We start from the raw sequence: 144,179 nt of genomic DNA on the forward strand, positions 1-144,179 counted from the left end.
CACCATAACTACTGTATTAGGCCAAAAAGGTGGGCATTGGCTTTCCCTGAGCTGCATGCTGAAATATCAGTCTGTTCTACTGGAGCAAGAAGATGTGGAGTTGAAAGTAACCATATTGGTAAATCCAGCCCAATTTCTGAATACCCCAACGCAAGGAGAAGAGCATCTAACCCATGATTGCTTACAGACAGTTGAGCAAGTTTATGCAAGCCAACCAGACCTACAAGATGCACCCACTGAAGATCCAGAGATAGCGTTCTTTACAGACAGAAGTAGCTTTGTGAAAGATGGAAAACAAAATGCTGACTATGCAGTAGTCAAGTCAATGAAGATAATAGAAGCTGCACTGCTGCCCATGTACACCTCAGTTACGAAGAGCCCTGGAATTGGCACCAGGAAAGGGAGTAAACATATTGTATGGAAAATCACACTATGGAAAGCCCCTGGAGGCGTCTAATAAAGACCAGTCTTTATGTTACCTCCTATACTAATATTATCTTGAAATTGTGTTGTTTTATTTCTAGGTTTGATAAGGCATCACTGGATGGGATTGCTCTTCAGATCTGCTCTGCCAGAAAACACTTGTTCAATGGTTACCAGGCAGTCACAGTACAAAGGTCTCTAAGCTTCTTCTGAAGCTTGGAGAAACATGTCTGAGTTTAAAGTAGTCATTACCTTAAGCCCAACGTTGTCCTGCTCCAGTAGGGTGACCTGGTATGTCAGCATTTTGCTGGTGATATCTAATGTCCTCCTTTTTGTTCCAAACCATTTATTACCACGTGGGGTACATATCAGCTTTTGCGCTTGTCTGCAGCTACCACTGCTCTCAGGTATCCAGGTCATCCTTTACTTGCATTGTCCAATTGTTTAGACAGGCTGCTTACATGACCCCAAATGCTGCACCAGTACCCTCAGTGTCAGGTGCATCCCTTCATACACAACTCAAATGGTTTGGTTTAAGTGTAGGAGTTCCAATGTAGGGGTTGGCATTAAGGTTCTTTCAGGGCTTTCCAGGCCCTCTGACTCTCAAGAGTCCCTACCAAGTATTTTCAGTGGAGGACCATACAAGGGTTTTGCCAGTACCCCATAATTGGCAATCCATAACTGACACCATCTGGCCATACCTAAGAAAGGTTGTAGTTCTTGGCTCCAATGTCTGACAAACAACTGCTTTTCAGCTGCTTCCCAAGCTTCTTTTTCCCTGCAAGATCTCAAAACTAAAATATATTACTGCTTCTTTGCATATTTGTGCCTTTTTTTTTGACACACTGTATCCAGGTTGTCCCAAGAAATTTAATAGACTTACAGTGGCACTGAGGCACTAAGCTTCAGTTATGATTGCTGGCAGAATACTTTCCAATTATTTTTTTTTTAGCACAATTCATGTTAGTTGTGCCTTCTACCCAGTGTTTGGATTCCCCTGTTGCCGGGCTTGCAAGGGTTGCAGGGTGAAGAGAGAGACAAGAATCTTGACTTCATGATCAGAAGGCTGGATTTATTATTTTTTTGTATATAATACATTATGACTATGCTAATAGGAATAGAGAGAAAAGTTCAGAAGCTTGCTATGCTAAGAATAGAAAAGGAATGAATCCACAAAGGAGCTCTCTCTGATACTGTCCCAGAGAGAGCTTGGTCTTTGGCACTTAATTGTAAACATGCAACATGGGCCAATCACAGGTGCACCTGTTGCATTCCACAGCAGCAGATAACCATTGTTTACATTCTTTCTCTGGGGCCTCAGCTTCCCAGAAGAGGGAAAAATCCTAAAGAAAGGATTTTTCACAAAAGATGTCTGTGACATTCCCCCACTGAAAGGCAAACAATTTCTAACTACCTGAGTCAAGGTATTACGGAAAAAAGCATCCCTAAGATTGATCACCATGAACCATTTGTCTTCCCCTTTCAGTGTTGTCAAGAGTGTGTGAGGATTAGCTACTACTGAATGAATATCAGGTAGCATTTTATTAATGACCCTTAAATCTTGTACTAATCTATAACTGGTAATATGGGTGTGTTATACTCTGATTTACACTCTTTAAATAACCCATATTCTAGAAATTTTTCTGTAAGCTTCTCCAACTTTTTCTTTGCCTCCCAATTAATAGGATATTGTTTTTGCTTTACTCGTTTGCCTTCAGGTTTGAGAGTAATCTTCACTGGTTTGGCCACCTTTGATTGTCCAGGCATCTCAGTTGCCCATACCAACAGGGTTACAGCATTCTCTGCCTCCTCTGGGATTTCTTCCAACTCTTCTGATTCCTGTAGCATTAAATCTTTGCCTTGACAACTTTTGATTGTGGTGTTTGAATTTGGTTTTTCCCATCCTGGAAAGTTATTTGCACATCCAATTTTCCCAATAAATCTCTCCCCAGCAAGGGTGTTAGGCATTCAGGCATATAGAGATTAGTGTTTCCCACACTTTTTTAAAATTTAAATAGTAATAGTTGCAAAAAAAGGCCTGTTCTCTTTCCTCCCTGTTGCACCCACAACACTTACAGGTTCTGAGCTAAGTTTTCGTCTGCATGTATTCAGTACTAAGTTGTTCTTGTATCAATTTTAAAAAATTACCTTTTAATTTCCCAGTAATAATGTAACCAGGGGCTCAGCTGAAGATTATTCCCCTGGTCCCCTTCAGGGGAATTCTTAACCTTCACTTAAGGTCTTAAGCTTGATGACTCGAAGATCCAGGTTTAGGTTTTCTGTCTGATTTCCCCTGGTTTGGAGACACTCCCTTTTCCAATGTCCCCTTTCTTTACAAATTGCCAAATATGCTTGTCATGGTTCGACACTGGCACAATGCCAGTGCCCCCATGAGAATACCCTCTCCCTGGTGTCTGCTGTGAGATTTGACCAGGAATAAGCAAAGCAGGCTCCTACTTAGAAATAAAGAAAACTTTATTAACTAAACTACAAGAAAAGAAAAAAAAGCCACAAGGAAAATGAAAACCTTACAAAAGTATTTTCCTCCTCCCCCCCACCAAATTTCCCAATGCAATACATTCCCCCAAATCATCAACTCTCAGTCTGGCACCACCCTTAAGAATACTCAGTCTTCAGTTCATCAAGAGGAGAGGAGTCCTTCTTGCACCATAGGCTTCCCCTGGAAACACCGTTGAAACCTCGTGTGTTTCCATGTCACTCAGCACCGCCCGGAAAGTCCTTTTGCCATCGTGACATCTTCCTTCCATGCCCAGTGCTCTCACCACTGTGCATGGACCAGAGCTGCTTCTAGGGTTGTCTTTTAAGGATGCCTTGTCTCACTCCAAAAAAGACACAGTCTCTCCTTCGGGACATCTGTCCCCCCCCCAAATTTTTTCACCCCCTGAGGCCGAGGGGTACCCACACTGAACCCTCCTGGTTCTGAGGCACTGCTTCCCCCTAAATACAGTCTCAGTGTCACAGGAAAAAAAAAATGGTTCCGTCTATGGCCACACAAGAAAAGTCCAGCCAAAAGGCCACTCCATCATCTCTCCCCCCCACTCAAGAGTCTTCTGCACTTCCCTCGTGGCCCATCCCCTCTTATCTCATCTCTTATCTCTCTTCTCATTCAGCTCCAGGAAGGAGGATCAGCATTTGCAAGGTTTCTATCATGCGAGAAAAGGGTTAAATATCTCAGTCTCATGCCTGTCCGGAGCTCCAGAACTCCCACGCTGCCCTGCCGGGCACCTTCTTGCCACACTCTCCCCCCTTCTCCTCCTGAGCTAGCTGCTATCAAATTCAGACGCCAGCTCCCCCTCTCTCTCTCCTCTGGGGGGTGGTGGCTGCCCGATGTCTCTTGGTGCTCCTCCACCCTTCCAACCTCAAAGGCCTCTTCACGTCCCATCTCTGTCCAGGCCCAGGCCTACTGCAGGGCTACCCCTCCCTCGCCCAGCAGCAGCAGCTGGACGAGGGAGGGAGATCTGACCTCTTTCTCGCAGAAGTCCCAAGAGAGCCTCCCAGGGGGAGCAGCTTTGCTTTTAACCCCTGTGTGTTCTCAGAGGCATGTCCAAACTTCAGTGGCTACATCAGGTGCCAATATTAAAATCTGAGCACCTATTGGTAACCACAGCATATCCCAAATAAAACTACTTCCTGTCAATGTGAAACCACAACAACACTTCAGTCACCAACTATCACAACACATACTGCCAAATATACTTTCATCCACTAATTAATACATATTACCAAAGTATACTTTAGCCACCAATTATTATAATATCCAATCAATTGTTTCCAAGTGAGGGGGGTCCTGAGTTCTAATTGTGGTTTCAAATTCTTTAGCAGCTCTATCCAGATCTTCCCTATAAACTCCTCCCACCTTTCTCCATGACATTGATTCCTCTATTAAAAATGGGGGTTTTACTCTTACTGGACTGTCACAGACATCTTTTCATTAAAATCCTTTCGTTAGGATTTTTCCTGCTGAAGCTGAGAAGTTTCAGCAACCAAATGTAAACAATGGTTATCTGGTGCTGTGGAATGTAACAGGTGGATCCGTGATTGGTCTCGGGTGGATGTTTGGATTTACTGACCACTCACGACAGAGCTGGGTCTCAGTCTCTGCTGAGACACAGCCCTTTTTTTTTTCATTCCTTTTCTATTCTTAGCTTAGCTAGCCTTCTGAGAACTTTCTTTCTATTTCTTTTAGTATAGTCATAATGTAATATATATCATAGTATGATAAATCAAGCCTTCTGAACATGAGGTCAACATTCTCGTCTCTCTCTTCATCCTGCAACCCTTGCAAGCCACCGTAACACTGGACCATGATTCCTGGCCATCTGCTGGAGGGGAGCCATCACAACTTTCCCTCCCCCCCCCCATTCTTTGCTGCAGAGCAATCATCAGCTCTGAATCCTTCTCCTCTTGCCTGCACTTTAAATGCCTCTGTCCTATGATGCATGTAGAACAACATCTATTCAACACTTTGCCTTTCTTTTCCTTTTCAAGTGATAAAATTAATGGATCTTGGTGGTCTTCCCACATTCCTTTTGCCCATATGGATGATTTCTTAGGGTGAAAACCAAGTCAACATAAGGAACTTCATCCCACTTATTTTCCCTTCTAACAACATTAATAGCAATATGGTGTTATACTGTAAGGTTCTATCCTTAGGCCACTTCTCTTGATTTTCCATTGTGTAATGTGGCCATCACTGATTACAATATTTTATAGATTTTTCTCATGTAAGGGGATAACTCCCATTTTCTTTCCAGTGTTTCAAGATACATTCCAGCAGTGACACCTGTGATACCTCTTCTGAGGTTTTGTTTCCCAATTACCGTTTAGGAGCTCCTTAGAAGGGACTCTAACCCTTGCCTTTTCCTACTTTAGGTACCATTAAACCAATCCCTGCGTAGCTTTTGCTGTACCTTACAGGGAGGTTAATAGTTAACACCTTTAAAGTAAAGTAAAGACTACCTTTATCTTCTCAGGGGTCTTACTCCGATTTCCTTCAGACCAGTGATCAAAGGTTTTCCCTGAGAGTCCCTTGGAGCCAGCTGGAGGTCCTGTGATCCCTCAGATCTGTTGAAATTCAGGAGTAGGTCCCACCTGGGTTGCCAAAACTGTTACCAAAAATTTGGTAAAATAAAAACAACTCCTTAGCACCAACGTATCATTAAGAAGCAGGCATTCTTTAATCGGCCGGACGCACAGAGAGATAGCTCCTCCTAAAGCTGTGCATGCTGAGTACAGGAAAGTTTCTGTTTATGTACTGTATTTTACAAACATATTCATTGATTGTCCCAGAATAAACATACATGTGATAATAATTTCCCTGAAATCATTAATATATTTTCCCTTCCCTTTATGCATACGTTCTTCTGTCCTGGGGATCTCTCTGGTGGTTCTTAGTAGTCATGGACCCCAATGTTACAGCTGACATAATTGACTTCGGAGGGCACTGGGGTCGGTGAACTTCCAGTTCTCCTTACACAATGGGCATTGTGCAGTTCCATAGGCCAGTGGTTTCAGAAGAACAAACATTGTATTAGCTCACCAGGTATAGACAATTTATCATCTGGTGTGGGAAATGGAAAGATAGAAACTTCCACAGAGCCAGGTGGGTTTGATCTGCAGCCTTGGAAGGAGCATGGATTGATGTAAAAATAAAGTACACAGACATTAGGTAGAAATATCATAAACTTATGTTTCTAATAGTTGTAAGTAAGAATATACCTTAAGTAAGTAAGAAACTGTATTGGGTAAGATGGTGAAGGGTCTATAGTATAGTAATTTATTGGTATAGAGTAAGTTAAGAGTTTAAGAGTTATAATAGAAGCATATGTGTATAAGTGTGATAATAGTCCATTGAGTAAAAGTATCCGCCGCGCAGTAGAAGTGAGTAAAGGTGATAGGTTAGAAAAGCAAAATAAACCTTGTGGCGACTGTCCATTGAATTAGAAAGCTATATATTGTCCTATAATAAAGAACTTGTGACTACTTTGAGCTATGGCTGACTGCTTGCTCCTTTAAAATCTCACAGTCTCTAAAACTGATGTTTATCTGAGCAATAAATCATTCTTAGCCCAACGATGGTCCCATTCCTTCATTACAAAGCAGCAATAAGGGTAATCTGGTAGCATTTTCTTTGAATGTTCTAGTAATTCTATTTTTCCTGAAGACTGGGGTAGTGTCTTGGGTACAGAGGCAAGGGAGTGGAGTTTTCAGTGCTGTTTATTCAAATATCATTTATGTCATAGTCATGGCCATGGTTTTGGCAGGGGAGATTCTATGACTGGAACCAGAAGGGAGTTCATTTTGTCTGGCTCACTCCAGTGAAGGTATCAGCAGACCTTGGCACTGCATGCCTGGCGGGTCTCCTCCCATTTCCCATGCCTCTAGGATGCTTCTGCAGAGCAAGGGGGTTGAGAAGAGGCAGCAGAGCTGCTCCTGAGCTATAGTATAACAAGGTGCCCCTGACCAGGGAATGATTTGCATCTGACTCCAAGGCTTTGGAATGCTGAACACTCACTTTATTAAAACTATATTATGTTACATTACAACTATATTAAAAAGAGATACGATACTATACTATACTATACTATACTATACTATACTATACTATACTATACCATACCATACCATACCATACCATACCATACCATACTAATCATACTTACTACTAACTGAAAAAACTTGTGACTGTCTGCAGACGGACAGTCCACACAGCTTGGACCTGATAGGCTAATTAACATGAACAATCTCCACCAGAATCCAATTACCAAATTCCTTCAGGTAAACAATCTTCCCAACACATTCCACATATGCAAAACACCAGGAGCATCAAGCAGAGATGAAAATTGTTTTCCCTCTGTGCTTCTCCAGGAAAAAAAAATGAGAGAGAGAATCATGTCTCTCTCTGTTCAGAGAATGTGAATGCCACACCGAGCCACAGTGCTGAAGTGACAGCTCCAAACCACAATCTGGATGGATGGGGCCAGGGCACAGTTTTCTAAGATCATCAAGTCCAACTGTTAACCCACACTGCCATGTTCACCACTAAACCATGTCCAAGTGCCACATCTACATACCCCCGAACACTTTCAGGGATGATGGCTCCACCACTTTCCTGGGCAGCCTGTTCCAATGCCTGACCACCCTTTCAAGTGAAGAAAATTTTCCTAATGTCTAATCTAAACCTCCTCTGGCACAACTTGAGGTCGTTTTGTCTTGTCACTTGTTACCTGGGAGAAGAGACCAACCCCCACCTTGCTACAACCTCCTTTCAGGTATGAGCTGCTTTATTGCAAACAATATTTATCTGTAAAGGACTACAGTTAGCCCAGAGATGGAAGGAGGAGAAAGATGGTTGTGCAATAAAAGGCATTTTGCCTGGACTGTAGATGTCCTGGATTCAACTGCTACCTCTGCAAGATTTTCAGCATAACATAGAGCATCTCTTTTATGCTGCTCCTATCTCTTCTCATCTACATAATAAAATAATAATGCTTATTTTTAATTGCTTTTTATGGCATGACCTACAAAATACATTGTTCCTCAGGAAGGCAATAAAAATGTTCACAAATCAGCTTGAGACAGGAGTGTAAGTAAATTCAATAATGAGAAATGCTCAGATCTTACAGAAATAAAAAATATCAAGAGACTGATGAGGATCTAAGAAGGTTTTTTCCATCTGTAATTGCCCAGATGCCACAGCTACTTTGCTATTTCCATTACATTTTTCCTGACACAGGAACTCCATTAATTCAGTCACTTTGATTTTCCTATTCGGCCCACCATTTTATTGTAAAATGTGTAAAATTGCATGAAATAAGGGCTACCATTCAGTTTGAAAATAAAAAGAGAAACATCTGAGTCCAAATTTCCTGGAAAGTGAGATTTTAAATAATCTGGACAGCTCTCTAACACTTTCATTTTTTGTAAGGCATGTGCCACCTTTAGGGAGTGAACAGCAGAGGAAAAAGGTCAGCTGTGAAATTGGCCAACAACTCACCAATGTGCAGCTCCAGAAGCTCCGCATTGCCCAGATGTTTGCAGTGCTTGACAGAAAAATTATATTGGGGGTCTTAGAGGGATTCCCTTCCCTTTCCTGCAGCTGTCCACAACTTTGAGACATGAGAACAGCTCAGCTTTCCCTCTTGCAGCTTCAGGACTGAGTGATGGCCCTTCTCTGTCCACCTGGCAGTTTTAAAGGGACTCAAAATCGTTGTTCTTCACCCTTTGTATAAGCATTTTATGGCTCACTTAATGATAAATAACTAAAAAGGAGAGGAAGGAAGGTGAGAGGTGACAGATGGACAGCCAGATGGAAAACTCACATAAACTTTATTTCTTTGGCAGTCTAAACCAACCTCCAAGCTGTCGCAGACATCTTTTCATTAAAATCCTTTCTTTAGGATTTTCCCTTCTGGGAAGCTGAGGCCCCAGAAAAAGAATGTAAACAATGGTTATCTGCTTCTGTGGAATGCAACAGGTGCACCTGTGATTGGCCCATGTTGGATGTGTATAATTAATGGCCAATCAAGGACCGAGCTCTCTCTGGGACAGAGTCAGAGAGAGCTCCTTTGTTATTCATTCTTTTCTATTCTTAGCTTAGCTAGCCTTCTGAGAACTTTTCCTTCTATTTCTTTTAGTATAGTTATAATGTAGTATATATATCATAAAATAATAAATCAAGCCTTCTGATCATTGAATCAACATTCTTGCCTCTCTCTTCACCTGCAAACCCTTGTGACCACGGTCACACCAAGCCAGCAGTGGAAAACAGTTTTGAGGTCCAGCCCAGCTGTGATGCAATGTGACAGCACAAAGAGACGGGTGGCAATTGTGGCATGACGGGGCATCAACAAGCCCATAGTGCCATCCCAAATCTCAGCTGGGATCTACATTGCTGCTCATCAATGCACTAAGAGCTCAAACAAAGTCTTTAAGGAGTGAGATGACAAAATCTGCTGTGGAAGAACAGCAGCTTAAACAGGTAAGGATGCGTTTAACAGAAAGGCAAGGCCATGTCTACAAAAGATAAGAGATTTATATGTGTTAGTTTCCTCTTCCTGTCTCATAGAGATAGATGGTTTAATAAAGCCTGTGAATCTGCAGCAGAGTTAGCAAAGTCATCCTGGAGCTGGAAAACTTCAGGTGCCCTGTGTGCGATGCATGCTGCACATCAGGGTGTAATATATGTTATGAAATAATTCATGCTATAGAGAGAATGTATTTTATAAAATTGTGAAATCCAAACGAGTCTCTGACCACAAGCAGCCCAAAGATAGACATCTACTTGAATTCCAAGATTCCTGGAGGCGGCAGGAGAACAATCTGCAGTTAGCTTATGAATACATGTGCCCAGTGCGATGATCGCCGCTATCTCAAGTAATTGGAAGGCGCCTAAGAGCAATCATCGCCCTGTTGATACCATCAATCAAGATAGCAAGAGTCGCCAGAAAGATACATCTGAATACATGACTTGCCCAGACACAATTAACACTGCCTATCAACCAGGAAACAGTGACTGTCCAGCTATGCACAGTGAAATAAACAGTCTTGAATATGCAGAGTTACAAAAGAAACTGGGACTCCTCTGCTTCAGGCATAATAAACTGTATAAAATAACCCTGCAAGAAGTCGCTCTTGTGAATAGGGGGGGATCTGATGCGATAGAGGTCCAATCTAGGTTCACCCAGCACCGACCCCAGGCTCGACGCTGTCTCTTTGGCTGTGGTGGTTTTGAGGACCATATTTTGGTCACGGAAAAAGATAAATAAAATATTTTCGCATTTTTGATAATTTGGCTTTTGATTGATCATTTATAACAAGGGTAACTCAAGGACAGCACTTTTAGGAGAAAGATTTGCAGCTGCTTTGACCTTGCATGCACTTAAAAATAAGCTGTTGCGTTGTGATTTCAGGGTTTACCTCAGAAACCCGGTCCCTCCCCTGAAGATTCCCTCACAGGTGTGTCAATCACCTCTCCTTTCCCCTCCCTGACCCCTGCCGAGCACTGTCTGTCAATCTTGGAATTCCAGAAGGGCATTGAGTGATTGGCAGATTCAAAGGATGCCCTCTACCCCTGGGGGGTCATTGGGCCATACAGGTGTCCTTTGTCCCTTAAGACCTCCTCCTATGTACCTGGTTGGTGGGCTTCCTACCCCTTCCCTCCCCCTCTCCCCGGGGTTAAAAGAGCCAGAAACCACGCTGTTCAGAGAGTTCTGTTGGAGCTGTTGCTGGATTCAGAGGCCTGTGGGCCAGAATGAAGCTCTGGATCGAAACCCTCCATCAGAACCGACTCTTTTCCTTCACCATCGCCTTAAAGCTTCTCTGCCAGAGGTAAACCTGAGGAGTGAACCCTCTTAAGGGAGGAGGCTCCATCCCACCACCACCAGAGCTCCAGCATGCCTGGACTTGTCTCCAAGCGCCCAGCTGCAACATCCAGCTAGCCAAGTGTCTCTTGGGTAAAACACCACAGTTGCCACTATTTGGTTCAGCAGCAAAGGCCAGACAAGCTCAGGCACATCCCATCTGGCTATATTGGTAAATATTCCAATAAGAAGCCATATGACTGTGCCCAACATATAAATATTTTGTGGAGATGTAATTTTTTAACAGTAAATTTCTCACAATCAGCAGATGACCCAGCTGTTACTTCCAACATAAGCAGGCAGGCTCAGCATCCCACCATGCATAAACCTTTGGTGTCGATGCAGGGGTCCCCCTGACGTGGGTGTAATTAGCACTGACTCCATGATGCAGAAGGCTGAACCATTGCTTTATTCTTCTATATTCATATTATTTTCTTAAGAAACCCGTAACCCCTTCCACCCTGTCCCATACAGCTTTTACCTCATTGGTCAACCAACCAAAACACCACCACCCTTTGGTAAACAAATCTCCATAACACATTTCACATTTGCCTAGCAACAGGTGCAGCAAGTGGAGATAAGAATTGTTTTAATTCTTTCTCTGAGCTTTCTCACAGCTTCTCACAGCCTTCCCCAGGGAAAAATGCCTGGGAAGGTCTGTGTCTGCTCTCTGTGGCCAGAGAGCTGCTGCCACACTTTGGGAGCTCATGAAAGGCACATCTATTACGGCTGAGACAGATCTGGGGCTCTGTTCACATATAACTCAGTAAAAGTCCACACAAACTCACTAGACTTATCCTGTGCACATGCTAGTTTTAGGAAGACAGGTACACTTAGACCTCTGCTGCCAATCTGCCACTCCTATTCCACATCAGGTTGAATGAGCTAAAACCCAAGAGATTGGGGCTACAAGGCACTAATTTCTCCTTCTTTTGTAGAAATTTCCTACAACTTCCTAAGCTACAAGTGGGGCAGAGGTAAGATGGAAAGGATGTTTTCTTCTGTGCTGAGGGGAAGAGAGTGTTTTGCTGGTGGGCAGGGTCAGCACAAAAGACACAGACACCAACCTAAGGAATAAGTGTAATTTACTCTAATGTAAAACTTCAAAGAATTACAAAAGGATAAGCTAAGCAATGCAAGTAATTATTACTACAAAAGATTACTTAAAGTGATTAAGAAAGATACATCACCAGTTACCCTAGTACTTAACTATCATCCAGGGCTGCACATCAACTGGAGGAAGCTGTCACAGGGAAAGACTGGAGGACCAGTCCCAGTAACTGGGAAATCCAGCAGGTGCATCCACCTACAGGCAAAGAGGCTTTTCTGACTTTGCGGTGAGAGGGTACTGTTTTTATACTCTTGAATAAACAAGCTACTATAACTTCTAGAGCAGGAACATCTGGTTTCATTCTCCTACTGGGTTTCTCCCAAAGCCTGGCCAGGGGTCAAGAAGGAACCAAGGGAATTGTCTTTGATCCTATATCCCCAAACAAGGCAAGATGTGGCCTTGTCCATTTTCTAAATATGGAAAGGTAAATACATGTTTTGCCAATGAGAGGATACATATATCATATTGCTAATAGTACTTTGTTAATGAGTGGATACATATAACATTTGGTTGGAGGGTTCATCTAGAAGTCAAATTTGGCTCAGGGCCTGTTGTTAAGGCCTTGGTACTTCAGAGTCATAGAAAACAATTCAATTTCCATAGACTATAATATATAGCAAAACAACGGTCGCCCTAAAACAGTGGGGGAAAATGGTATTGCTCCCTGGTCCTGACTAACACCTGCTCCCAAAGAATCCTACTCACTATGTCTATAGCACCAGATCCACAATATCCAGCATTTCTCTCCCCTAAGTTCACACCAAGCCTAGGGAGGAGACAGTACAGCACTGTAGAGGTCTCAGCTCTGTTATACAAAATATAATACAACCACGGAAAGAGTCACTGTCCCAGTGAGGGGATGTGCTGCCCATCCAGCAGGTCCAGAACTCAAAAGACTGATGGACACCAGAGATGCAAAACACCAAAGGGTTTCTTTTGTAATCTGCTCTCCTGGGTCCATTGGTTCTTAGAAGTGAAATTACAGCTGCTTCTAAACTACAGGAGACTGAAGCGCTGACCCTACTTCGTCCTTGTCCTAGGATGACCAAGACAGTCCTAAAGAGAAACTAAATACAGAATTAAAGATTTCATTGACTACTGGGATGGCCAGACACCAAAAATTGTAGAAGTCTTTAAACCCAACAATTTTAAGCCCTAAATCAAAATCCCAGTATGAATTCATCTTTCATGGAAGTTTATGTCATTTTGTATTTTTAACTTTGAGTGATCATCCTGTCTGACTGTCTTTTAAACCCTCTATGGCAGCTATTGCATTTTGGTGAATTCTAACCAAATTTGCCAAGAGATTAAGGATCTCAAATAAAGGAAGTCATCATGAGTTTAATGAAAATCAGTTCTTGGGTGCAGTGTCCTCACTGATCAAAAGACTTCAACAGGAACTTAATGACTACTCAAAGGGTGGTAAAACACTGGCACAGGTTACCCAGAGAAGCTGTGGCTGCCCCATCCCTGGAAGTGTTCAAGGCCACGTTAAATGGAGCTCTGACCAACCTGGTCTAATGGAAGGTTCCCTGGCCATGGCAAAGGGGTGGGAATGGAATAATCTTTAATGTTCCTCCCAACCCCAAACATTCTATGATTCTATGACTCTTGAGCCTGATGTATGGGCTTAGTACCAAAAACATGCTCCTTTCTCAGCTGCCTCTTGGTAAGTGGTACTCAGGGGCATCAAAAGTGGTGAGGCTGATGGCATTTATACCTGCTGGGGGCTCCTGGGGTAGGAAAAGGGATCAGAAAAGGACCCCAGTGAAAGTGACTGTGGTCTCAAGGCACAGTCTTGTAGGATGCAAGTGTATAAGAAAGCAGACTTCATCGGTTATGCTGCTCCCAGAACAATTGTTCCATGAGACACGTAACAAAATTAGTAATTAAGAAGATTCACAACCTGAGAGAATTAGTGCCTCTGATCTATAATAAAGCTATTAGAAATCTCAATGGCAGATTGCGCTGCCACAGAAAAAAAAGTCAGCAGAGATTTTAGTGCCCCGTCCTTACAAAATCCTCACCTAAGACAGGTTAAAAAATAGCAATCAGATGGGTTGAATACTGATTTCAAGACCATTATCATGGTACCAAGCACTGAAAAAAAATAGGAACATGTTGCATGTTTCTTAAGGTAAGTTCTTTCCCAGGGTACTGAATTTACAAATAAAAGCAACAAACCAGCAGAATTAATCTATACATTAATAAAACTCATTGTGCGTCATTAGAAAGCAGTTACTCTGAGACAACAAGAATTATATTTATAGTGGTGTGTGGTGATACTGTCCTGAATTGCAAGATAAATGTATATTCTATTTGCCATCTGTTAGAGGTGTGGCAGGTATCTTCTGTTAACCGGGCAGTTTTCTTTATCTCTTCCACAAACCAATCCTCCCTCTGGTAAATATCTTCTGTTAATGGGCCATTGAGTCTCACTGCATGACTGATAAAAATTACATCATCCCATTGTGAGATGCTCCGCCATGGGGTTGAGCCAAACATTCATTCCTGGATATAATATGATATTTTGGGACACCAGGGCAGCCCTTTCCCACTGGATTTCCAGAGGAAGACCAAGCCCATCTACACCACCACTGGACCTTCAGAGGAAGACTACACCCTTCTACAGGGTCACTGCTTCAACAGAACCACATCTGTCACTCCAGAAGGACTGCAGCCACCATTTCAATTGGACTGCTACCAACACCCTGACCAACAGGGTGTCAGGTCATATCCTGACTCTGTCAGTGTTGTTTTGTAGTACTGCATTGTTTATTTTTTTTTATTTTCTTCCGTAATAAAGAACTGTTATTCCTGCTCCCATATCTTTGCCTGAGAGCACCCTTAATTTCAAAATTATAACAATTCAGAGGGAGAGGGTTTACATTTTCCATTTCAGGGGAGGTGCCTGCCTTCCTTAGCAGACACCTGTCTTTTCAAACCAAGACAGATTTTAATAGTTTTGTTAACATTATCTACTTTTCCAGAGACGTAAAAAGAATTATCCATAATAATGGTAGTTATGGCAGCATCTTAAAAATTTCTGGCTTTCTGCCATTTTAATTCTCTTTTCAATCATCTGCAATTTTTAACCTTTTGCTCACCTATTAGGTTGTGATTTTTCAGTGGAGAATCACAGTCCTAGGGTGATGTTATCATGCTTGTATCCCCATTCATGTGTTCTGTTTATGCTGGATATTATGTTCTGTGCCTTCAAGACTGGCTCTGAAGAGTGAAAGTTTTGTTTGAGTTTTCTTATCAGCCTAGTGGGACAGAGATGGGGCAGTACATAGTGCTGCTTTTGCTTTTTTTTTTTTGCTTTTGCTTTTCGCTTTGCTCTCTCGCTCTTGCTTCTGCTTTGCTTCTGCTTTCTTTTGCTTCTGCTCATTAGCTAGTTTAGCTAAACAGTCCAAATTTCTTCCTGGACAGTTTCTCCTTTCCTTTTTTTTGACCAACTTGAACCTGCTCCAGACTGGGACCTGGGAACACCGAGAGTTTGCACCTTGTGGCCTGCAGCAGCTGCCCCAGCGCCGGAAGGACTGAGAACAGAGCGACCACCCCCAAGAGAGAGACTTTCTGAATCTTTTTTCAGAGTGGTGTCATCCAGTATTGTTCATTTTGTGTGCTGGGGGGTGCTGTGCCTGTTAAATAAACAGGTTCCTTCCACTCTTCTCTGAAGAATCCTTCCCAAACCAGTTGGGGGGGAGGGGGCGTGTGGGTTTGCTTACTGGAGAGGCCCTCCTTTGGAGATTCTCTACCTAAACCAGGACAACCACACACTAGTATTTTGCAAGAAGGATATAGGGAATCTAATAGGGAAAATATTTTACTCAGTACAGGGAAAAATATTTTTTAAATTATTTTATTTTATATAAGAGCTACTGAGTCAAAATTTGATCTGGAAATAATTCTGCTTCCTCAGGGGACCAGACAGCATAGATGGGCTCTATCAAGGAGAAGAGCAATGAGTGATACTTAATCATGACAATGTCTTCTGGGGAAGCCTGCCCTGATTTTACTTCTCTCCCCGATTCCTGTTATGGGCTGTTAGGACAGGCTTCACTCTGTTCTGGTGTACTGCAAGTTTACATAATCCATGAAAGAACTTTAAAGGATCAGAGCAAAACAAAAAAACAGAGATGAAGTTTGGGAGCACAGTCTCAGGGGATTTTGGAGGGATTTGGAGGTGAGGCTGAACACAAGCAACCTTCAAAATCCATTTTGTCAGTTCAAGTGTAGGTGTGGTGGTTTGACCAGGAAGAAGTGGGAATTCTGGGATGCTGTGGTCAAACCAATGGGTGCTTGGATTTTGATATTGGCACCTGGGGTAGCCAGTGGGTTTTAGGACACACCTCCGAGAACACCCAGGGGTTAAAAGCAGAGCTTCGGCCCTGGGACGCTCTCTTGGGACTTCGAGGGACGCAGGTTGGAGCTCTCCCCTGTCCAGCCGCTGCTGCTGGGCGGGGGAGGGGCAGCCATGCGGTAGGCCTGGGCCTGGACAGAGATGGGAGTGAGGAGGCCTTGGAGGATGGAAGGGTGGAGAGCAACAAGAGACATCGGGCAGCCATTCCCCCCCCCCCCCCCCTTTGGAGACAGACAGAGAGAGAGAGAGAGAGTGCAGCCTGTGTTACCTTGAAACTCAGTAAATATGTGCTGGCAGCAGGCAGCCCGGCTGAGGAGATGGGGGGGGTGCAGCCAGGAGTCCAGCCGCCTGGAGGAGTTTTTTAACCCTTTTTTTGGACAATGAAGGCCTTACAGAACATTAACCCTTCCTAGACGAGTGATAAGAGAGGAGGAGGATGAAGTAAATGAACGAGTGATGGAGGTCTGGACCAGAGAGAGAGAGAGTGAGAGATGTTGAAAGAATGGAGAAGATGGAGTGGCATTTAATGCTGGACTCTTTTGTGTAGTCATGGACAGAGCCATGTTTCCGTGAGATAGAGACTGAGTCCAGGGGGAGAAATGTCCCAGAGCCAAAGAAGAGTCAGTGTGTGGACCCCTCGGCCCCAGGGGGTATATAAAATATGGGGGGGACAGATGTCCCAGAGGATGAGAAGGTGAGATACTGTGCTTTTCTGGAACTGGACAAAGCATCCTTAAAAAGACAACCCTGGAAGCAGCCCTGATCCCTGTTCGGTGGTGAGAGCACCGGAACAAGGACGGAAAAGGCCACCACGACACATGGAAGGACTCCCTCTCCTCTTGAGGAGCTGAAAGTTTGACCAATCTAAAGGGTGGTGCCAGACGGAGTGTGAATAATTTTGGGAGTGTGGATAATTTTGGGAGATGAATTGTACGGGGATCTGGAGGAGGAGGGGGAAGTGTTTCTGTGTAGTTTTCATTCTCCTTGTGATTTCTTTTTTTTTTTTTCCCTTTGTGTATGTGTAGTTTAGTGTTTGTTTGTAGTTTAGTAATTGTTTGTATGTAGCTTAGTTAATAAACTTTTCTGTATGTTGAAGTTGGAGCCTGCTTTGTTTATTCCTGGTCACATCTCGCAGCAGACACCGGGGAGAAGGTGTCCTCATGGGGACTCTGGCTTTGCCAGGCCCAAACCATAACAGTAGGGTATGCAAGATTTTAAAAGCTAAAATATGAATGTCTGTAACCTTAAGTCTTTCAGTGCCAAGAGACAAAGTTCTTTAACACCTGAGCAAAACTGCAGTTAGATCCTTAATACTGATCACTCATATGCATAGTGCTCAGTCTCATTTTCTCCAGTCAATTTAACTTTTAAAGAGAACTTGCTGTTACTCCAGGTAAAATCAATTTAATTGTTATAAATTCCCAGTCAAGTTACAACAAAATTTGTCCCAAAATGGATCCTTTCATCCAGTGTGCAAGAGGCCAATCCACACACTGAGTCAAAGTATTTGATTTATTTACAGTCCTGTGCAGAAAGGGGAGCTGGGTGGCAAATGCACAAAGCCAGCACAATGACTATCAAAATTTTTAACTATTTATACATTTCAGCAAACAAAGGAATTAGTGTTAATTTTCTACAAGTTACATAGTTCTCTTATTAATTAGTATTCTATCTTATATTGGTTAATGAGTCTCTCCCTTCCCATGCTGATGCTCAGTCTCTCTTCTTTTGGGTCGGTGGTCCATGAGTTGGTGGTTGCGATCTCCCCCTGCAACAATTACCTTTTACCCAGTCTGTGCTGATTTCAGCACAGTTGCTGAGTTGGGTTTATTAATTTCTTCTTTATCTTGGGAGTTCTGCCAAATGTCCTAACGGCCCATAAATGCTGCGTTCTTTGTGTCCACTCTCAGTGGTACATCCTTTTTATCAAGCTTTGTTAACCTCCCCTTAAGTCTGAGATCACTGAAGCATGTCAAGCTCCAAACCTTAAGAAGGCAATTCTACTGACAAGTAATTTATTTCTCTAACACCTGGACATCAAAACCATTAACAACTTATTCCATTAGAACTCTTCTTGTCTAACACAGAGCAAGTTTTCAAGGGTTTACTCCCTAGGGTAATTAAACTGCTGCTTATTGAACTTGGCTTCCAAAAGAGCATTTAAATGGGGAATCTATTTCTCCTTCCATTTCCTGTGGGCATGTTTTAATTTGCTGGCAGACCATTCAGTGAATTTCATGCCAAATCAATTAATAGAGCTAAACATGACCTATTAAAGGTGAGGTTTGGTACCTAGACTCTTTGGTATTCCGGTTTTAAAATAATAAGCCTTTTGCTTTGCTAAAGGACAAGGAAACCAATTAACAAGGTACTCAGGCCCTGTTCGTGCAAGAATTAGTCAGGCGCTCGCAGCTGCGCCTTCCCCAGTTATGATGGAACTATTTAACCATTCTGCGTGCGGCGTCCGAGCCGTTGTGCTTGCTTCCTCCGCTATGCAACCTCCTCATCGCAAGATCTATGATCCAGTGGCAGCCTGGGGCGGGTAGTGCGTGGGAAAGAAGGCCGGGGGAGGAGGGAGACACGGTCACGTCCTGGTAGTGGCGGCCTGGGTAGCCCTTTGGGAAACCGGAGGGAAGTCGGAGGGAAGTGAGGCTTTTTTCCCCCTCCCTTCTTGCAGGGGAACTCGGAGTCCCGTCGGCGCGGAGCGAGGGCGCCCGCTCTACCGTGAGCCCCAGCTAGCACGGGAAGAACGGCTGTCCGCCCAGAAGCACCTCCAGGGAGCAGTCGAGTCCGCCGCTAGAGCGCCCGCATGCTAGGACGCTCTGGCAGGCGCCACGCGCTTTCTCTGTCGTCCGGCCCGCCTCTCCGACTGTGTGGCACTGTCGCGAGCGGAGCAGTCGTGCAGGCTCCGCCATGATGAGCAGTGGAGGGATCGGGGTGCCGCTAGGCTTCCCCTTGGCCCCCACGTCTGTCATCCAGATCACGAACCTCTCCTCGGCTGTGACCAGTGAGCAGATGCGGACTCTCTTCAGCTTCCTGGGAGATATCGAGGAGCTGCGCCTCTATCCCCCGGAGTAAGCAGGGTCTGCGTCGGCTCTCAGAACAGTAGAGATTTAGGATGAGGAAGAGGCTTAGAGGGGTCTAGAGGACGGAGGGAAAGGAAGAGGCAGAAGGTCCTATGTGCCATCTTGAGTGTGGGCATCAGTCTCCCGCACGTGGGTGTGTGTCTGTCATGTGGTCCCACCCCTTTGTATGGGGCAGGAACGTTAGGGGAAAGGGGCTATATGCCTGGACCTAAGATGGTTACCTCGGTCCGGAGGAGGGGAGCAGTCGCGGTATCTCTGGAGCGGCCTGTAGAAACACGGCGAGTTTTGTTCTCGTGGTGGCAGTCGGAGCCGCGGTCACCTGGTTGCAGCTGTCGGCACTGAGTCACAGTCTGACAAGACGCGTGCTCGTAGGCTGCCCCGAAGCGCTTCCTAGGTGCAGGTCTCGTTTCCCCCGTTTTCCTGAAAACCTGTTTTTTGTGCCCCACCTTTCTCTTCGCTCGGATTCATCCCAAGGGGAGGAGGAGAGGGGGAGGACGGGCGGGTGCGCCCCAGGCCTGACCTCGGCCTGGCTACCTGGTCTCGCCGGCACGCATCGCCCGAGTGGCGCGGCCGGCAAGACCAAGCTCTTTTTGTTCGAACGGCTGTTTTCTTCCGCGAGAAAGGGGTCACTCGAACAGAAGTCAGCATAGCTGTTAACAGAGGAACGGTATCTGGCCTGTGCTTAGAAATATCTCCGATAGGACGTTTGCAGTAAGTGAAAATTAGTAGCGGACCTTACACATTTCTCTAAATTGTAGCTATCCTCATATCAACTGCATGCAAGGGATCTGCTCAAATGAGAGATAATATTGTTATTTTGCAAACCTCGATGTTTCTTCAAAGCAGATGGAACAGAAGAGGAAAATAAATATTATTTTTCTTAACACATTTGTTGTATTAGGAAGTGCATGGCAGACTGGCCCTTTCAAGCAACATATATATATATATAAGAAAATTAAAAAGGAATATCAGAAAGGGGCAGGGGGAGCCATTCACATCCAGACTTCAATTTTAATACAAAGAAGACAGGAATAAAGTTTAATTATAAAAAATACTAGCAAAAGAAGATGGTATTTGTCCATTTTAATGTGTTACTAGATTATACATAGCTAGATTTGGATGAGGAATATTCAGAAAACCTAAATGTGATTAAACATATATAAAGTACGTATAGTAGGCATCTGTTCATGTCAAGATAAAACAGCTCTACCTAAGTTTTAAACATTTTAATAGATTTATAGTGATTTTTGCACAGTTTTCTAGGGTTTTATTTTGGACTTCTTCCACAATACACTTAATACACTTATCAGACAATAGAATCATAGAATGGCTTGGATTGAAAAGGACCTTGGAGATCATCTAGTTCCAACCCCCTTGCCACGGGCAGGGACACCTTGTGCTGGACCAGGTTGCTCAGGGTCACATCGAATTTGGCCTTGAACACTTCCAGGGATGGGTCATCCACAACTTCTCTGGGCAACCTGTTTCAGTGCCTCACATCCTCACAGTAAAGAATGTTTTCCTAATATCTAATCTAAACCTACACTTTTCCAGTTTGAACCTATTCCCCCTTGTTCTCTCACTATATGCTCTTGTAAAACATCCAGCCTTCTTGTAGGCCCTCTTAAGTTACTGAAAGGTTGCTATAAGGTCTCCACAATGTCTTCTTTTCTCCAGGCTTAACAGCCCCAGCTCTCTCAGCCTGTCTTCATAGGAGAGGTGTTCCAGCCCTCTGATCACCTTCATGGTCCTCCTCTGGACTCTCCAACAGGCCTATGTCCTTCCTGTGCTGGAGACCCCAGAGCTGGATACAGTGCTCCAGGTGGGATCTCACAAGAGCAGAGTAGAGGGGGAGAATCACCTCCCTCGACCTGCTGGTCATGCTCCTTTTGATGCAGCCCAGGATACAGTTGGCTTTCTAGGCTGCAAGCACACATTGTCAGGTAAACAATATGGTGAAACAAAGTTGTACATTGCATTGTGTACAATTGTAGCCTCTTTTCTCTCTTATTCTATATTGCAAATATTCAGCATACACACAAAATATTTTTACTTAGGCATGAGTTTGCAGAGTACAATGAAGTTGTGTTCTCTTCTGTATGCACAATATTGCTTAATAAAAAGAGGACATTCAAGTTTAAAGATTTACTGCAATATTTGTAATCCCATTGCCTTTTCTGGGCATGTTTCTTTCTAATAGATATGAACTTGTAGTTCTGTTGATGCTCAACATTAAACAGAATATGTAGACATTATATGTATATGTACATGTGTATATACACTTGATAAATAATATAAACTCTCCTTTTTCTAATTCAGCATTATGATCTTTCCAAATAAAAGTATAAATTTTTCTTCACCTCTTCAAAACCAGTCATGTTTGTCAGCCTTCTACTTTTTCCCTTTATCTGTTGAAGTCTAATACATAAAATCTTATATTAAATACTCAGTAGTGTTGTTATTAATTTTTTTTTGTTTGAAAGGAAATAGATCTCATTCTGGTATTTGTCAATTAACTTGGTCAAGGACATGAACCATTTTGAAGTATTGATCTTGGTAATTGAATTTATTTTTGAATCATTTTTCCCCATTCTTGAAAGATGCAGTATTACATATTTAACTTTGGATTATCTTTTTCTTCCTGATTCTCTGATATTTTGCTCTGTCAGAGCAATCAAAGAGATTTATAGAAGTGGTGAATTTGATCAGGTGATCATTTCAACTTTATAGGAAACTCCTTTGATAACACTGTTCCACTATAGTTAGTTGTGCAGCACCCTACTGCTGACTTGAATGAAAAAAAAAGGATTTATTACTTACTAGGGAGTGAGGATGACGTATCATGTACCGATAGGCTCTTCAATGATTGTAGAACTAAGTATAGGGCTGTGCTATGAACTAGCATCATGAGAGAGAAGTTACTTTTCAGCAATTTTCTACATTTTTCCAGTCTCCTGTTGTTTGTCTCTAAAAGTGAGATTCGTCACCTGGTGTGCAGTAAGACAATCACACACAGTGACAAGGTATGTGGTTAGTTCATATTTGCACAAAGGTCAGTGCTGAGTGGTAAACCCAAAAAGCTAGCACACAGAGCAGAGAACTTGATCATCATTTATACAATGTTAATCTAATCTATTCCACCTATCTACTACATATTCAATGTTTACTACTCTATTATTGGTTACTCATAAAAGGGCTGATTGCATAAGGTATTTTGTAATTCATTATTAGCTACTGTGCATTCTCAGGGCTCTTTCATTTGAATTGGGGGTTGTTTGGTGGTCATGATCTCCCCCTGATGGAATGACCTTTTACCCAGTTGGACCTGCTTTCAGCACAGTTGATTAGTTGGCTTTGTTAGTTTCTACTTATCTTGGGCAAATGTCCTTTTGGTCTGTAAATTCTGCATTCTTCTTGTCCATTATCATGACTTCCCCCTAGGTCTGTGGCCCCCATACCCCAACAAAGCGATTCTATTGACAAGCAACCCATCAAAGACATCACTGTCATTAACATACCCCTTGGTTTTATAGGGTGCAACAGAGAATTTCTTTAAAAAACTATCAGAAAGTCCCAATTGTTAAATATAATTACTTTAAAGAGAAAGTATTAATGTTGGATTAGTTCACTTAAAGTTCTTGTAAGGATGCACAATGTGGAGAAGAAGAGAGAGAACCAACCTCAGTTTCTTAATGCATTAAATAAAAGGCAGGTTCTTTAAGATGACTCTTCAGTATTTCTAGTGAGCTTCCTGAACCCAGTGACTTTTCCAGGCAATTAATATCTTAAGACTGGGGTTTTAAAGTAACAGTTTCTGACAAGGTCCTATATTTTTTATACTGAAATGATTGGGATGACTTTTATGAATGTTGAGCTAAATCACACTATGCTCTTTGGTAGTTTGTCACTTCATGTTTTATCTTCATTAATCAAAGCCCTTCAGTTTCTTCAGTCATTGTTAAGCAGACATCCCATTAAGAAGGATGGATTTAATATCTGTCATTTTCCTGAAAGCCTAGTTCTCTGTGAGGAAGTGTCTCTCTTGTGTATGAGAGGTTTTTGCACTTTAGGCAGTTGCCAGTAAATGCTATTTTATTATTATTGTTATTTTCTGAAGAGGTCTGTGTGAACTGGGAATGAGCTGCTTTCAGATTCAGGATTGCGGGCATAGGAAACCCCTGGTACTGAAGAAGTTTCCATATGGTCATCATTATGATTTTAGCTACTTGTCAGTGAGACTTTATTGACACTGAAAGCAATATTTCTTTTTATTGAAAAGCTATGAACGTGTGTCATATTTCAGTAGGTCATAATGCTTGTTACTGGTGGCTGTTTGTATTTACCTGTTTTCTTACAAGAAAGTTTAAATTTGACTTGACTGTACAACTATATACTGTTCTGCTCTCTGGAAGACTTTCCATTGAAATTTTAATCTAAAACTGAAAGCACCTATTTGATGAATAACATCAGTAAACAATTTATGTGGAGGTGGGAAGAGGTTCTTTTTTTTAAATCCACTCATTTTACTCTTAAGTAATTTGTATTTGATTATCAAATCTCAAAGAGACTAGCTGAGTTTATATTTTATCTTGTTACAATTGTCTGCTGTATTGCTTTAAAATTGGTGTCATAAACTTGCCCAAGAAACTTTGACTTGAGATTTTTAACCATTTCCTCATAAGACCTCTCTTATAGACTATTGTATCTTTCATTGCTCAAAGACCTCTTTTATTCCATTTCATTACTATTGCAAAGCATTTTGATCACCTCTTCATCCCTGTCCCATAAACAGAGCTTTAGCCTTGAGAAGTATGTTCAGAGAATTTTTTTTTCCTTTTTCTAACTGTTCAGAAATGAAAGTAAGGGATGCTTGTAAAATCCTTTCAGAAAATAGGACTTTTATGTTGTTGACTTTTTTATTTACTTGTACATATATTTTTCCATTTTGCTTACATCTTGAGGAAAATAGGAGGACTGAATTGCAGGTTTCTAATTTTACCAAATGAGATCTGGTTTTTTTTGGAAGATAAAGACTTAAATATCATAAAGAAAAGTTAAAGATGTATATGAAAATTACTTGGAAAATTGTTGTTAGACAGGGAGAAGCAGTTAACAAGAAGATAAGCAGTTAACAAGAACATAAGATATTACAGTCACAACCTTGGTAAGAGAATTTATGTCCTACAAGTTGTTACTACATCAGGGCCTTGGTGTGGATTTGCCACTTATGTGTAGAAGAGGGTGGCTTTAGTGGGGCTTCTGTCATCTTCAGTGATATTTTGTCATCAAAGTCTGAGGAAAAACTCCTGACATTTTGAATATCTGTGTATGGTCCTGATTTGGGCAGAGATCTAAATTCTCATGCCGAGAATGGAGAATTGCTGTCATTGTTTAACAGGTGCTCCTCAGTTTGCCATTTGCAAAACCATGCTTTTGCGTTAGGTTCGTCACCCAGTTGAAATCTGTTTCAGAGAAGCCTTTAAAATTATATTTGTAGTGATACACCTTCAAATGTGGCTGTAAGAGGATTTTTGATTAGTTAAGTATTGAAAAGTTTGATGGAAATTGAACTTTAGCAGAATGAATTGTTCAAAAGCAGGGAGGCACAAAATGTCTGCATCAGGTATTGAAAGCCTTGCTATAATACTGTTTGCTTATGGGTGTTCTGGAGTTGTCTTGGAAGCTAATACACACAAGTGTTTCTTAGTTATTGTTATATCCAGCAGTGGCTGCAGTATAGATAAGGCCTTTGAGATAAAATACACAGAGCTTTATTTAAATGTGATCTGCACCATTATTCCAGAACATCTTATTTTGACAGGTTATTAGTTTCTGTTGTCTTCTCCACCATCATCACCCTGAGAAAATTTGGACCCTTAGAGAGATATTTAATAACTTCTTATTTGATTTTTCACTGTAGATTTCTGAATAGGTAATTCTTAAGTTTTTGGTTGTTTTTGTTCTGTTGGGGGATGGATGTTGCTGTCTCCCTACAAAGGAAAAGAAAAATGGTAGAAACATATGAATACTATTTATATCTTTATTTCCTTTTTGAGTTTTCTTGCATTTTTAAAGAAACTGGATTATAGTAACCTTAAATCAGAAAAGTAGGACTTGCTTTTTTGCAACGATGCTTTGTAGCTGTAGGAAGAAGGCTATGAGACTACCTCAATTCAGCCTTGAAAAGGATTGGCAAAAAAAAAAGGGATTAAAACAGAATAGGACTTTTCTGCTTTAAGCAAGACTTCTTACAAAGCCTACTGGGGAAGTTTAGGAGGCCCACTTTGCAAAAAAAAAGAGGACTCAGTGTCCCTGGTTTAAGGCAAATTTGGGAGAAAACCTCCAAAAGGGGGCCTCTCCAGAAAGCAAAACCACACGGCCCCTCACCCCAACCGGTTCAGGAAGGATTCCTTGGAGAGAAGTGGAAAGAACCTGTTTATTTAACAGGCACAGCATCCCCCAGCACACAAAATGAACAATACCAGATGATACCACTCTTCCACCACTCTGAAAAAAGATGACAAATTCAGAAAGTCTCTCTTGGGGGTGGTCGCTCTGTTCTCAGTCCCTCGGGCACTGGGGTAGCTGCTGCAGCCACAAGGTGCAAACTCTCAGTGTTTCTCAGGTCCCAGTCTGGAGCAGGTTCGAGTAGGTCCAAAAAAAGGGAAAGGAGAAACAGTCCAGGAAGAAATTTGGACTGCTTAGCTAAACTAACTAATGAGCAGAAGCAAAAAGCAAGAGCAAAGCAAGAGCGAAGTGAAAAGTCAAGCAAAAAGCAAAAGCCGCACTATGTACTGCCCTGTCTCTGTGTGCCGCCAGCCGTGGAGGAGCAGGCTGATAACAAAACAAAAACAAAACTTTCACTCTTTAGAGCCAGTCTTGAAGGCATAGAACATAATATCCAGCATAAACAGAACACACGAATGGGAATACAAGCATCATAATGTCACCCTAGGACACTCAGTCACTGTGAAACTTTTTAGAATTTCAGAACTTTTCGATCTTAATCATATCCTTTGATGTAGATGCAGCATTGATGTGTTTTCAGCAGAAGTGGTCTCCTTATCAGCGAATTTTTCCTTTTCATTACTTCTCCAGTGAATCTCATGATTAGCTTAACTTTCAGAAAACACGTTGTAGCAAGGCTTTTTTTTAGAGGCTTTTTGCAGTAATATTCTTCTGTTAATATTTTTAACCTACTTCTGAGGTAGCTTTTGTGATTGAAATCCAGGAAATACAGAGAGGGAAATATAGAAATGACACTTGTCATAACTGGCTCTGTAGTTTTTGGGATTTATAAGATTTATTTATGTAGGCTGTAACTGCCTGGAATAGAACTATGTTTTTGAGTTACCAATGAAAACAATAAAGAAAAAAAGCTAAGTGACGTTAGAAGTTTGAACCAGAGAATCTTCAATGGAGGCTTCAATCATTTGGGTTGTAACACTGGCATATGTATTAATTAACAATCAAACCCCAAACAAGAAAAAACCCAAAAGACCCTCCTCCTCAAACTTACCCACACAGGCCTCTGTCCCCCCGAACCCAAAACAAACAAAGAATCCTGTGGCCATTAGAAAAACAAATCTTTGCAATGAGCAAAGTCTGGCTCTTCAGAATATGTAACATCACAAGTTGCATGCAAGCATTTCTGCTGAGTACTGAGGTAGTCATAGCTCTTTGTCAGCTCTGATGGAAAGTGTCCTGAATGGATACTTCACAGATGGCTCAAAAGGCATTTTTATACATTTATTTCTTTCCTGAATATGAAAACTTGAAACTGGGAAAACATTGTCCACTACAGACAAATGGATAGAAGAAATGTAGTAATCTTGCAATGTTTTTATAAATTGCATAAGGTTGACTTTCATATTTATGTTTCTCCCCCTCTATGCTTATTTTTCTCCCTAAATGTTTCTGTTTTAACAGAATTTTCCATCATAAATGTTTCTGACTGCCATTCTGAAGTTGACCAGCTCTCTAGATATTTTATCTAGATGTTACCTTTCTGGTAACCAGAAACATACCAATCTGCCTGCCTCAGATTAAGTTCTGGGTTCATTTATGCAATTAATATGATGAAATAATGTGCCCAAAACTTGTGAGATTTTATTTAAATACTAAAGCTTAATTAATTCCATCCAAAAACTTTGGGAGTACCTGCTTGGAATTTGAGGGACTACAAGATGGATTGGACTGAACTTCAACTCCTGGTACTTCTGAAAGCTGATAAGTGTTATAGTTGAGAGGGTCAAGATTAAACAGTTCAGGTAGTGTATTTTCCATTATTTACTACTTTTGTAGAAGATAGATGCTTTTTTTAACATGGAACTCACTGATGTTTCAGCAATAACCTTTTGTGTTCTATCTTTGAAGGTTTTACCTGAACTTACTTCATATGAAGAAATAAACTAATTGTGTAGAGTGTAAATCTTGACCAGGGAATACATCTTTTAAAGAAAACTTTGTTTTTGATCAAGATTACAAAATTTGCATATTGTGCTTTCTGGTCAATCTGTTGGTGTACTTTTTAATGGAAAAGCAAGTTACCCAACATACGTATTTTTCATTTCCTTCTTTATTCTAGTCTAATAGTGAATTCTTCCTACTTCCTCCAGTGTTATCCTGTACCACACCAGGTCAAACTAAGATAAGATGATAAAAAAGGATATTTGTTAAATTAGTGAACTAAGATGTAACAATTCTAAGAATTCTCAAGAATGTGTTTTTTATCTTAATATGATTTAACAAAGTTTCTTTTGTGAAGGCCTAAGAAAGAATATCAGTTAATTTGGGATAATATCCAAACAATACACTAAAAATGACTGGGCTTATTGTCTTAGAATTATGGAATACCCTGAGTTGAAAGGGACCCACAAGATTCATCAAAGTCCAACCCCCAGCTCTTCACAGCACCATCCCAAGAATCACACCATGTACCTGGGAGTATTGTTCAAATGCTTCTTGAACTCAGTCAGGCTTGGGGCTGTAACCAACTCCCTGGGTGCAGCGGCGTGTATCTAGCCTTCTAGAGCAGAGAAGGTCAGAGTCCGGCTAGCTGAGGTTAAGGCTGACACCTCGCTGCATGACCTGCCAGCACTCCTCGGCATCATAAGGCCTCGGGCTGTGCTGGTTGCGGACTGGATCGCTGCTAAACGACGAGATGGAAGGAGCTGGACACTTGCCGGGGGAGGGTGGGGAGGCTAAGCTTGGTGTATTGAGAAGCCCATGATGTCCCAGCGAATGACCAAGAACAAAGGGTGCTTACGGGTTTTAAAGGGAAGGAGTGGACCCGGGAGGGGTTTACAGAAGACCAATGGGGGGAGAAGAGGGGATTAACTTAATACAAATGACATAGTGGAGAGCCCAATAGGTACCAGGTATGGGAGGGGTCCCAGGACCACAGCCAACCACAACCCCCAAAGAGGAGAAGCTTCTGGAATACTAGGCGGAGTGGTGGGGGGTGATTGACTTGGCCCAGGGAGGAGAAAAAGCATACATATAAGGGAAAAAGGGGAGGAGGAATTATAACCTAACAGATTGACAATAGAACTGGCAGGGCTGTGGCGGGAAAACTGAGGAGGGCAGAACCATTTTACACAAAATGGGGGGGAGCAGATACATAAAATGGGGGAGGAATTAAATGAACTTAATGAACACACTACAACATCTCCCCGTTTTTTATCAAATAAAAATAAAAGAACGGAAAAGTCCATGTAAAACTGAAAAGTCCAAGTGAAATAACTTAAAAGCGGTAGCCCCCATCTCCTCTGCGGCTTGCCTCCGAAGAGAGGTTGAAGGAGAGGGGTCGCTCCTTTCCATGGGCTCATTGCAAGGGACAGTGGCACCCGGCGCTGTCAGTTTTCTCTGGACTAGCTCGCGGATCAGGGAGGTGAAAACCAAAAGTGAGTTGGTGAAATGTACTAAAAGACAAAAAGGGAACAGTTAGACACAAAATACTTAAACAGATGGTTCTGCCCCAAATAATAAATCAAGTTCAGAAAAAGGAAAGGAAATGGGGGAGGAAGGTCGGGATTCATAAACCAGAGGTAGTTCAGTGAGGAGAGGAGTAGGTGGAGGAGTCTCAGCATTGGGGAGGAACTGAATATCTGAGGAAACTGATGGTGTTTGGGAGGGTTTTCTCCACCGCCGCCAGCACGCCACCTGAACCTGTGACACAGCCTCCTTATGCGTCCTCTGCTTCGGGACAAAGGGCCTGACCCATTTCGATGGTATCCAGCGGGGGCCTGAGGGCGTGGACACACAAGCATATCCCCTTCCCCAGGTCACCAGGTCAAAGGGCCCCTCCGTCCGCCAGGTCTCCGGATCCTTGATGAGGACCGGTGGCCTGGCTTTAGGCTGCAGCTGCTGGTGACTGCCGAAGTGTCGGACCACTGGAGGATTAGGGTTGTCGAAAGAGCAATTAAGGAAGTTGAGAGTGTAAAGTGCTCTCGACAACCGGATGTGGGGGGTCTCCACCTTCACAGCAGCTTGCTGCCGAGCTAAGATCTTCTTCAGGCTCTGGTGGGCCCTCTCCACCATGGCTTGGCCTGTCGGGGAATAGGGGATGCCTGTCTTATGCACTATTTCCCATTGTTGTAGGAAGCTCCGCAGTTCCTTGGACGTGTATGCTGGGCCATTGTCAGTTTTGATGGTCATAGGGATGCCCAAGACAGCGAATGCCAGAAGCAGGTGCTTCTGGACATCCGCAGCCTTCTCACCTGTGTGGGCGGAGGCATAGATAGCACCGGAGAAGGTATCCACTGAGACATGGACGTAACACAATCGACCAAAAGAAGGGATGTGTCTTACGTCCATTTGCCACACCTTGCAGCTCACCAAGCCCCTGGGATTAGCCCCTGAGGCAATGGTGGGCATCTGGTCGCGCTGGCATTGGGGACATGTGGCTATGATTGCCTTGGCCTGGTCCTGGGTCAGATGGAATTGCCAGACCAGGCCAGGCGCGTTCTGGTGGAACAGCTGGTGGCTGATCTTAGCCTGGCCAAAGACATCTGGGAGCAGGCCCACCGTGACAGCAGCCACGGCCAGGGAATCGGCACGGCGGTTACCCTCAGCAATGAACTCAGGCAGCTCTGTGTGCGATCTCACACGCATGACGAAAACCGGATGCTCGCGGTGGGACACGAAATCGACGAGCCTAGTAAGTAATTCAAATAATTTTTGGTTAGAGACCTCCTGCAGAACTGCTGATTGAGCTCTGGACACTACACCGGCAACATATGCAGAATCTGTTACCAAACTGAAAGGTCCCGGGAACCTCTGGAATGCCCTGACTACTGCATCTAACTCAGCAATTTTTGGAGAACCCTCCACAACAGCAACATCTGTCTCCCACTGCTGAGTCTGAGGATCCTTCCAAGTCATCACTGACTTGTGGGATGCTCCAGACGCGTCTGTAAAAACTGTCACTGCATCCAGAGGCTCCTTGCTTTGGACCTTCTTTAGTGATAATTTAAATTCTGCATTAAATAATTTGTGGCCCGGCCGATTTACTGCAATCCGCCCAGTGTAGCTACCCAACGCAAACTAAAGGTTCTCATTAGTTTGCAGCAGTTCATTAAACGTCTTCATTTTTAATTGGCCCGACTCCAATTCAATTGGTACGTAAATGCATTCAAAATCGCATCCTGCCAACGCCCTGATCCTCGATCTTGCTTTGAGGATCAGTTCGGCTACCAGCTCCTGTGGCCTTGTCATTATTTTGGACCGATGGTGGCTGAGGAAGACCCACTCTATGATTAAGAGCTTGTCTCCCCAGCCTTGGTCCTTCAGAGTCTCGTCCCACTGGTGGATTATGCCATGGAGGTGTGGTAATTTTCCCAGTACTATGAATTTAAATGGCAGGCCCAGATGGTAACGGTGGGCCTGCCTGGCCAAAATAGCCTTTTGGATCCTTTCCAGCGCCCCCCTGAGCCTCTGGGGTGAGAGCCCTAGGGGAACTAAGCCCCTCTCCCCCTTTCAACAAATCGAAAAGGGGGGCCAGGTCCTTGGTAGAAATGCCCAGCCAGGGTCTCACACAATTTAAAGACCCACGCAGTTGATGGACATCCGCTAGGGTCTGGACATTAGTCCTTATAGCCAATTTTTGCGGCACAATGGTCCACTTTGTAATTTCAAGGCCCAGGTACCTCCAAGATGGCATCCATTGAATCTTGTCCTGCTGGAGGCTTGAACCCTGCAGCAACCAATGCCTTGGTTGTCAGGTCAAGCGCATGGGCAAGCAAACTGTCGTCGGCTGCACACACGAGGATGTCGTCCATATAATGATGTAAAATGATGGCATCCCTGAGGGCTGTACATACTGGGGACAGCAGAGAAGCCACGTACCACTGGCAAATCACAGGGGAGTTTTTCATTCCCTGTGGAAGGCATCTCCAGTGATAGCGCTTGTCCGGGGACTCACGGTTGATGGAAGGAACCGTGAAGGCGAAACACGGGGCATCATCTGGGTGTAAAGGAATTAGGAAGAAGCAGTCCTTTATGTCAATCACGGCCAAATTCCAATTTTGGGGGAGCATTGCAGGGGATGGCATCCCTGGTTGGAGAGACCCCATATCTACGATTCTTTTATTAATTTGGTGGAGGTCGGTCAGGAGCCACCACTTGTCCTCATTGGGCTTTTTGATGACAAATATAGGGAGCTCCACAGAGACATGGTCTCCTCGATATTGCCCTTTAGTAGCTGCTCCTGAACGAGCTCATTGAGCGCCTTTAATTTTTGTTTGTTAAGTGGCCACTGTTTGACCTGTACTGGTTCATCAGACAGCCAATCCAGCTTCCAGGTCCGGCACTCTTCGGTGGCCACTGCCCGAAAAACCTGGGGAGTCTTTGGAAGGTCAATTTTGGCTCCCCACTGGGCTAGAAGGTCTCTCCCCCAGAGAAGCTTGGTGTAATCCAAAACAAACGGGCGCATCGAAGCCAATTGCCCATCTGGCCCCGTAATTTGTACAATGCCCCTTGATTGTTTAGCCAATTTGAGCCCTCCTATACCTTGAATCGCGCCAGCTGCGTTTTGCAAGCCCCAATGTGACGGCCACTCCCGAGAGGGAAGGAGCGTCACATCTGCCCCTGTGTCCAAAAGACCCCTGACGATTTTGTGATCCCCGGCCAACGAGAGTTGACATGTCAGGCGGGGCTTCTCCCTCTCCACTACCTGCGCCCAGGCCACCGTTGGAGGTGAGGAGTCTCTCAATGTCTTCTTCCAATGGTCCTTGTCAGGAAACGGAATGGCCTGGGCGATGATCTGTCCCTTGGGGAGGAAGAGTGGGGGTCGGACACAGTACAGCCCTACCGCAAAACGGTCCCGGTCTGTAGTGACCAACCCTGGGACGATGTAAAAGTCTCACGGCGTGTACTTAGTATCTCCGACCACAGTCCACCTGCAACGTCCTAAACTCCTCCATCGACCCAGATGTTGGAGGTCGACAGACACCAGCTGTAAATCACTATTTGGGGAGGTGTATGCCCCTAGTGAGCTGCAGCCTGTATGGGGAAGCAGAGGACAAGGTGTTAAGCACAGGTTGAGGCTGTAAACCACGGTTGTTAAATGTCACATCAGGTATAGATAAGAAATAAGACAAGTCCGGTAACGTGAATGACGGGATTCCCTTTTCTCCGCCCTCCCTGCTAGATGTTACATCACCCACCACATTTCTATCTTGGCGCAGGGAGGGGCTGCGCTCTTGATCTAGTTTTTTTGCCCTTTTTCCTTCTCCTCTTTCCTCTTCCTATATTGTAAGTAATCTTGCCTCATAGGGCACTGGGGCATCCAGTGGCCCACTTTGCCACAGAGGTGGCAGGGGTGAGTCACCGCCGTCCTTCTCCCGGACCCCGGTGTCATTGGTCCGGTGGCGGCGGCAGCTTCGGCGTCTGTGTCCTCCGGCGCCGGATACTCTGCAAAGGCTACGGAGGCTCTTTTGGGGCGCGCTTTCAGGTCTTGTAAAGGAGCCACCCTGGCACACACTTCGATCATCATTTCTACTGTAGGTCGGGGGTTTCGAGGGAGAGATCGGATAGCCCGCCTGCACGCTGTGTTGGCATTGTAGTAGGCCATCTGCCTAAGCATCTCCTCTCTCTCCCTCTCCCCCGGAACCTGCGATTCCACAAACCGGTAAAGCCTTTCCATAACTGCCAGGTAAGGTTCCTGCACACCCTGCCTTATTTCTTCTTCTTCTAGCTGTGAGGTGGTAATAGCTAGTTGATAAAAAGCACGCTCTGCAGCCTTCCCTTTTTCCACAAGTTGTTCTGTGAACAACGCCTTTGCCTGAGATGCCCCGCTCACCCACTGCCCGGTGCCCACAAGATGGTCCTCAGAAATTACCAAGCCCTCGGTGTCATGAGATGTGGAGGGGTTTCCCCCAAAGTGTTGGGAGAACCTCCACAATCTCCCTCCTCCATTCTCCCGCCCAGACCCTGAATTCCATGGGCCCTAAAAGGCTGGAGAAGAGAGCCCTCAGGTCCGCGGGCACCAGATCTCCCTGTGCAAGTACCGGGCGAAGGAGCCCCCGGATATACTCAGATTCCCAGGAGTACTCCCTCTGGGCCTTGCACAGTTCCTTAATCCGGGCATGGGCTATAGGCACCCATTGGGCCTGAGCACTCCCCTCCCCACTAAGGTGGTATGTAACCGGGGCAGCTTCCAATAAAGGCACTTGTCCCGGCTTCAGGTCATCCACCCCCCCCAACCCGGAACATGAAGCATGGGAACTGGAATTGGAGGAGGTTGAGGCGGGGCTTGGTCTCTGGGCAGGGCAACAGCAGGGGCGTGGTGACTGTTTTCTCCGCCTCCAAGGTGGAGTTAGGAGGCGGAGCGGAATAAGGAGGAGGAACTTGGAAGGGGCCCATAGGGGGTGGAACTGTGGGCAGAGCGAGGGGAGGAGCTGAGGGAGGAACCGAGGGTGGAGAAACAGAGGAGCAGGAGGGGTTAAGGGAGAGGAAAGGGTTGGAACTGGAAAGAAAGGGATTCTGGGGAGAAGAAGGGGTAAGGGTGGGAAAACCCATGTGGCAGCCTCCATTCTGGGCTCCATGGCAGCCATCTTGGGAATTTTCAATAAACCGGACAACTTTGGGGACCGAAACTGGGGACAGGGATAAAGGGATCGGGAAGAGAACTCCGGAGAGCTTGGCCAGGGCTCTTCGGAGGGGGGGGGGGCGAGCCGGTCAAGAGGGAGCAGGGGCAAGGTGACCCCCCTGCTTGCTGTTGGCCTTTAGAAGCCCTCTCAAGGGCTCGTGCCGGTGGGAAGAGGGAGAGGAACGAGGGGTAGGAGCACAAGAACCAGGCGAACTGGGGAGCAAACTCGAACGAGAAGGGCTTTTTCTTAATTCCCCAGAGGGGCGCAGCAAGGTGAGCACCTTGCCCGCCCAATAAGCCACGTTAGTTAACTGAGTTTCCCCAGAATTAACTTCTTTATCTAATTTGGCCACAACGGCTGCCCAAAAACGTGTCTCCTTAACAATTTCGGGGGAAACTTCAGGGAAATGGGAGAATACCCATCTAATCAACACTATCAACTCTTTCTTGGGGGCAGTTAACCCTCCCCCAAGTAACAAACCCTTAACCACAATAAAAACTAATTTTTGGGTTTTGCTCAGACCCACACCCATGATCCTGCTCCTAAAGCACCCTAGACAAGGCGACTTCAGGAGGAGCAAGCACCCACGATGGAACACTCCACCCGCCCAAGAAAAATGCAAACTAAAACAATGAAGCACACGCTGTCGGCCCCTGCTCCCCCCACTGTCCTCAAGTCTGAGGGTTCACTGAGGGGAAAGAAAGGAATTTAGGTGGTAGGACCTGGCCCCAAGTCTGGGGAAGCAGACCCCACAGGAAAGGGAAAACAAAAATCGATAGGGGTGAGGACTGTCCCCAGAAGAACACCCCGCGCCAATAGCCCCTCCCCCCCCCCCCCGGGACAGAGAGAAGGCAGAGCTTCCCCGCGCCCGCCGGCACGAATTCCAAAAGACAGCAAAACGAGCCGCAGAGAGAGACAATGTAGCTGTGTATACTGCTTTTAAAATTCCCGGGCAGCAGCACCAGGGGGCTGGGACACGCCCTGCCGAGCCGCGGCAGACACAAAGGCTCCCCCACCGTGGAATGCAGCCCCCCCGCAGAGCCGAGAGCCACGCCACGTGGCAGGCACCAGGGCCCCCCGCGCCATGCGACAAAAAGGCGCGCGAAAAGCGGCGGAGCGGGGGGGGGGGGGAGCGGCCCCGGCGCGGCGAACCGCGCGGAAAAACCGCCCCGCGCTTAAAAAACCGCGGCAGCCGTTCTGCGCCGCGCCGAGAGCTCGGAGCTCGCCCCGCCGCGGCGAGCAGGGACACCGGGCGCGCGAAAAGCGGCAGAGGGCTCCGACGCGCGGCGCGGCGGGCGGCGCCTGCCGGAGCTTTCGGCGGCACGCGAAAAGCGGCAGACCGCGGCCCCCCGCGAAGAGCTCTCCCCCCACCCCGCGCCGAGAGAGAGAATTTCCCCCGGCCCCGAGCAGCGCCCGGGAACCAGTCCCCAAGGGAAGAAGGATCGGGAGCGCTCCCCAGCGCAGGGAGGGCTCCCAGGGAAAATTAAAAAGGCAGGGGGGTAACCACTGAGTCCGGGGCTCACCTAACCCAGCAGCGGTGCAAATGAAAAGTTCAGGCGGATGGTTTCTCGTCTCGAAGCCCTCCTCAGGTGTGGGGAGTTGCGGCTTCGAATCCCCCGGGAGCGCCACCCCTAAAACGGGGTCTGCTGCCACCGGAGGCAGTCTGACGGCCAGAGGAATTTTATAATCCGTTCATGGGGTCCGGCAGTCCCAACGGCTAAGCGTCCGGGCGTAGTCCAGGCCCCGCGTGGGCGTCACACTGCAGCGGCATGTATCTAGCCTTCTAGAGCAGAGAAGGTCAGAGTCCGGCTAACTGAGGTTAAGGCTGACACCTCGCTGCATGACCTGCCAGCACCCCTCGGCGTCGTAAGGCCTCGGGCTGTGCTGGTTGTGGACTGGATCGCTGCTAAACGACGAGATGGAAGAAGCTGGACACTTGCCGGGAGGGGGAAGGGAAGGCTAAAGGGAAGGCTAAGCTTGGTGTATTGAGAAGCCCACGATGTCCCAGCGAATGACCAAGAACAAAGGGTGCTTACGGGTTTTAAAGGGAAGGAGTGGACCCGGGAGGGGTTTACAGAAGACCAATAGGGGGAGAAGAGGGGATGAACTTAATACAAATGACATAGTGGAGAGCCCAATAGGTACCAGGTATGGGAGGGGTCCCGGGACCACAGCCAACCACAACCCCCAAAGAGGAGAAGCTTCTGGAATACTAGGCGGAGTGGGGGGTGATTGACTTGGCCCAGGGAGGAGAAAAAGCATACATATAAGGGAAAAAGGGGAGGAGGAATTATATAACCTAACAGATTGACAATAGAACTGGCAGGGCTGTGGCGGGAAAACTGAGGAAGGCAGAACCATTTTACACAAAATGGGGGGGAGCTGATACATAAAATGGGGGAGGAATTAAATGAACTTAAGGAACACACTACAACACCTGGGGACCCTGTTCCAATGCTAAACCACCCTCTGGATGAAGAACCTTTTCCTAATATCTAACCTAAACCTCCCCTGACACAGCTTCATGATGTTCCCTTGGGTCCTGTCACTGGTCACACAGAGGAGAGAGCAATGTCTGCTCCTCCTCCTCTCAAGGAAGTTGTGGACTGTGATGAGATCCCTCTCAGTCTTCTTCAGGCTGAACAGACCAAGTGATTTCAGCTGCTCCTTAGATGGCTTCCCCTCAAGACCCTTCACCATCCTCTTTGCCCTCCGTTGGACACTGATGTTTTTAAACAAGTTTTATCTGGAGGATAAAAGATAAACTATACATTATTTACTTGACAAAAGTGTCCTGTAAATATGCTATTTACAATAACAGTGTAATTTTGTTTAGCAAGATTTGTAAAGAAAATCAGCCTTGTTAATTTGGGCTTTTGGCTTCTGTAAGTTTCCATTAAAAAGAAGGAGGGGCTATATTATGAGTTTTTAAGTGACAAGGTAAATTAGTAAATTTGTACATGTTGTAAATATTAGTAAATTTTTAAGTAGGCAAATTAGTAAATTTCTGCACTTGTCTTTTGGGTAACTTTTCCAGGAAATCCAACTTTTTTTTTTTAATTAAGAAATAATAGCTGAAAATATATGCATACATTTATTTAATATGGCTAATTGTTGTTTTTTTTTTTTTCCTTTTATCTTGCAGCAACACACCTCTTACTTTTTCCTCCAAAGTATGTTATATTAAGTTTCGTGAAGCATCAAGTGTCGGTGTGGCCCAGCATCTAACTAACACGGTTTTTATTGACAGAGCTTTGATAGTTGTGCCCTGTGCAGAAGGTTGGTATTTTAGACATTCTTCTGTAATGTTGGTCTTTGTCTTGTCTGCTAACTTTTTTAAGCTTTCTATCTAAAGAGGCAGTGCTCTGTTATTTGATTTTTTTTCTGTAAAAAAAAGCCTTGAAACAAAATTGCAAATCAAATGAAGAAACCAAATTATCTAGATTAAACTGAAATCCAGCATTAGAAAAAAATAGTTGATTTAAATTAGGATAGTTCAATTTTCCACAGTTATTACATATTTTGTGGGAAAATAAGGTAAACTAATACACTTCATTATAGTTTGTATTGGCAAGCTTATTCCCACACAAAGTTCTCTCTTAAGTCAATGGAGCACTGCAAAGATAAAGCAGTTTCCTGGCACTGTGATAACACGGCAGTTTGGATCTTAATGTGTTGCCCTTGGTGTGGTGTTTTGGTTTTGGGGTTTTTTTTAATAGTAATTATTTTTCAATTTTTTAGACCAAATTCCAATTTTGTCTTGTAGATGTTATATATGCATTTGACTATTTTAGATTAATCTAATCTTATGTATTTTGCATTTGTGATGGTAATTGCTGTTTGAATATAAATATTTACTTTCTAATTTAATAAAAAAAAGTTTCAAATTTTCTTTCTTGTTCCTGTGGAAAAATATTACTTTGTGTGCAATAAAAAGGCTTTCTTATGCATACTGGTACTCTTCTTTTAGATATCTTTAAAAATGCAATCAACTGTACAGAATGCTTCTAGTGTAAAATATTTTTCTAACTCAGTAAAATAAAGTGAATACTAAATTTACAAGTGTTTCTTTAACTAGCTTTGAGGTCCTGCTTTTACATGTGTTGAATACAAGGTAGTTCTTATTGTTAGTATACTATCCCAGATTTAAATGCAATTCTATGAAGCATGGCTCTACTTACTGTAGGCAGATCACCAGAGTTAGGCAGAGCCTCCTTGACTTCATTGTGATAATTGTGGGAATTGAGCATTTGCCCATTTGGATCTGGATTGCCTCTTTGGAGTGGAGTATTCCAGTTGATGGAGTACAGATAACTTCACATGATAGCTGTTTTGCCATGAACAAAAATATTTAGAAAGATTGATCCATAAACTGCAGCAAGTTCAGAAATATCTGCTATTAACAGGATTTTTATAACTTCAGTAGTCAGGTTTTGGTTCAAAAAATACTGTTGACTTTTTGGAGTTTAACAGTGGTCCCAGAGTGCCATATTTTGGCATGTTTGCCACATCATGATCTAGATAGTATGAGATTAGTGCTGCTGCAGTGATGGTCTGGGGTTTTCCTAGCAAACTCTGACAAGTCTTAAAAATTTCATAGACTCTTAGATGACCTACAGTACACTGTCTATTCTTGTAGCCTGTTAACATGGACATATTGACTAGTCTTTGTGAAGCCTAGATTTTTAGTTGCTTTTATGGTTTATTTGGGGGACTTTTGGGTTTTATTTTTGGAACTCATTCTTAAACCACAAAGAGGATATTGCTGTATCCACTTGAAGCTTTGTAAAGGCTTTGGGTAGGCAAAATGTATCAGAACAGCACCCTTATTGAAAAATTGCCCTTAAGTAATTGACTGCAAATTCTTCAGAATCTTAACACTGGTTCAGTACTGCCAGAGAGGAAAGATTGCTACCTAATGGATGAACAACACTTCCTGGTATTTTTCTTGAGATCGCTGCATGATGTGATATGACAACAGGCAGGTAGAGCTATGTTTTCCTGTGTCTTTATGGCAGACAATGAGGGGAAGGAGAATAAAATCAAAGTTCTGAGAAATCTTGTTCCAACCCTGTTTGTAGATGACTTATTAGGTATTTCTCAGAAAATGTGTTACAGAAAAACTGTCACTGTTTCAGACCATTCTGGACCCCACAGAGATTTATATATAATTAGGTGAACAAGTGATTGGGTTGTGAGGTCAATTTCTATTTTCAAGTCAGAATGCTGTTTTCATGTAACTTTCTAATAGAATAACTAATTTTAATTTGCAAAGATGTGAATTTATATAGGTTTAACTTTCTGAGACCATAGTGCAGCATTTTTTATTCACTATGTATAATTGTTAATGGAATCAGTGGAGTGTACAATGGGCTTTAAAAATAACAATGGCTATATTCTACTAAAAGTTTAAATTATATCAGTAGCCAACAGTGCCAGCAATAAAATGTTTCATGTGCTGAATTAAACATATAGAAGGGGTAAAATGAAACTCTGAAAACTTGATTTTAGAAAACAGAATAAGATCTGAAATTTGTAGTGTATTTAGACAGTGGTAAATTAAGAATATGAGGAAGGAACCACTACACAATGAAAACTGTTCATTTTGTGACATTTAATAAGCAATTTAACAAAAATATAATTGTAAATTAATTAACATTATCAAGTTGTCAAAATATAACTTTCTTTTGTGTGTATCATTAGGTTTTGCTTTAAACATTACAGTTTGAGAACACAAAATTTGAAAGATAAACAAAGATACCACCCTAATAATTCTAAATTTTATGTCCACATTGTCTAGTAGATGGATTTTGACTATTAATTTGGTTTTGTATGTTTTTTCTGTGTGACATTTGTGCATTATTAGATGACTAGACTGGCCAAGGCAGACCTGTTGCACTTGCCAGAGTTAGGCATTGTTTGCCATGCCACTAAACCTGCCGCCAAGTGAAATCTTCATGGGGGAAATGAGATTGAAGTCTGGCCTGCTGAAGATGGACGCCCTGTCTCTGTTTTCATTTTATTTTGCTTTCCTTCCTTTGTTTCTTTTATTTTCACTTTTTAATTTTTTTCCTTTTTGTTTTGTTCTGTTAAATCCCTTACCCTTGTACTTGTCAACTGGTAATTCAGCTCTGAAAAAAATTATGCTTTGTAAAGGGTTCATAGTGTTTTATTTTGAAGTTGACTTGAAGCTACTTGTGGATGGTATACAGAGAATTTAGGATATGTTTAAGTTTTATGCTGTGAGCTATGGATAAGTTTTGTTTGGAATACATTTAAGCATCTCAATTCAACAGATGAACACATTGTGTCAGACTGAAATAGTGAAAACTATATCAGTTTTAAGATGCATTCTTTCATATGTTATGCTTTGTGAGCTTATCTTGAAAGAAAAGTTAAAACTTTCTGGAAAAATTAACTTTACAAAGTAAAATCATTCTTTTTCTCTGCTATTTTTCCTTTTCTCAGCAGAGTACTTTTAGGCTGCATGATGTGTTTAAAAGAAGGGTTTGTATTTATATCTAATAAGAAGAGTTTAATTATTTCTGATATTGAGCTTTCATGAGTATTGAATGTCATGAAATATTTGTTTGCTTCTGATGAAACCTTGCTCCAGTGAGGTCAGTGGCAGTAAGATTTCATTCTTTTGTTTTTGTAATGTTTAGAAAAAACTGTTTACCCCTCATAAGTACAAATGCATCCTGAGATTTTTTTTTTTGGAATGTGTTGTGAGGCACATTGTCTTTCAACACTCTTATTCATGGGAAGATTGAAAAGTTTTGTGTGTGTGTATGTGTGTATTGCACTTTTGCATGCTCCAGTGGTCATTATTTCAAGAAGAGGTTAAAACCAAATTATCATTTCACAATCTCAGAAGCCCTGGCAGTTCATGCTGGAGTGATTGAGAAAGTTCTTATCCCTAAATGATGTTTGTTCTTGTGAAACAGAAGCCCTAAAACAGAAGTGCTGGACCAGGTAATGTGCCTAGTCCTCAAGCATTACTCTTCCCAGCCAGCTGCATTGGGACCAATTGGCTTGATTCTCATAATGCACCAAGCTGAGAACTGTAGCTGGGAAGAGCTTTGTGATCTCTGTTGGATTTAGCTGTGCCAGTTGAGGTAATTACAAGTAGTTGTAATGTCTTTAATCTCTGCTGCTAAATCAAATAAGAATCATGAAGTGAATCACACGGAAATTATTTTATTTGTAAGTGTGCATTTTCCATTGATTTAAAATAGTAAAAAAAAAAAACAAACCAATTCCTTTAAAATTCTTTCAAGTAAATGTAAAAATAAAGTATTTAAAAAAGAAATGTACTTTAGTTATTTTTAAAGCTGTATTGGGGTGATGGGAGGATTAACCATGTAGTTTCAGTATAAAGAGAAAGAAAATTTCTGAGCACATGGACAGTGATAAAAATACTGTGGTTAGTACCTGCTTAACACAGGTATTTCTGTTTAGCATTTAACAAAATGGATTTCAGTACAGACGAGATTGACTAGGGCTTTTAAGCACTTAGGAAAACTACATTTCTGAAGAAGCATAAGGTATCTCTAGGTAATACAGAGCTAATTCTACATTTGCTTTCAGATTCCTTTGCAAAGTGATAAATAAATAAATAAATGATCATAGAATCTAATTTACTAAACACTCATGCATTCAAATAAATATTTCTAAGGATGCAGTACAGATGTGGCAAATTTCTTTTGCTTGTTTCCCTTATTACAAAATAAATATATTTGCCTCATTTCCATTCAGCTTTTAAATACCATGAGTTTAAAAACCAAAGCAGTTATTCTTAAATGAAAGTGTCCTAATTTGTTATGTCATTACTGACATATTTTGTTGTATTTTTGTGGGCTTGTATCCCTTTTAAAAATAAATGAATGGAGGCTGTAACTTCTGAGGTTATTTGGCCTTACATATTAATTTGTTTTTCAAAACTGTCTAAAAACCAGGGAAATAAATTTCCAGGATATTTCAGGGTTTTGGTTTTGGGTTTTATTTTTGCCCTCAACAGTTTATTTTCTATAGAATTGTTTAAAAGTTTACCCTGATCTTAAAAACTTAAAACTTCGAAAGGGGTATCTTTTCAAAAAGACAGTATCTGAAAATACAAACAAATTTTCAGGGTTCTGTCTGTAGAGGTAGACCTTTCTTCATTCTTGAATAAAATAAATAAACATATCTTTGTGGCATGCACCTCATCAACTAGATTTTGTATTTAACATTAAACATTATGCTGTTGAGGGACCAAAGTATTCTGGAAAAAACGCTGCTAACTTTGCAGTTTATATGTGTATGTAATTCATTTTTTTAAACTATAATAGTTTATTTAACTGAAATTGTTCAATTGATTCCTTAAGCAATGTTTGAGCAAATGAATAATGAATAATTGCAATTATTTCAGTAAGGTGAACCATATACTTAAAGTTTAGAATGGTATTTAAGTACATTTCTGAACTTGACTCCCTGTCAGTTTAGTTATATGCATATGCATAACTCATTTCCTATCTAAAAGGGCTAAATGTCTTAAGCATCTCTTAAGTTTATCTGGTTTAAGTGTATATTGAATTGGCTGTATGTCAGTGCATACTTAAATTAGGCATATGCTTATGTATATTATTGACCAAGGATCTAAATTGCAATTCAGATGTACCACTTTAGGAGCCATTAAATTTACTTGAGCCATGTCTGTTGATCCTGTAGAAACCTCTATGAGTATCCAGTTAATTGCAAGATGCTGGCTCAGCAATAATTTGAAAATGCTTAAGTATTTTGTTTTTCAGAAGAACTGGCATATAATTGTATGCCTAATTTGCACACACAGTTGTTGGAACTGTATATTTGGAAGCCTGTTAGCTACATAGTAGGCAGGATGTGAGGCAAGGTACCTGATTCTCATGAGCAGTCTGGCAAATCAAGTACACCTCTCATTGCATGCCTGAGTTCAAAATGAGACCTGTTAGGAGTGCTCAGCATTGTGATGATGACTCAGATTTATGCATGTTTTTATAAAAGCCCTGGAAAACATAATAACACAGTTAATTCTTATTTGTTAATAAGATAATAATTTTCTCCTTTAGATAGCAAAATAAAGTGGTTTGTTACATGTTAAGGAGCAAGATGCCTCAAAATTTAAATAACGCTAAATAGAAGGTGTGAGAAAAAAGAAGAGTACTGTTATTCTATCTTTTCTAATCCACTCATGCTATATAAAAATTAATTTTCATTTATATTTGTTTTGTCCTTTGTATCTCCAACTCTAACCAAGTCCTTGATGCAGATCTGTAGAACAGGTTTGCAACTTGTCTTTTTATTTTTTTTTTAAGTAGTATGATTCCTGTGGGGTTTATTTTCACAAATATAGCTAAAATTGCACAGTGTTTTGAAAATAATATAATAATTTGGGTTTTGAGAACAATATTTATAATAATTTTAAAATTCTGAAGTTAAGGGCTTTATAGTTAAAACACATAAAGTTTGAACCAAAGCAGTAAAAGTCACTGGCACAGTATTTGTATATACCTTGACTTTTAAAACAATTTTTAAATAAAAGCATTTACATTATTAAAGTGCATGGGGTAGTATCACAGGGCTCAAATGGGTAGCATATATACAGTTACTCCAGTAATTTTGAATAAATCATAGATAACTAATGTAATTAGCACTTCTTTTCTTTATTTTTTCAGTTCAGTGTTTATTTGTACCAGTTTAAATGCCTTTGCATTTCAAATTTAAAACATACGTTTATTGCATTTACAATTAACTATTGCATCTTTTGATTTTTGAAGATTTTTATTATTTCTTTAGCAGTCTAATTGTAACTAACTTTCAATCAAACCTGTGTTTAGTTCAGATTAGATATTGCTTAAACTTTTTGCGTGACAGGGAAAATATGGTTGAAATAGTAGGAAATATAGGTAAATATAGCTTGCTTAGCTGATAAGTTATTATTCTCTTTAATTTCAGTAAACTTAAAGCTAATTTATCAAAAATTTAGATAAACTGAGGTGACCTAGAATGTAAGACAGTACAAATATGAATTTTTCAGCCCTTCCTCCACTCCCAACTTCATTTGTAGTATGTCTTGTGTGGAGTCACAGTAGGGCTTTTTTTATTTTTATTTATTTGTACATCAAAAGTAGGTAACTGCAGAGGGTGAAAAAGCTCATGATTTTCAGTTAACACATACTTTGTTTCTTTCTTTTTTACACTGATTTGGTTATTTGCCATTTCTGGGGATTAAACTTTAAAAAAATGTTCTTCTTTTCTGTATCTGATGTTCTGTGTGCTATTAGTGATGCAGCCAACATGAATGGTTGTCATGTGTAAAACAGCTTTCAATCACCGTGAAAACACCGCCCCAGGAAAGCGTCCATGCTTGATATTGTTTGGCTCATGAACATTAAGTTTCCAGTACAGGTGACCCATAGCTCCAAGTGTTAAATAATTGTGTACATTATTCAGTTTTTAAAATAATAATCCATTAATGACATTGCTAGTCTTTGAAGTTCTGCTCACTTTTGTTTTTCCTAGTAGACACAGGGTAAAAGGAAATACTTAAGTCCATATCTCTTTGTAAGGATCTGGTAAATAGATTCATTCTTATTTATGACTTTTTTAAATGCAAGAGTAATTGTAAAATCATAGAAAGAGTAACATCTGTGTAGTGTTCCAACTCTGTGTAATGCTTTTCTTTGCTTCTTCAGGTAAAATCCCAGATGAAGCCAAAGCCCTTTCTCTATTGGCACCTGCTCCTACTATGACAAGTCTGATGCCCGGTGCAGGGTTGCTTCCTATACCTACACCAACTCCTTTAACTGCAGTAAGTAAAATTCAGTCTCTGATTTCTGGTTTTCCTTTATACTCAGTAACCTCTCTGTGTTCAGAGAACAAGAACTATCTGATCTGTGGATGTTGTCTTCTCATATGCTAAATCAGTGAGGATTTAGCTGTGGTGCGGAGAGGGTAGATCACAAGATGTCCATGCACTACCTTTCTTGGGTGTTTCTTTCAGGTTCTCGGATTGCAAAATAGTGGCTAAATACTGGATTTGGTTGTGTTCATTTTAGTTGTTGTTCCTTCACTATACCCATTAATTTGATGCAGTAGCAATGCTATCCACCTCTTAATAAATTACTAAAAGATCATAGTTAAATTGAAAGAGTTCTTCATAATATTAAAATGCTGCAATAGGATGTTTTTGCAATAGGATACTTTGACCCTGGTGGAAGCTGAGGTGAGCCTGACTGAAAATGAGTGGAAGAAACATTCCGTTGTGACTGGCCCAGAGGCCCCGTGCATTTTGGGCATAGACTTCCTTCTAAGTGGGTATTTCAAAGACCCAGAAGGACTCAGGTGGGCATTTGGGATAGCTGCTGTGGAGACAGAGGGCATTAAGCCATTGAACACCTTGCCTGGACTATCAGAGAACCCATCTGCAGTAGATCTTCTGAAGGGGGAAGAGCGACAAGTACCAATTGCCACGTCGACAGTGCACCGCCAGCAGTACTGGACAACTCAAGATGCTGTGATTCCCATCCACAAGATGATCTGTGACCTGGAGAGCCAAGGGGTGGTCAGCAAGGCCTACTCACCCTTGAACAGTCCCATTTGGTCTGTACACAAATTTGGAGAATGGAGATTTACTGTGGACTATCATGCCTTGAATGAAGTGACTCCACCATTGAGCGCTGCTGTGCCGGACATGTTGGAGCTCCAGTATGAGCTGGAGTCCAAGGCAGTGAAGTGGTATGCCACTATTGACATTGCCAGTGTGTTTTTCTCCATTCCTCTGGCAACAGAGTGCAGGCCTCAGTTTCCCTTCACCTGGAGGGGCATGCAATACACCTGGAACCAACTGTCCTAGGAGTGGAAGCACAGCCCCACCATCTGCCATGGACTGATCCCATACTACTCTAGAAAAGGGTGAGGCTCCAGAACATCTGCAGTACATTGATGACATCATTGTGTGGGGGAACATGGCAGCAGAGGTGTTTGAGAAGGGAGAGAAGATCATCCAGATTCTCCTGAAAGCCAGTTTCGCCATCAAAAAGAGCAAAGTCATGGGACCTGCTTGAGAGATCCAGTTCCTGGGAGTAAAGTGGCAAGATGGATGGCATCAGATTCCCACCAATGTCATCAATTAGATCACAGCAATGTCTCCACTGCCCAACAAGAAGGAAATACAAGCTTTTTAGGTGCCATTGGCTTTTGAAAAATGTATATTCCTGAGTACAGTCAGACTGTGAGCCCTCTCTACCTAGTCACCTGCAAAAAGAACAATATCCACTGGGGCCCTGAACGGCAACAAGCCTTCACCCAGATCAAGTAAGAAATCGCTCATGCGGTAGCCCTTGGCCCGGTCAGAGCAGGACCAGAAGTGAAGAACATGCTCTACTCCACAGCCAGGAGCCATGGTTTGTCCTGGAGCCTTTGGCAGAGGTGCCTAGTGAGTGACACTTGGAGTTGACCACTGGGATTCTGGAGCCGAAGTTACAGAGGGGCCAAAGCCAACTACATTCCAACAGAGAAGGAAATCTTGGCCACCTATGAAAGAGTCCAAGCTGCCTCAGAGGTGATTGGCACAGAAGCACAACTCCTCCTGGCACCCCGACTACTGGTGCTGGGGTGGATGTTCAAAGCAAAGGTTCCCTCTACCCACCACTCCACCAATGACACATGGAGCAAGTGGATTGCTCTCATCACACAGTGCACCCATACTGGAAAACTGAAGCACCCTGGAATCTTGAAGATAATTACAAATTGGCCTGAAGGTGAAAACTTTGGTATCTTGTCGCAGACATTTCTCCACAGAAATCCTTTCTTTTGGATTTCTGCGTCTTCGGGAGGCCAGAGGCCCCCGAAGAGAAGGTAAACAATTATTATCAGCTGCTGTGGAATGCAACAGGGACACCTTGATTGGTTCATTTCCTATGTTTATAATTAAGGGCCAATCACCAGTGCAAGCCAGGGGACTGAGTCCCTGGACACAACTTTGTTTGGGATTCTTTTCTATCTATTCTTAGCTTAGCCAGCAGCTCTGCAAACCTCTCTCTATATTCTATTTAGTATAGTCATAATGTATTATATATCATATCTTAATAAATCAGCCTTCTGATCAAGATACAAGATTCACCGTCTCTCTATCACCAGCCGCGCCCACTCAGGTCGCTGTAATAGTATCTCTGACGAAGAGGAGAAAAAACAACTGACACATGCTGAGGAAGCTCCACCATACAACCAACTGCCAGTAGAAGAAACATGCTGCGCTCTTTTCACTGACAGTTCCTGTCACGTTGTAGGGATGAAACAAAGGTGGAAAGCTGCCGTATGGAGCCCCACACAACAGGTTGCAGAAGTTACTGAAGGAGAAGGTGGATTGAGGCAACTTGCTGGACTCAAAGCTGTTCAGCTGTCCCTCAGGTGAACTTTTGGGATTACTGTAGAGACAGACAACATTAGACAATTGAACACCTTGTCTGGTCTCTCAGAGGACCCTTCTGTGGTAAGACTCCTGAGCATTGGGGCAACACAGCAGAGGAATTTTTTGAGAAAGGGGAGAAAATAATCCAAATCTTCCTGAAGTCCAGTTTTGCCATAAAGCACAGTAAGGTCAAGGGACCTGCCCAGGAAATTAAGTTCCTGGGGGTAAAATGGGAAGACAGACGCAGACAGATTCCAACAGAGGTGATCAATAAGATAGCTGTGATGTCTCCACTGACCAGCAAGAAGCAAACACAGGCTTTCCTAGGCATCATGGGTTTTTTGAGTATGCATGTCCCAGAGTTCAACAAGATTTTAAGCTCTCTCTACCTTGTGACATGAAAGAAAAAATATTTCAAGTGGGACCCTGAACAACAGTAAACCTTTGAACAAATTGAATAGGAGATTCCTCATGCATTTGTCTTTGGGCCAATCAGGACAGGACAGGATGTGAAAAATGAGCTCTACACTGCAGTCAGGGAGAATGGTCCTTCCTGAAGACTCTGGCAGAATGTACCTGGAGAGACTTGAGGATGATCTGTCAGGTTCTGGAGTTGGGGATTCAAAGGATCTGAGCCCAGCTACACCCCAATTGAAAAAGAGGTTCTTGTAGCCTATGAAGGAGTTCAAGCTGCCTCAGAAGTGATTGGCACCAAAGCACAGCTTCTTCTGGCACCCCAGCTACCAGTGCTAGGATGTTTACAGGGAAAATCCCTGCAAAACATCATGCCTCTTATATGACGTGGAGTAAGTGGATTGCTCTCATCCCACAGCAAGCTCGTATAGGAAATCTGAATCACTTTGGGATCTTGGAAGTCATCATGAACTGTCCTACATGTGAGAATTTTGGATTATCATCTGAAGAGGAAGAAAAGCAGGTGACATGTGCAGAGGAGGCCCCACCATATAACCAGCTACTGGAGAGTGAGAGGAGATACTCTCTTTTCACTGATGGATCTTGCCATACCTTGCCATAGGGACCAGTAGGAAATGGAAAGCAGCTGTATGGAGCCCTACACGGTGAGTTGCGGAAGCCACCGAGGTAGATGGAGTCATATTGCAGAACTGAAAGCTGTCCAGTTGGCTTTGGACATTGCTGAATGAGAGAAGTGTCCAACACTCTACCTCTGCATTGACTTGTGGATGGTAGCAAATACTTTATGGGAGTGGCTGGAAAGATGGAAAAAGGCCAACTGACAGCACAGAGGGAAACCCCTTTTTCTGCCAAAGTGTGGCAAGACATTGCTACCCAGGTGACCATGAAAGTCTGTCATGTGGATGCACGTGTACCTAAGAGTCAGGCTCATGAGGAGCACTGCAACAATGAACAGGTGGATCAGGCTGCCAAAATCAAGGTGTCACAGGTAGATCTGGACCGGCAACATAAGGGTGAGTTATTTCTAGCTCAGTGGGTCCATGATGCCTAATGTCATCAGAGAAGAGATGCAACATACAGGTGGGCTTGTGACTGAGGGGTAGACTTAAACACAGACACTATATCCCAGGTTATCCATGACTGTGAAACATGTGCTGTGATCAAGCAGGCCAAGCCGGTACAGCTCCTGTGGTATTTGGAGCGGTGGTCTAAATATAAGTATGGGTTAGGCCTGGCAGATCAGTTACATCACACTGCTGCAAACCTGCCAATGTCAGAACCCAATAAATTCCTCTGGCTGCCCTGGAGGGCTTGAGCCCCTGCCTGGCGGGCTCAGAGACCTTGGCACAGAGCCCAACACCCCCGTGCCTTTGATTTAGCCCTTGGAAAAAACAATTGCCAACCTTTATATGGAGAATTACAAGTCAAGAGACTTTAAGTCGAATAATAGTTAGTTGGTCACAGGGTGAAAAATAGATTTTTGGGTTTTTTAGAATGGGGGTTCAGGAGGCAAGATGGAGGAATCCGGGTGTGTCCAGTCTTTCTCCTTCTTCTTCTTGGCCTCCATGTTCTGGGTGATGCTGGCACTTTTAGATTGGTTTAGAGTAGAAGCTCACTGTCTAACATAGATGATAGGTATTGGGAAGTTATTGTAAATAATGTACACATTGTTTTTAGTTTAAAAAGACAACACCGCCTCTGAGGTGGGCAGTGTGCCTCAACCCGACCTGCCAGACAGACCTGAGGCAGGTCAGAGAAAGAATGTTATAGATAAGAAATAATAAACAACCTTGAGAATGAGAACAGAAAAATCCTGACTCCTTCTTCGAGGGCCAAACTGGAAAAAAGAAGCTTGTACATATCTCAGAGTCACTCTGACCAGCAGAGATTCTGAGACGCCAAGGCAAGAGTTACATGCTTACAGTGGTAGAAGCAACCACTGGATGGCTGGAGACAACCCCATGTCTCATGCCACTGCCCAGAACATTTTTTTGGGCTTTGAAAAGCAAGTCCTGTGGTGACATGGCACCCCTGAAAGAATTGAGGAAGACAATGTGACTCATTTCACAAATAGCCTTATAAAAATCTGGGCTAGACAACACAATATTGAGTGGGTGTATTATATACCCTGTCATGCACCAGGCACTGGGAATGTCAACTGGTATAATGGACTGATAAAAACAACATTGAAGGCACTGGGTTGTTGGACCCTCAAGCAGTGGGATCTGCACTTAGCAAAGGCTACATGGCTAGTCAACACAAGATGTTCCACTTACTGAGACGGCCCTGCACAATCAGGATCCCTGCATACAGCAGATGGAGATAAAGTCCTTGTGGTGCATATGAGAGGTATGCGAGGAAAGACAGTTTGGATTAATCCTGCCTTGAGGAAAAGCAAACCCATCCATGGGATTATTTTTGCTCAATGACCTGGTTACACTTGGCGGGCAATGCAGAGGGATGGGGAAACACATTGTATACCTCAGGGGGTTTTGACTTTGGGTGAGAACAGCCTGTAATGTTGAATTGCATATGTAACACTGGTTGCTGAATGTCATTGTCACTGCATGTTGTAACTACCATGGACAATGAGAATGGACTGCTCTGGTTATATCAGTCATGGACCAAATGAATTCAATCCATATCCTGGAGGATAGCCAGTGGCTACTGAAATAATAATTGTATTTGTAAATATTTATATGTATATATGTGTACAGGTGAAAGGTATTCATTTGGGCAGGAGTAGATGATATGGAATAAGGGTTGGATAATGTCCTGGGTAACCCAAAATGTTATTGTATTACACAGCTATCTGTGCCCAAAATTGTTACTGTCTCTTTAAGACCTGGCAGCTGAAAAATTGAATGGTAGGGCAGGAGCTAGGGGATGCCCCAGGAGTTTTAGAAGTCAGAGCACTCAGGCAGAGCTCTCTCTTGTCTCTTGCCTCTCTTGCCTCTTGGCTTTTGCCATAGAGCTGAGGCAGCATGGGTGGAGGCTCCCCTTTGGGTTTCTTTTGGTCTTTTTTCTTTGAGGGGGGTGCTTTGGGTGTTTTTTTTTTTTTTCCGAAAGGCTGTGTTTTTCAGTCCTGGACTGCCCCAAGGTAAATTCTGCGAGTGCCTGACTACAGCTGCAGCATCACACCAAAAAGAACATAACAGTCCTGCTTCATATGGTCGCCCCAGCACACCAGCAGTGCCCGGTCAAAATGGGAAGGCACGGAGTCTGAGTTACCCCAGCCGACTGCTTAGCATCTTCTGCCAAGAAAGCAGCAAAGTCCTTCCACAAGTTCTAGATATTGACCGAACTCCAGCCATGGGAGTGTGCCATCTGCTTTTTGCCAATGGAGCTGCCACTACCGGTGGAGACATAGAGGGGATGAGCTACTGCCATCTTTGTCTCTCCACATGCGGTCATTTGCAGAGGGCATCATCTTGGGAGGGGGATGGGGGTGGTGTTACTCCTCCATTTTGAGTTTCTCTTTGTTCCTGGGCAGTCTGTGAGATTTCAGCAAGTTTGTAACTAGTGACTATTACTGTTATTTTCTGCCTGTTGCTATTTTGGGTTTTTTTACTAAATGTTATTTTTTCACTTGTATCTACACATATTCTTTTCTTATTGGTGGAAAGGGATTGGCTAAAATACTTAAGAGGAGGTAACTCATTTTGAAGTGTCCGCCTTTTGGATTGTCCTAAATCAAGACATTGTACTTAAATGATTCCTCATCTGTCTCCATGACCAGAAACATTATTCTCACTCTCATATTCTTAGCTGATACTGATCAGCATCGTAAAAGAAATCCCTTCCTTCCTTCCTTCCTTCCTTCCTTCCTTCCTTCCTTCCTTCCTTCCTTCCTTCCTTCCTTCCTTCCTTCCTTCCTTCCTTCCTTCCTTCCTTCCTTCCTTCCTTCCTTCCTTCCTTCCTTCCTTCCTTCCTTCCTTCCTTCCTTCCTTCCTTCCTTCCTTCCTTCCTTCCTTCCGTTGTGGTCCAAGAGCTGTTTTCAAGTGTGCAACTTATATAATGAAACAGTGTATCCAATGTTGCCAGTTAGAGGTTTAGGCTACTTCTGTTTATGGTTCATAACTGTCATTGTATGAGAGACATTGGATGACTTTGAAAAGAATTTTTCACAAGAATGCTGGTGCTTTTTTGTCTCAAAATATGTGAAGAAATATTTTAGGTATTTCATTTAAAACTGTGCTTACTCAAGTTTCCACTGCATAATTGTTGGCAATGATCCCTAAATAATCATGGAATAATTTAGGTTAGAAAAGACCTCTAAGATCATCAAGTTCAACTGTAATCTTAACACTGCCAAGTCCACCACTAAACCATGTTCCCAAGTGCCATGTTTACACATCTTTTAAATAGTTCCACAGATGGTGACTCAACTGCTTCCCTGGGCAGCCTGTTCCATTGCTTGACAAGCATTTGGTGAAGAAATGTTTTGTAATATCCAATCTAAACCTCCCCTGGTACAACTTGAGGCTATTTCCTCTTATCCTATCACTTGTTACTTGAGAGAAGTGACTGACACCCACTTCACTACAACCTCCCTTCAAGTAGTTGTAGACAGTGATAAGGGCTCCCCTGAGTCTCCTTTCTCCAGGCTTAATAAACCCAGTTCCCTCAGCAGCTCCTCATAAAGACTTGTGCTCCAGCCCCTTCACCAGGTCTGTTGCTCTTCTTTGGATGTACTCCAGCATCTTGTCATGAGGGTGCCGAACCTGAACGCAGTATTAGAGATGTGGCCTCACCAGTGCTGAGTACAGAGGAAGAATCACTTCCTAGTCCTGCTGGTCACACTATTGCTGATACAAGCCAGGATGCCAGTGGCTTTCTTGGCCACCTGGGCATGGACTGGCTCATGTTCAGCCAGCTGTTGACCAACATCCCCAGGTCCTTTTTTGCCAGGCAGCTTTCCAGCTACCCTTCCTCAAGGCAGTAGTGTTTCATGTGGTTGTTGTGACCCAAGTGCAGTACTCAGCACTTCGCCTTGATGAATCTCATACAGTTGGCCTTGGGCCATCAATCCAGCATATCCATATCCCTCTGTAGTACATTCCTACCCTCCAGCAGATCAACACTCCCACCCATCTTGGTGTCGTCACATTTGCTAAGGATGCACTTGATCCCCTCATCCAGAGCATTGATGAAGATTGATATGTTAAACAGGACTGGTGTAATAATGGTGTTTAGAGACATTTGTTTCTAAACTAACCATATGTAGTGGTTTTGCAAAACCATGACACCATCTAAGGTAAATTCACTTTGTTTTTAATATACATATTTAATAAATTATCTGTGAATTTTAGAATATCAAAGAGGAAGTCAAGCTGTATAACTTTAATGGGTTGACCTTGGCTGGGCACCAGGTGCCCACCGAGCTGCTCTACCCTTCCCAGCTGGACAGGGGAGAAAAAATAAGAACTAGTAGGTTGAGATAAGGCAGTTTACTAAAGCAAAAGTGAAAGTTTGCATGTGCATAAACAAAGAGAAAAAAAAAAGTTTATTCTCTACTTCCCATCAGTGAGCGATGTTCAGCTGCTTCCCAGAAAGCAGGGCTCCAGCATGTGTAGTGGTTGCTCTGGAAGGCAAACATTGTAAATATTGAATGCATCCCCTTCCTCCTTTTCTTAGCTTTATATCTGACCTGACATCATATGGTATGGAATATCCTTTTGGTTAATTTGGGTCAACTAGCCTGGTTGTGTCCTCTCACACGATCTTGCCCACTCCTAGCCCCTTAATGGGGGGAATGTTGAGAGACAGCGTTGATGCTCTGCCAGTGCTGCTCAGCAGTAGCCAAAACACTGGTATGTTATCAACACTTTTCTAGCTACCAATGCAAAGCCCAACACTCGGAGGACTGCTATAGGAACATGAACTCCAGCTCAGCCACACCCAGCACAATAACCCTCTGTTTAATAATAAAAGGATTATTTCAAATAAAGAGAGTAGTTTTGTTACATAAAAAACTACTGGTGGTTAGAAACTTTGCTGAAAAGGAAGTTGATTTTTGAATGGAGAAAAAATTCAAACCAGGAACTCAGCAGACCAATTTAGTAATAATTTTAAAGTGACTTTTTTATAACATTCCCCAAGAGAAATTTCAATTCTCAATTCTGGGACCTTACGGTTTAAAGTCATACCTATATTAATTAGGTTTATTTTTACAGAAATGCACAAGGAAGGCAAGTAATAAAAGGTGAAGTGTCTCCTTCCTGTGCTTGGTTGCAAAGCATATCCTATTTTTATATTTTCCAGCTTGGTGTTTCACTTGGCACTTTGGGGGCTATACCAGCAGCAGCATTGGACCCTAACATTACAACACTGGGAGAAATACCACAGCCACCAATTATAGGGAATGTGGACCCATCAAAGATTGATGAAATTAGAAGAACAGTCTATGTTGGAAACTTGAATTCGCAGGTAGCTTTTTTTGGTTTTGTTGGTAATAATAATGGAAGATACAGAATTGTTAATTTGTGAATTACAATCTTACATTTTAAGAGTTTTCATCAGTTGATGCCAATAGAAGTTTACTAGAGATATTTCAAATTCTTGAATTCTCTTTTGCCAATCAGATTAGACCAGACTGTTGGAATTCATTCTAGCAGGAAAACAAAGAAATCACACTCTAACTGAATTCAAGAAGCATTTATGATTGTGGGTGTTGATCAAATGTCCAGCTTGACTATATTAGCGGAGCAATGCCTCAGAATTTGTGAGAGAATGGTAGCTGTCCCCCACAACACTCTGCAGTTGCTTAAGTACAGTAAGAAGAAATTATTTGTCCCAGTAGAAGTTGAAAAATTAGCATAAATATATTTGAGTTACTCTGACAGGAAAGTTGGGTCTGTCAGAAATTTGTTTTTCAGCAACTGATTGAAAAACAATTTGATTTTGACTGATGGAAATATAAGTATTTGAGTTTTTGTTTTTTGACTGCTAAAGTAGCTACTAAAGTATAAAACTACTATTGATTGCAATAAAATAAAACAAGCTTGGAACTAGTAGAAAAACAGAGAAAAGTGAAGTCTTGTAATACTGCTTGGATGTTTTTTTTAGTTGATCAAAATTCACCATCAGTATCTTGGACATAGGTGTATCATCAGTTATTTCAAATAAGTTGTCTGAAAACTACAAAATCCTGTACAAGTGCTTTTTTAACCTAGATGTAGGACTTCAGGGCTCATGGTTGCACTATTTTAAATTGTAATATATTTTTTAAATTAATGGAAGAAAAAAAATACCTTTCTCTCTTCAAGTGTAACATCACCAAATTCATGTCACCTGTGTAATGATGATGAGATGTCTTTCCAAAATCTGTAGCTGTTAGATTATCTGATATGTTGAATAAGTGGTTTTCATTATATATTTTACTTCAGCTGAGATCTTTGACTCTTTCTAGACTACAACAGCAGATCAGCTGCTTGAATTTTTTAAGCAAGTTGGAGAAGTCAAATTTGTGCGAATGGCAGGTGATGAGACACAACCAACACGATTTGCTTTTGTGGAATTTGCAGACCAAAATTCTGTACCTCGAGCTCTCGCCTTTAATGGAGTTATGTTTGGAGACAGGCCACTGAAGTAAGAAACTAATTATCTATATGAATATTGAATGAGAGATGTCTTAGTATCCTTATACATTTATGACTCATGCAGGAAACTGCTGTGATTAATATTTATTTTTTATTATTATATTATTTATAATATTAGTATAGTATCAATGTAAAGACCTATTGTTAGTAAACTGGAGTGCTTTATGAACTCAAATTTCAAGGTTGGACATAACTTTTTTTCCAAGAAGAATATGGTTGGCATTGAATAAGATATTTCTACATCCAATCTTGAATTGGTGAAAGCCATAACAGTGAGAGAATCTGCAAAGTCCTTTGTACTAATTAAGCTTTATATATGATGTGTATGTAATTAGTAGGTATTAATGTAGAAATTTTATCGTAAATAGATTTATAGACTTGTACTAGAAAAAAATTTAACAGAAATATTGTGCCAAAATTATTTAAAAGTCATAGGATTTGAAAGCAATAAAAACTAGGCATTTCATATACTTAGAAAAGATGAATGTTAGAGGATAAAATTGTAGTTTTGCTGAACTTTGTGGTTTTTAGTCATACATGGAAGTTGAGGTGCTTTCATTTTTTTTCGTTTTTCCTTTTCAAAAGTTTGGAAGTTAAAGGTTTTATTTTTGTCTTAATTTAGAATAAATCACTCCAATAATGCAATAGTGAAGCCTCCTGAAATGACACCTCAAGCTGCTGCCAAGGAACTGGAAGAAGTGATGAAGAGAGTAAGGGAAGCCCAATCATTCATATCTGCTGCTATTGAGCCAGGTAGGTATATTATGTTCATTATCTAACAGACGTGTTCTGTGTATACCTTGACACATGCTTTTAAGAGCACTTTCAAACACAGGAAAAGGGTACTCAAAGGTTATTGGAATATAATCCCAATATTACCAGGTAGATTGTGCCTGGGCTGGTCTGACTCTTGCTGCTCGGCCAAAGGCGGCGACTGTGGTATTTCACCTCAGAGACACTTTTGGCTGGCTGGATGTTGCAGCTGGATGCTGAAACAAGTCGAGGCTTGTAGAAACTCAGTTTACCTGAGGTGGGAAGGCTTCAGGCTAAGGTGAGGAGGAAAAGGAGATGGATTCTGCTGGAGGGTTAATATCCAGAGTTTATTCCATGGTCACAGACGTCTGAATCTTAGGTAACAGATCCAACAGAATCCTGACCACATGGCCTGAGTGACTTCTTAAGCTCCAGGGGGAGGGAAGGGACAGGTGAGCCACTAACCAGGTGGGAGGGGCAGGGTCTCAGGGGACGATGACACCCAGACAGGCCAATGACCCCCAGGCCTGAAGAGCATCCTTTGAACTTGACCTACCACACGAGGCCTTGCTGGAATGTTAAGCCTCATTGACAGAAGGCACTCAGCAAGGGGGCGAGGGGGAAGGGGAAGAGAGGTATTGCCATACCTGGGAAGGGGCTGGGAAGTTTAAAACAGGAAATTGCAACACACTGCAACAAAAGGTGAGCAAGATGTATGTGGGAAAACAAAAGAAAACAATCAAAATTGTTTTCATGCAACAAAGCAGCGGAATGAAGATGACTTTATTTCATCATGTCTTATTTTCAGATACATGCTCACTGAATGTTTTCAAAAATGCAAAGTCAATACTAAATTAATATTTAATGTTGCTAAATTATTATTTAATGTTGATGCTTTTAAAGTTCAAAGTACTTACAAACTTTAAAAATACTTTATATTTTGTTTTCTCTTTTAGCACCCATTAATACCATAGTTTCATGATCAGAGCGAGCTAGTGTGCTGCTGAAAGCAGTAATATTATGCTTTTCTTTGATGGGTTAATTTTATCACTGTTGTTTTAAATGATCAAATCGGCAGCCAATTTTATAATAAAAATTTAACAAAGATTTATTAGATCGTTAACAAAAATAGAATTTCGAAAAACCACCACAGCCAAGACATCATCAGCCCCGGGTGCAGGCGCTGGGTGAACCAGGATCCGACTGACAAAGTGACAGCATTTCCCCAGTGGTTCACCCCGAATGCTTCAAGCAGCTAGCTTATATACAGTTTATTCTGCCTGAGGCAGGGATGACCGAACGTTTCTTTGTGTCTCTTCACATGTAGAACTGGATCCACACATGTACAGGAATAGACAAAGGTAGGTCCAGAGGTCCAGATGAATGTCTGAGCACCTCAGCGGAGTCTGCATTTGTATGTAGTAGAGTGACGCCAGTTCTTGAGTACGGTAGATGTAATCTTCCCAGGTGCAAGTCCCGTGAGTGATTTAAACATTCCATGGAAATTATCAGTCATGGGCCAGGAAGGTTTCTTTCATTCGTTAACAGACTTGATATTATCTTAACGTTGTCCGGGAACTAATTGAATAACCATGAGACTCTGCTCTCAGCCAGGGTGATCACAGACATACCTTAGATTCTACAATATTTTATATAAATGAATTATCTCTACCATATACTACAATCTCTCCCCATTTATTTCACCAAATTAATTCATGCTCACAATTATTAAATTTTTAATTACCTATATCTACCCTTCACCGGTAAGGATTCCCCACAGAGTACTCCTTTACACTATTCGGTACTCCCCTGGTGGGATGCCCTGATACACCACATTATTCATTTTCACAGTTGTCTGAGTTTCGAATTTTGCCAATGCCTCTGCAGCATTGCTGGCATACTTTCTTTCTCCCAACCGCATGATCTTAGATGCGTTGCCTCCGGAAGCTCCTTCCGAGTCCATGGGAACTATAGCAATTTGCATTCCCTGGACCACAGAGTGGATCGGTCTGATAAAACATGGGATCAGACAAGGGAGGAATAGGATTCCAGCTACTGAACAGAGCACAAGAAACATTACTTTGTTCCACCATCCCTCATCAAATAATTTGTCCCACCAGGAAGACTGTAAAATTGATTTCCATTTTTGGACAGGGACATGGGCCACCTTTTTGATTTCGGCTGCCAAACCTCTTATGGTTTCCCCATAATCTTCGATCTCAATACAACATTCTGACTCATTGAATTTTCCACACACTCCCCCTTCCTTGGCCAGCAAATAGTCTAGAGCTATTCGATTCTGGTACACAAAGGCCCGTACCTGTGTGTGCTGCCAGCTCAGTAAATCCAGGGCTTCAGAGGTGTGATATGAAACAATTTCCATAACTGCTTGCAGCCTAATCAATCTGTTCAGTAGATAAATCGGAGTCCTATACCCGTAGCTTCCATCCTGGGCCCACATGGCCAGCCCATAATAATCAATTATTTATGCCGCTGGTCACTCTTCCTCTCCCCAGGCTTGTTTATCGCTTATCACTGGTATTATCTTTTTCAGACTCCTCTCCCTCCTCAGGGTCTCGTATAACTGAGCCCCCAGCAGATTACTTTTTGTCCTCAAGAGAGTAAAGAAAACTGGTCGGATCATGTGTAAAGTGCATGATCCCTTCCCCCTGGAGGGTAACTCACTGTATGCCTTTTTCCCACATATCCAGTAAATTCCATCAGGGGATTTCCATTTCAAGTTTATTCTCCCTGGGTCTCCCCAGTATTCCCTCATACCTTCCAAGCATTGGAAAGGGTTGGCTCCTGGATTTTTGACCCAGCACAATCCTATTCTTTTGTCCCATTCACAATTTGTTTCATTCTTCCGGCTCCAGTACCCCAAGGGAGGGGCTGGGTGCCAGACCCTGCTCTTCGTGTCTGAGTTCACCGTCAGGGTAGATGTACATGGAGTGAACCCACCATGTCGGTGTACTCCCTTCCTGACTGACACAGATTGTGCCAATTACCCTTTGATCCAAAATCCACCTCTCAGGTCTCTGTGCCAATTTTGAGACCCTCGGATTGTCCCACTTTAAGAGCTGTTCCACAGCCAAACCTTCCCCTCTCCAAGGCCATTTCTCCGCAGATTTCAGCCCCCCACAAATCCAGCAATTCCACAAACCCAATTCCGTTGCGATTTCTTGCATCAAATCAATGAACAAGTTTCTATCTGGGGAAGGTAATTCTCTCTCAGAGTATTGTCTCTCCAGCATTTCATACTGCTCGCCCAATGTTTTCAATTGTTCTTGTTCAACTCTTTGTTTCCTCAATTCTGACTCCCTCCATTTCAGTTCCTGAGTTATCTCCTTCATTCTTCCCTCAGGATCCTCATTGTTTTTATTTTTCGCAAAGCAAACAACCCTATCATATTGAAGGCACACCCTGTCATCATTAGCTGGTGCCAGGTCCAATATGAGAGGGTCCTTGTTCAGGGTAAATTTACTGTCAAATTTCATATTCCTCGCCATCCAGTACATTTTCCCATTCATCATGCATATTCCCAGCCTTATGTTGTCATAGCACAACGGATTCACCTGGTAGTATGCAATAAAGATAGATTCTGCCTTCCCTCCGCCCTACATGGTTCGGTTACATTGATTACAAATGGGGATTGAGATTGGTTCCTCACTTTGTTTTCTCATTTGATGATTGTGATCACTTGACTGCCTGTGCCCTAGCCCTGCCTTAGGATTGATACACCAAGTCCCAATTTCCAATTCACATAATTTAACCCAAGTGCCATTTTTCCAACAGTACCTGCCAGTTCTCCTGAGACATTCATTTGGGGCTTGGTATGCTGAGTGTCCCCCGTCCCTTGCGACCGGGATCACCTGAGTGCACGTTTCGCACTTGTCCGCGGAGCTGCAACTTCCGCTTTTCCTCGGGACCTCAGTGCCCAGACTCTGCGTCCCGCACACAACTAGACTCAGGCCAATCAGGATTCCCACTAGGCGTGATCCTCTGCCTTTGCGTCTGCCCCCTGGGGTGCCTCCAGCGGCAAGGAAGACCATCTTCGCGGCAGCAGAACTCTTCGGGGAAGACGCCCTCGGACCTAGCCGCATACCTCCTCCTAAAGGCGCCCCACCGTGACAGTCTGATTACATCGGAACTGCATGGGACCCTGATGTATTTCCATCACTCCACATCCAAGATTTCTGCCTGAGATCTAAGCTTCCCACGCACCCTGTTTTGAAAAATGCGAAACCACTCCTCAGAGTCTAATTCAATGATCCCCAAATTGGTGGCTAAGGTCAGGATACGGTCAGTCAATTCAAGCTCCTCCTCTAAACACTGAGTACACAGTCCTTTCGGGCTCTGTCCCCTTCTACAATGAATGTCAAAAACCCCTTGACAATATTCACACTTAAAGTGTACAAACGGATAGCATACACCATCTGACAGTATACAATTTATCCGCTCGCTGTTGGTCATTTATGAGGACGCTGGAGTCTGATCTTCAAGTCGCCGAGGGAAGAAGTAATTTCCACTCAGGTTCTTCCTCCTGCTGTTCAACCTTTTTCACTCTAGACATGTGCGTCCAGCCTTTCTCTGCCATCTGAATGGCCGTGTCTGTTGTCAGGAGTACAAGAAAAGGACCTTCCCAGTGAGGAGAGAGCAGCATCTCTTTCCACACTTTAGCAAACACCTTGTCCCTTGGTTGGATTTTGTGAATAGCGATCCCCAGAGGAGCAGTCTGTGTCACTATTTCCTGCTTTCGGAGTTCCTGTAAATTCCTGTTGATTGCAACCAGGTATGGTTGAATCTGACCATTCTCAAACCTGGGGTGTCCCACCGGCATTCCATGTTTATATGGCATTCCATATAGCAATTCGAACGGTGAAAGCCCCGTCTCTGAGTGAGGCATGGTTCGGATGTTAAGCAGTGCCAAAGGCAGACACTTCAGCCAGGACATTTTTGTTTCCAAAATTAATTTAGATAACTGTGCCTTTAAAATCTGATTCATTCTTTCCACTTGTCCTGAACTCTGGGGGTCCCACGGGGTGTGGTACTCCCATCGGATGCCCAGTGCACCAGCCATCTGCATAATAACCTTTGATGTGAAATGTGTTCCTTGATCTGAATCAATGCCATTCACCACCCCATATCAGGGTACAATTTCCTCTAACAATTTTCTGGCCACAGTCTGGGCCGTTGCCTGTGAGCTGGGGAAGGCTTCTACCCAATAGATCAATTTATCTACAATTACCAATACAAATTTGAACCTTCCCACCACTGGCAATTCCGTGAAATCAACCTGAATTCTTTCAAATGGTCGGTACGCAATGGGGCGACTACCCAGGGCAGCCTTTCTGGCCCTTGATTTGTTTACTTTTTGACAAATCAAACACCCTTATACCTCTTTTCTCACCAATTCATAAAATCCCTTGCACCCGAAAAATTTTAGGAATTGCTCTGCCAGGGCTTGTGCCCCCCAGTGCGTTTTCTGGTGCAATCTCCGCAAAATCCTTCTGGTAAAACCTCTGGAAACTAATTCCCTCCCATCAGGTAACTTCCACTTAACTTCCTTCAAATTTGCTCCGATCTTTTCATAGCATTCCATCTCCTTTTGGGACAGCTGAGGGGAGGTCGTCCGGGGTCTCTTCCCCTTCAATTTCTGGGGTACTTACCACCATCAACGCCACAGTTTTGGCCTCCTGGTCTGCCAAATTGTTCCCCCTGGTCCGGAACTGAATCCCTGTCTGATGTCCCTTCACATGAACCACCGCAATTTCCTCCGGCCCCCTTAGAGCTTCTAAGATTTGCCAGATTAATTCCCCGTGCATCAGTCCCTTTCCTCTCGTGCTGATCAGCCCCCTTTCTTCCCAAATCTTCCCAAACGTGTGAACCACCCCAAAGGCATACCTTGAATCTGTGAAAATCATTCCCTTTTTCCCTTTCAGTCCCTTCAATGCCCTCAAAACAGCGTAAAGTTCGCACGCCTGTGCAGACCAGCTCGCATTCAGGGGACCTGCTTCTATCACCTTTCCCGTTTTCCCATCCACAGCTGCCTATCCCAATTTTCTTTTCCCTTCTATCACCCTGCTTGAACCATCCACAAACCACTTCTCCCCCTCGTCCAATTCTTCTTCCTCCAAATCCCCCCTGATCTTGGTCTGCAGTTCGACCACCTCCACGCAGTCGTGAACCAACTTTTCTGCAGCTTCCCCAAACAACAACTGCACCGGATTCTGTGCAGTCGTTGTCTGCAACTCCAAGTCCTGTGAATGAATCAAAATGGCTTCGTATTTTAGCAACCTTGCATCAGTGAGCCATTTGTCCGCTTTTTGCTGTAGTATACCCCGCATGTTCTGCGGTGCAAACACTACCAGTGGTGCCCCGAAGGTCACCTTTATCGCTTCCTTCTAGCAAAGCCACAGCCACAATCGCTTGCAAGCATGTGGGCCAGCCCCTGCTGACCGGGTATCTTTTTGTGTCCATTTGATCCGTTCTGTGGTGAGTTTCTCATAGAGAAATTTCACCTTTTCACTGTAACTTTCAATCCACTGCCGGCAGTATCCCAACAATCCCAAAAGCTGCCGGACCTCCCTTTTTGTCTGCGGGGGTGGCAAGGCAATAATCCCTGCCACCCTTTCTGGGTCCAGTTTCTTTTTGCCCTTGGTTAGCCAATGTCCCAAGTACCTGACCTCAGGCTCTGTAAACTGCAACTTTGACTTTGAAACCTTCAACCCCCTTTCCCCCAAAAAGTTCAAAAGCTCAATTGTGCTTTCCCTTACCTCCCCCTCCCCCTGACCTGCAACCAACAAATCATCTACATACTGCAGAAGCTTTGTGCATCGGGTTGGTACAAAATGACTTAAAACCTGTTCAAGTGCCTGTCCAAATAAGTTTGGGGAGTCCACGAAGCCCTGAGGCAATGAAGTCCACCTGAGTTGCTGCTTTCTATTCGTCTCCGGGTCTTCCCACTGAAACACAAAATAATCACGACTGTCCTTGGCGAGAGGGCAGGTTTAGAAAGTGTCCTTTAAGTCAATTACACTGTACCAAGTGTCCTCAGGAGAGAGACTATTCAACAATATGTAAGGGCTTGAAACTGTGGGGAACAGGGTCTTAGTCCTCTGATTCACAGCCCGTAAATCCTGCACCAGTCTAAAGCTGCCATCGGTTTTCCTCATCGCCAGAATTGGGGTGTTGTGCCTTGACATACAAGGCTCTGGTGTGCCTTTTTTATTAATTCATCAATCACTGGTTTCAAATCCCTCCTCCCTTCCATGGAGAGGGGATATTGTTTGACCCGTATGGGGTCTTCTGGTCTTTCAATTTCAACCCGAATTGGTTCTATATCCAGTCTCCCAGCTTCCCCTGGAACATACCACACCCTCGGGTCTTTCTTTTCTTTGTCTGGAGCAGTGAGGCTATTAAAGCCTCACTTTGAGTCGTGCTTTTTCCACAGCTAACCCCACTCCCAGAGCAACCATCATGTCTCGCCCCAGCAAGCTGAAGTCTGCTCCTTTTGCCAATAATATATTACCACTGTGTTTTCTGTTTCCCATATTTATTTCTACATTTTTTATGATTGGAACCTCAAAGGGATCTCCCTTTGCCCCAGTTACCATCCTGGAGTCATCACTCAGAGCGCACCACTTTGGTAACTGCAACACCGTTGTCCATTCCGCCCCTGAGTCCACCATAAACCACATCTCTTCTTTATAGAGTTCCACTCTTAGTTTTATCAAGGGCTCCCTAGATGTTCCGGACCCCAAGCTGAAAAGCCCCTGATATCCTTAATCTTCCTGGAAAATTGCCTGATCCTTGGCTCTGTTGGGACAATTCCGTTTGATGTGCCCCTTCTGTTTGCAGTAAAAACACTCAAAATCCCACTTCTGTTTGCCCGAGCCCCTCCTCGAGACTGACTCGGTTTCTTTGCCAGCACCTTTTTCGCCGTGTCCTTCCCCTGTTCCTGCTTTTGAGGTTCCCTTACCGCTGCCACGAGAACCTTGGCTTGAATCTTTTGCTTTTCCTCGTCCTGGCGCATGTATACTTTCTGGGCTTCCAGCAACAGTTCTTGCAATCCCAGCTCCTGCCACCCGTCCATTATCTCTAGTTTTTTCCAGATATCCTCCCAGGATTTTGCTACGAATTGCATTTTTAGCAATACCATCCCCACTGGGGAGTCAGGATCCATTCCTGAGTACATCCTCAGACCCTTTCAGAGCTTTCTAATCACTCCGTGGGGGTCTCATCCCTCCCCTGACATTCCCAGAGCACCTTGCTCATGTTCTGCCCTTTTGGTATCGCCTCCCTGATACCTGAAATAACCATATTCCTTAAATTTATCATCTTTTTCCTCCCTTCTTCCGTCTGGGCTTCCCAAGATGGCTTCTGATTTGGCCAATGCTCCTCCTCAGCTCCCCCATTCAGGTTCCGCTTTTCCCAATCCTTGATCGCGGCTAACCGGATCATGTCCCTCTCCTCATTGTTAAACAATGACCTCAGTATTGCTTGGAGATCCTCATAGTTGTATATGCTGGTTCCCAAAAGCTCATCCAACCTCTCTGCCACCCCCAAAGGATCGTCCATTAATTTTCCCATTTCCTTTTTGAACACCCTCACATCACTGGTGTCAATCGGGGTGTGCACGTATCCAATCACCCCCGAAGCTGTCAGCACCTTCTGTAAAGGATAGATGCCAGGTTTTTCCTCCTCGTCCCCACTGTCCCCCACTGTTGCCCGCCTTGTTCTCCACCTTGTTCGACGTGTCTGGGGAGAGACATCCTTAGAGATGTCTACCTTTTTCTCCTCGATTTTCGGAGATGCCTGTGGACACGGCTGCGCCGCTGCCACATGGCCATGTGGGAAAGCGGATGCCGCCGCCTGCTCCGGTGGCGGCAGTGGTGCTGTCGCCTGTGCCTGTGAAGCCCCTGCCTAGGGAGCCATTCCTTGCGCCACTTGTGCCTGCACTGGACCTGGCTGCTGTGGGGCTGCAAGGTAAGGGGGTGGAAGATTTTCCAGCAGTTCCCATTCCCTCCCCACTTTTGCCACACACCGGAGAGCTCGTACCGGGTACAGACCCGAGCAAGCATGCCTCCGCATGTCAGAGTATTCGATTTCCTCAGGATCCCGTGGGCTGCGACCAGCCATGTGGTCAAACAAAGACTCACAAGTCCATGTTTCAAATGTGCCGAATATCAGCCAGACCAGGTATCTTCCAACCTCCCTCCCTCCCCATTTTTCCATACAAAAATGGATAATTTTCTCCTTGGACTTCCCCACCCTCCAGCAGGTTTTGGTCCCAGTATTCCAGCATCCACTCCAGGGAACTATCTCTGGGGATTTCTGGTAAGATTTTTCCAGGGACTTGGGAGGGTTTTTCCTGAGCTTTCTTCTTGTGTCTGCTCTTTCCCAAACCCATTTTCTCAAGGAATGTTGCGATTTTTCTTACCTTTTCTCATTTCGCCGGGACATCCGTTGCGAGTCCCCTCTCTCTCTCCGATGTCGAGTTTTCCAGCTTGCGAAAAGCCGCCAACTTGGCCAAGTCGAGCAGTGAACTGCTCTGCCGACTTTTGGGCTGTTTTCTTACCTGTTTCCTCCGGTCTCAGAAGGTGGACAAATTCCTGGAAGTTTCCAGGCTCGTCTCTCTCCTCCTGATCCTGACCGTGACCGGTTTTCCCCCTAGACTTCCTCCCGAGTCCTGGGTCTCATGTGTTTCGAACAAAAACTTTGCACTTCCCCCTTGACTGACCACGTCCCTCGTGGGAAAGTGGAACTGCAGTCGTGGGGGTCCACTCTCGCTCTGTGACAAAGTCACTTCTCACACACGCGTCCAATCACGTTCCACCCAACCGCACAATACGGTTCTTTTTCTTTTTCCTCTTCGTGCACGTTGAATTTTACGGGTGAAAAAAAACCTTGGGTCTGGGAAATCTCTCTAGAGCTTTTCCGAGCTTTGCCGAGAATTGGGCCCTCTGTCTCCCTTGGCTATGGTTCCGGTTGCCACACATGGATCCTATTAGGGTCCGTGACTCCAGTTGCGGCTCTTTTGTGGATCTGATTGATTTTCGGGAACCTATTCCGCTCGGGCTGCTGAACTCAGCAACGCACCCCCCGAGTGGAAAAGGGGTTCCCGAACCCCAGTCTCAGTTTACGCAGGGCCAGTCACCAAATTGTTTTAAATGATCAAATCGGCAGCCAATTTTATAATAAAAATTTAACAAAGCTTTATTAGATCGTTAACAAAACTAGAATTTCCAAAAACCACCACAGCCAAGACATCATCAGCCCCGGGTGCAGGCGCTGGGTGAACCAGGATCCGACTGACAAAGTGACAGCATTTCCCAGTGGTTCACCCCGAATGCTTCAAGCAGCTAGCTTATATACAGTTTATTCTGCCTGAGGCAGGGATGACCGAACGTTTCTTTGTGTCTCTTCACATGTAGAACTGGATCCACACATGTACAGGAATAGACAAAGGTAGGTCCAGGGGTCCAGATGAATGTCTGAGCACCTCAGCGGAGTCTGCATTTGTATGTAGTAGAGTGACGCCAGTTCTTGAGTACGGTAGATGTAATCTTCCCAGGTGCAAGTCCCGTGAGTGATTTAGACATTCCATGGAAATTATCAGTCATGGGCCAGGAAGGTTTCTTTCATTCGTTAACAGACTTGATATTATCTTAACGTTTTCCGGGAACTAATTGAATAACCATGAGACTCTGCTCTCAGCCAGGGTGATCACAGACATACCTTAGATTCTACAATATTTTATATACATATATAGCATGAATTATCTCTACCATATACTACACTGTGCTATGCTCTTTTTCATACTATCTCAAGACTATATGGACCCTCAAAGCAAATAGGATCAGAGAATGAATCTGGGATAAATCTTAACATATTGTATCAGACTTTTTTTCATTCAGATTGGTTTCCTGATCCCTGTTAACAGGGAAATGCCAAGTCAAGGAGGAAGGTGTCAGAGGCTCAAGTGGTTAAGCAGACACTTCAGTGCTGATTTATGGTGACTTAAAGTGATTACAACACCTCTATGTAAAAAATTCTCCACTTGTTAAACTTACAGTTGAAATCCTCTTTTTTTTTTGCCCTAGACTGCCAAGCAATGTTTTCAGGATCCGTCCTAGTGGACAGATGACCTGATGGTTCGTAGGAATGCTCTCAGAGTGCAAAAACCAACACGGTACAAGGGGGTTTGCAGTGATAATCAAAACAAATGCAGTTTTATTGAAATAACCACAGCAAAAATGTGATAGAGGGATTAAGAGAAAGAAAAATGAGAGAGAGAAAGAGAGAGAAGAGAGAGAGAGAGAGGGAGAGGGGATATAGCTACCAACGCAGTGACACAGTGACAAAGTCCTTTGGTCCAGTCCAGCCTGCTACGCTGGGGAGATCTCAAAGGCTCTAGCTAACTCAGAGGTTTTTATTACTGAAAATTGTGAGGGGAGGGGGAAACAGATACAATAGGGAACAGATGTAACAGGTAGTCTATGTTCTCAGCAGTAAATGAGAGCTATTGTTTTCTTGCTCCAGTGGTCACAACCTGCAGGCAAACATCTTGCTTTGGTCAGCTTGCCTCCCCCACACACCTCCCCTGGGCTGGGGGTTTCAGTCCCAGTCCTTGGAAGGAGCAGAAGGGCCTTTTAGGAGTTTCATGTCTCAGTCCTTGGTGGAGAAGCTTCTTACATCCCAGTCTGTCTGTCACGGTGGTTGTAAAACAGGTGTGGGTCTTCTGTGGGAGACCACCTGAAACTCAGGAGAAGTCCAGCCAGGCCGAGAGGTGGGACAGCTTCCAAAGCTGCTATTTTTGCAAATGGAGCACGGTGCCCCTTTCTTGGCATACAGCAAACACTCCTATGAAAACAGTAGCTTAACACTGAGCTTTCAGGTCTCAGGGCCCATGGCATGTGACTCTTCTCCTTCAGAGCCAGATATTCTAGATGAAGGGGGGGGTCTTCTCTTCGGTGGTCTCCCAAGGAAGATCGTGAGGGAAAATTTGGACAGACTCTCACAAATGTGTATTCTATTCTATTTGCCATCTGTTAGAGGTGTGGCAGTTATCTTATGTTAATTAGGAAGTTTTCCTTATCTCTTCCACAACCCATTCTCCCTCCAAGGGAGATATCATCTGTTAATGGGCCATTGACGGTCACTGCATGACTAATAGAATTACAGCATCCCATTGTGAGATGCTCTGCCCAGAGGGAGGAGCCAAGCATTCCTAACTGGCTATAATGTGAGATACTGGGACAGCAGAACAGCCTTTCCACTGGATTCCCACAGGAAGACTACACCCTTCTACAGGATCACTGCTCTAACAGAACTCCCACCTGCTACTCCAGGAGGACTGCAGCCACATTTCCAATTGGACTGCTACCAACACCCTGACCCACAGGGTGTCAGGTTATAGTCTGACTCTGTCAGTGTTGTTCTGATTTACTGCATTGTTTATTTTATTTTTATATTCTTCCCTTATAAAGAACTGTTATTCCTGCTCCCATATCTTTGCCTGAGAGTCCCCCATAATTTCAAATTTATAGCAATTTGGAGGGAGGGGATTTACATTTTCCATTTCAGGGGAGGCTTTTGCCTTCCTTAGCAGACAGCTGTCTTTCCAAACTGAGACATTTTTTCATCAGCAAGATTTTGTCTTTGTTCTTACAAAAAGACACAGACATTCAAACATTAGCTTATGTAGGTTAGATGGTGGAGTGTCTTGAGGTTTTTTTTTTGGCGGGGGGGAGATGGAGTACTTTCTGTCTTTTTGAGAGTTGTGAGAAAAATAGTTTTAACATTTTCTCAGTTTTCAGCAGCAGAATGATAATCTTTTAGAATCTGAACCAAAGTCTGCAGAGGTCACTAGTAAGTTTTCTGCTGACTTCCTGGCCTTTGGATCAAACTTTTTACTCCCTTCTCTCCATCCCTTCCTCCTCCAAAACAGCATTTGAGGAATAGAACTTCAATATTTTTACAGTGGTTGGAATATTTAAAAGTATAAAAAGTACTAATTATTATTTGCATTTTATGCTTGCTTTCAAAACTCTGCCCTCTAAATTTATTCTTCTGAGATTATTTAAAAAATTAATTTAATTAAATAATATACCAGAGGAGAACCTGTTGTAATCTTCTGCATTGTGGCAGCAACATAAATCTCATTTCTAACAGAGCTAGCTGTTTATAATTATCTGGTTTATGTGTACCGTTGCAGGGTGGCTGCACTCAACGAGTATATGCAATGACTTTATTGGATTTTTCTCAAGGATATTAACAAAGAAGGAAGATGTGCAAAGCATGGGCCCCTTGCACTATATGTGTGATACATTAAACTTGTGCCAGATTGTTAACTGGGATCTTTTAATATTCTGAGCTTACATTGCAGTGTTTTCTTCCTCTCAGAGTCTGGAAAGAGCAGTGAAAGAAAAGGTGGTCAATCTCGTTCCCATTCTCGTTCAGAATCCAGGTCTAGCTCAAAATCCCAATCTAGAAGGAAAAGATCTCACTCAAAACACAGGTAAGTATATTTATTATTTTGGACTAAGAATCCATACTGGAGTTTTTTTGAGTGCTGATGGTTACTGAAATTTCTTACTGAGTTGTGAGACAAGTTTCCCTGTAGAGAAAATTAGTAACTTTAACTGACCTAGATAGAGTAACTAGGAAGTTTGTCTCTGACCAAATACTCTTTCCCTCTAAATGCTGCCTGTTTCCTGTATTACTTTCAGGTATAACTCACTAGAAGGTACTTTTTGTGCCATGTAGCATAACTACTTTTATGGTTTCATGGTACATTTTGTGCCATGTAGCATAATTTCATTTTGTAACCTTTGTCTTTTAAAAATAAATAGTTATCTCTGTTTTGGGGATGAAACATTTAGTTTACTGTTAATGCCTTAAACATACAGGCTGGCTGGTTTTGCTAGTAGAAAGTTGCTGCTGTCCTGAACTTCTAAATATCTAGTTAACAAATGCTGTATTTTTATTAATTGAACTGTAAATGTAAAGCTGTATTTTTTAAAAGTCAGAAGAAAAAAGGCTTTAAGGGTAGTTTTTCATTCTTCAGATTTTTTTTTTTTTGCTTTGCTAATTTCTTAAGTTGTAAAACTGGCTTTGAAATATAGGACAAATAAAATTACTAGATCGTCCATAAAGTTTACCCGTTTTTTTTTTCCAAGAATGAGACAGTCTTTCTATGTAAGACTTGTAAACACTTCCTGAAATGGTACAATGTCAGAAATGTCTTTTGATCATTTACATAATCAATCTGAAGATATTTGACTCCATTAAGTATAAAAAACCCCAAAAAAACCTCAGTGTATTTGATAGCTTGCACTTTAAAATGGTGAGTGTTTTCAGTGTTGCAGCAACAGCACTATCCCATTCTTTCATCCACTGTTTTTTCAACAGGGCAGCTAGAGTTCTTTCATATACAGAAAAGCTGTCCAGAGGGAATATATCACATCAGTTATACTACCAAACAAGATTTTAGTGTGAATGCTTCAGATTTCATAAAATCATAGAATAGTTTGGGTTGGAAGGGACCTTAGAGATCATCTAGTTCAAACCCTCCTGCCATGGGCAGGGACACCTTACATTAGACCAGGTTCCTCAAAGCCCCATCCAACCTGGCCTTGAACACTTCCAGGGATGGGGCATCCACAGCTTCTCTGGGCAGCCTGTTTCAGTGCCTCACCACCCACACAGTAAAGAATTTCTTCCTAATATCTAATCTAAACCTACCTTCTTTCATTTTAAAGCCATTCCCCCTTGTTCTATCACCACATGTGCTTGTAAAAAATTCCTCCCCAGCTTTCTTGTAGGCCCCCTTTAGGTACCAGAAGGCTGCTATAAGGTCACCGTGGAGACTTCTCTTTTCCAGGCGGAACATCCCAGCCTCAACTCTCTCAGCCTGTCTTCATAGGGTAGGTGTTCCAGCTCTCTAATCACCTTCATGGTCCTCCTCTGGACTCTCTCCAACAGGCCTATGACCTTCCTGTGCTGGGGACCCCAGAGCTGGATGCAGTACTCCAGGTGAGGTCTTACAAGAGCAGAGTAGAGGGGAAGAATTACCTCCCTCGACCTGCTGGCCATGCTCCTTTTGATGCAGCCTTTGAAGCAGAATATTTTTATATGGTTGGCTGTCTGTGCTGCAAGCACGCATTGCTGAGACATTGTCGTGGTTTGATAGTGGCCCAATGCCAGGCATCTATGAGAGTCGCTCTATCACCCTCCCCTGCCACAGCTGGGCAGAGGGGAAAAAAATATCTAACACTTCATGAGGGAAATAAGGACCGGGAGAAATATTTCAAGGGCAAAACAGGCTCAACTTAAGGTTGCAAAGTGAATTTTATTACTAACAGAATCAGAGGAGGATAATGAGAAGTAAAATAAGCCCTTAAACCACCTTTTTGCCCCTCAGTTCCTCCCTCCTTCCCACTGACAGAGCAGGGAGACAGGGCATGGGGATTTTGGTAAGTTCATCACTGAGATTTTCTTCTGCTGCTCTAGGAGAGGAGTCCTTCCCCTGTGAGACTATGGGGTCCCTCCCACGGGAGACAGTTCTCCGTGAACTTCTCTCTGGCATGGGTCCACTCTCACGAGCAGCAGCCATACCCCACCTGCTGCAATGTGAACTCCCCCCACGGGAACACAGTCCTCCCAAAACTGCTGTGACGTGGCTCTCTTTCCAAGGGGTGCAGTCCTCCAAGGACAGGCTGCTCCAGCCTGAAAGCAGGGGCCCCTTCTCTCCACCGGGTCTCCCACTGGATCACAGCCTCCTCCAGACATCCACCCGCTCTGGCATGGGCACCTCCCCCATGGGCTGCAGGTGGATCTCTGCATCCCCTGTGGACCCCTGGGCTGCAGGGGGACAGCCTTCTTCACCATGGTCTTCACCATAGCCTGCAGAGGAATCTCGGCTCCAGCGCCTGGAGCACCTCCTCCCCATCCTTCTCTGCTGACCTTGGTGTCACCATGTTATTTTCCCTCACATATTCTCACCTCCTCCTCTTCTCTAACTACAAGCAAAAACTTGTGACTTTTGTTTTAATTTTCTTCCTAAATATGTAATCACAGAGGTGTTACCAACCTCTCTCATTGTCTGAGTTTTGGCCAGCAGCATGTCCATCTTCAGATCCATCAGCCATTGGCTCTGTTGGACATGGTGGGGAGCTTCTAGCAGCTTCTCACAGGAGCCATCTTTGTGGCCCCCCTGCTGCCAAAAACCAGGCCATGCGAAACCAATACATACATATCAAGCTTCTTGTCCACCAACACCCCCAAGTCCTTCTTCCTGGAGCTGCTCTCAATCCATTCTTCACTCAGCCTTTACCTGTGCTTGGAATTGCCCCAACCCAGGTGCAGGACCTTGCACTTGGCCTTGTTGAACTTCATGAGGTTTTTACAGGCCCACCTCTCAAGCCTGTCAGGGCCCCTGTGGTTGGCATCCCTTGCATCCAATGTGTTGACTGCACTACACAGTTTGCTGTCATCAGCAAACTTGCTAAGGGTGCACTCGATCTCACTGTCCATGTCACCAACAAAGATGTTAAACAGTGCCAGTCCCAATACTGTCTCCTGAGGATCACCACTGGTCACTGCTCTCCACTTGGACATTGAGCTGTTGACTGCAACTCTTTGAGTGTGATCATCCAGCCAATTCCTTATCCATCAAGTGGTCCATTGTCACATCACAGAATCAGAGAATCAAAGAATCACAGAATATGCTGAGTTGGAAATGACCCACAAAGATCACTGAGTCCAGCTCCAGGCCCTGAACAGCACCACCCCCAAGAACCACACCATGTGCCTGAGAGTATTGTGAAAAGCTTCTTGTCCAAACTCTGGCAGGCTTGGGGCTGTGAGCACAGGCTGTGAGGAGCCTGTTCCAGTGTCCCACCACCCTTTGGGTGAAGAACCTTTTCTTTAATATCCAACCTAAACCTCCCCTGACAAAACTTCAGGCTATTTCCTTGGGTCCTGTCACTGGTCACCACAGAGAAGAGATCAGTGTCTGTCCCCCCTCTTCCCCTCACAGGGAAGTTGTAGACTGTGATGAGATCTCCCCTCAGTCTCCTCCAGGCTGAACAGACCAAGTGATCTCAGCCACTCCTCACAGAGCTTCCCCTCAAGGCCCTTCACCATTTTTTTTGCCCTCCTTTGGATGCTCTCTAATAGCTTAATATCTTTCTTGTATTGTGGTGCCCAAAGCTGCATACAATATTCAAGATGAGGTCACACCAGTACTAAGCAGAGCGGGACAATCACCTCCCTTGACTGGCTGGTGATGCTGTGCCTGATGCACCCCAGGACATGGTTGGCCCTCCTTGGCTGCCAGGGCACACTGCTGACTCATATTCAACTTTCTGTTGACCAGGACCCCCAGGTCCCTGTCCTTTGCACTGCTTTCCAGCATCTCATTCTCCAGTCTGTACATAAATCCCGGGTTGCCCCATCCCAGGTGCAGAATCTGTCACTTTCCCTTGTTAAACTTCATGCATTTGGTGATTGCCCAGTCCTCTAATTTGTCATGGTCTCTCTGCAAACCCTCCCCACCTTTGAGCGAGTCAATGGCTCCTCCCAGTTTTGTATTATCTGCAAACTTGCTTAGTATCCCTTTGAGTCCTGCTTTCAAGTAATTTATGGAGGTGTTGAAGAGCACAGGGAGGGCTAAGATGGAGCCCTGAGGAATCCAACTAGTGACAGGTTGCCAGTCTGATGTCACTCTATTCATTATAACTCTCTGTGCCCGACCTGTGAGCCAGTTGCTCACCCTTCACATTACGTGTTTATCCAGATGTGTGCTCGACATTTTGTCCAGAAGGATTCTGTGAGACACAGTATCAAAAGCTCTACTGAAATAAAAAAAATAAATGACATCAACTGACTTCCCTTGATCAATGAGGTGGGTTACTTTGTCAAAAAAGGAAATCAAGTTTGATAAGCAGGACTTTCCTGTCATGAAGCCATGCTGGCTGTGACTGATGACTGCATTGTCTTTTGGATGTTTTTCAATATCTCCCAGAATAATCTTAATCACTTTACCAGGCACTGAAGTGAGACTAACAGGCCTGTAGTTTCTGTGGTCCTTCTTCCTGCCCTTGATAATCGGGACAATGTTCGGCAGCTTTCAGTCAGCTAGGACCTCTCCAGATTCCCAAGACCACTCAAAAATCATCGAGAGAGGTTTTGTGATGACATCAGCCAGTTCCTTGAGGATTCTTGGATGAATCCCATCAGGCCCCATAGATTTGTAGGGATCCAGCTGGAGCAGAAGATCCCACACAATTTCAGGGCTGACTAGAAGTAGATTATTCTCACTGTCATGGTCCTCCAGCTCAGGACACAGAGACCCCCTTGATCCATCATCCATGTTGATGACATAGGCAGAGAATGCGTTAAACACCTCTGCCTTGTCCATGTCCCTGTTTGTGAGATGACCATCCTCATCCTGTAATAGACCAATGTTATTTTTACACTGCCTATTGCTATTATTATATTTGAAAAAACTCCTTTTATCATCCCCCACAGTTCTGACAGCTTCAACTCCAGTTGAGCGTTACCATACAGATTTTCTCCCTACAGTGCTGAGCAACATCTTTGTATTCTTCCCATGTCACCTGACCTTGCTTCCACCTGGCATGCACCTTCCAGTTTTGCCTTATTTTCAAGAGAAGATTCCTGTTCAGCCAAGTCAGCCTTCTGCCTGGCCTGCTTGACTTCTTACATTTAGGAATTGCCTGCGCCTGGTGACCTTAGGAGGTGATGTTTAATAAGTGACCAGCACTGATGGACCTCATCACCTACAAAAACATTTTCCCAAGGGACCGTTGTACAAGTCCAAGTAGATGACATCAGTCACTCTTCTTTCATCCACCACTGCTGTATCCCCATTGTAGAAGGCCACTAAATTTGTCAAGCACAATGTGCTCTGGTTGTCAGCAATCATCTCCTTATTTTCCAGTGCCTGTGTTTTGTAATAATGTTACATAGTACGTGTTATATAATGACATCAAAACATTGGGTACCTTTTTAATGCAAGAACAATAATTTGTTCAGTTTTTTATTGCTTATCTTCTCTAACTCAGGAGATAACTGAAAAACAGTCTTTGTTTTGTGCAACTGCAGTAATCAGTGCTATTTTGTACTGATGCAAACCTAACTGATTTTTAGGAGATAAATTTGGATTTATTTTTCTTGCAGAACATCTGTGCTTTAAACAATTGCATATATATATTATATATATATATTTTTTTTTTTTAAGTGATTTTACCACTGCTATTGTCAGTTTTGAGAACATGCTGTGTTGTGGTTTAACTCCAGGCAGGAATGAAGTACCATGCAACCACTTGTTCACTTCCACCCCTCCTTCCCTGGTGGGATGGGGAGGAGAATCGGTAAAAGGTAAAACCCATGGCTGAGATAAAAACAGTTGATTAAGAGAAAAAAAAGTAAAACGTAAAAATAATACTAACACAACCAACAACAATTTTTAAATGTAATTACAATAAGAGGGAGACAGAGGAATAAAACCCAAGTGAAACAAGTGATGCACAACACAATTGTTCACCTTCTGCTGACCTATGCCCAACCTGTCCCCAAGCACTGATTGGTGGCTAATGGCCAACTCCCCCCAGTTTGTATACAGAACATGATGTTCCATGGTATGGAAAATCCCTTTGGCCAGTTCAGGTCAGCTGTCCGGGCTATGCTCCCTCATGGTTTATTGTGCACCTCCTCACTGGCAGAGCATGAGACACTGAAGAAGCCCTTGTATTGGAATAAGGTTCCCAATATTACCAGTTAGATTGTGCCTGGGCCAGTCTGACCCTCGCTGCTGGGCCAAAGGCAGCAACTGCGGTGTATCACCCCAGAGATACCTTGGCTTGCTGGTGGTTGCAGCTGGGCACTGAACAAGTCCAGGCTTGTTAGGAACCCCGTTTACCTGAGGAGGAATGGCTTCAGGCGATGGTAAAGAGAAAAAGGAGAGGATTCTGCTGGAGGGTTTAATGTCCAGAGGTTTATTCCATGGTTACAGAGGTCTGAACGTGAGCAACTGCTCCAACAGAATGCCGACCGCATGGTCTCATTCCCCTTTTAAGCTCAGGGACAGGGGGAGGGGAGGTACAGGTGAGCCACCAACCAGGTGAGAGGGGCAGGGTCTCAGGGGAAGATGACACCCAGATAGGCCAATGACCTCTGGGCATAGGGGCATCCTTTGAACTTGACCAACCACACGACGCCTTGCTGGAATGTTAAGCCTGATTGACAGGACTCACTCAGCATGGGGGCAAGGGGGAAGGGAGAGAGGTATAGGCACACCTGGGGAAGTGACCTGGAAGTCCAAAATGGGACATTACAGCACACCACAACATCTCCCCCTAGTTTTGTTTAAAAAGAAGAGGACTGTGTTTGTGGTGCAGAATAATTGCCAAACCATGGTTGGTAAATCAGTTCTTCCTCTACAGGAGGGTCAGTGTTTTCCACTGAGGCTTCCAGGTCATCCATTGGAGCACTGAGGGCTTCTAAATGGTAGACTTCAGGAGGGGGAGATGAGCTTGAAATTAACTTGAGCACCATGCGTTTGATTAGTCCAAAACAATGCTAAAAACTACAATAACTATAACTAAAATAAACAGCACTAAAAACACAGTTTTCAGAATAGATCCCAACCAGCCCGAGAGTCCCCAGCCTTTGAACAGTCCATTCAGCCAGTTGTCAGTTTCTCTGTTGATGTCCGAGAGCCTTTGTCAAGAAAGTCCATATGTGGTTTGGGCGGAGGCACTATGCAGGAGATCGCAGGTGGGATGATCACGAGTAGGACGAGAAGCAGGCTCAGTCTCGTGGCATCTTGAGGCTACACACAAACAGTGGGATCTAAACTGGTACAAAAACTTGAAACAAACATATAAACTATTCCAGATAGGAGGCTTAAATGGAATTTCCTCCAGAGAACACGGGCGGCGTTTTCTTCTCCAGGCAGCATGAGCAACCTGGGGTGCTTCTGTAGATTTCTCTGAGACCTTGGGAACATAGGGCTTTACCCATTTGGAAGGAACCCACCTTAAACCAGAGGGGGTGGACACACAGGCGTATCCACATCCCCAAGTAATCAATTTGTAGGGTCCCACCATTTTCCAAGTCTCAGGGTCCTTTACTAAAACTGGAGGTTTTTCTTTCATTAACCTATGATTGCTCCCCCCAAAGTGGCGTAGGATGGGTGGGTTCAGGCTGTCAAAAGAACAATTCAGAAAATTGATTGTGAATAGCGCCCTGGATAACCGGATGTGGGGAGGTTCCACCTTCAGAACCTGTTGTTGCTGGTCCAGGACCCTTTTAATATCACGGTGAGTTCTTTCTACAATGGCTTGACCTGTAGGGGAGTAGGGGATGCCAGTTTTGTGCTCTACTCCCCATTGCTGCAGGAAGCTCCCAAATTCCTTGGATTTATAAGCAGGCCCATTATCAGTTTTCAGCTCCTTGGGGATGCCCATGAAAGAAAAAGCCTGTAAGAGGTGCTTAATAGCATCGATAGATGATTCTCCTGTGTGGGCAGAAGCATAGACCGCTCCAGAAAAGGTATCTACACTAACATGAACTTATTTCTGCCGTCCAAAAGACTGTATGTGTGTTACATCTGTTTGCCACAGTTCACAACTGTTCAGTCCCCTTGGGTTTGCTCCCGTACTCACTGTAGGGAGTGCATGTTGTTGGCAATTTGGGCAGGTGGCCACAATCGCTTTGGCCTGTTCTCGAGTGATGTTAAACTGACGAACCAGGCCAGGTGCATTTTGGTGTAAAAGCTGGTGGCTGATTTTTGCCTGTTCAAAAACATTTGGGAGAGTGGCCATCACTGCAGGTGCAGCAAGAGCATCTGCCCTTCTGTTGCCTTCAGTGATAAACCCTGGCAAGTCAGTGTGTGACCTGACATGCATCACATAAAAAGGTTGCTCTCGGTGAGTGACTAACTTTACAAGTTTTGAGAGCAATTCGAAAAGTGCGATGTTAGACACATCTTGCAGTATTGCTTGATCTGCCCTGGATACTACTCCTGCCACGTATGCAGAGTCTGTAATCAGATTAAATGGTTCTGAGAACCTTTCAAAGGCTCTAACAACCGCAGCCAATTCAGCAACCTGAGGTGAACCTTCCACCTCAGCAATGTCTGTCTCCCACTGCTGGGTTTGAGGATCCTTCCAAGTCATATCGGACTTGTGGGACCTCCCGGATGCATCTGTGAAGACAGTTAGAGCCCTTTTTAAAGGTCTCCTACTTAGAGCACTTCTCAGTTTTAAGGTGAATTGAACATCTTGTTCAAACAATTTGTGAGTGGGCCGCGCTACCAAAATTTGTCCTGAGTAGGAATCCAGAGCAAACTGCAACGCTTCATTTTCTTGAAACAATTGTTCCAGTATTTTCATAGTATTTTGACCTGATTTTAACTCAACTGGAATGTGAATGCACTTAAAATCACATCCTGCTAACTCCCTGATCCGGGTCCTTGCTTTCCGGATCACTTCCGCTACCAGCTCCTGAGGCTTTGTCAGTCTCTTGGACCTTTTGTGACTGAGGAAAACCCATTCTATGATCAAGAGAGGGTCCCTCTGGTCCCGGTCCTTTTTTGGTGTGTCCTTTGCCTTAGGTGTTTGTTTTTCCTCCCACTGGAAAATAATTCCATGGAGGTGTGGCAACTTACCTAGGATGATAAATTTGAATGGCAGGTCAGGCCGGCATCGGTTGGCCTGTCTTGTGGACATTGCAATCTGAACCTTTTCTAGAGCTTTCCGTGCCTCTGGGGTAATAGACCTAGGAGCACCTGGGTCCTCTCCCCCTTTCAATAAATTGAAAAGAGGGGCAAGGTCTTCGTTAGTCAGACCGGGCCATGGTCTTACCCAATTCAAGGACCCACACAACTTGTGGACATCCGCAAGGGTCTTGATCCTTGGATTGATTTCTAGTTTTTGAGGAACAATGGTCCTATTTCCAATTTCTAAGCCCAAATACTTCCAAGGTGGCATCTTTTGAATTTTCTTTTCCTGGAGCTCGAACTCTGCAACAATCAATGCATCGATCGTTAGGTCAAGCGCATGTGTGAGTAAATCATCATTGGGATACAAGGATATCATCTATATGATGATAGATGATGGCCTTCTCTGCGGCTGCACATACTGGGGAAAGCAGGGAAGAGACATACCACTGGAAGATAGCTGGAGATACCTTTAATCCCTGAGGAAGAACAGTCCAATGGTACCTTTTCATAGGGGCTTCTAAATTAATGGAAGGGACAGAGAATGCAAAACGCGGTGCATCGTCAGGGTGCAAGGGGATTTGGAGAAAACAATCTTTAATATCAATAACAGCTAATTTCCAATCTTGGGGAAGCATTGTTGGGGATGGCATACCAGGTTGGGGAGAACCCATATCTTCAATTACATTATTAATTTGTCGGAGGTCGTGAAGAAGTCGCCATCTCTTTTTGTCAGCTTTTTGGATGACAAACACTGGAGAGTTCCATGGGGACATGGTCTCCACAATGTGGCCCTTTTTTAGTTGCTCTTCCACTAGTTCTTCAAGCACCTTTATTTTTTGTTTACTGAGCGGCCACTGTTTTACATCAACTGGTTTGTCTGTTTTCCACTTCAGTTTTTGGGTGGGGCGCTGTTGTTCAATGACTGCTGTACAAATATGCTGTGGAGAGTCTGGAATATCAATTGTGACACCCCACTGGGCCATTAAATCTCTCCCTAACAAAGGTTCTGAATAATCTAACACAAATGGACGGATATTTGCCAATTGTCCGTTTGGTCCCTCGAATTGAATAATGCTTTTGGATTGTCTTGCCAATTGCAGACTTCCTACACCTTGAAGATGACCTGCAACATCTTGCTAAGGCCAATGTGCTGGCCAGTCTTGTACTGGAATCACTGTGCAGTCTGCACCTGTGTCTACAAGCATCTCAATGCGTTTTGACTCCCCACCCCCACTGACATTACACCATAATTTGGGTTTGTCTTTCCCAATAACTTGTACTCGGGCGACTGTGGGCCCTTGTTTTTCGATATTTTCAGGTAAAGGCGGCACAGGGATAGCTTGTGCAACAATTTGTCCCTTGGGAAGAAACAGGGGTGGGTGGAAACAATGCAGGCCGAGAACGAATTGCTCAGGATCTGATGTTGTCATTCCTGGAGCAATTTCGATCTCTTGTGGTGTGTGTTTGGTGTCCCCAATGACGATGTACTTACAAGGAATTTGATTCCAAGTACCCTTCTGTTCAGGATTGACAGAGACAAAATGCAAGTCAGTGTCCTTCAGGTGGAGTGACTCTGTCAGCTGCAACCTTTAAGGCTCATTGACAGAAGATGTGGTTAACACAGGATCACCTAAATCATACACAGTCTTTGAAGCACCTGCCTCACTTACACAAATATTAATATTATTGCGCGCTTGGTTTGTTTTGCTACCCTTATTCCCTTGGCCTGTTCTTTTTGTGTCTGCACGCCTGGCAGGCCAGTGCTCCCTTTTCAGTTTTTTTGTTGTTGTTGACCCCCAGGGAGGGCTTGTAGTTCTCCTCCCCTGCCATTTCTAAATTCATCAAATTCCCTTTTCAGGGGGCACTGGTTACTCCAGTGCCCTAGGTTGTTACAAAGCAGGCATGGTTTTGTGGGCTCAGCCATTGCTGGTCTCCGCTGCTGCCCAGGGTGCTGATGTGCTGAGGGAAAAGGTGCAGGGCTGGCAACGGCGACATACTGAAGTGGTCTTGGCAGCAGCCTTGGTCTGGTGTCTTCAGCCACACTCATCAGAGGCACTTTCCTGTTACAGCCTAGAAGCATATCTTTTAACGTAGGAGTAGGTTCTATAGGAAGGCTCAGGATTGCCGCTTGACACTGTTTATTTGCATTTGTAAATGCCATTTCCTCTAAAATTGCTTCTATAGTATTCTCTTTTTTAACTTGTATTTCAATGGCTCTAGTTAGCCTTTCTACAAATTTCAAAAAAGGCTCTGATGGTAGCTGTTTAATTTTACTATAGGGCTCAAAAGGCCCCTCAGATTGTAGGGAAAAGAACGCTTTTTCAGCTGCTTCTTTTACTTTCTCGAGTGTTTCTGCAGGAATTGCAGTAGCTTGGATTGAGGGAGAAGACCATTGGCCCTCACCACAGAGGTGCTCAATGGTGATAGGGTTACCACTGTTGTCTTTGGCTGTGTTTGGATCAGCATGCAAGCCTGGGAGAGCATCATTCAGCATTTGTTTCCATGCTATTTCCCATAATTTAAATTCCGTGGAGGTCATGAGACAGGAAAAAAGCTGTTTTAAATCATTTGGAATCACCACAGTCCTACTCAGTTCAGAATTTAAAAGGCCACGGAAATATGGACTGTGTGGACCATATTCTTTATGAGATTTACAGATCTCTTTAATCAATTGTCGTCCAAAAGAACTCCAATTAGCAGTTGGAGCTGCTCCCCCCTGAGCAGCAGGCTGAAAGGTAACAGGAGCCAGTGACAACATGGGACTATGCATTGAATCTGCTGTTCCCTGCTCTGTATCCCTTGAATTGGAAGCATTGAGATCACAGACACAGGTTTGGGGAAAGGCAGTGGGTGTGTCCCCACCGTGGGAACCCGGGGAGGGGGCGGGGACAGGGGGCTGGCAAGGGGCGGATAAACTGTGGGAACAGGGGGCGGGGTCAGGGGGCAAGCAGGGGGCGGGGACACCTGGTGACATCACGTCAGCAGACGCCCCCTGGGAGGAGGAGAGGGGCGGAGCTGAGGGTATTGCAGGAAAGGGAGGGGGAGGGGGAAAGGTATCATGAGGAACAGGAGGAGAGGGGGATGGGGCTGGAGTTTCGGGATGCTTAAGAGGATTTTGGGAAGAAGAAGACCAGGCTTGGGAAGATGCCACGTGGCATCCACCATCTTGTGGACCCCCTAGGGACTGGGGGCCATTTTGGGCATCACTTTTCTCTGGAAAGCTGACACATGCTGTAGGTTTCAGAGGATGGGGCACAAGGGATTGGGGAAGGTTCCACGCAGCCTGGCCAGGGCCTTGTGGACAGGGCAACTCAGACATTTTAACAGACTCTGGGAGTCGACTTCCCAATGAGTTTGCTCTGTTTAAAATACCAAGTTTTGGGGAAAGAGGTTTAGGGGTTTTAGAGCTAGGAGAGGGAGAAACAGGGAGAGCAGAGGTACGTGGCTTTACATTTTGCTTTTTCTCCATTTCCTTTTGTTTGAGCAATGCTGTTCGAATTTGTAAACTCCAAAACACAAATTTAGCTGAGGGTGCATTGCCAGATTGTCCTAATGTTGCCCGATTGATAAATGACACAAAACTCGGATAAGTTTTGTGGGTGCTTTATTAAGGGCCCGGGGAACTGGGGGACTCACGTCCCAAAATCTGAGCCCCCAAATTCACGTATGGGTGCTTCCCTCTTATACATGCGATTCACAACAAAGTCTCCAAGAAACAGTTTCCCGTTCCCCTTGCCTAGTCTCTAAGAAACAGTTCCCCGTTCCCCTTGCCTGGTCACAGACCCCTTGTGATACATTCCTTGGTTCACAAACAAGATCATTAATCCTCTGCTTATCTTATTCTAAGAGCATTGTATGCTGCCTCCAGACAGGTTAGCATTCTTACTTTCCTGCACTAGTTTAATTATTTTTTAAATCCCTAAGACTACCTGCTAGGTTACACACAAAACCCAACACACACTTTCAACGGCTACAAAACTACTTTTTAACAAACCAGTTCACACACAACTCACTATAATTAAATATTTTGTTAAATTTCATTTCTTTTCCAACACTAAGGTTGGTTCATTCCCAACTTTATCCCAGAATTGAATATTGTGGATTTCTTCAGGGGAGATTTGTGGGAAGTGGAGGAAAAGCCATCTTATAAACTGTTTCAATTTTCCTTTAGAGAACTTAACATTACCACTGTCTAAAATGCTAACAATATTATAAAACACTCCTTTTTGTACAATGCTGAGTTTCGAACCCATGTTAGATGTAAAAAAGCAAAGTACTATATCCCCCCTGACCAAAAACAAAGCTAAAATCAGCTACCGATTTCTAAAGAAAACCACAGATGGAAAGCGATAACGAGCCGACAAAAGCTTCACAATGCAGCTGTATATACTGCTTTTAAAATTCCCGGGCAGCAGCAGCAGGGCACGCCCGTCCGAGCCGAGGCAGAAACAAAGCCTACCCCACCGTGGAATGCAGCCCCCCCGCGGAGCAGAGAGAACAGCCACGCCACGTAGCAAGCCGAAACCGGGGCCCCCCCGCGCCGCGTGTGCAGAGAACCCCCCTCCCCCGCACAGAGAGAGAGAGAGAGAGGGATCCCCCGACCACGTGGAGAGAGCCGAGCACGCTGCGCTGCAGAGCCTGGGGGAAGGGCAGAGAGCACTCCCACACCGGCGCGAATTCCAAAAGAGAGTAACACACGCAGCAGAAAGCTAAAAGCTAGAACGCAATGAATTCCTGTCTGTGGGGCTGCGCAGCCAAAAATGCAAAGGCAAAAAAGGAACAGAACTCACGGCAGAGTCTGTTTTTGAGCTCCTGCTCTACCGAGAGCAGAGATACTCACCTGAAATGGAAGCTGTAGCTGGCTGGGGTATAAGGCAGGTCTCCTCACCGGAACAGGACCTCTCTATGGGCGAGAGAGGCTACCCTGTCCTCCTTCTGGAAAATGTGCTCATCAGAAAGGAGCTGGGCTTTCCAGAGGCGCCGAACAGTCCACAAAATTTCCTCTGGGAATATTCCAAAAGTCTCTAGCTGAGGGCGTTGCAACCAAAGCCCTTTTCAGCTGGATGCACGGCTGCCAGAAGCTTCTCCGAGGTACTGCGAGTCCGTCTTGGCCTGAAGAGTCGCTTTGCCTGCCTCAGGGACGCCAAATATTGGAATAAGGTTCCCAATATTACCAGTTAGATTGTGCCTGGGCCAGTCTGACCCTCGCTGCTGGGCCAAAGGCAGCAACTGCAGTGTATCACCCCAGAGACACCTTGGCTTGCTGGTGGTTGCAGCTGGGCACTGAACAAGTCCAGGCTTGTTAGGAACCCCATTTACCTCAGGAGGAATAGCTTCAAGCGATGGTGAAGAGAAAAAGGAGAGGATTCTGCTGGAGAGTTTAATGTCCAGAGGTTTATTCCATGGTTACAGAGGTCTGAACGTGAGCAACTGCTCCAACAGAACCACTGGCCACATGGTCTGATCACCTTTTTAAGGTCAGGGACAGGGGGAGGGGAGGTACAGGTGAGCCATCAACCAGGTGAGAGGGGCAGGGTCTCAGGGGAAGATGACACCCAGACAGGCCAATGACCCCTGGGCCTGAGGGGCATCCTTTGAACTTGACCAACCACACGACGCCTTGCTGGAATGTTAAGCCTGATTGACAGGACTCACTCAGCATGGGGGCAAAGGGGAAGGGAGAGAGGTATAGGCACACCTGGGGAAGTGACCTGGAAGTCCAAAATGGGACATTACAGCACACCACAACACCCTTTTCTTCGGGTAAGCACTACTTAGCGACAACCAAAACATCAGTGTGTTATCAACATTATTCTCATACTGAATCCAAACCACAGCACTGTACCTGCTACTGAGAAGCAAATGAAATCTGTCTCACCTGAAACCAGAACTGTATCCACCCTTTATTCCACACTATTTGTGTCATGCCAGGTCCCTGTTACAAATGGAGATGAGAGTTTGGACAAGTCCTGCCTTTGACTCAGATTTCTGGTAGTAGCTCTTTTTGAGGTGGCCTGCACCCCAAATGGTTCTCGCTCCCAAGTTCTTAAGAATAGCCAATTAAGTCTATTTTAAAATGAATTATTTATTGAATAGACACAATATTAAAAGACATAAGACTTTAAACTGACTGCTTGCTACACAGGATAAAACAAAAAGAACTACTAGTAGATAAAATACAGTGCACGATAAAAGGTATCTATATTACAGCTAGTGAAGAAATAGTACAGGTTAGGAGTCAATGTAGCTTACCACCGAATTGATGATGGAGTACGCACAGAATCCTTTCACTCAGTTCCTGGGAAAGTAACCACAAAGTTTGCATCCAAACTTCAGAGAGAAGTCCTACATGTTTCCAGGGTGTGTGTAGGAGACTTCTGACTTTGTGAAAGTTTGTGTAGGTTTTATAGTTTGTAAAGTGAAGTGTCTGTCAGTCAGAAATTCCAGCTTATCTCCCTACATCCTGCTCTCAAGGCAAGATGTTTATTGTATCCCATCTGGTGTCAGAGGTATCTCCTTACTGGACAAGCCTGCTTTATCTCACCAATTCATATGAGGGGGAGAATGCCTGGAGCTATTGCACCAACTGATGGATAGAACAGATAAGCTCTTCTGTGGTAGGGAGGAAGACTTATGTACATTCAGGTTCCTCAGGTGGTCATGAACCTGATCTTCTCTTACAGTGGGAAGGACTTTGCTCCCCCAGTCCCCATTCTGCTGTCCATCCACTCAAGAGGTGTGGGAAGAGTGGTTGCCATTGAAGACTGAGGCAAAGAAGTCGTCAAGTACCTCAGCCTTCTCTTCATCCATTGCTACCTGTTTACCAGTGTTGTTTATTGGGGGGGTTACACATTCTTTGACCTTCCCTTTCTGGTTGACATAACTGTAGAAGCCCTTTCTGTTGTTCTTTGTGTCCTTTGCCAGGTTCAGTTCCAGCTTCACCTTGGTCTTTCTCACCCTATCCCTACACAACTGTACTTTGTCTCTATATTCTTCCCAGGTCACCTGTCCTAGCTTCAACTGTCTATGCATTTGCTTCTTTCCCTTTAGTTTGACCAGCAGTTCCCCACTCAGCCATGCTGGTCTCTTGCCTTCCTTGCCTGATTTCTTTTTCCTGGGGATCACTAGCTCTTGCAATCTATGGATGGCTTCTTAAAATGTCTGCCAGGTCTGTTCCACTCCCTTGTGCCTGAGGACAGTCTCCCAGGAGATCCCACTGACTCTCTCCCTGAAGAGCTGTAAGTTTGCCTTCCTAAAGTTCAGGGCCTTAACTGCTCCTTACCTGACCCATATCCCTCAGGACTATGAACTCCACCAGTGCATGATCACTGCAGCCCTGGCTACCTCTAATGTTGATGTCCTCAATTAGCTCAGTTACGTTGATGACCAAGGGATCCAGTATTGCATCCCCTCTGGTAGGGCTATTACCTGGCTCAAGAAGTTATCCTCCATGCATTCCAGGAGTCTCTTGGATTGCCTACAGCTTGCTGTGCTACTTTCCCAGCAGATGTTAGTGTCACAGGTAGAGTGGGAGCTACAGACAAAGTTTATTAGAGAAGTCTTCCCATTGAGTCACAAGGTGCAGAAAGGACCGCCTTGCTTTCTAAACTCCTTCTCAGAGAAGAGCCTGAGTGTGGCTAGATCCAATCTTAGCCCCAGGCTTTGTCAACAGTTTAAGTCTAAAGAATTATAAAGGTGTAATTGAACCTATGTACAACTTTGTCCTGTGGGATTAAGGATGGCAAACCAGATATATAGATATAGATATAGATATATAGATATAGATATAGATATAGATATATTATTTATTATGATAAATTATTAGACAAAAAGATCTTAATCAGAATTATTTACTACAGAGTATAGAAGCCAAAACTACTAGTATAATATAGTGTACTATATTGAAGCAATTATATTAAAGCTACCAAACCCACACAATTTTTAAGTAGAGATTGATGTTACTCACCCATACTAACATCTCTGGTCTCTTTCAGCCTCAAGGAGTAACCTTGAGGGGTACCATCACCCAAGGGAGGAATCTTCATACACATTCCAAGAAAGGGTGTGTTAGAAGAACCTGCCATTTGAAAGTGGGACTGAACTTTTATAGTATAAAGTGATTGACTGTCAGTTATATGTCTCCAGGTCAACTGTGCCAGCTTAGCATTTTTAGCTAAGGATACTTTACCATATCTGCTGCATCTTCACCTCCATATTAGTATGCTTAACTTTGGGATTGATGAGTCAAACTGACTGTAGCATAATTCAACACCAAAAGCAGCATGATATTCCCCCTCTTAGTTCACCATTGATAGCTTTGAAAAATAGGGCATTGTTCAAGATGTTTTACCTGCTCATGGCTGTTCTTCAGAGACAACTCTTCACACTCAATCTACTTCTTGATGTAGAAGGCAACTCATCTGCCTCTCCTTCCTCCCCCATCTCTTCTGAACAGCCTTTAGCCATAGATAGCCACACTCCAGTCATGGGATTCATCTTACCAAGTTTGAGAACTGGCAACAAGGTCATAACTTTGTAGCAGCACAGTGGCTTCTAAAGCCTCCCGTTTGTTGCCCATGCTGTGAACATTGCTGTAGAGGCACCTCAGCTGGGCTTTTAGGTGTGTTGCCTTCTTCTAGAAGACCTCTTAATTCGAGATAATTTTCTGCTATTTCCCTGTTGGCTTTTATTAGCTTAGGAGTCCATGGCTCATCCCTGTAAGACTGCAAGTGTGTTCCAGTGTGGCCAGCATACTTCAGAGCCAGTGAGGTCTAGATGCACTACAGCTGGGCTATTGATTTAACCCCCAATACTGTCATGCCGCCCCTTAATTCATCTCTGCTGACCCCGGTCTTTTCCCCTGTCTCCTGCAAACCTAGTTTAAAGCCCTCTCAATCAGCCCTGCCAACTCACAGGCTAGAATCCTTTTGCCTTTGCTAGACAGGTGAACTCCATCTGTTTCCAGCAGGCCTGGTGTTGTATAAACCACCTCTTGATCAAAAAAGATGAAATTCCACCGATGGCACTGATCTTTGAGACACATGTTGACCAGGTGGGTTTTCCTGTTCTTTTTGGCATTCTTCCCTGCTACTGAAGGAATTGAGGAAAACAGCACCTGTGCTCCTGTCCCTTCAAGCAGTTGCCTCAATGCTTTGAAGTCCTTTTTGATTGCCCTAGGACTTTTCTCAGCAACCTCATCGCTGCCAACCTGGGCAGCCAGCAGTGGGGAATAATCAGAGGGCTGAATCAGTCCAAGGAGTCTTCTGGTAATATCCTTTACCCAGGCCCCAGAGAGGCAGCAGACTTCCCTGTGGGATGGGTCCAGTTGGCATACCAGGTCCTCGGTTCCCTTCAGAAGGGAGTGACCTAGACAATTACCCTTCTTTCTTTCTTAACAGCCGTAGTTGGGATCCGTCTGGTTGACTGACTTGTTCTGGTCAACCCCTTAGATAGATCTTCACTATCATCTGCCTGATCCTCGAGTTCAAGAGCTTCATACCTATTCTGTAAGGGCACCTGGGAATGCAAGGGAGGCTGCAAGGGGATTCTCCCACCTCCTGAGCAGAGACCTGTTTCCATTCCCCTCCATTTTTTAGGTCTCCTTCTGCCTAATGGTGAGAGGGTCAGGGCTTCTCCAACTCTTGCTGAGCTTCCATCCACTGCATTTTTTTCAGGGATTGAAGGGTGTGATTCCACCAATCTATTTCTCTCTCACACTCCCTGATACTCTTCAGCACCTCCACTTCCTCTTTAAGCTCTGCCACCAGGCAGAGCAGATCATCCACCTGGTCACACAGCACATAGGTGTTGTCTCTGCTGTCATCCAATGTTACCAGGAGTACATGAGTATTACTTAAATGGCGCTTTGTTTCAAAGGAGAGCATATGCACCTGGTGAAGCTTAAAGTAAAAACCAAAAATGTTGATTGGCAGTATACTACTGAGGTGTAACTATAATTTTATGTAGTGAGGCAAGATTTATGTGGGTTTTTTTCCCTTCTTGGTTGACCTAATTTTTATGAAGTTTCAATATCATTTTTCTTCTGGCATTATTCATATAGTAGATCTGGCAACAGATCACTCTCAAGACAAAAGGACAGACGAAGATCCAGAAGTCCCCTGAAAACACGGTTTAGATCTAGGGAAAGGTGGGAATCAAGAAGTTGCTCTCATTCTTGGTGAGTTCCATTCCTCAGAAATTATACTGTTCATCTTAGTACATAGTACAAAGTTTTTGAAAAAAATCTAACAAACTTTTTAGGTGATGGCAAAGGAAGGAATCTAAATGCTTTAGCCTGTCCCAAGGCTTTGTTTGTGGAACAAAATAATAGAAAGTAAGGTTGTTTTGTGCTCAGTGTACAGGTTTTGTCTGTGATATAGTTAATTTTTTTCATAGTAGTTCATATGGTGCCTTCAGGGGTTAAACCACAACCCTGAGGTATGTAAACTTTGATACCAGTCTAGTCTGCATTTATACCAACATCAAGCTGATTGAAAGTAGGTAACTTGTCAGACTTGAACCAATGAATTAGGTATGTTCTGTGTAGCCTGTGCTACAAAAATGGGGATGATGCTTCTTCAGCCTTGTCAGCAGTTATACTCTGGATTCAAGCTGAACTTGATCCTGCATTCTGAGAACATGTATAAAGCTTTTGTGCACAAGATTGTCATGCCGGCATGTGTGACCCCGGGACCAGGTCAGCCGGGAGTGTGGTAATAAATAACCGGACGAGTGCAATGGATTTGCCTGGAAAATAAGAACCTTTAATAATGCGCGTAAATAACAAATGTGGAGAAGCTGTGCACAGTACAAGGGGCAAGATCCAAAGACCTAACAATGGGGCAAACAGAACTTTATCTGAGGGGCAAGGCTGAGGGGACAGGATCTAACCAGGGTAGAGAACAAAACTTGACTAAATAAGGAAACTGTAGCAAACCAATCAGAGGGTAGGGTTCAGGACATGGCCTTATATGGAATGGCTTACTTTGCATAAGTATTCCCATCATTCCATGCTCATTCCATGCTGCTCGCCTTAACAAGATGTTTCCCATGGCCTAAGGTTAATGCTTTCTGAGTAAGCCGGTGGGGCCATTCTGCTGTCCATCCCAACCAGACCCATTCCAATGTGAGATTATTTTATTTTGCCTTTGGCTATTTCATATTGGCCATACACTACTGTAAGCATAAATGTATATGTCTATTAAGTAACATATTTACATTTCAGCATCCAATACACCTGTATTTTGCCTAGCCCATTAATTTTTAAGTCTGATTATCTAATTATTGAACTGTGAAAATCCAACAAAATAGTTCCTTTATCTCCTTGGATGATAATGTAACTTTCTGAGGGGTAAAATAGTGAATATTCACAAAGCAAAAGTGACTGTAAAAGTAGCTTAATGAATAGAAGCCTTGGTACTTTTCTTTCTGTTTCATCTCTTTAATTCCTCTGACTCATTTAAAGGGAGCTTCATACTTAAATTGTCCAATTGTTTTCTGAGGAAAAAAGTTTTGTGGGAAATAAAACTGCAGACCTGTGGACCTCAGTGGGAAGAGTTAGGAGGTAGGCTACATAGCTGGGTTTCATTGATGGATCCTTTTGACTCTGTTGCGGTTTGGAGCTTCTTGAGATAGCTGCTCACTGAAAGGGCCTAATCCAATGGAATCTCTGTGATAAATTACTAGAAGGTGCTTCTTAGGTCATTGTGAAACCCTTTGCTATTGCTGGGACTGTGTGCTGTTTCATCTTAATGATCTTACATTTCGTATGTGAGACACATAAAGAGGTATTTGCCAAAACCTAATGGGAACCAAAGCCTTCAGGTCACAGACCATGAAAGAAGCCTACCATTTCTTAGTAGCCAAACACTTGTTCCAATAAAAAAAAGGTGAGGGCTGTGTGTATAAATATCCTAGAGGCAGGTCTAGGAGTCATGTGTCTCCTTTGTTAGAAAGATGGTTTGGGGTCTCGTGCTTCCAAATAATCCTTTACCAAAATGTAGTCTTTCAGTGTCTTGGTTTGAAAGACAGGTGTCTGCCAAGGAACGTGGGAACCTCCCTTGGAATGGAAAAGTTGACCCCCTTCCCTCCAAATTATTGTAACTTTGAAATTAAGAGGCTTTCAGGCAAAGATATGGGAAAAGGAATAACAGTTCTTTACTAGTATTAATATGTATAACAAGGCAAACTAACAACAATAACTATGGCAGCAACAACAAACAAAACCAGAAACCCAGTAACAGCCTTCTCTCAGCTGTCAAGCACTTTCCCCTTTAGTGTAGTTATGGTCACAGCCAGCAGGGATGCTGCTGGCTCCCAGATGGGTAGGGCAGGTGTGAGGATTCCTTCGCAGCTGCAGGGGGCGCTGTGGCACAAGTTCAGACGCATCTCTCATGTGGTGATGGCAGGCGTGCAGATGGTGAAATGGACTGTAGCAGGAACCTCGGAGCAGTGGCTGGGATGGCAGGGCCTGCCTCACTTGCGGGTAGCAAGTAAAATGTAGCAGAGAGTCCAGGGCTGTGCCCAAAACTGTAGGGTGTTCAGGTGTCAGGTTACAGTGTAGCAAGAAGTCCCGAAGCAGTGGCAGAGAGCAGCAGGGCTGGGTGGGGGATCACTCCCCGTGGTAGCTCACTGGCCATGGCTGGCCCCTGGGTCCCCTGGTTCAGGCTGTGCAGAGGGGGGGGGGGGCAGCCCCCGGAGGGGAACAGGGTGGTCCAGGGTCCCAGTGTGGCACACACTGGCTCTGGGCTCCCAAACAGCAAAGAAGCAGAGAAGCAAGGCAGTAAGCTCAAGTCACAGTGCCAAAGAGAAAGGGGAAAGAAAAAAAAAAAAAAACGGGCAAAAGCCAAACAGCAACTGTATGTCTCAGAGAGGTCCCACCACGTGGCAGTGGAGACCAAATCGCCCCACGAGAAGAGGAAGCAACCACCCCTCACCCCCCAACTTTCACAGGAAATCCTGGGCTGGCTCTCACTCATCGAGATACTCCCAGAGCTGGGGGGGGGGCAGCAGTGACCACCCCGGGATGCAAAACAAAAAACAAAACCAAAAGAACCATCCCCGAGACATCCAGCCAAAGCTGTGATCTAACTGTGTGCACTTTTGGGCTCCATAATGTAAAAAAGATATAAACCTATTGGAGAACATCCAAAGGAGGGCTATGAAGATGCTGAAGGGTCTAGAGGGGAAGCCATACAAGGAGCAGCTGAGGTCACTTGGCTTGTTTAGCTGGGAGGAGACTGATGGAAGACTTCATCATGATCTACAGTTTGATCACAAAGCGGAGGGGCAGGCACTGATCTTTTTTTCTCTGGTGGCTGTGGAGAGTTTAGTTCAAGCATGGCTTAAAGAAAAAGGCCATGAAGGCATACAGTTGAGAGAACAGTAAAAGGTAGTTGCGAAGCAGTTCCAAAAGCAGTTCCCAGGCTGATTTCTATAAACAATTAGACTCTCTCAGGCATCACTTTATAAACAATAAGGTTCTCAGACAGTCTTCCCGTAACAAGCGAAACACCCTCTCTGGGAAAAGATGGCACCCTGGGAACAGATATGGAAGTTTTGGGAACCTTTCATATCACAGTGGGAACACTGGTTTTGTTTTTAATAAACAACTATAGGTATTGTAAAACAAAAGGAGTGGTTAGAGTTTTCTCTGTTAGCCTATCATGGATCTGGATTTTGGAATATGCATGAAGTCAATTAGCACTGTTATTTAAAGTGACTGATCAATCAATAAATAGGAGTTTGATGCATTAAAGGATGGTCGTCTCCCCTTCACTTCAACAGGTGGCCAGTGACAGGACCCAAGTGAACATCATGAAGCTGTCAGGGAAGGTTTAGGTTAGATATTAGGAAAAGGTTCTTCATCCAGAGGGTGGTTGGGCACTGGAACAGAGTCCCCAGGGAAGTGGTCACAGCACTAAGCCTGTCAGAGTTAGAGAAGCATTTGGACAATGCTCTCAGGCACATGGTGTGGTTCTTGGGGATGGTGGTGTGCAGGGCCAGGAGCTGGATTTTGATAATCCTTGAGGATCTCTTCTAACTCAGCATAATCTATAATTTTATGATTAATTTTTATTTGGCTTGTGTACTAGAACATCCAGTGGATTTTTTTCTCACTGTTTTTATGAACATGTGTCATTCTCCCTATCACAAAGAAGCTGACTTTTTCTGTTACCTTGCTTCTGTGTTTATGGTCTTACTGATTTTTCAATAATTTTCTAATTCATAATGGCATTACAGATAGTTGAATCATCTTGGTTGAGTTTTTACCTTACATTTACCTTTTGAGGGAATGTGGTGAAATTTTATCACAGTTTATTGTTTCTGTGTATTGACTGATATTGGATTTCCAAGCAGTTAAAAGATATTTATGTGAGAGAACACTGCAGAATAAAGACTTCAGTCCAGCCAGTTGTCATTATTCACATGGGTGTGGTTAATCTGCAGTCCATTTTACATGTACACCTATTTAGTAAAGAATGGGTTTACAATTTGTAGAGTTTGTCTCACTCCTGATAAAATGTAGACAATTTATGTATGTATGGTAACATAGCTGTGAGGTGAGAAGACATTCTTTCAAAGTGTAGTGATGTCACTTTGACGATCATAGTTTGATTTGATTTTTGCCCCCTCTTCCCCAATTTGGTTTCCAAGTTTTTCCTATCTATATAGCCTCTCCCACATGGTGAACAGGGATGACAAATGAAAATTTTGAATAATTACTATTTTTAAACAGAAACATATATTTTGTCTTGAACAATTAATGTATGCTAAAGAGTTAGTTGTAATTTTATTGGAAAGTTCAAATATTAATTAATGGATTTGTGTTTGGCTTTTCACAGGGACAAAAAAAGAGACAACGAAAAGGTCAAGGAAAAAGAAAAGGCCAAAGAAAAGGAGAGAGACCAAGACAAAGAGAAGGAGAGAACCTGGGACAAAGAAAAGGAAAGAGAGCGAGATAAAGAGAGACACAGGGATAAGGACAAGGAGAAGGACCAGGAGAAAGAACGGCATAAAGATCGAGAGAGAGTTAGAGTCAAGGAAAGGGATATAGACAGGGACAAGGACAAGGAAAAGAACAAGGAGAAGGAGAAGGAAAAAGACAGAGAAGAGGTAGACCAGAACAAGGAAAAATATGATGTTATGAAAGAGGGGGAAAAGGATAGAGAGAAGATTAAGGACAAGGAGGACGAGAAGGACAGAAGGGAAAAAGGGGACAAAGAAAAGGAGAAAGATGAGAAGAAGGAGCAAGAAAGAGAAAAAGAGAGAGGTGATAAAAAAAAGAAAGAGAAGAGATCCAGAACACCCCCAAGAAGCTATAGCTCTTCAAGATCTCGTAGCTCCAGCAGGTTTGTTTAGAATTTTTAAATGCTTTTTTGGACTTGTCAGTACAGTGATGCACGATGTAAAATGCACATCCTAATTTTTATTTATCAGTATCACCATGCCACTTACCAATTCAATTTGTATTCTTTCTGATTCTTAGATTTCCCTATAAAATAAAATCCATTCCAAAGAGCTCTATATGATGCTTGTTGGAAAATAGTTTATTTTTGGGCAACTGATACTTGCCTTTCACATTACTGTATAGTATAGTCCTTGAGGACAGTAAGTAGATGGTTCTTATGCCATTTCACTGTGCTGGAGCCATCCAAAACTTATGATAGAGGGACATGAAACACCATCTTTGTCCTAATGAAAGTTGGAGTCTCTGGTACATAGTTTCTTCCTTACTGACAGTAAGTTGTACAGTTGTACAGTGTTGGTCTGTAACGGAATTTGTTGGGCTTATGAACAGTTGGATGGTAGTATTTGCCACTTGGCCACCTAAAGGATGGCATGCAATGAATTCTCTTGGCTGGATGGCTGAAGAGCAGGAAGCAAGCATGTTATTTGGCTGACTAGCCATTCACAAAGTGAATGTATGTATCTCTGTTGAAAAATAAGTATGCCTTGTTTCGTTGGTTAAATGTCCAGATACAAGTACAAATTAACACTTCTTAACCATGCTGACAGTAAACAGGAAAGCAGTCAAGGTTAATCTATCTGTTGTTTTTGCCTGTGAGGGAGGGTAAACTGGGTGGAAGTCTGGGTAAATTCAATCTAGCAAAAGGAGACTGTGAGATTTATTTTAAACTCTGTAACTGGACTAACTCAAGCATATTTGTTATAAATGATCAAATCAAGAGCCAAATTTATAAGAAACTTCATCAATAATTTATTAGATTTTCAGCAAAATAGTTTCGATCAGGGAAAAAAATCCACCACAGCCAAGGGCAGCGTCGAGCCTGGGATCGGCACTGGGTGAACCTGGATCTGACCTCCAAAGTGTCAGAATCTCCCCCTTGGTTCACACCGACTGCTTCTTGCAGTGAGCTTATATACAGTTTATGCTGCCTGGGGCAGAAATGACCAAATGTTCCTTTGTGTCCCTTCACACACAGAGCTGGGGCTATACATGTGCAGAGGTAGGCAAAAGTTGGGTTCCAGGTGTCTAGATGATGTCAGAGCACTCTCCAGGAGTCGGTATTCACATGTAAAGGGTGGTGCCGGTAGTAGATGCAATCTTCCATGAGCAGATCACTCTTGAGTGGCCCAGACATTCCAGGGAAGTCAGTGATCATGGCCCAGGAAGGTTCCATTCATACGTTAACAGGCTTGATATTATCTTAATGTTTTCCCGGAGCTAATTGAATAAAAATAAGACTCTGCTCCCAGCCAAGGTGGCCAAAAGACATGGCTTGGATTTTACAATATTTTATACATAAACAGCATGAATTAACTCGACCATATACTACATTTTCAAAAGCATAGCAGCTAATTTAAGTTCAGAAGCTTTCCAAATACTTCAGCAATTATGGAGTTCAATAACATCATGTGACAAATTCAGATAGAAAATTTTATGTTACCTTGAGAGAATGAAATGCTGGATGAATTGGGAGAAGTTCTACATATAATAATCACTTCCCTAGACAAAAGCAAAATTTTCATACCCCTCAAAATTCAGGAGTTTATGGTTCATATAATGCAGAAAATGCTGTAATGGTTTCTGAACATTGTTTGGGTTATATGAAATGTCCATGCTGCTCTGGAGGTTTATGGGCAAAATATTGTGGCTTCTTTAAACATATACAGCTTCCTATTTTAACACATTAACATTATTTTATGGGTTGATGTCCTGGTTTAGGGCAAATTTGTAAAGAATCTGCAAAGGAGGGCCCCTCCAGAGAGCAAACTCACACGGCCCCTCCCCCCAACTGGTTCGGGAAGAATTCCTCAGAGACAAGTGGAAAGAACCTGTTTATTTGACTGGCACAGCAGCCCCAGCACACAAAATGAACAATACCAGATGACACCACTCTGAGAAAGATGACAAAATCAGAAAGTCTCTTTCGGGTGTGGTTGCTCTGTTCTCAGTCCCTCTGGCGCTGGGGCAGCTGCTGCAGGCCAAACGGTGCAAACCCTCGGTGTTCCTGGGTTCCAGTCCGGAGCAGGTTCGAGATGGTCACAGAAACAGGAGAGGAGAAACAGTCCAGGAAGGAATTTGGACTGTTTAGCTAAACTAGCTAATAAGCAGAAGCCAAAGCAGAGCAGAAGCGAGAGCAGAAAAGGGAGCAAGCAAAGCAGCAAGCTGAAAGCAAGAAGCGAAAACAGCCCTATGTACTGCCCGTCTCTGTGTCCCTGATAAGAGAAATCCAAACAAAACTTCCACTCTTCAGAGCCGGTCTTAAAGGCACAGAACATATGAATGGGGATACAAGCATCATAACGTCACCCCAGGACAGTTGACTACTTGCACAGAGTAGAGGTAGTTCTGTTAACTTTGAAAACGATTACTGCATGTATGTATCAGGAGTCTTGAATTAGATAATTAATTGTGCTGGACTGACCTAGGTTGAATGCCAGGTGCTCACTAAGCAACTCTATTGCTCCTTCTCCTCAACTGGATGGGGGAGAAAAATACCAAGAGTTGACATAAGAAAGGGGAGAGATCACTCACCAATTACCATTATGGGTGTGGTAGGTTGACCTTGGCTGGATGCCATGTGCCCACCAAGGTGCTCTGTCACTCTTCTTTCTCAGCTGGACAGGGAGAGAGAATAAGATGGAGAACTGTGGAAGGGGCTAGCAGTGGGCCTGTTAGCTAAAGGAGCAAGAAGTAAGAAGAAGAAGAAGCTGATAAGGAGCTTTCTCCAAGGCCGTAACCAAGGAGATCGAGAGAAGGAAGATAAGAGCATTCTGCAGCTGGATGAAGCATTTTTAGAAAGTTAGGTGGAGTCAGAGTAACTTTTCACCAATGGCATGGTATTGAATTATTGTGGCCAATAGCTAAGGTAGAAGAAGGGTAAACAACTGGAAAGTGTATAAAAGATCAGCCATTTTCACTAATAAACTGTTGCCAAGTGTTACCGAGACTGCTTGTGGTCTCTGCTTTATGTTGTGACCGCCTCGACTGCGACAGAGAACAACTGATAGGTTGAGACAAGGCAGTTTACTAAAGCAAAAGTGAAAGTTGGTGTGTGCACAAGCAAAGAGAAAAAAAAATTAATTCTCTACTTCCCATTCAGCCACTTCCTGGGAAGCAAGGCATGTGTAGCAGTTGCTCTGGAAGGCTGGCACGTTAAAAAGGGAGATTTCCTCAACCCTTGGTGTGGGGATGCTTAGTATTTAATTTGTCTGTAAGCACCCCAGGAAAGCTGAGACCCCAGTGCCCAACCAGTCTGTCAGCCTCCTGTTAGGGAGACCCTTCACTGAACAGTCCAACTGGATTGGAGGGTGACTCAACTGACTTAGGAAAACACACCAACAGCATAAGGGAGACCCCTCAGCAAGTCTTCCCCTTTATTTATGTTACCCACTGTCAGTGCCTGTGAAGGACTAACACTAACAGTTAATGGAATAACACTATTAATATAAAATTGTGACAGGTTAAGGTTCAAGGATTGTCAGTGATGGTATCTGACTGCAAAAATGTATTCAAAGCAATACACAGACAAGCTCTCCTCCCCATTAAAAGTATTCAGCATGCAGAGTATGGTTCTTACCCAATAGGCATCCCTATCCGGAAAAAGACAGGTTCAACCTGTTGACTGATCCCAACAGTTACAATGGAGTCTTCCCTAACTTTTCTCCCATTCTCCACTTACTTTTATATTATTTCTTTATGTTTAGGTGGAGCTTGAGTGACTCTAGTCATACATACCTTTGTTACTGCTTGGTATAAAATTCTGTTGCTTTGCTTTTAAAGATACAGTAAAAAAAATATAGAGCACATGCCCAGTGAGGTGTGGTGACACCTTGGAGGTGGGTAACTGTGGGATGGTGCTATGCATTCATATTACAATTAGGCTATAATGAAGCAAGTTCATATGAGGAGAGCAATTTCAACACAGTTGATGGCTCAGCAGCAGGACATCTTTTCCTATCTCCCCTGGTTGACAGGTGCTACTTGGTTTATCAGCTGCAAAGTACCATTGAGTTCCCCTCCCTTTAAGGATTTCAACAGAGCCTAGCTGCAGTGTGTCCACTCGGTTCCACCCTCCATTCCATCCCCTTTAGCAGGTGCTATGGTTGCGGATTGTGGGTGTGGGGAATTATCATAGAATAGGTCTTGAGCATGCCAACCGCATTCTATCCAGGAAGTGGCAACTGTATTTTAGCCTATAATTTCCATACTGTTTATAACTTATTTCAGGATGTGAATATAACTTCTCAGTTTCCTCTAATTTTATCCCCAGGCATCTTTCCACAAAGGCAAACATTGTAAATAAGGAATGTTCCCCCTTCTTCCCCATTTTCTTAGCTTTTATATCTGAGCAGATATCATATGTTATGGAATATCCCTTTGGTCAATTCAGGTCTGCTGTCCTAGTTGTGTCCCCTCTGTCATGGTTTAGGAATGGTATTTCCCAATTTAGTGTTTCCACTGAAAGGCTCCAAACCACATGCCACTTCCTCACTCCCCCCTCCCCCTCCCTCCTGCAGCAAGCTGAGAGGAGAACTGAAGGCACAAAAGGCAAAGATCATGCATCAAGATAAGAGCAGTTTACTGTAAACATCAGTGAGATAAGAAAACTAACAGTAACAGCAACAGTAGTAATAACAATGTACGAGAAGGAGGACACGATTCACTGAATCATACCCATTACTCACCATGGAACCCAGTAATAGGGGAACCTCCACCATGATACTCCCAAAAGAGACCTCCTTCCCCCACCCCTGGCAATGAGGTGTTATAAACTAACCAGCCCTCCTGACTACTGTAGAAATTAACCCTATCCTGGCTGGAATCAGGATATTATCCACCCCTTAATCTATACCATATACTCATGCCCAAATCCTACACCTTCTAACTATATACATACATACATATATATAAAATATATATATATATATATATATATATATATATATATATATATATAAAATATACACAAGCACAAATATAATTTCCATAGTCAATGGCCATCCCTCCAAGATGTCTGTTAAGTTAATTTAGTCCATGACTGTGAGTTCTGTCCATCCTAGATGTCTTCTAGGGCAGGAAGGCTGGTGTGCTGTTGGCTGATTGCGAGTTGTATCAGGAACTCACGACTGGTGTATCTGGAGCAGTCCATCCTCATTGTCCATGGTAGTTATAGCATACAGTTGAAGTGTCATTCAGCAACCAGTATTATACAATTCAATATTACCGACTGTTCTCATCCAAAAATCGAATCCCCTTGAGGCACACATCGTGTTTCTCCATCCATGTGCATTATCCACAAGGTACACCCACATCCTTGAGCAAAAACAATCCCATGGATGGGTTTGCCTTTGCTTGAGGCAAGACTAATCCAAACTGTCTTCTCTAACACATTCCTCATACGCACCACAGGAACTTTAACCCCTTCTACAGTATGTGGAGGTTTTGATTGGGCAGGGCCAACTTGATTGGTAGAGCCTTGGGTGTTAACTAACCAGGTGGCCTTCACTAGATATAGATCCCACTGTTTGAAGGTCCCACCACCCATTGCTTTCAAAGTGGTTTTTAACAGTCCATTGTACTATTCAATTTTCCCAGGAGTTGGTGCACGATAGGGAATATGATACACCCACTCAATACCATACTCTCTGGCTAAGGTGTCTATGAGGCTATTTTTCAAGAGTCCCATCATCTGAGTCAATTCTATCTGAGGTGCTATGTCACCACAGGACTTGCTTTTCAAGGTCCAAGATAGTGTTCTGGGCAGTGGCATAAGGCACAGAGTACATCTCCAGCCATCCAATGGCTGTTTCCACCATAGTAAGTACGTAGTGCTTGCCTTGATGGGTCTGTGGGAGTGTGATGTGATCAATCTGCCAGGCCTCCCCATATTTATATTTTGACCATTGTCCACCAGGGGCTTTACCTGCTTGGCCTGCTTGATCATAGCTCATGTTTCACAGTTATGGATAACCTGGGAGATAGTGTCCATGGTTAAGTCCACCCCTCGGTCACAAGCTCATCTGTATGTTGCATCTCTTCCCTGATGACCTGAGGTGTCATGGACCCATCCAGCCAGAAATAATTCACCCTTATGCTGCCAGTCCAGATCCACCTGAGATGCTTTAATCTTGGCAGCCTGATCCACCTGTCCATTGTTGCAATGTTCTTCTGTAGCCTTACTCTTGAATACGTGTGCATCTATATGATGTACATTTACTGCTCTATCCAGGCAGCAGTGTCTTACCACAATTCTGCAGCCCAGACAGGTTTACCTCTCTGCTGACAATTGGTCTTTTTCCATTGATCCAGCCACCCCCACAGAACATTTCCTACCATCCACAAGTCAGTGCAGAGGTAGAATGCTGGCCATTTCTCTTATTCAGTGATATCTAAAGCCAGCTGAATATCTTTCTTGTCTGCAACCTGACTTGATCCACCTTGTCCCTCAATAACTTCCACGACTTGATGCATAGGACTCCATATGGCAGCTTTCCATTTTCAATGTATCCCTGCAATATGGCAGGAATCATCATTAAAGAGAGTGTATTGCTTTTCATTTTCTGGCAGCTGATTATATGGTGGTGCCACCTCTGCACATTTTACCTTCTCCTCCTTTTCTGATGATAGTCTGAAATTTTAACTTTTGTGCCAGTTCATGATGACTTCCAAGGTCCCTGGGTGATTGGGGTTTCCTATTCAAGCTCATTGTGTGATCAAAGGAATCCACTTACTCCAGGTAGTATCAGTGGCATGATGTGTTGCAGAGACTTTCCCTTTGAGCATCCAGCCTAGCACTGACAGTCAGGGTGCCAGGAGGAGCTGTGCTTCAGTGTCAGTAACTTCTGAAGCAGCTCCAATCCCTTTATAAGCTGCCAGTATCACTTTTTCAGTTGAGGTGTAACAGGCCTTGGATCCTTTGTGTCCTTGACTCCAGAACCCTAGGAGTCATCCTTAAATCTTCTTGGGTACTTTTTGATAGAGGCTTCAGGAAAGACCAATCTCCCCAGATGCAGTGTAGAGCACATTTTTCACATCTTGTCCTGTCCTGACTGGCCCAAGGGCTACTGCATGAACAATCTTCTGTTTAATTTGTTCAAAAGCTTCTTGTTGTTCAGCACCCAACTTATCAGAAGGTAGAGAGGACTTACAGTCTGACCATATTCTGAAATATGCATCCTCCAAAAACCCACAGTGACTAGGAAAGCTTGTGTTTCCTTCTTGCTGGTTGGTGGGAACATAGCTGCTATTTTGTTGACCACATCCATTGTAGTCTGATGATGTCCATCTTACCAATTTATTCCTTAAAACTGAATTTCCTGAGCAGGTCCCTTGGCCTTACTCTACTTTATGGCAAAACTGGACTTCAGCAGAATCTGGAATATCTTCTCCCCTTTCTCAAAAACTTCTTCTGCTGTGTTGCCCCACATGATGATATCAATGTGTTACAAGTGTTCTGGAGCCTCACCCTTTTCCAGTGCAGTCTGTATCAGTCCATGGCAAATGGAAGGGCTGTGTTTCCACCCCTGGGGCAATTGATTTCCGGTGTACTGGACACCCTTCCAGGTAAATGCAAACTGTGGCCTGCACTCTGCTGCCAGAATAATGGAGAGAAGCACATTAGTAATGTTGATGGTGGCACCACTTTGCTGCCTTGGACTCCAGTTTAGACTCAAGTTCCAGTATGCCTGGCACAGCATCACTCAGCAGTGGTGTGACTTCGTTCAGGCCACAATAGTGTGTCAGTCTTCACTCTCCACTGGACTTATGCACTGGCCATAGAGGACTATTAAAGGGTGAGTGAGTCTTGCTGACAACTCCCTGGGTCTCCAGTTCACAAATCATCCACAGACAGGGGCCATGGAGTCCCAGTTAGTGCGGTATTGCTGACAGTGCACTGTTGTGGTAGGGATCAGTACCTGTTGTTCTTCAACCCTCATCAGTTCCATAGCAGAAGGGTTCTATGAGAAACTAGGCAAGGTATTCAGCTGTTTAATTTCCACTGTCTCCACAGCATCTATCCCAAAATCATAGTGATGCCCTTTTGGGTCCTTGAAATACTCTCTCCTCAGGTAATCTGTGTGAGGGATGCATGGGGCCTCTGGACCAGTCACAATGGGGTATTTTTGCCATTTGCTCTGTGTCAAGCTCACTTTAGCTTCCAGTACAGTCAGCTGTTGGGATCCCCCTGTCACCCTAGAAATAGAGATGGATTCTGCCCTTAAATATTTTGATGGCATCAGGGTACACTGTGCACCAATGTCAACTAATGCCTTATACTCCTGTGGGTCTGATGTGCCAGGCCATTGGATGTTCACAGTCTAATAGATCCGATTGTCCCTTTCCTCCACCTTGCTGGAGGCAAGGCCCCTCTAGTTCTGGTCATAGTACTCATTGCTCACTTATGGCAAAGATGACTTGGAGGTCCCTTCAAGAGTATCAGAAGTAACATTATCCCTTCTATTCTGTCTGAGCACTTGCTCACTGGAAACTAGAGCGACATTTATCCTTAAAGAATTTCCTGCAGTGGTTGTCCTTCCTCTCAACTCACGTACATGTGTTGCTAGGACAGAGGTGGGTTTTCCATCCCATTTCCTCATGTCCTCTCCATGGGCACACAGATAAAACCACAGGTTACCTTGTGGTGTGTACCCTCTCTCTCAAGCAGGGAGGTGCTTGCTCCCAATAGCAGACTCTGGTCCATACTGGTGGGGCATGGGACATTTCCTCTCTAGCTGTCTCGAGTCTTTCAAATTTGTCTGCTATCTTGGACAGTCTTTCCACAGCTGAGGTACCACAACCACATGAACAGACCAAGCAACATTGTGACCAGAGGCTCCATATCTAATATAACAAATGCTTGTGGATGCCCCGCTTGACTCCCTACACAAAATCACAGACTTGTTAGGGTTAGAAGGGATCTCTGGAGATTATGTAGTCCAACCCTTCTGCCAAAGCAGGTTGTATTGGATCTGACTGAGATAGAGTTCCTTTTTCCTTAGCAGCCCTCACAGTGATGTGCTTAGCATTGGTAGCTGGAAGTGTATTGATAACATACCAGTGTTTTGGCTACTGCTGAGAAGCACTGTCCCTCTAACATTCCTTCCCCCCATCAAGAGGCTGGGAGCAGGCAAGATCCTGGGAGGGGACACAACCAGGCCAGCTGACCCAAATTAACCAAAGGGATATTACATACCATATGATGTCAGCTCAGATATAAAAGCTAAGGGAGAGAGGAGGAACAGGGGGGATTCATTATTCTACATTTGCCTTCCAGAGCAACCACTACACATGCTGAAGCCCTGCTTCCCAGGAAGTGTCTGAACATCATTCGCTGATGAGAAGCAGAGATTAACTTTCCCCTTTGCCTATGCATGCACAAACTTTTGCTTGTTTTTTTTTCCTTTGCTTTAGTAAACTGCCTTATCTTAACTTACTAGTTGTTTTCCATCTTATTCTCTCCCCTGTTCCACTGGGGAGTGATAGAGCAGCTTACTGGACACCTGACACCCGGCCAAGGTCAAACCACTACAGTCCTTTCAGCGCCCAAATGTGGGATAAGATAAAGGCAGTTATACATATATATATTGCATGCTATAGTAAATGGTAAATAGCAGTTTTCAAGTAGTAAGCTCCTATGCAGGACATGGTGTTTGTCAGCTGTGCTGCTTATCACTCTGTTTTGCTGAGTTTGGGAACATGTTAAGACAAACAATGATGAGTGAATACAGCTTCTTCTCCCTGCCCAGGGTGGATGTGAATGATTTTGTACTGCAGACTTTCATGGTCTTTGCTCATCCTTATGTAAGCTGTTTAATACTCTTAATAATATTAGCTGATACTGTTGGTTCACTATGGAATTCATACAATCTGTCATCATCCTGGTATAAGAGAAAACAACCTTTATGTGAAGAGCTATTGAAAATCTGCCCTGTGGAAAAATTTGGTCAGGTTCCTAGGGTAGTTATCACCTCCCATTGCCTGGGACTTTACACCCAAACAGGTAAACAACCCTAGTAAACTGACCTGTCAACTGATAGAAGGGTGCCTTGTTTACCCCCATGAAAACCAGCAGCTTCTTGCCCTGTACTAGAGCCTGGCCTGTGCCAACTGAACCACTGCTCAATACTCTCACAGGACTATAGTTGACACAGGAATCCAAACTGCATTTGAGGACACTATGGCTGAGACAGGGACTCAAACTACAGCAACTACAGTAATTGCCCCTGTAGTGAAAACAAAAAAATGGACAAGGCAAGTTGCAGGCCCATACTACCAATTAGTAAGGGAGGAAGAAGAAGAGGAAGTAACAGTAGGAAAGGAGGGATTAGATCAAGAGGCAGGCCCTTCAACAAATAAATTGAAAGGAGTGAGGCAAATCAAATGGGAAACTGAAGTTACTTGGTATTGCAGCCTGAATTGCTGCTAGTTAAGTCCAGGGTAAAGAAGTAAAAAGGCCTTTGCATAATATTCACAGATGTTTAATTCAGCCGCGCAGTGAGATGTTCCGAGTTCCCAAAGCCCACACGTGTATATGGTCTAGGTTACTCAATCCCCAGGGGGTAGGGGGTGAACCTGGTCTCGAGGCAGCACAAAGATGAGGGCCAATCAGGGAATAGGGAGAGAGTGGCTCAGGGACATAGGAACAGGGAAAGGAGCCAGTGGGGCTGAACAGCTTTGAGGGAAGCGTCTTGTGTCCCTCCAACCCAGGGGATGCCCCCCAGGGTCTCCACAACTTGGTCCCTGGCCTCATCAGAACTTTGAGACTTGCAAAAAGATTACAGTTGCCAGCAAGGTGAGCGGATTTCTGCCTGGCTGCTTTTGTGCTGAGATAATGGGGCCAACAGTCAGTAGTTAGAAGGTCATGAAGCCCAATAGCTGAGATGCCTTCCTAAGGATCAGAAAACTGAAAGAGGAACTGGAAAGGAAGGAGCAATTTGCAGACTCTGGAAATGTCTTGTCGCAAGCATGAGGGCAAGATATCCATTTAAGGAAGATCTTGTGAGCTCCCCAGACAAGTGGACCACTACAGACAAAGGTATCCAGTACTTAAGAGAAGTAGCAGTGCTGGAAATCATCTCTAGTGATCTAAAAAGTGACACAGTCCCTAAAGATCCAGAGGATGTCCCTTGCACAATGTCCATGTGGAGGAAGGTGGTTCAAAGCCCCCGTGCATCATATTCCAGCAGCTTGGTATCATTGTATTATCCACAAATGGATACACCAGCTGTAGAGATGGCATCTTCCTGGCTCTGAAATGTAGAAGAAACACTGGATACTTCCTCATCCCTACAAGCCATCACCCCAGCTTGTAGGGGCAGCTCAAGAGATTGGTCCTCTCCTGCTCTGGTCAGAGGGAAGTCCCAAGCTCAAGCGATGTGGTGAACTCTGGTTCTTTCTGTGTGACCAGAGAGAGAGCATGAGGAAGTGGAATGGTGAGCCCACCTTTGAGCTGGAAGGCCATGTCTGTGAACAGAGAGGGAAGAGAGCTGTTAAGAAAGGGTCATCCAAATTGACTCCATGTCATTACTGCAGAGACACAAGAAAGCAATCAGCAATCTCCCAGACATAAAAGAACTGAAATCACTTCCATTAACCCTGGTGAGGACACTTCTGATCTGGCATCCCAAAGGTCAGACAGTGAATACTCTGACCAGGAACAGAGGGTCCCTGCCTTCAGCCAGGAGGAGGAAAGGGATGACCCGGTATACTGTACTGTGTGTATTTAATGGCCTGGCACATCAGATCCCCAGAAGTATAAAGCTTGAGTAGATACCGGTGCACAGTGCACACTGATGCCATCAAGGCAGAACAGTGTAGAATCCATCTGCATCTCTGGAGTGACAGGGAGAGGCCAGGAGTTGTCTGCATTAGAGGCTGAGGTGAGTTTAATGGGACAAATGGGAAAAGCATACCATTGTGACTGGCCCAGAGGCTCCTTGTATCTTTGGCATTGACTACCTCAGGAGAAGGTACTTCAAGGATCCAAAGAGTATAAATGGGCTTTTGGTATAGCTGTGAATACAGAAAAATCAAACAGTTATCCACCCTGCCTGACCTCTCTGAAGATCTCTTCATCATGGGATTGCTGCAGGTTGAAGATGAGCAAATACCAATTGCTACCAGGACAGTGCATCGACAGCAATATTGCACCAACCGAGACTCTTAAACTCTCACCCAGAGCCAAGGAGTGATCAGCAGGACCCACTCACCCATTAACAGCCCCATCTGGCCAGTGTGAAAGTTTAATGTGGAATGGAGGCTGATAGTGGAGTATTGTGGCCTCAATGAAGTCACACCACCTCTGAGTGCTGCCGTTCCAGACATGTTTGAACTTCAATATGATCTGGAATCAAAAGCAGCCAGATGGTGCCACAACTGATATCACTAATTCATTTTTCTCAATCCCTTTGGCAGCAGAGTGCAGGCCACAGTTTGCTTTCACTTGGAGGGGAATCCAATACACCTGGAACCAACTGCCCCAGGGGTGGAAACACAGCCCCACAAACTCCTGTGAATTGATATAGACTGCACTGGAACACAGTGTTACCTAGAGCAGGTTACACAGAAATGTGTCCAGGTGAGTTTTGAATGTCTCCTGAGAGGGAGAATCCACAACCTCCCTGGGCAACCTGTTCCAGTACTCTGTCACCCACAACATAAAGAAGTTCTTCCTCATGTTGAGATGGAACTATTTGTGTTTTAGTTTATGGCCATTGCTCCTGGTTCTGTCACTGGGCACCACTGAAAAGACTCTGGCACCATTCTCTTGGCACCTACCTTTGAGATATTTATATGTAGTGATGATACCCTCTCTGAGCCTTCTCTAGACTAAAGAGGCCCATCTCCCACAGTGTTTCCACATAAGAGAGATGCTTCAGACCCCCCCATCATCTTAGTGTCCCTCCACTGAACCGTCTCCAGTAACTCTTTGTCTTTCTTGTACTGAAGAGCCCAGAACTGGACACACAACTCCAGATGTGGCCTCAGTAGGGCCAAATAGAGGGGGAGGATCACCTCCCTCAACCTGCTGATCACACTCTTCCCAATGCACCCCAGCATATCATTGGCCCTCCTGGCCTCAAGGGTACACTGCTGGCTCATGGTCAACTTGTCATGCACCAAGACTTCCAGGTCCTTCTCCACAGAGCTGCTCTCTAGTAGGTCAGCTCCAGCCTATACTGGTCCTTGGGGTTATTCCTCCCCAGGTGCAGGACCCTACACTTACTCTTGTTGAACCTCATTAGGTTTCTGTCTGCCCAACTCTCCAGCCTGTCAAGGTCCTGATGAATGGCAACACAGCCTTCAGGTGTATCAGCCACTCCCCTTAGTTTAGTATTATCAGCAAACTTACTGAGGGTACATTCTATCCCTTTGTCCAGGTTGCTGATAAGCAAGTTTTTTGTGTTTTTTACACACCCCACTCTCATATGATTTTCTTACCAGCTCAACCCCAGGTTTCCCATAGCAGTCTCAGACATCTGATTCCTTAATTTATTCATGGTGCAGTAACACACAAACAGCTCAAGCTGGTGCCTTCAAGGAGGGACCCTGAACAACTGAATCCCTGGGCTTTTATATCCTTCCAGTCTATCTGCACAATATTCTGGGGTCTTCCTCCTGAGTCCTCAGCTCCTGCTGTGTCTCAGTGTCCGATCACATGGCTGGTGCTACAGGTCCCTGTGCCCTTTGTTGTGCAAAAGGTCAGTGCCAGTTCACAGCCTCTTCCTGGGGCTCATGCTATTTCCCACCACCCAGAGTTTAATCTGCAGCTCGCACTGCATCTGCACACTGAGGTACCTGCACAGAATGTATTACTCAACGCTCACGAGAGTGGAGTAGAGGGGGTCTTATTCCACACTACCATCATTCTTCCAAGTACTACTAGTTGGAGACAGGTGTTGTGAAATGTCTCAGTCTCAGAGCTTCTGTCTGTCTCAGAATTCAAAAAATTCTAGCACCGCTAGACCTAATGTTGGTCTAAGGCAAATCTTGGAGTGATTTCTAGTGAACTTTATTTAAATCAACAGGAAGTTGGCTCCTGCCATTTCCCTGTGGAACTTTTCCTTTGAGGCAAGAATGTTAGTTCTGTGTATGATTTAGAGTCACAAAATCAGTATCAAATTTTTCAAACTATTTTTCCTTAAATTTTGCTGTATTAGTGTTCCTTAAGAGTGTGAATAAAAACAGGCACACAAAAATCTTTTTACAGACAAATGTAGCATAGAGGTAGGAATGGCGTCATACACAGCTGTAGTTCTTCAACTTGAAATATGAAAAGCAGAAACTGAAAATTAGATTCAATGAATAAACAGTTTCTAGTTGAAACATAATTACTAGGGTGCTTACTTGGTTGCTCACAGAAATGTATGCAGGAAAACAAAATAAAGGGTATGTACTCATTGTAGACCAAGTGGGAACACTGTCAGAACAATATATTAATTTCCAATGTCCCCATTTGAAAACAGGTGGTGATAAATGTAAGGATGTTCAAAATGAGGTGCATGTTAACCAGCGAACAGCTGATCAATGATTGTGGAGGTTCTTTCCATGATTTTGAGGCCACTTTATATCTTTGTTTACCAAAAATTTAATCAAACTTAAGAACTTGCTGAAAAAAATAGTTATGAACTTTTGTCCTGTGCAGCATCAGGAGATCAAGCTAGATGATACTGTCAGAGTATGAATCCAAATAGTGATACTAGGTATATCTTAGTTTATGCTTTTGTAATTTATCTAATAGCTGTTGTTTTCTTGGCCTTCCTAAATATTAAAGAAAATCAGTGGTGTCACAATCCGTCTGTATGAATGGGGTTCGTGATGGTTCGTGGATTGATCTCAGGGTGCAAAAAGAACCAACACGGTACAAGGGGATTTGCAGTGATAATCAAAACAAATGCACCTTTATTGAATGATCACAGCAAAATGCGATAGAGAGATTAAGGGAGAGAAAAAGATAGAGAAAGAGAGAGAGAGAAAGAGAAAGAGGGAGATATAGCTACCAAACGTAGAGACGAAGTCCTTTGGTCCAGTCCAGTCGAGGATCCACCTGTTACGTCAGGGAGATCTCGAAATCTCTAGCTAACTCAGAGGTTTTTATTATGATAACTCTATTGGAAATTGTGAGGAGAGGGGGAACATACAATAAGGAATAGATGTAACAGATAGTCCATGTTCTCAGCAGTAAAGGAGAGCCATTGTTTTCTTGCTCCAGTGGTCACAACCTGCAGGCAAACATCTCGCTTTGGTCAGCTTGCCTCCCCCCACACACCTTCCCCGGGTTAGGGGTTTCAGTCCCAGTCCTTGGAAGGAGGAGAGGGGCCTTTTCACATAGGGGTTTCATGTCTCAGTCCTTGATGGAGAAGCTTCTTACATCTCAAGTTTGTCTGTCACGGTGGTTGCAAACAAATGAGAGGGGTCTTCTGCAGGGGACCACCCAGAACTCAAGAGAAGTCCAGTCAGGCCGAGAGGCAGGACAGCTTCCAAGGCTATTGTTGCAAAAAGGGCACGGTGCCCCCTTCTTTGGGCTCAGTGTAGCATACAGCAAACAACACCTGTGAACAATAGCTTAGCACTGTGCTCTCAGGCCTGTGGCATGTGTAACTTTCTCCTACAGAGAACACAGGGGGGGGTCTTCTCTTCAGTTGTCCCCAAATGATGATCGTGAGGCAGATGAGGGAAAATTCGGACAGACTCTCACAAGTGGGAATTGCAAAAGCTGGTATGCATAAGTGTAACTTTTGTCTTGTGTCTTAAAATGCCCTGACAATTAGTTTTTAACTTCCCTGTTGTCTTTGTTGGTTCTTCCTGTCTGCTTTTCCTGCCCTATGAAGAGGTGATAGGAAAGAGTCATCTTTGACAGATAGGTAGTATGTTTATGTTAAATGAAGCTTTTACTTGATCAATTTTTACTTTATTTTAACATGTGCCTCAGTATTTTTGCAACCAGTTATTTAATGTTCTACTCTATTTGAGATCAGACTCCATAACAGCAACTTCATCAAATTTCATACATCTGTATAAAACAGCTGTTTTGTAAAATACTAAGAGCTCTTCAGTGTGTTATAGAATAATGCATAGGTTTGCTGAGCATGGACTGCTAGGAAAACAATTGATATTAGCATTTTCATTTTGATTTTGACAACAGCTTGAGATTCATTTTGCACTGCTTGCTACTAAACCAATATGAATGCTAGCTTATGTATTCAAGAATTAAATATCAGTCATACTAAACTGGAATTCTAGTGATCTTAATCTTGCAATGTTAATTTTTGAAGTCTATATTGCTCAAGTTTATGCCTTTTGTCTTAATTTGTCTTTTCATTCAATTGTATTATTTTCCTGACTGAAGAAACTTAGTACAGGATTAGTGAATACAGTGTGTTTCCATTGTTATCACATATAAGTACAAGCATGTAAGGATAAGCATAAAACTAAAATCTGAAAGGAAGGACACAACTTTTTTTTCCTACTTCTCACTTCCTTTCTCTCCTTTCCCATCAAACTGAAACATATGATTTTTTTTGTTGTTGTTGTTTATATGGTTCATATACTATTGGTCATAGATAATGTTATATTCAGGAATATTTGTTTAGTTCTGTCAGATCATTTTAAGAGCTTTCTGGTTTTATTCAGTTGCTGAGTTTATTATTTTTCTTCTTTGGTGATCTTGAATTTCTTGGTCCTCCAGAGAAAGACGTAAAAGGAAGAGTAGAAGTCTCTCCAAGTCTCCTAAAATGACCAAAAAGAAGTCTTCACAAACTCCTTCTCTGAGAAGGTTAGTTTGCTATAAACATAAAAGCTAATGAGCAGTAAAGGAGGAAAAAGTTGTAGTATTTTTTTAAAACTGAAATGCGATATAGAGATCATAGTTATGAAATAAGCTAACTCAATTTGTGTTTCTTCTGGCTTTTGGTTTTTTAGTTTGGAAAAAGCTCTTTAGTAATTTTCATTTCTAAGGAAAAGGTCTATTTTTCAATAAGCAGAACACTCAAAAGTGGATGCAGATAAATATATTGAAAACAATTTGGGAAGTATTTTCATTGATTTACTGCCTTTTCATTAGTTATCTCAGATAATTTCAATTGGTCAGTATGATTCAGTTCTAAGTTAAAACAGGCCAAAAAGCCCTATATCAATTTGATCTTTGGTATGCTTTCAACTGGAGAGTTTTTAATCTGTTAGCTCTTTGCAAATATCATGTATACTGAACATGTGCATCCTTTAGCTCTTTTCCCTTGTCTTTGTGAAGGCATTTTTGTTATGTTTGTAAGTGACTGAACCTTTCTGAAAGAAAGCAAACCAGAATACCAACATTCATAGTTATTGTACAATTTACTGCACAGTACAGAGTATGCATTGGTAGTACATTTGTTGCTGTGGGATCAAATTCTGATTTGAGTAAAAATTTTCCTAAACAGAAACAAGAAGGACAAAAAAATAGAAAGAGATAGAAATAATGAAAGAAAAGAAAGGGAACACTTCAAGAAAAAAATTAGTAAAGTAAAAGAGGGAAAGGAGAAATCTGACAAAAGCACCACTACTTTGAAGGTAAGCTGTGTGACCAGGTGATAAACAGTGGAGTGCTACAAGTGGAACAATTATTGGAATTTCCTCCCTTCTTCATCTTTCTTTCTCTCACCCTTCTTTTCCCCACCCTTCTTTTCCCCCATTTTCTTTATCAAAGTATTGCCACTTGATTGAGCTTGTGTGAATAGGTTACTGAAACACTTTGTTTTGATTTCTTTCTCTTTCTGTTCTGTGCCATATGTTAGGAGTTGACTGGCTGCCTATCTGTATGGGCAGGCATAAAGGAGATTGCATAACTAAGCAGCAGGGTTCAGGGTTAGTTTGCCTGTTGTGGTTTAACCCTGACCAACAACTAAGCACCACACAGTTGCTCTCACCCACTCCTCCTTGAAGGGATGGGAGAGAAAATCAGAAGACTAAAAGGGAGACAACTTGTGGGTTGAGATTAAGGCAGTTTAATAGGAAAAGCAAATGCTGTTCTCACAAGCAAAGCAAAACAAGGAATTCATTCACTCCTTCTCATGGGCAGGTAGGTATTCAGCCATCTCCAGGAGATCAGGGCCCCATCACGTGTAGCAGTTACTTGGGAAGACAAACACCATTGCTCAGAATGCCCCCCCCCCTTCCCCCATCTTTTAATTCCTATGAAGAAAATGAGCTCCATTAATGCCAAAACCAGCACAGGCTTTTGATCTGAAAGGATTTTTAATAAACTTCAATTCTGCAGTTCAGCCTCTCCCTGGTTGCTTTGGTCCTGGACTGCATATTTGACTCTGCAGGAATAAAACTGAAGATTTAAGAAAAGAGTAGTATGGGATTTTCCCCTTGCAAAATAGAAGGTGATGTGATTAAGAAAAGAAATGTCTTCAAATGTTTAATTTATAATTTAAAACCCAGCATGCTTCTAAAGAGTAATTTGTGGTACTCGGAATTATTCAACTGTTATAAAAGAGCTGATTTAGATGACTCTGTCCACATGCTTAAGTAATTGCCTTACCCAAGAACTCTCTTAAAATTAACCTGACAAAAAATATAAAAGAAAAATTGCAATTCTGTTTTAACACATGTTAAAGTTTTGATTTCGGGAGCTTTTTCTCATCGGTGCCATGATACTGCTTGTTCGGTATTACCCGAATATTGATCATAATGACAGATCACTTTATGGCAATGATTTATTGGGTGACAGGTTATTACGAATGCCTAACTTCATCCAATTACACAAACAAAAAAAGACTTTAAAATAATGCTTAATTTAAAAGTTTTTAAAACCCCTGATACCTCTATTCTGAAAATTGCTGAAACAAGGTGTGTAAAAATTCAGGCATTAAAAATATCAGTAATTGGTTGGAAGTCATATCTTGTAATGTTTAGACAATTTGGTTTTTTTAATAATTTTATCTTTGGTAGGATAAAGATCACACTGAAGAGGATCAGAATTCAGAAACTGACAAGGAAGTAGGCAATAGAGATACAGAAAGGATTGGTGAAATCCAATTGCAACAGAATGGGAACTATCAACCAAATGACGAAAACCATTCAATTAAAATGGAAGAGGTTTAAAGCAAAAAATGGACCACTGACTCAACTAAGGGATGAAAGCTGAAACTTTTTATTTCCCAGAACAAGGAAGAAAATATCAACATAATCAACCTGAACATGGTGATAGTACTAGTAGCTCTTCCAATTCTAGTGACAGTTTTGTCTATTTCTTGCTGTAAAGCAAGAGAGCACAGACCAGTAGTTATACCCTGAAAAGGCAGATGACATCAGAACTATTCATGTCTGAAAATCCATGGGTCTCCATGATGGCTGTACTTACTTGTAAAATGATGTATGTTAAGTTTTGCCATTTTCTGTTACAAATAAGTAGAAACTGAAAGATGTAAACCTGTACTATCAAAAAAAAGCTGAATATATGCATCGAAGATTGTTTAAAGTTCTGATTGTTCATGAATTTTGTATTGACTTGCTTTTCAGGTTAAAAATCTACAAAACCTTCAATGTGTACTGTTTGATGTGCTTCTAAATGGTGCATAAATGTACACATTTTCTTCTGTTATAAATGAAAATTATTTTTAAACATAAACACAGTTTTATGGTTCTTATGTTAAATGCCCACTGACTAGTTTGTTTTTCATTTGCTTACTTCTTGCGATTCTTGGATTTTATTTAAAACAATTTCTTACTGTTATGCTTAAAATAATTACTTCTTTTAAAGTACTTGAACAATGCACGATAATTTCTGTTCCAAAAAGGAACATGGCTATGTTATAGATAATAAGTTAGCTTACTGGGTTATTTTGGGGTTGTTTTGGTTTTTTGTTTATTTTTGTCCTTCCAGATGTAAGCACATTTATATGATATTATGATAACTTACAGCTTTGTTTTGAGTTGTACGGCAGTGTGTCTGTTCAGCTGCAAATAGTACTGGTGCCATTATGAAATATTTTTTTTCTTACTTATTTAAAAAACTATGGGATCACACGCAGAAGCTTTAGTGCCTTCTTAAAAAATAATGTGGTATTTTCAAGAAATGTTTGTGCTATTACTTATTTTCATCTAAATCTTACATTATTTCTATTGCTATTTGCCACCACAATACTGTAGACAAGAAAGCAAGTAATTTCTCAGAAGGACTTTTTGATTCACTTGTTAAAGTACTAAAACTCCATTTTTTTTTTTAATTACTAGAAGAGATTTATAGGTGAAAGCAAAGATGCATTTTGGGTACCACCGCTGTACAAAAGCAGTAGCTGAATACAAAGCCATTTCTGATCACCTGCATCAGACAGTCCTTTAGACATTTAATGCACATTTGGATGGCCTTAATTGTTACCTCTCCATCGTCATCTCTGATACCTGTTGGGTGATCAACAAGAAATCATATGCAAAGCTGAGGGGATAAATAATTTTGGAAAATGTTCTAACTTACACAGGAGTTATACAGTAGAGATTTTTTTTTTAATTCTTGAAAGAAAAAGCATGTAAGAAGAGAATGACAAACCAAATATTTTTGTCAACTAACACACTGAGTACTTGAGTACTTTGAGTATTGTGTCCAGTTCTGGGCCCCTCAGCTTAGGAAGGATGCTGAGACTCTTGAACACATCCAGAGGAGGGCAATGAGGCTGGTGAAGGGCTTGGAACACAAGCCCTATGAAGAACGGCTAAGGGAGCTGGGGTTGTTTAGCCTGTCAAAAAAGGAGGCTCAGGGGAGACCTTATCACACTCTACAAGTACCTGAAAGGTGGCTGTAGTCAGGTGGAAGTCAGTCTCTTCTCCCAGGCAACCAGTGACAGAACAAGAGGACACAGTCTTAAGCTGTGCCAAGGGAAGTTTAAGTTAGACATTAGAAAAAAATTCTTCACTGAAAGAGTGATTGCACACTGGAGTCATCTGCCCGGGGAGGTGGTGGAGTCACTATCCCTGGACATGTTTAAAAAAAGACAGGACATGGCACTCACTGCCATGGTTTTGTTGATGAGGAGCTATTGGGTTAGGTCATAGGTTAGACTTGATGATCTCAAAGGTCTTTTCCAACCTAGTGCATTCTATGATTCTGTAACATGGCTTGTACCCTCTGAATTAATTTAATCAGTTTCATCATTGTGAGATTTCTTAAGAGTCATACCTTTAAAATTTATACCTAAAATCAAGTAGATTATTTTTACAACAACTTTATACAATCAAATTACTTGCCTTACTTCATGGGAAGTTATTTCCTTTAATTAAAGCAAAATAATAACATATTGACTATTTGCTTTCAGTTTGTTTTCATTTTCCTTTGCATAAGTAATTCTTATCACAAAAATGAAAAAGAAAAGCATATTACAGGGAATGTAAAATAACCCAGTTTGATTGTAAGATGGTAATCACTTTTTTAATAGGACTTCATGTTCTTGAGACTGTGTACATTTAAGACTATAGAAAATGCTTTACCATGTAAAGTATAGATACTCATTTTTGTGATGTTTAAGCCACATGCTGTTGATTGGTAAGCAGCTTATTTTGATCAAAGAATGACAAATTTGTATGCTTATAGAAAGACTGTGAAGGACTGTGTCTTACAACAACGTTCTTATTTATGATGTGTAAGTAGCACAGAGCAAAGAAATTCTTTGCATACTTGTCCTTGCTACCATTTCACTAATAAAATTAAATATTTTAGAGGGAAGTTTGCTTTTACATGCTTTCAGTTGATCTGATGCTGGCTGGATGCTTCCCCTCCACAGCTGGACAGGGGAGAGAAAATATAATGAAGGGTTCATGGGTTGACATAAGGACTAGGAGAGATCACTCATCAAATGCCATCATGGGGAAAATAGCCTCAAATTAGAGATATTGAATCTATTGCTTACAAAATCAGAGAAGGATAATGAGAAGTAAAAGAAAACCTTAAAAACACCTTCCCCCCACCTCTCTCTCCTTCCAGTTCTACCTCCTACCACAATGGTGCAGAGAGATAGGGAATGGGGGTTATGGTCAGTCCATCACACATTGTTTTTCCCACTGCTCAGGGAGAAGAGTCCTTCCCCTGCTCCAGCGTGGGGTCCTTCCAATGGGAGACAGTTCATTAATTTGTCCAACATAAGTCCATCTCACAAGCAACAGATCTCTGTGAACCGCTGCAATGTGAGTCCATTCCATGGGCAGCGATCCTCCCCATACTGCTGCAATGTCGGTCACTTTTCCACGAGGTGCAGTCCTTCAAGAACAGGCTGCTCAGGCATGGGGTCCTCTCTCCACAGGCCTCCTGCAAGGTCACAGCCTCTTCCCAGGCATCCACCTGTTCCAGTGTGGGTATCCTCCACAGGCTGCAGGTAGATCTAGGCATCCCCATGGATCTCCATGGGCTGCAGGGGAACAGCCTGCTTCACCATGGTCTTCACCACAGGCTGCGGAGTCTCAGCTCTGGTGCCTGGAGCACCTCCTCCCTGTCCTTGTTCACTGACCTTGGTGTCTGCAGTTGTTCCTTTCACATATTCTCACCCTACTCTTCTCTAGCCACAATTACAACTGCACCACAATGTTTTGGTTTTTTTCTTCTTTTTAAATATGTTATCACAGAAGCGTTACTGCCATTTCTAATTGGCCCAGCCTCGGCCAGTGTCACATCTGTCTTCGGAGCTACCAAGGATTGCCTCTGTTGGACATGGAGGAAGCTTCTGGCAACCTGTCACAGAAACCACCCATTGTCCTCACACTTGGCCACTACATTCAGGCAGCTTCTTTGATTTGAAATGGGCATAAAAATTAAAATAATATCTTGGAAAAGCTAAGTTTCTCCTTTGGGAGAAATTAGAATTCTGGCAGTGTATCACATTTCCGCTGAGATTAGTTGGATTTCCTGAGTTTTGTTATCCTGAAATGGCATAGCTCTATTATATAGCAGTTACAGAATATGCAAAGGATTGTGTACAGTTAGCAAAGAAACATGCCTTAGAAAATTATTAGTTAAGGATGGAAGCCTTACTAGCTAATGCATCACATGTGTAATTCAATATGTAGCACATTGTTATATGTGAATTAATGGTTCACTTACAAAAAGTTTTGGGTTTTTTTTATAAAAAAGGCAAACTAACAAAAACAAATCCATCAAGCACATAAATTCCCACCTCACCCCAGGTCATATTTTCTTACAAATTCTATATTTTTGATTTTGTTTTGTAAATACTATGTACCTCTGTGATGTAGTTAAGTTATATCTATTCCTATTAGGTGATTTTTGGTTCCCCTCTTCCTAAAAAGCCACCACTAGAGGGATATTCTGTAAAATGCCTGCCTCTGCAGAAGGTAGCTAATTTTTAAACCAGTAGCATTGCACAGTAATGAAGTTCCTGCTTGCTCCACCAGGATGGTGTGCAGTCCCAGTGCAGCTAGTCTGAAGCTGCCCCCTTAAACTCGACCAAACTAGAAACAAAACCAGGTCCCCAGATAAGGCGGGGATAGGCTGGATTCAGAGACCTCAGCCAACCCTGTTCAAGCCTAGATGCAGATACACCACTGGCCAGAGATCTGGGCGGTGAGAAATCTCAACCAATCGGCTATCTGAACCTGGGAAATTCAAACCCCCTATAAGAAAGGCAGACATAATAACCTCTGGGCTGTTTGTTGAGGACCCTCAGTGAGTCCGTGTCGTCTCTGTCTCCAACCAACAACCCCCCAGTGTAATATCTGGTGATTCCCGACGTGAAGACAGCAGCCATTCTGTGAGTAGAACGGGGGGAGAAAGACAAAGTGTGCGTAAAGAGCGGCAAACCAGGAAAGCACTGAAAAAAAATCAAAGCGAGTGTGGAGAGCCGCCAAACCAGCAGCAAAAAGCTGCAACAGTGCAGCATGGAGAGCTGTTTGCAGTGGAAAGCCGCCCAAATCTGGGTTCCTTTGTAAATACCCCTTGTAAATAGAAGAAAAACCCCACTGGAAGCATGGCAAGATGGATTTCAGCCGAGAAAAACCCAGCAGTTAAGGTATGAACCTTTTTACTTCAACAGGAGATAAAGTATAAGCAACAGACTCTAGAAGCGGCTATGGACATTATAAAACCCCAGAGGCTTGTAAAACAGGCTTTAGATGCCGCCATGGATGCTATGAACATTATAGAGCCCTGGAATCTAGTCTCAAACTGGCATGGTTGAAAGCCGAGCAGGATGCAGGGATGACAGTAAAGATGCCATGAGCACCGACCTGCTGGAACACCCAGCAAGCACAGAAAGTGGGGAAGAGCCACCGGGGGAGCAGATGCCATTTCAGGCGCGCAGGCAAAGAAGACAGGTGAGAAACCAAGGGAGAGGGCAGCCGTTATGTGAAAAATGACAATATTGGCTTTTGCATTCATGTACTAGCTTTTGCATGGTGTTTATTAATCACAAGTATTTTTGATATAGTACAATTTATACTTACATTTTAACTGCTTTTGTGTATAGTATAATCTGTTAGTTTATGTATGCACCATATTGTTTATATAAATAGTAGTGTGATAATACTATATTCTAGACTTTAGCAAAATGTTAAAATCGAGACTATGTAATGTTAAAAATGCTTTTATATAACAAACTCAAAGAATGGTGTAAAACAATTATGCTGTTTCTCACATCCACAGACCGGCCTCTGCAAGAGATAAGATAATGGTGAGAGAAACCAGAGCCCTAGAGAGGATTTATTATCTACTTGTTATCAGGGAGTGTGAAACAACAGGGTGGAACTTCAGGAAGAAATAAAATATATGGACCTAATCTACAAAATGTTATGCAGGCAAGTCAGAGGTTGAAAACAAACAAAAGAGTTCCTAGAACATCAAAAGCTTAAAGGAATGTTAGAATAGTGTATAAGCTAATGAATATGCATGTAACCCCAGCAATGGAACTGTATATAGACAATATGATTTTAAACAACCAGTGTGCTCTTTGGCCGTTCGCCAAAAGCACCCCAGCGCTGGATTAATTATTTGCCCTTTTATCCTTTATTAAACTTTAAAAAATTCTGAAGAGTTAACTCTGTTTTTCACAAATTTGGATGTCCAACCAAGACCGGGACCTCTAGTCTCAGTGGCTAGGAGGGTACCGGGCGGGAGGCGCCCTGCTTAATGACAGTGGTTCTCCTGGGCTTTCCCTGCTGCTATGAGAGACCGCAGGTTTAACCCTGGGTCGGTAGGATAAAAAGGGACAAAAAGAGAAAGGGAAGGAAAACTCCCTTAGAAACAGCGGCAACTCCTAAATCTGTGCACGAAAAACTTAGACAAGTGAGTATATCCCGAAAAATGCGGGAGTGTGTGTGTGAGACGCAGATGGGAAAGTCCCTGATCTGCAAGGTGATGGTGGGGTCCTGATAAGCCGCGTTTTCATCTCCCCGCAAGGGGAATGGCCAGTGAAGGGACTAAGCGAATGCTGGAAACTAAGAGCCCAGAATGGGGGAGGATTCGTTTCTTTAAGGTTAAAACAAGGAATTAAGAAAATTAAGAGGAAAGGAATTGCCTGTAATTTCAACTACAGAAATCCTGATTCCGAGGTAATACTGCTTTTGACCCATGTCTGACTGCCTGTAGGAATCTTGGCTATATTGTTTTGCGGAGAAAAGAAGAAACTCCACAACTTTGTAAAAGTTGTAAAGCTTGGTATGTTTATTACAGCGCTGGACGCATGCGGAGATTGCTCTACTCAAAAAAGGCATGCGTACCTCTGAGGACTTCAGATCTCCTTTTATGTCCCCTTCCAAATACATATGCATACAGTTTCACGATAGGTTCATACATATTCATTCTACGTGACATTTATCGCCAGTTCCTCTTTATCAAAAGAATTCCTAGATCAGGGGAGATCGGCCTTGTGGCCCTTTCTGGTTTTTTCTCTGTCTCCTCACTATCTCTGCCCTGCAGTTTTTCCCTTCAGCTTTGGCCTTACAGACTTTTTACCTCTCCTAGACACTTCATCTTATTCAAAATGGATTTTTACTCTGTCTCATTCCCCCCTTTCCTAGGAAATAAGTAAATTCTTTTACTTAATGCATACCCTTACAACAATAAGTGTCTCTTAGTGCTTTACCATGTACGTTTGATAAAGAGGTTAATACAGCTATTTGTTGTAGTATTCTCCAATTCCAAATTAGCAATATAATAAATAATCCTAAGCTTATCCCAACTAATATTAACAAAACTACAATGGGATGACACAACTTACTAAAGATTCCATTTGCAGTTGGTGACCACCCAAAGATCACATCCCTCCAGTGATGATCTGCATTTTGTTCTATTCTTTTCAGAATTCTAGTTATTTCTTTTTGTATCACACTGGACAGTTCTCTCTGCTTCCTTGAGTTTTTCTTCAAGATCGTTAGTAGGTCTTGGTGCTTAATTAATTGTTTTACTAATGTAAGATTCATCCCAACAGGGGTAGGTGATAGTCTGTAATACATTGTGTAATTGGTTTTAATCAGCTGGTGGGATGTCACTGGTGCCGAGTACGAAAAATCACACCCAATAATCTTAACAAAATTACAAATACAGAAATTAGAATGATTTCTACTAGTCGGAATAACATCATCGCTATCAATTTTTACAGCAGCACAGGCAGTTCTCAGGCATACACACCCTTTTCCAGTATATACGAGCACAGTTTTCTGGTCAGTGACTGGATGAATTTCAAAGTGGCAAATACTCTGTTCAGTGTCTAAACACACATCCTGGGCATTAATAGTATTGCTTTCACAAATGAATCCCATATGTTCTCTACTAATGCAGGATTCTAAGTTTACTGTTTGCCACCTTTCATTCATCTTTCGTGCCCACACTCTATGTTCTGAAGGACAGAGTATTGCTTTTTCATGGTTTAATCCTAGGGCAAGGATGGGATGGATAACGTAAACAGTGGCATTACGTATGGTAAGCACAAAGGCAGTGGCCACATTAGAAGCAGGATCATAGGTGAAATTCACCATAGTCCACCAGGATTGAAACTTCCTTTCAAAATCAATTGCATTATCCCAAACAATTCTCTGAATTTCAGCTGGAAAATTACTTTCACCCCTTTCCTATATGATCAGATCTGCTGTTGCTTTCATCCATAACTGTGCTTGTATACAACTAAAAGCTAAAGACACATTATCTTGAACTGTACTAAGTGCTTCTACTATTAACTTGTGGTTTTGGTCCCTGGCCTTTTCATGCTTCTTTACTTTGGCAGTACTTTTGAAATCTGCCACTGGCTAGTTCCTAATGCCAATAGAGATGACTGTAAAGGCTGCTTCAATTTTGTTAGGCTACCTGCTGCAATGGCCAGTTTATTCATCAGTATTTCTGAATCAATTCCATTTAAAACTCCTAATCCTGTCTCTAATATGCCAGTTAGATCCTTTCTTATTCTGCTCCTGAGATATGCTTTTCTTTGTAACCACGTTGTCCAGCCCTCAAAGGATGTTTTTAGGAAGGAGGAGCAGGCTGGTTGGATTTTTGAGATGTTAATTTGCATTATCAACTCCACGCGTTTGAGAGACCATTCTGGATTGAATAATAGTTGTTGTTCACCCACATTCTTTGCTACGTAGGGGCCTATTTCATACACTTTAAGTTCAAATTTGGGTAGAGTCTGAACTAGTATGGGTTGTTGTTATGGTTTAGGCCTGGCAAAGCCAGAGTCCCCATGAGTATACCTACTCCCTGAGGTCTGCTGTGAGATGTGACCAGGAAATAAGCAAAGCAGGCTCCTGCTTAAGGAAAAAGGAAAAAAAACTTTATTAACTAAACTACAGAAGACTAAACTACAAAAGAAAAAGGAAAAAAAAACACAAGGAAAATGAAAACTACACAGAAACACTTCCCCCTCCTCCTCCAGATCCCAGTACAATTCATTTCCCAAAATTATCCACACTCGGTCTGGCACTGTAGATTTCTTTGTTACTTTTTCTGGCTGTTTTATGCTGATTTAAGTCCGGTTTAGCTCAGGGATGCCACTTGCTCGGTTTCTCGGCTGTTTCAAAGACCTGGAAAGGCCCAGAGTGGCCTTGGGCAGCCCGGCGCTTCAAAGGACGAGGAGAGACTTCTGATCTTGTTTCGGTCTCAGTGTTTATTAATTGTTTATCTAAAAGATTTTCTTTCAGCCCGACAGAGGTCTGCACAGCAAGTCAGCCATGGGCACACTCCCGCAGCCCCTGGGGCGGTCACTTATCTTTATACCCAGAGTTACGTGTACAATATTTACAATTTTTCTCCAATACCTTCTACTCTTATTAACCGGTGCACTTCTAGTAAAGACCAATCCCAAAGTGCCACCATCACCACAGAAGATGGAGGCCAAGAAGAAGAAGAAGAAGGACAGGACACGCCCCAATTCCTCCATCTTACTTCTCTAGACCCCCCTGTACAGAAATCCTAAACCCTGTGTTCTACACCTTAATTAACTTATCCCTTCACCATTCACCCAGTGAAATCCTCCCAGTCCTCATACAGGTGTCATCTCCTGTGTAGGATCAAAGTCCTGCCACCAGACACTTCTGGCAACATTCCAGGACTCCCGAGCCCCCCAAGGGTGGTCTCGGTCTCTGCACCTCAGTCCTGAGGTGCTGAGATCCCACATGGCACCACCCTTTAGAAAATCAAATCTTCAGCTCATGAAGAGTAGACGGAGTCCTTCCTTGTACCACGGACTTCTTGCCACAATTAGCGCCGCCCGGGGTTCTGCTATCTTGTGACATCTCCTTTCCATGCCAAGGTGCTCTCACCACCAGGCATGGGATGGGGCAGAGGCCTGCTTTCAGGGTGGACCTTTTTAAGGATGCCTCGTCTCGTTCCAAGCAGAGCACAGTTTCACCTCTGGGACCTTTGTCCCCCCCATTTCTTCTATACCCCCTGGGGCCGAGGGGTCTAAACACCAAACTCTCCTGGCTCCGAGCCTCCGCTTCCCCCTGCAATGCAGCCTCTGTATCACCAGGAAACAGTCCATGGCTACACAAAAGAGTCCAGCAAAATTGCCACTCCATCTTCCTCCATTCCTTCAACATCTCTCTTTCTCTCTGCCAGACCCCCTTACTGGCCTATTTCTTCCTTCATCTTCCACTCTTATCCTTTCCTAGGAAAGGTAATGTTCCGTGAAGTTTTCATTATCTGCAAGGATTAAAAGCTCTCCCAGGTGACTGGGCTGCTCGTTGCCCCCCCCCTTCTCCTCTCAGCCGTGCTGCCGCACATGATATCAAGTTTCAAGGTAACAGCACAGGCTGCATTCTCTTCGTCTCCAAAAAGGGGGGGGGGGGGGATGGGGATAAACAGGTCACTCGATGCTCCCCCTCCTTTCCACCGAATCCGGGCCTACCGTAGATGGGCCACGTGGCTTTCCCCTCCCCCAGCCCAGCCAGCAACTGGGCCGGGGGAGGGAGACCCAACTCCTTCACGCCGGAAATCCCAAGAGGGCTCTGAAGGACAAGAGCCCTGCTTTTAACTCCTTGGGTTTGTAGTCTCAAGAGGCAGATACAATACCCCACTGGTCAAACCAGGTGCTTATCTTAAAATCCGACCACCCATTGGTGACTACAGCAAAAACAACATATCCCAGATGTCCCATTTCCGGTCAAACCACGACAGTTGTATAAGGCCCTGCTGTTGTAAAAACTGCAGTGTCTACTTTGAATTTAAATGAAAGTCTGATAGCAACTCGAGCTCAAAGGCAGGTCATTTCTACAGGCTGTATCAAGGTGAAATTACACCAACAGTCTGAATCACTTAGGCTATCACAGACTTCCTGGTGTTCATATACACCAGAGGAGGTTGAGACACTAATTAGATCTGGTCTCTCATAAGCTGTCCTATTGATGACCTGGCACCCTATTGATGACCTGGCACTCTACTTTGATTTCTTCCCCTCTGCTTCCTTGAAGTGTCCACAGTTCCCGTTCCTGCCATTCCTGCTCCTCACATACCTGATTCTCGTGGATTACAACAGTAGATACGATTAAATCTTGTATCTCAGAAGGTTCTCCCATGGATCCAGTATACTGATTAAAAGCCTGGGACCAAGGCCATTCAGCATTGCTTTGGATAGAGGTACTCTTTAGTTCTGAAACTTCAGTTATTATTACATGCAAAACAATTCTGTAAACTAAAGTATGAACCACCCCCGACGGCAATATACTAATTTTGCCCGAGTAAGTTTCAGTCTCAGTTCATTGTCTTCTGGTGTCACTCTCCAAGGGACTTCACAGAATCACAGAAATTCTAGGTTGGAAGAGACCTTTAAGATCATCGAGTCCAACCCATGTTCTAACACCTCAACTAGATCATGGCACCAAGTGCCACATCCAGTCTTTTTTTAAACTCTTCGAGGGATGGTGACTCTACCACCTCCCTGGGTATAGCACTTCTAGGGCTTTGTTCACTCGAGAGTGATGGATCCAGGCATTCTGCTCCTTGATTTTGATTGCAGTGAAGGTGGTGAGAAGTACTTGCAGTGGTGTCTCCCACTGTGGTTCCAAAGATTTTCTGTAAGAGACTTAATATATACATCATCCCCAGGCTATCTAACTCCCTGCTCCGAGTTCCAGCCACATGTTTCTCAATTTCTCTGAGCTGTTTGCTTAAAGCCACCATGTAGGTGGCCACTGTTATCACCCTAATGTGGGTGGACATTCCCTTTGTATTCCATATGGTCTTCTATAAGGCATTTCAAAAGGATTCAGCATTCCGTTAGCTCAAGGTTTAGTTCGAATTTGCAATAATGCTAGTGGAAGAGCTTGGGGCTAGGGTAGATTAACTTCTTGCCCCAGTCTTACAATCTGCTGCTTAATCAAATTATTCATATTCTCTACCTGGCTGTTTGATTGGGGCGGTATGGAGTGTGAAGTTCCTAATCTATGCCCAGGTGGCTACTGATCTGTTGCACTGCTCTGGAAATGAAATATGATTCTCTAAGGATATTGTGGCTGGAACTCTGAAGCGTGGTATTATTTCTTGTAATAATACTCTGGTCACCTCTTGAGCTTTGACAGTTCAGGTGAGGAATGTTTCTGGCCACCCTGAAAATGTATCTATCAATACCAGTAAATACTGATACCCCCCTTTCCTTGGGAGTTCTGAAAAGTTGATTTGCCACTGCTGTATAGGCTCATGGCTTCTCTCAGTCTGACTGAGTTTTGGCCCGGGGGGGTATTTTGGGGTTAGTCTGGAGGCAAGGATCACATTATCAGCTCACCTGAGTGATAGTGGCATATAAATTCCTGACAACGATTCTTTCAATCAGATGTGCATTTTAGAAAGCTTGAGGAAATTAAAACTTCAAAGTCAACACTTCATTTCAATGCACTCTGTATCACTCGCAGCCTTGGTCATTTCGAGAAAGGAGCCACACTCTATAAAAGGCTTTTAAGTAGTTAGGCCCTAGTGTGTTTTCTAGTGCCCTTCCTTCACTAGTAACCATGAAAATGGGAAGGGATTACTAGCTCTCTTTCAATGGTAGCCCACCCCTTGTAGTTGTATGTCTATTTTGATTAGTATTATTGTATTATGGCTTACCTTCGAGGAAAATCTGTACCTCACCCTTTGCTGCTTTCTTTGCCTCTCCATTTGCCAGCTCATTTCTTTCCTCCAATTTTAAGCTCACTCTCTGGTGTGCCTTAATATGCGTTTTCAGGTAGCTGAACTGCATCCAGCAGCCGGATTGTCTCTTCTTTCCCTGTGAGGTCAGCAGTCCCCTCTCCTTCCAGATGGCTCCATGTGCATGCACAACTCTGAATGCCTTTTGCTGTTTCTAAGGCATGGGTCAATGCATTTATCTCAGCATTCTGTGCAGAGGTACCTGTTGGTAAGGGTCCAGACTGTATTACCTCTCTGCAGGTAGTCACTGCGTACTTTGCAATGTCGCTTTCAACTGGCAATGTAGCTGTTCCCGTCAGTGAACCAGGTCTCTGCATCATCTAAAGGAGTGTCCTTTAAGTCTGGGCAGCTGGAGTAGGTAGCTTCAATGGTCTCCAGGTAATCATCGTGTACTGCTTCTCCTTGATTCCACTGAGAAAAGAAGCTGGGTTGACAATATTAGTCACCACTATCTCTACATCATCTTGCTCTACCATGATGGCCTGGTATTTCAGAAACCTCTGTGGTGAAAGCCAGTGGCCACCCGTTACTTCCAGTACTGTGGACACTGTGTGGGATACTAGCACAGTCATTTTCTGTCCTATGGTAGACTTGCGTGCCTCTTGAATATGCAGCACAACTGCTGCTACAGCTCTGAGGCAACCTGGCCATCCTTTAGCTGTTACATTTGGTTGCTTAGAGAAGTAAGCAACTGCCCTTCGGTATGGACCCAAGTCCTGAGCCAATATTCCCAGGGCAATTCCTTGCGTGGAAAAATAGAAAGAATGCTTTACTTACATCTGGAAGTTTCAAAGCTGGAGCCGACATGAGGGCACTCTCTAGCTGGTGAAAGGCCCGTGTGGCATCTCTTGTCCACTGGAGATCTCTTTTTCCATTGGCAAAAAGAGCATAGAGGGGTCTGGCGAACAGTCCATAATTATAAACCCACAGCTGGCACTACCCTGCCATGCCTAAGAAGGTTCGGAGTTCTTTCGTTGTCTGGGGTTTCAGGGTTTGGCATAGGGCTTCCCTGCCTTAAAGTCTGCTGCTCAGCACTCGCTTCTTACCCCAGGTAGATTACCTTCTGTTTCACTACCTGTGCCTTTTTCTTCGAGACTCTGCGTCCTTGGAGTCCTAGGAAATTCAAAAGACTTACCGTCCAGGCTTCTCTCGCTTCCCTCGTCCGAGTGGCTACTAGAAGATTGTCCACGTACTGCAACAGCCTCCTTTCCTCTTGTGGAGCTTCCCGGGACTCTGGGTCTTTGCAAGCTGTTCTCCTATCGGAGTGGGGAATCTTGAAGCCTTCAGGCACATGGACTATGTGAGCTTGTGTTTGAATGCAAAAATTTTCTGGCTGGCTTCGTGGATAGGGAGGCAAAAGAAGGCATCTCTTAGGCCTAAAACAGTGAACCAGGTTAGCTCAGGTGTTAAACAAGTTAGTAAAGTATATGGATTTGCTACCACAGGGTATAAATTCTGTGTTATCTTATTGACAGCCCTTAATCCAGTACTATCAGTTATTGGGCTGATTCCTTCCTTATCTTCCTTTTGAGGGTACTACTCAGTTCTCACTAGTTGTGTTCTTTCCTTAAGCTTGATGCTCATGAGGGAGCATCTTTCACTCTCCCTGGTACAGCAGAGGCCCATACCCTTGAAAACACTTATTTACTTATTCTAATATCTCCTTACTAATGTCTTTCTTAATTTCAGTGTCTGTTAATGTTAAGACTAACATCTTTATATTATTTGCCTCCAGAGTAACCTTTCTCATTTGAGAATGTTTAGCAAATTGAGCGAATTGTACAAAAGCTTTTAGGTACACATAGTACACATGTTACTTTAAAGGTTTGCACAAGTATGCCTTCTCAGACTGGCCAGTTGTTCATTCCCCATACTACAACATAAACATTCTCCACTGGTACTAAAGCTTTATTTAAAACTGAATATATGACCCTTGTGTCGACAAAAATTCTTCCCTTTTGGGGAGGTCATCTTTACTCTTCCTCCCTTACCTTGGGAGGAGCCTTTAGCAAATCATATGTATTCATTTTGCGAACTGTGATTGCTTTGCATTTCAGCTTGATAATCCTTGCCTGATTTCATACGTTGCTATCTTATGCTGCATGCTGAACAACATGTTTGATTTGCTTTCTCTTTGCCTTGTTTTCCTTTTCAAGGGCCAAGACCAGAGGGTGGTCTGATCTTACAGTCTCTTTGCCATTCTGGGTGATTTCTTAAAACAAAAAGACATTTCAGCATACAAAAACTCTATCCCATTTATCTTCCTATTATAAAACAGTACTAACTGCAATGAAGTATTATAAATCTTTTTATTTTCTGAGCTGCTCTTACTGGCAACCTTCTCCCAGTGAGCCCCTCCTAAAAGGGGCTATATTTGGAACCTCTTTGCTCTGGTCAGTTCTCATTATCTCTTTCTCCTTGCCCTATCTCGCTTCCACCCAAACTTCTCTTTACAAAGCTTCAGAATAGTTTCTCAGTCTTCCTCCTACACACACACAGCTCCAGGTGGCAGGTATCAGATGTGATTCCCACACACGAGCCTTAAGATCTTAGGTTCTGAATCAGCTTGATCAGAAACCTTTGATTTACAGTCGGGGCATGTGCCCTGACGCTTATTAGAACAGCAATACCAGCGTTTCTCACAAACTCTGCACTGCAATAATACTTAATGCAGCGTGCCAGCCTCTTGATGCACCAAAGGCTCTGAGGAATTGCCCGCAAAGGCAGGCTATTCCGTTTATTACAGAGAACTCTAAATCCCTACAGCAGGCCGTTCCCAGTCCAGACCTACTATTGTACCAGCTGAAGTCTCATAAACACCTTCATCTCTTCTACCTAAACTCTGTTTTACAAAATATCAGTCTTTTCTAGTTCTCTTCTTGCACAATCTCTTTAAGCCCTGTGTCTACTTACACTTGTTTTACTGCCTTGCAAAAAGGCTGTGCTTGTCCCAGCCGAAACTCTGATATGCCCACAGACACAGACACACATGCACCCCTCCCCCCTTTATCTCAAATTCACTAGAGCCAAGGCTTGAATTGCTGTGGGGAGGAGAATTCTTGGAATTCCTTTAATTCGCTTTATCGTAGTTAAGCATAAATCACCATACTATAGTTCTTTTGTGTAAAATGCTACTCTTGTTGCAAACAAAATCCTAAAATCTCCACAAACACCACTATACAATCGGAGAATCAAATTATCACAATGCATTGGAAGAAAATCACCACACAAAATCACTGGAAAAGGGCATATCTCTCAAAGTACCCACTATTCTCAACACAACACAACACAACACAGCATACCATAATTCAGCATTTATTCACATCAGTTTTTCCTGGACACAATCAGAATAACAGCACACAGTTTAGAGATCAAGTCCAAACATCCAGGGCAAAGGAACTCTCTGAGCTCGTACTCACAGTTAAAATGTTCCAAATCTACACAAATCACTAAATTTAAACACAATAAATACCATCACTGACATTCCTCCACTCGCTTGTCCGCAGGGCACTTCTCTCCTTGCCCCCACAGCCTGCTGCAGCCGCCACCTCAGGCCTCACTCGGCTGCTTCAAACATGGGTAGTACTCACCCCCCCGCACTGTAGGGCAGTGTAGATTTACTCTCTTTTATACACCATACACTTATACACTTGCACAATTAGAAACACAGTGCACTGACCACACAATGCATTAACCATACAGCGACACAGTGTTTGACACACACACGCATATAGAGATTCATTTGACCCACTCCCAGGGTTGCTAGCGGTCTGTCCTATCAGAACAATGAACCCTTGTCTCTACTCCAGCTGCTCCACCAGCTACACCCAGACGTCTCTGGGTGATTTACTCCCTAGCTCTCTTTTTCCCCCCACAGGGGCCCCTCAGTACATATCATATCTTCCTCCGCAGCCAGCAGGTCCTTGTCTGTCCTCACAGGAGGCAAGTCGAGACGAGCGGAGCCCCACCAGGAAAAAAATCCTAGGGCGCACCTTGGAGGTCCGTCTATCCCCCCCTGCCCCTGCGGGGACAGAGAACTCCCTGCCTGACTTGCTATAATGTTTTGCGGAGAGAAGAAGAAACCCCACAACTTTGTAAAAGTTGAAAAGTTTGGTATGTTTATTACAGCCCAGGACGCATTCAAAATGGATTTTTACTCTGTCTCATTATTGAGGGTTGGGACAGTTAAAAGTTGGTGCAGAGTCTGCAAAAGGCGAGATGAAGAGAATCTGAAATCCCAAAATACCCTTGAGGCATGAATGGATAGGCTGATAGGAGTGTTAAGCTGCTGAGCTGAAAACACTGCCTGAGAGATCTGAGGAAACTGATTAGGTCTGCTTGATAACAGGGCAAAAAGTAAAAAACTTGTAGTAGGGCCTTTGAAGTTTGTTTATGTGTTGTTATACAGCTGGGGTTTTAGAAGTATTTGGGTGACGAAAGAAAGATTTTACATTTGGGAAATCTTAGAGGGGTTTAGTGTTGAAGTGAAGGGGAGACGACCATCCTTTAATGCATTGAACTCCAATTTATTGATCAATCAGTCACTTTAAATAACAGTGCTAATTAACTTCATGCATATTCCAAAATCCAGGTTCACGATAGGCTAACAGAGAAAACTCTAACCACTCCTTTTGTTTTACAATACCTATAATTGTTTATTAAAAACAGAACCAGTGTTCCCACTGTGATATGAAAGGTTCCCAAAACTTCCATATCTGTTCCCAGGGTGCCATCTTTTCCCAGAGAGGGTGTTTCGCTTGTTATGGGAAGACTGCCTGAGAACCTTATTGTTTATAAAGTGATACATGACAGAGTCTAATTGTTTATAGAAATCATCCTGGGAACTGCTTTTGGAACTGCTTCGCAACTACCTTTTACTGTTCTCTCAACTGTATGCCTTCATGGCCTTTTTCTTTAAGCCATGCTTGAACTAAACTCTCCACAGTTTAGTGTCATAGTTTACACAGAGACAGTAGAAAGCAACACACTCCATTTTCAGAAGGCTTTAAACTCTTTTTTTATTATAGCATGCATACTTTTTAAACATTCTTACAAAACTCATGAGTTTGCACTTATTGGTCATGAGAGACAAGCTTATTGGAATAGGCAGTTGCAGGTTTCTCTTATTTCTCCTTCTTTCTTTTTTGGTTTCTATGTCAATGACCTTGGTAGAAAATTCTTTCAGAGGTAAACATGGATCCTCTTATCAAACTTCTCTCTGGCTCACAGAAATTGCTGTAAAACCTCTTCCACAGTTTAGGACTATTTTGGGGAGGTAGGTCACTGTGTAACTAATAAGCACCTGTAAAGGAATATTAATACCTAACTCAAAAAAAAGGGTACCTCATTATTGTGTAAATGTGTGTGAGATGTATGTGTGCATCTCTCCTCTCTTGTGTGACTGACAAGTGTAGCTGTTGAGTGAATGAGATGTACTATTAGTAAGAGGTGAGTGGGGGGTTTGGATATGCAGCTCCATGTTCAGGTGACTGGAACGGCTAGAGAAAGGTGACGCACTTGTCATTTTACAATAAAGATTTTGTGCTGCTTGTGTCAATGTAATTTTGTGTTTGAGTTGTGGACCTGAGTGTGAGCCCTGGGTCTTGTGTGAGCGCAAAAACTGTCATAAGAGGTAGTATTGCACTGCTACTCACAGGAGTGCATAATACTGGGAGTGTGGATGAGCAGAAGTAAGAACCAGATATCGGGCACTGAATTTCTTAATTTCTGTCGGACACAAGGCAGTAGACAGCCCGAGGATAGGAAAAGCCTGGAGGCAAGCAGAAGCTGAGTCACAACAGGCAGAAATAATTTGTGTGTGGAAGACGTTATATGGTTTCCAGAATTTGGACTGTATCTGAGGAGAATTGGGAAAATACCTGTGAAGAGTGCAGAGTTAGATTCACATGGAAGCTAAGAAAAAGAGACAAAAGGGGTTGTGTGGGAGGTGTTGGGATAAACTGGTAAAAGTGGGACAGAAAGTAAGAAAGGAGAAAGGAGAAAGGGAAGCAAGAAAGTATCAATGAATATACCTCCCAACAGCCCCCTGGGAATAAAATTGGCACAGTAGGAACATAACCCTGGCATGAAGAATAAAAATAAGATCAAAATGATACATTATTGTATGATAGAATGGACCAAAGAGGAGATAAGATCAGGTCATTTATTCTGGCCAATACATGGTTCCTTTGAGAAGGGGATGTGCCAAGCTTTGAATACTTATGTGAATGCCAAAGAAGCAGCCAGCAAAGAAAAGAAAGATTATGCTGCTTGCTGGGGTAGGGGAGCCTCTCTGGGGGAAGTGAATGTGTTTAAATTAGAAGAAAAAAACTGGGACCCCTTAGATTATCTGCCCCCTCCATATCTGCCAGCACCTAATGCGCCCTCTCCACACCCTGATGGACCTAGCCAGAACACCAGGGGAAGAACGGTCCAACTAGAGGAATTGAAAAATGAGGACCAAGCAGTATCATTATATCCCCTCCAGGAAGCGCCATTGGGAGGGGCAAACGGGGGAATTGGGTTTGTGAGTGCGCCACTTCATTCCTCCAAAGTAAGAGCATTTAAAAAGGACTTAAAAGGTCTCCTAGACGATCCAATTGGACTAAGTGAACAAGTGGAGCAATTTTTGGGACCTAATGTTTATACTTGGACAAAATGCTGTCCATACTAAACCTTTTGTTTACACTCGAAAAAAGACAGATGATCTGAGCAGCAGGGATACAAATATGGGAAAAGGAACATGCAAACATGTGGTGTTCAATTTTAGTTAAATGGTATGCTCTGTCTCACCCCTCGAAAATGCACGGTTTATTCCAAGCCGGTGATCCTCCCCTGAAGTATCATGTATCTGTAATCTCATTGGCCCAAGTCTTATTCCACACCCACCTTGAATCTCCCTGCTAAGCTGTGCGAAGGAGACCAGGCTTGCTCATGGAATACGGCTTCAGCATCGCCTTCGGCACCGCAGGGCAGCCTCGCCGAGCCGCAGCTGCGGCCCCGCCACCACCGCGCGGAGGCCCCTCCAGACACCGCGTCACCGTCCCACCACCACCAGCCCGCGCACCTCCGCCCCGGCCCCCCGTGCGCACACACCCCAGCACCCAGAGAAGCCGCGCAGAGTGCACCCGGCCCGCCACTCACAGCGCCGTCGCCATGGCGGCGGGGCCGAGCCCGCCGTCCCCTGCCCGACGGCAGTGAGGGGGCATCCCACAGAGCAGGTGGGCCGTGCGGATCGCCGAGCCTGAGCAGCCGATGCCCTGGACCACAGCAGTGGCGAAAGAAGGAACCAAAGCCCACCAGTTTGCGCGGGAGAGCCACCAGACAAGCAAGAAGTGGTTCTCAGCTTTGCCCAAGTCCCGCACCCCCCAAAACTGCTTTCGTCAGTTCTGTGACCTCCTTCTTCAGTCTTACTCTCTCCCCCCCTCGCTGCTCCTTCTCCCTAACTCCATCCCTAACCCGCCTTCCCCTAAACAAACCCCCGAGAGTCCACTCTGTCCTGCTAAGCCTGGCACAGCAGCCACACGACTAGGGTTCAACATGGCTACCGCAATGTGTGCTGTGCCCGCATGGCCTAGAGATCCAACATAGCCACGACCACGTGTCCGCCAAAATTGCTCCAGCCACATGGCATGGCACCATCTTCTACTTCTCCTCCCCAAAATATTTTTCTTCCCGCTTTTTCTCCCCCATGCTCCGCCCCTTCTCTGTCTCATAAACCAACCCCCCCTCCAACACCTAGCTTCCACCTTCCACCTTCCAAATCCCACAAGGTGGGAGCTGGAATTGAAGAAGAAGCTAAGAAACTAAAACCCAAAGCTAAAGTAATTTTCTAATACCAGTTTTTACAGCCTTGTATATTTAGTTGAATTGAAAATTCTACTTTATGATCTCCTTCCCCTGTTATTCCAAGAGCAGGATAATATCCTTCTCTGCAATCCATACCCCTTTTTTCCTTATTTTGGGTAGTTCACTGTAATATATGTTACAAAATAATTCATGCTTAAAGAGAGAATGTATTTTATAAGATTGTAAAATCCAAACGAGTCTCTGACCACAAGCAGCCCAGAGGGAGATGTCTACTTCAGAATGTCGAAATTCCTGAAGGCAGCAGGAGAACAATAGCCCCGTTTACCCATGAATAGATGTGGCCAGTTCCAGCACCTGCCACTACTCAGCAAACAGCGATTGTCCCAGCCCTGCACAGTGAAAGAAACTTTTATGCATATGCAGGGTTACAAAAGAAATAGGGGCACCTCTGCCTCAGGCATAAAAAACTGTATAAAATAGCCTCGCTGGAAAGGGCATTTGTGAACAGAGGGAGATCTGATGTGATAGAGGTCAGATCTAGGTTCACCCAGCGCCGATCCCGGGCTCAACACTGTCTCTTTGGCTGTGGGTTTTTGAGGACCGTATTTTGGTCTCAGAAAAATAAAATCTTTCGCATTTTGATAATTTGGCTTTTCAATTGATCATTTATAACATTCACCAAGAGCAAACATCTCGAAGGGGCAGTGTACCCTGACTCCCCATAACCTCCCCAATTCCCAATCCCTATCCATTTGTTCTAGCTGAAAAGAGTTCGTCAGCTAGAACTTTTATCCTAAAACCCTCTAATCTTTTTATCATTCTTATCCAATACCTGTCTTCTCTCCATTTCCCTCCTGTCCCCATGAAGTAGTTTTTACAATTATGCTTTTCTAGTTTAAATGTGCGTTCATACCGCAGATTGTCCTGTTTTCAGTTTTAGAAAGCAGGGGCCTGTCAGGTCACAAGGGTAGATCCAACGAGAAGCAGTTTTCAATTTGTGAAAAATGCATGTATTTTATGATTGGCTTTTCACAAATATTAAAATGAATATTATATGTGTTGTGTCAGAAAGTAATGCTGCATCAATTTTCTTAAGTACTGTGTTAAATATAGTTTTAGGTTATAAAAATTGTTAAAATAGAAACTATGCTATGTAAGATGCTTTGTTTAAAAGAAAGGACTTGCAGGGAGATAGCAGCCACAGGACACCTAAATCTTTCAAAGAAAAAGAATTTATTGCCTTCTTATCAGAAGAAATTAACTTCTTCTCGCCTCGAAGGCGCTATTAGGATTAGAGGGAAGAAGTTGATGAAGACCAGACGGAATCCTGTGTTTGAATGGAATTTATGCATCATGTATGAAGTGTATGAATATGCAACAGGCTGTTGTTCTTAAGTGTTAATCCTTTGTTAATGGGGGTCCTTTTTCGGGCTCCTGATGCCCAGAAAAAGGCACCCAGACATCCGTAACTCTTTGTTTTTATTGTCTCATATTGTCTTAATTCAATTTGTCCAAATTTTTATTACTCTAATTGTGTTAATATTTTTTAAACCATGAAATAAATAGGGCCAGGAGACTTCTTCTCCTTTTAATGCCTTTATTAAAAGTGATCAGCTCAGGATTGGGCAGCTCGGCAGGGCTGAAGTCCCCGTCGTGTCTCCCAGGGTGACTCAGAGGAGGAGGATAAGCGCAGCTCTGTCCACTAGGGGAAGGGCTGGGGGAGCCGGTCCTCGTGGGAGTCTTTAGGGCGTGGTGTCCCCGTCAGATGTTAGTTCGGTCTGAGTCTCGCTTCCTCCCAGACCTGGCTCGGGGGCTCTCGAAGACAGGGTGAGGAACAATGAAGGTTTCCAGCATCTCTGCAGGCCCAGCACTCCACTCCTCACATCCAGACATCACTCCAGTCTCTCAACTCTTATTTGGCTGGTTGTTTTTGGGGTCTTCTCAGTACATTCGGAGTGGGGGACCCACACAGCATTCTGGTCTTGGAGTCACTTTGCATAACCCCCCCACCCTCTCAGGTCTCTTCACCCTTCTGGGAAAAGTACAGCTTAGCCTCGGGCAAGGCTCTGCTAATACAAAAAGAGCGATTAGCCACAATGACCCGTGATTACAATAACAAAACACGAAGAACTTCGGCAGCTACAGTGATCTGGCTGCCTTTTCTAACTTTTTCTCACAAAAAAAATATTAACCGAATTTTTGTTCATAACAAACCATTTTATTACTATTAAACTTTTTAAAATTTTAAAAACAGGTGATTGGCGTTTTTCACACGATTGTTTCTTTAATAGCGAGTGTTGAGATAGTATTACACTGCTGAATCAAAATCGCTATTGGGTTTATGCTGTCCTCAGTAGGTTCTGAGGGTGACTGATAACCTAAAATGGTGTCTGGGAAAGTATTTTGACGGTTTTTGTGGTGAATGCTCCCTGAGTATAGGTAGTAGCTGAAACCAAATTTCTTTTTTTTTCTTTTAACAACCTAAAACTGGGGATCTTCTGGGTTAAACTGGTTGGAAGGTGAAATCAGCGGTAAAGCTCAGATCATAGAGTGAGAATCTGAGGCTGCAAACCTGCCTGGAGTCCGGGGGACTCCAGGTTATTCCCTGTCCCTGAGAGAGGGAGCAGGAGTCGGTGCCATAGCCTAAAACTGGGGACTGTGGTGGTCCAAAAAGCCAGTTGGAAAAAGATAGACACCATTGGGCCAGTCACGCTGAAAAGGCCAATCCCAAAACTCTCATATGAGCTTAGTGCCAAAGGCTGAAGCCCTTTAAGCACACACACATGCTTTAAATTAGTTTAAAATCTGCAATATGGACCCACATATATATTCATATATCTCATACATGATGCAAATATTCTTTTCAAACAAAGGATGTTTTCTGGTTATTGTCAACTTCCCCCCCCCCTCATCTTGTAAATCAGTGGTTTGGCTCCTCAAAGTCTGGTTCTTCCCAATGAGGAGGCAATAATTCTCTTGGGATTTTGGTGTCGTGTTGCTGTTATCTCTGTGCAAAGAATTCCTTGATTATCTTCCTTGATCTAGTTAGAAAACATATCTTACATTGCATGTTTTCTATTTTAATCTTATGTCATAGCCTAAAACTATATTTACCACACTACATTAAAAGGATTAATACAGTACTACAAATTAATACAACATAACTTTCCAACATAACACATATAGCATAATATTTGAGAATAGCTAATCATATAATATGCATTTTTCACAGAAAGGATAAGAGAAAATATGAGAAAATACTCTGGTATTGATCCTGAAACAGTACCAGGACAAGTTTTATTAAAAACAACCTTCGTCACTCATGCTTGGCCAGATATAAAAAACAAGCTAGAAAGACCAGAAGATTGGCAAGACAGAGGGTTGAATGACCTGTTAAAAGAAGCCCAAAAAGTATATGTATTTAGAGATGAGGAGAAAGCAAAGGCAGAAGCTAAAGTAATGGCAGCTTCTATTGCCAAAGGAAACCACCGTGCAAAGACCCACTCCTACAAGGAAGTGAGGCCCCAGTCAGGCCAAAACAAGGGGCAGCAGGAGGGGGTTAAGGGGAATAGAACTCCCTGGGAAAGAGGCTCTAAAGAAGAAAAAGGAGAATTTAACAACTGAGGCCCAATCTGTCACTATTGCAACAAAATTGGACACTTAAGGCAAAGCTGCCCACAGAGATCAAAAGATCTGAATGTTTTTAGGGAGGTTCGAGAAACAGACAAATAGTGGTGTCAGGGGCTCTATCTCCTGGGGGCAAAATATCAGCAGGAGCCCTTGATAACTTTAAAAGTAGATCCCCAGGAGGAGGAATTTGAAATTTTAGTAGATACAGGGGCGGAGAAGACGTGTTTGTAAAATTCCAACAGGATGTGAGAAAAGCCAAAATACCATTCAAGTAGTAGGGGCAAAAGGGGAAGGATCTAGAGCACCACTCATAAAACATGTAGTATTTGAAAGAACAAACAAAATAGGAATGGAGGATGTTTTATTTGTACCAGGGGCAAGATGTAATTTTCTGGGGAGTGATTTACAAGTACAGTTAGGCATCAGGGTGCTTCCAGAAGGGGATAAAATGGTAGTCAAACTCCTCCAGTTAAAAGAGGAAGATAAAAAGCAAATTGAAGAAGTAGTCTGGGCCAAGCGTGGAAATAGGGGTAAATTAAACACAATAATCAATAACAATCAAGTAATCAAAATAACTAATGCAGATTGCCTGATTCGAGTATGACGATATCCACTCTCTTTAGAAGGGAGAAGAGGGTTACAAACAGTAATTCAAGAATTGATTAAAGATGGAACTTTAGAACCGAGCATGTCTCCCCACAATACCCTCATATTACCAGTGGGGAAATCAAATGGGACAAACAGGTTTTCCCAAGATCTGAGAAAAGTAAATAAACAAACTATAGATTGATATCCAGTGGTACCTGATCTCTACACACTATTAGGTAAAATCCCCCATTGCATTGGTGGTTTAGTGTGATAGACCTCAAAGATGCCTTTTGGGCCTGTCCCCTAACAGAAGAAAACAGAAGTATTTGCTTTTGAATGAGAAGATCCTGATACAGGGAGAAAGCAACAATTCAGATGGACCAAATTATCAGCGATGGAGAGATGGGGATGACTGAGATGGATCAGAAGCCAATTTTTATTGAGAATACAAAGGGTTTATATAGGGTATACTTGTATGACACTTCAATATAAGATTCTCTTTTTGGTAACAATTTCTTATTGGTTATACATTCTTCATGACATCAGTTACTTGGTAATCATTACAAAGTTTCACAACATGTTTCTTGGTCACTTCTACACCAGGGAGCTGTTATCTGTGTGTCTCTCCCATGATTTCTGCTTGATCAGGCCTAAGATATCAGGCTGCTTTATCAGTTCCATTGTCCTCTCTGTCTTATCTCCCATACGAAATTATCCCAAGGATTTACCGAATCCCCTAACTTATTTGGACAAGCCTTAGAAGAGATACTGCAACGTTTTCTGTTGCCTTCTGGATCAAGGCAGGCGACCTGGTTCTGAGGTACAGCTCGACAGCCCTCTCTCTAGGGCCGTTCGGGCCAATGACATACGCAGACACCAATGTGGTGGACGGTCAAAAGGCGTTTATTACTTCTTCTTCTGGGGTCTTATAGTCTTAGGGGTCTCTACGTCAAAAGGGGTTTGTCTTCCTTATCTATGGTTAGTAGGGAATGGAAAAGTACTGGGCAAGGAGTAGAGAGTTGCTGACTTTACAGTTAGTGGGGCAGCACTCCTATTGTTAGTGGGGCCACGTTCCTATTGTTAGTTTCTTATCTATGAGTAACTGAGGGTCTTATCTACGGGAAACAGAGGGTCCTGGCTTTCCGTGACATCGCGGCATCTTCCGCAGCGCCTCTTCCCTAGCTACCACAGTTTTCCCATAGTACTGTTGCATTTTATCTTTTTCTTCCTTGGTCAGGGTCGGGATTAAAAGCGCTTGAGACGGTATTTCGTGTTTGGACTCAGATGTTTATTAATTCTTATCTGTATTACAGTCTTACAAGTCGTGAGTCCTACAACATTTCACTAACAACCTACAAAAGGGGCTCTGTATCTATCTCTAAAAGGTCTTTTAGGGAAAGACTATCCAGTTAAGAAATGACACCAGAATTATTTTTACTTTTAACCCAATAACTAATCACCCGTGTTCCGCAATGCAGACTTTTCTGTCCAATTACACAATACCACCCAAACCCATGAAGAAGAAGGACTAGCCACCACCCTAAAATCTCCATCTTAGCTTTATATATATTATCCCATTCCAAAACCTCTAACTCCAAGCTCTCCACCATGTGAAATCACACACTTCTATTCAAACTGCATACCCACAATCCCAGTGCTACCATTCAACCTTGGAAGCCCTCTCCACTGCCCCAGGTCAAATGCAGTGTTCTCCTGAGGGTCCACACCCCTCCACACAGAAAGTCCAAAATTCTCAGCATCCAGGGCTCCAACATAGTACCAGAGGTAAAGCTTATTCAATATGTTGATGACTTACTTCCCTCAGGGGAGGATGAGGAAAAAGTCTGAGAATCCACCAAATCATTACTAAAGGTTTTGGGAAACCAGAGTCTTTGGGTATCGAAAGAAAAGCTCCAATTTGTAGAGAATGAAATAAAATACTCAGACCATCTAATAAGCCAAGGGAGACAGCAATTAAATCCTGTAAAGATTGCAGGAACAACCTCATTGTCCCAGCCAAAATCTAAAAAGGAAATCAGAGAACTTTTGGGTTTGTTGGACTATTGTAGAATATGGATAGAAGAGTACACCAAATCTGTTTAATTCCTGTATGAAAAATTAGTAAAAGAAGAGATTACATGGGAAAAAGAAGATGTTTAAAATAAAAATTTAGTGCCCCTGCTCTAAGTCTTCCTGCTTTAGATAAACCTTTTTACCTATTTGTAGATGTGGAAAATGGGGTAGCCCATAGAATCCTAGCCCAAGAATGGGAGGGATCCAAGAAACCACTGACTTATCTGTCAAAATTGTTAAACCGTGTTAGTAGGGGATGGCCAACCTGTATCGAGGCGGTAGCCTCCACTGCCTTATTAGTAGAAGAAAGAAGAAAACTAACTTTTGGGGGTAAATTAAAAGTGCACACCCCACATGCGGTTAAAACATTTTGAACCAGAAAGCTGAGAAGTGGCTCCTGTACAGGACAAAATCAGGATCTACCAGTATTCAGTAAAACAGAGGAAAAGAACCTCCTTCAAATAGGAGCAAAAAAAGAAAACGAAGGGAAGTGGGTGATGGGACACAGTTACTAAATAAACCACTGTCCAGGAAAATATTAAAAAGCATGCATGGCAAACCTCACTGGGGTACCCAAGCACTGAGTGATCAGTTTCTGAGAAATTAGGGTTGTATAGGAATTTCTGAAAGAGTTAAGCAAATAATTGAAAAGTGTGCAATATGCCAAAAAGTAAACAAAAAGGTCATGAGGGGAGCCTGCTGAGGAGGGCAAGAATTAGCCTTATGACCCTTTCAGAGTATCCAAGTAGATTTCACTGGTGGACACCATGCGCTTTGGACACAGGTCACATGTCACAGACATCTTTTGTGAAAAATCCTTTCTTTAGGATTTTTCCCTCTTCTGGGAAGCTGAGGCCCCAGAGAAAGAATGTAAACAATGGTTATCTGCTGCTGTGGAATGCAACAGGTGCACCTGTGATTGGCCCATGTTGCATGTTTACAATTAAGGGCCAATCAAAGACTAAGCTCTCTCTGAGAGAATCAGAGAGAGCTCCTTTGTTGATTCATTCCTTTTTCTATTGTTAGCATAGCAAACTTCTGAACCTTTCTCTCTATTCCTTTTACTATAGTCTTAATGTATTATATATCTTAAATTAATAAATCCAGCCTTCTGATCATGGAGTCAAGATTCTCGTCTATCTCTTCACCCCTGAGGAACCCTTGCAAGCCCGGTAACAGTCACCCAAGATGTCGGTCGCCACATGGTGCAGGAGCTACCCGCTCAAGATGGTGGAGTGCAGATGGCAGTCAGTGGAGGAAGAGATGCTGCGTCAAATACATGGAGGCAGCAGCCAAAATTGCCCTAGTATTGGCACCTGATACTTCCTTTAGTGAGCCCACCAGATCCAGGAAGCACCAGTGCAGAACTGTGCACGCCAAAACCCAGAAGTGCGGAATGTCATATCATAACAAATCCAGGGCTCAAGAAGCCTAAAAGACTATAATATAATATAATATAATTAATATAATATAATATAATATAATATAATATAATATAATATAATATAATATAATATAATATAATATAATATAATGTAATATAATTTCAAGGCTGTTTGTCACAAGGACCATTGAGTGCGTGTTGTCTCTGTCTCAGACCCAACCCCCTCCACATTACACGTGGTGACCTCGATGTGATTCGACACAGCCGTTTTCTGCGCACAAAGCAGGGAAGACTGAATGACATGATAGCCAGAAAAAGCCAGTAAAGGCTAGAAACTCAGACAGTGTGATAGCTGGTGGAACGGCAGAACAGCAGCAAAATACAGCTGTGAGCAGTGGAATATTTGCTGTGGACAGCCCATGTGACTACAGAGTGAGGTGGAATTTTGCTGTGAGCAGTGAAAAATTTGCTGTGGGCCTCCATTTAAGCTGCGGAGGACAGCAGATATTGCCGTGGGCAGCGGAATTGCTGCAGGATCCCCATGGAGCAGCGAAGAGTGCTGCGGAAGACAGCAGAGTATGCCGGGTAGTTTCAAACCCTCCTTTTGTGGATTGGAAACGCCGCTGGGAACATGGGAGTGTGGGCTTCCCTCCAAGTATGGACTTTTTTTATGTTATAAAACTGCAGAAGCTTATAGAACAAGCTTTAAAAGCCTCTATGAACATTAAAAAATCATGGATACTCCCTTCGGACTGACTGGAGTAGTTAGAAGCCAAGAAAAATGCAAAAGCAGCTACTAAAACGCCAGTGCCAGTCACTCAAAATGGTGATGAGCACATGGCGCAGAAAACACCCAAGATTGCGGAGAAGTTGGCAGGTCCGGCAACCGAGACTGTGGACTGCTGCATGTCACCACATCTGCAGTCAGGACTCAAGAAACCTGGGAGGCACCGAGGCAGATATCGCCGCAATCCACGCCAGAGAAACTGAGAAATCCAGCTGGCACAGGCAGTGCACAGGACCGTGGGACATCACATCATGGTGGCTGCCAGCAGTCTCAGACTCCAGCGGGGTAAGGCGGGACCACCCGTGGCCGCCAACAGCTGCACTGCCTAGTGGCAACAGCAAGCACCAAATACCTCTGCACGGTGGCTGCCGAGCTGACACCCTCAATGTCAGCTTCCCCTGCATCGCGCACAGCTTTGCCCGTGCCGTAAGCCCCTGACCCACCACCAGAGCCTGCAGCTGTGGAACACCGTGACTCATTGCATTTGCAGTTGAATCAGAGGTGCCACACGGCACCCTCAGACCAGACAAAGATGTTTGTGGCACCACAACAGCCTCTCCGAGCCTTTCCATGCCTCTAGTCCACAAGTGTAAGTCAGCTGGGAGTGGGGGAGGAAAACCAAAAAATAACCCCTGGTGCCCCAATCCATTTGGCCCTAGAGGGGACTCAGTACCACAAAATAATTCGTGCCACCCCGCACTATGCAGCCTAAGCTGGAGTCAAGCCGCAGCAAGTGGCTGGGGCCGGTGGAGCCCTTCCTGGTGGTGTGCCCCCTCTTGGCCCATCCTCTACTAAAGTGGGGCAGCAGTGACAGAAATAGCTGGGGGGAAGGGGGAGCAGGGTCTGGGGATCAGCGGAGACACAGTGCTGCAGTGGAAAGACCCTCATATTGAGGAGACACCTGCAATCACTTGGGGCATTGAGCCAGCCCCAGCTGTCCAAAAAGCCACCACCCTGGGGGGAGGGGGGCACCAGGCTCCCACTCCTATGCCAAGACAAAAAATCAAAACATGGGAAAAACCCTATATGGAAATGGCAGAGAGAGGCAGGTGGGGGCATGGTACTGTGGGGGCAGGAACAATCAAGCTGTCCCAAAAAGATGGCACCGGCTGCCTGGCACAGCCGTCTCACAGCAGCAAAGGGCAGGCCACCCTCTCAGTGAGTCCAGTGGGATGCCAGCAGCCCCGGTGCCGGCACCCCCAACAGTGACCCAAAAGCTCTAGAGCCCCATACAGTCTTCTGAACAAACCCCAACTGCACTGAAAATCGCCACCCTGAGGGGGGCGGGGGGGCGGGGGGGGGGAGGCTCCTGGGCACCTTTCCTCTATGCCAAAACCAAAGATCAGAGCATGGGAAAAGCCCCTGCGAGGGGCCCACCAAGCAAGAAGCACTGGGAACAGGCATGCGGCAT

The 144,179-nt window shown here is 43.5% G+C and overlaps 1 protein-coding gene across 1 annotated transcript; it reads left to right on the forward strand.

Annotated features, from left to right (window-relative positions):
* Positions 1-19,195: 19,195 nt before the first annotated feature.
* On the forward strand, positions 19,196-113,989 carry LOC131095402 (splicing regulatory glutamine/lysine-rich protein 1-like). The gene is made up of 13 exons (XM_058043096.1): positions 19,196-19,356; positions 37,606-37,739; positions 45,173-45,288; positions 54,589-54,753; positions 55,736-55,914; positions 56,548-56,678; positions 70,086-70,200; positions 70,426-70,428; positions 89,495-89,611; positions 94,278-94,784; positions 111,591-111,677; positions 112,321-112,450; positions 113,837-113,989. Exons 1-13 carry the CDS (start codon positions 19,196-19,198, stop codon positions 113,987-113,989), a joined length of 1,998 nt encoding a protein of 665 aa, XP_057899079.1.
* The last annotated feature ends 30,190 nt before the right edge of the window (positions 113,990-144,179 follow it).

Source organism: Melospiza georgiana, chromosome W (assembly GCF_028018845.1).
Source record: "Melospiza georgiana isolate bMelGeo1 chromosome W, bMelGeo1.pri, whole genome shotgun sequence".
NCBI classification, from domain to species: Eukaryota; Metazoa; Chordata; class Aves; order Passeriformes; family Passerellidae; genus Melospiza; species Melospiza georgiana.

Excerpts from the sequence above, each read along its gene's own strand:
- LOC131095402 (XM_058043096.1), top strand. The coding sequence starts at position 19,196 with ATGATGAGCAGTGGAGGGATCGGGGTGCCGCTAGGCTTCCCCTTGGCC. Across the intron at positions 37,740-45,172 it reads AGTTGTGCCCTGTGCAGAAG|GTAAAATCCCAGATGAAGCC; the intron begins GTTGGTATTTTA and ends TTGCTTCTTCAG. Across the intron at positions 45,289-54,588 it reads CACCAACTCCTTTAACTGCA|CTTGGTGTTTCACTTGGCAC; the intron begins GTAAGTAAAATT and ends TATATTTTCCAG.